This window comes from Rattus norvegicus, chromosome 4, assembly GCF_036323735.1.
Source record: "Rattus norvegicus strain BN/NHsdMcwi chromosome 4, GRCr8, whole genome shotgun sequence".
In the NCBI taxonomy this organism is placed as follows: Eukaryota; Metazoa; Chordata; class Mammalia; order Rodentia; family Muridae; genus Rattus; species Rattus norvegicus.
In genome coordinates, this window is record NC_086022.1 from 79,697,436 (window position 1) to 79,841,614 (window position 144,179).

General features: G+C 39.0%; 2 protein-coding genes and 1 long non-coding RNA gene across 4 annotated transcripts in view; 1 reads left to right on the top strand and 2 right to left on the bottom strand.

Annotated features, from left to right (window-relative positions):
* Window positions 1–1,013: 1,013 nt before the first annotated feature.
* On the bottom strand, window positions 1,014–1,490 carry Rps11l1 (ribosomal protein S11 like 1). The gene has a single exon (XM_575471.6). It carries the CDS (start codon window positions 1,488–1,490, stop codon window positions 1,014–1,016), a length of 477 nt encoding a protein of 158 aa, XP_575471.1.
* A 2,544-nt stretch (window positions 1,491–4,034) lies between these two features.
* On the top strand, window positions 4,035–99,650 carry Stk31 (serine threonine kinase 31). Of its 2 annotated transcripts, none has more exons than XM_039108132.2 (24): window positions 4,035–4,272; window positions 6,308–6,354; window positions 6,443–6,495; window positions 11,369–11,467; window positions 20,891–20,965; window positions 22,581–22,739; window positions 26,984–27,342; window positions 28,952–29,126; window positions 32,113–32,228; window positions 33,393–33,552; window positions 34,376–34,498; window positions 50,161–50,340; window positions 50,792–50,908; window positions 51,260–51,379; window positions 52,844–52,975; window positions 55,413–55,514; window positions 56,591–56,671; window positions 58,535–58,660; window positions 59,898–60,026; window positions 60,197–60,283; window positions 61,148–61,297; window positions 66,206–66,328; window positions 95,467–95,535; window positions 99,263–99,650. In XM_039108132.2, exons 1-24 carry the CDS (start codon window positions 4,211–4,213, stop codon window positions 99,485–99,487), a joined length of 3,069 nt encoding a protein of 1,022 aa, XP_038964060.1. In that variant the 5' UTR covers window positions 4,035–4,210; the 3' UTR covers window positions 99,488–99,650. The 2 variants fall into 2 exon arrangements, with proteins under 2 accessions (XP_038964060.1, NP_001178900.1); NM_001191971.1 differs by lacking the exon at window positions 4,035–4,272 and adding an exon at window positions 4,306–4,377 and having other exon boundaries at window positions 99,263–99,646.
* A 41,022-nt stretch (window positions 99,651–140,672) lies between these two features.
* Window positions 140,673–144,179, bottom strand: part of LOC120102266 (uncharacterized) — a 6,848-nt gene continuing 3,341 nt past the window's right edge. The window contains exon 2 of the long non-coding RNA XR_005503553.2: window positions 140,673–144,179. This exon is cut by the window's right edge and continues 2,228 nt beyond it. This is a non-coding gene — a long non-coding RNA (uncharacterized LOC120102266).

Here is a 144,179-nt window from a genome sequence, read left to right on the forward strand (position 1 = left end):
TCTACTAAAACCATAAGGCTTTGAGAGTAGCTGGTAGCAAAGGGGAAAATTCCTCCTTCCCAGGAAGGTGCACACTATGAGAGCATTTCCTGTCAGCACTTCTATATAGTCTCACACTGGATGTGTTAGACATTGTATCTACACAACAGGAAGACAAGAGAACCAAATTGGAAAGGAGACAGTGAAAGAATATTTGCATGTAACAAATTATCCATGTAGGGTAATCTGCCAAGTCTACAGAAAACAAGACAAAGCCCTGCTTATCACTAGAAATAAGAACATGATGAGAAATTGAAATTAAGAAAAAAGTATCAACAGTAGCACAATATAAAAATCCTTGGGAAAAATTATATGAAGGAGGAGTAAAACTGAAAACTGTTACATTGAAAATATAGCACATTGACAGGAAAATAAACTAATTGAATGTGTGTGTGTGTGTGTGTGTGTGTGTGTGTGTGTGTGTACTGTAGTTAAGGTGCAAATTTTCCTCACTTAGATGTGTAGATTGAGTATAATCCTGATAATTCTTAGATGGATTGGTGTGTGCCTCTGTATGACAAGTGATTTTCATTTTCTTGGATCTCAAAATAAGCAATCTCAGGGAAAACATATGTTAGAATGTGTCTTAGAGTACCTGTCTTCAAGACTTGTAAAGCCTCAGGGCTCAGAGCAGTTTAAAGCAAGCAGAGTTCAACATCACAAAACAAATAATTGAGAAATAGATTTCTACACATGTGGCCTATCCATCCTTGGCAATGTTGCAAAGACAATTCAGTACAGAAATGACAGTGAATTCAAGAAATGCTGATGGAAATATGAGACACACATATATAAATGTTAGCGTCACATTTCACATCTTATAAAAATTAACTGCACATCTATTATAGGTCTGCATAGCATATATATGTAATATGTAACATTATGTATACTGTTAGAAAGAAAATACAGGAAAGAAACATTTTTTTTTAGTTGGAAAATAACTTTATTTGTTCAGGGCATTAGCTAGAGGCCTCTTAGAACTTTTGAAACTGCTTCCTGGTGCCAGCAGCCGTGGTGACCTTGCACATTGAATAAAAAACAGTCTTGCTCAGAGGCCTGCACTCTCCAACAGTGACAATGTCGTTGATCTGGACAACCCTGAAACAGGGGGACAGGCGCACAGGCGTGTTCTTGGGCTGCTTCTCAAATCGGTTGTACTTTCGGATGTAATGGAGACAGTCCTGGCGGATGGCAACAGTCCTCTGTAGCTTCATCTTCTTCACGACAACAAACAGCATCCGACCTTGAATGGAGACATTACCAGGGAAGGGGCATTTCTTGTCTATGTAGGTGCCCTCGCTGGCCTCCTTGGTAGTCTTGAAGCCTAGCCCGATGTTTTTGTGGTACCGAGGGAGTTTTTCCTTGCCAGTTTCTCCCAGCAAAACGTGCTTCTTGTTTTGAGAGATTGTAGGCTGATTTTGATAAGCACGCTCTGTATGAGTGTCTGCCATCTTCCCAGCAGCCTGAGAAAAGGATGGAAAGAAACATTTGTAAACTAGTGAGCTAGGGATTTGTTAAAAACAATGCAAATGCAGGATCTACAAGGCAAAATCAATAACTTAGACTTCATCAAAATGACTTAATGGGCCAGTGAGATGGTTTAGTGAATAAGACTGTGTGCTGCCAAGCCTGATGACTTGACTTTAATTCCTGAAACCTACCTGCTTTTGGTGAGACCCAAATTCCAAAAGTTGTCCTCTCACTTTGACATGTGCGCAATGGCATGTAAGAGGGTCTTACATCTCTGCCCACTTCCCTTCCCCCAAAAAAGCATTGTAAAAAAAAATAGGTACTTTGTGTGTGTGTGTGTGTGTGTGTGTGTGTGTGTGTGTGTGTGATGGGCCACACTAACTGGGTTACACTTCCAGCCCCTGAGCTTTCTCTCTTTGAAATACTTTTGCTAGAGGATAAAAGAAAAATAGTCATAACCTTTGTAAAAGGAGGTACATCACAGTATTAAAAAATCATCGAAAGCAAATGATAAGAAAATCCTAGCAACGGGGGATATAGAGCCTGAACCAGCTATGTCCTATAACCAAGACTTTCAATGGAGGTTTCAGGACACCAACCCAACCACAAAACCTTAGACTCATCGTTTGTCCCAGCTATAGGATGTGTAGGAGTGGCAGGATGGAGCAGAATTTGAGGGAGGGGACCACAGATGACTGGACAGGATGTAAAGTGAATAAATACTTTAGTCAATCGAAAGATGGCCACACTGAGGAACACCTGCTATCTCAGCAGTGGGGGGTGAAGACTGGAGGGTCAGAAGGCCAAGGTCCTCTGTGGTTACACAGTGAGTGGGAGGCAGGCTGCAGCACACAAGACCCTGTCTTTGACAAAGGTGTGGGGGGCACATGCCTTTACTCCCAGTACTCTGGGAAGTAGGGGTAGGCAGATATGATTTTAAGTCCAACCAGATCTATATAGCAAATTCAAGGCTGGTCTAAGCTACGTAATGAAACCCTGTCTCAAAAACATACAAAAAATCCAGTTTAAAAAAAAATCTAGGGGTTGGGGATTTAGCTCAGTGGTAGAGCGCTTGCCTAGGAAGCGCAAGGCCCTGGGTTCGGTCCCCAGCTCCAAAAAAAAAAAAAAAAAAAAAAAATCTAAAAATGTTTGAATAGAGATACTTTACTTAAGTACCTAAGAAGATATATGAAGACGTATGGGAAACAAACATACAACAAAAAGATACCCAGTGTTTTTATTTAATAGATAAATAAATGCAAACAACCTCAAGGAAGTCCCCCACTATATAAAAATATTTAAAATTAAACGCGGTGATCATATTAAGTGATGGTGAAGGTATGGAGCAACTAGAATTATTACTTTTTATTTTTTTAAATTTTTTTTAAGATTTACTTTTATTTAATATATGTATGGGTGTTTTGCCTGCATTTATGTCTGTGCAACACATGTGTGCCCAAGGAGGCCAGAAAAGGTGTTGAGTTCTCTGGAACTGGAGTTAGATCTTTGTGAGCTGCCAAGTGGGTGGGTTCTGGGAACAAAACCCAGGGCCTCTGAAAGACCAGACAATGCTCTTAACTATTGAGGCATTTCTTCAGCCCTATGCTAGAATATGCAAACTTCAATAGCAGTAATAAAAATTGCAGTAGCTTCTTGTTAAGTAGTCTGGCAATTTCCTGTACATTCTTCTATGATTTAGCCATCCACTAGGAAACATTAACCCAAAAGAAATGAAAGAATATGTCCACACAAAGACTTGCAGACCATAACAGCTTTATTTGAAAGAAGTCTAGAGCCCAAACAATCCCTATACACAGAAATGTAGAAAAACTGTTATGTGTCGACAATGGACTAGTACATGGAAAGTTACAAGCTGTTGATATATAGAAGAAAACAGATGGAATTATCTTAGAATACCCATGCCATTTGAAAGAAGGCAGATAAAATGGTCTTTAACATTTTTAGGAAAAAAAAAATGAACATTCAGTAACAAGAAACAGAAAGGTACATAGGAGGGCCAGTTATTGTAAACCGCATTGAGGAAACTTTTGAGGTCGACGGTAACGTTTTATTATGGGGATGACTTCAACAGTGTGTAATAATATTAAAATAGTTTACATTTAATATTTGTAGTCTATGCAAATTATACTTCAAGCTTTAGAAATTAATTGGAGAGCTCCTTGGTAGTGACCTTGCGAGAGGCCTTGGGTTTAATTCTTTCCTTTGCAAAACAAAAGACCTAGACAGAGATGGTTTTCAGCTGTGCAATGTTTTCCTATAAACCTATCCCATCCCGGTACCCACCAATTCCTGCTGTCCCCTTTAATGTTTGATGTGGATGTGTGTAAAGCTATTGATCTACAAAATGACATTGTCACTTATTACGCTATTCTTCCCTTTGGGAAAAGAATATCCAGTTTGCCCCCCATTTTGGCTTTTTTTTTTTTTTTTTTTTTTTAGCTTAAATCCCGTGTCCAATTTAGGAAGACCCACGCAACTTCACGTCACGGTCTTACGTCACTGGCGCCTGGGGAAGGGAAGCAGCCATTGGTCTACAGGTGTGGGGGCGCCTGGCCTATAAATTCACAGCACACAGGGCCACGCGGCTACTTTCGGAGCGTGTGTGGACTGTGTGCGGCCTAGCAGCGCTCGAGGCCTTGAGGCAGGCTACCCACGTGACCACCGCTGCGCTCCATCCGCTATGGCACGACAGCATCTTGTGCGCAAGCGCAGTGTGTATCCCGAGGCGCAGAAGCTCAGGCGGTAAGCGCGCCGAGGGCTGGCCTGAGAGCTGGTGGGCTGTGGGTGGAGCGCTGGCATGTGGGGCCAGCGGCTCTTTGCTGGTACGGCTGTGGCAGAAAGTGTGAGGTTAGTGGTAGTCTTGCTGGTGAGGGCGACAGGGGCTGCTTCCAGGGCGTTTGTGTCCACGCTGTTGGCGTTTTAGGGCTCAAGGTCTGGGGTGAGGCCTATTTCCGGCCTCCCGCCGCCCTCGGGCTGCCTGCCTCAGCGAGCTCGAAGTCACTGCAGCTTCTCTTTGAGGTGCCCTTGGACCCACTGTGTGGACGTATTTCTTCCCCTTCTGGTGAATTCTGTGGTTTAGCCTTCCAAATCTACCAGAAAGCCAGTGTGGAGAGGCTTCCTTCACTTTCCGTAGTTCCATTTCCAGGCGAGATTTAAACTCACCATTCAGCCATCCGCCTCTGCTTAAAGCCATTACAGTTCCTCGGCAAGCCTTTTAAAAACGATTTAAAATACGTCTAGAAAAACAAGTTTCTTAAAAACAAGTGGCGGGATTTCCAAAGTAAACTTTTAATTTTTACCAAGCACATGGCAGTGGTAACACGCTTTAATCTCAGCACTTGGGAGGCAGAGGCAGGCAGATCTCTGAGTTCGAGGCCAGCCTGGTCTCTAGAATGAGTTCCAGGACAGCTACAGAGAAACCTTGTCTCGAAAAACCAAAAAAAGGCGGGGGGAGTGTTTTCCAGAGAAATATTCTCTCTAAAAGATTCCAATTTTTTTGTAACAGCTTCTCATACAGCTGATTTTCAAAACTGCTTTTTAAAGGATCCCTGATTTGAAGATGCTTCAGTGACACTATTTGAAGAAAATTAAGCTAGACAAAAATCGGCAGTTTTAGAGTCCTATAAATAAGCTCCGCTATTTTCTGTGATGAGTTAATTTCTCTTTTATAGTTGAGAGCATTTGAAACTTTGATGAGGATGTTCTTGGATAATTTAAATACTCTCAAAAAATGCATTTCAAAACATGACTTGTACCCTACGTTTTAAAGGCAGTTTTGTGAAAAATGATTTTTTCCCCTTTTTATTGGAAAGTGTAGGAGAAACCAATGCTCTAACCCCTATTCCCACCCCACCCCGCAGCTTTGGACAGTGGAGATTGTGCCTATTTGAGAATAAAATCAGTTGGAATTGAACAGTGAAGTAAATTACAAATTTTATCATTTTAAGATTCATGAGTGAAAAGTGATTCCTGTATTTTTGAGAATCAAATTGTAAAGTAGTAGACACTTCTTTTGAAATATTTTTATGTAATGAACATGAGTTTTGAAGTAATAGGAAATTTGATATATTTCAGTTTTTAATTTTAGGGCATTTTAAAAAATGCAATAGTTACTCTCAGGCATGTGTTCTATTTCTTTCTTCCCTTTTTTTTTTTTAAATTGTGGAATTCTTCCTCTTGTTTAAGAGGGCTTTTAAAAAATTTTTTTGAATATGGGTCTAGCGAGATGGCTCAGCAGTTAAGAACATTGTTGCTTTTCTAGAGGACTAGGTTCAATTCCCTTACTCCATGTTGGGATTTGGGATTTGGGCAGCTTGGTTCTCTAGAAGTATCAACATGGCAGTACATCTGGTTTAACTTTAGTCCCAGTCCATCCGAGCCCACTTTAGGCCCTCTTCTGGCCTCAGCATGCACTGCATGTCCACAGATGCACATTCAGGCACAACACAGACAGACAGACACACACACACACAGAATATGCATATTGTTTCAAAATACTGATTTATATAAGTGATCGAAATAATCTATTTGAATTATCTTGTAAATCTGTAAAGGTTTGGCTAAAGATAATGATAGGGATCGAGATGATATATTTTACCATTGGAAACTAATATTTTCAGAACAAACACCAGAAACAGTCATTAGCAAACAGGCAGTTTTTAGTATAGAGTTTGAGTTGTGATAATCACCTTAGGGCAAATGCTTTCAATATATGTGGTTTAGATTTTTTTCATTGTTAATAGATATGAAAATCTAATTCAAGGTATTGAATTGTTAGTTTTCCAGGACTTGTCCAAATGGATGAAGATACACATTACAATAAAGGTACTAGCATTAAATATTATTCGGGGGTATAAGAGCTAATTGATACCGATTAACTTCTAATTTGTTTTGCCTTATGACTTTGTTTTAGTTGAAGATGTTGTTGGAAGTCATGTAGAAGATGCAGTAACGTTTTGGGCCCAGGTAAACATAATATCGGTTGTTTTCTCTCTTCTACCTTCCTCTTACCCAACTGAACTCTTTTCCAGCAAAAATAAAAATCTAAGAATAAATGTGTTTTTTGTTTTCATTCTCAGTACTTAATCCTGATTAAATCATGTAGCACAAGACATAATTAAAAGACAACTTGCAGTTTTTCTATGTTGAAAAAAATGCTTACAATATAGCTGAATTAAAGAAGAACATAATCAGGATTGGAACTTGAGAGTCGTGTTCAGTGGGACAGGAAGCAGCAGCCGTTGTGTCTGTAAAGCTGCAGCTCCACCCAGGGGTCTTTTGTAAGATTGTTTCCGCAAAACTTAGACTAAACTTTTTTTTTTTTTTTTTTTATTGAGTATTTCTTATATACATTTCAAGTGTTATTCCCTTTCCCGGTTTCCGGGCAAACATCCCCCTCCCCCCTCCCCTTCCTTATGGGTGTTCCCCTCCCAACCCTCCCCCCATTGCCGCCCTCCCCCCATAGTCTAGTTCACTGGGGGTTCAGACTAAACTTTTTAAAATTACTCAAAATCCCTTAATCCAAAAAACAAAACCAAATTGTAGCACACCGGTGTGTGTGTGTTTCTCTTTTTGTGCCCTTAACACATTGACAATATTTTTCTTGTTTTTATTAGTCCTTTGAGGATTTTATTCAAAGTATTGGGGACATAACCACCCCATGCCCCTCTCCCCCTCAAAATAAAGTTTTGTTTTGATCCTGTCATGGACAAGTTTAGCATTTTGGAGGAATTATAGACATCTCAGAACAGTAGCACCTTTCCAAGTTGGCCTCCCTGTAAGTCACACGCAGAAATTTTGTGTTTTCCCAATTTTCTTGGTATAAAAGTAAATAGTTCTGTTGATGGAGGTTTGGGGCAATCTAATTAAAAAATAATATTAATTATATTTAACTTATTAATTATAGTTAAATATACAATTCATACCTTTATAAAATAACATTTTAGCATATTTCTGTTGTATTTTTAATTTTTTGTTCTTTTAGAATTTCATAGTATATTCTGATTTTATTATTCCCACTCCCAACCCCTAGATCCTTACTTACCTCCCTACCCACACAATTTCACTTTCTTTGTCTTTCTTTAAAACAAATTGAAAACCCATAGTGTTCAGTTTGTGTTGACTGACTAGTCCTGAACCTGAGGCCTGCTCCACAACGTGATCGATGTATCCAGTATCACTCCAATAAGAAACACTGATTTTTTTTTCTTTCCCAGAAGCTATCAATTTTGAGTAGCTTCTTCGCTAGGGGTGCCCACTTCCCTCTTCCATGCTGGGGTTTAGGACAGCATTGTTTTGTGAGAAGTTATGTTGTGAGGAAGCCCAGGTGATATGTTAAACATTGGATCATTTCGAATACACTTAGACCATTTCAAAGAAGTTTCTTGAACGTTTCTAGCTTGTCAGATAGTGGTAGACTATAAAGGGAGTAAAGCTAGGGAGAGAAAAGTATTCTACTATAGCCACTGGGAGATGAAGACGACAGAAAACCCAGTCTCTTTTTCAAATGACCTGTGCTTTATGGTGAGATAAGTATTGATATAAGTATAAAATTTGTAGAACTAATAAAGTGTGTCTTATTTCAATGATTGACTGCAAATCAGGAAAGTATATTTAGTTTTAAATACAAAGTTAAGCATGGTGTGGTGGTCGCACCGCTTTTATCCCAGCACTTGGGAGGCAGAGGCAGGTAGATCTCCAAGGACAGCCATGTCTATATGTTTTCTCGACAAAACAAAACAAAACAATATTAAGCACCAAAGTTCTTAGGTTTCAAATGTTGAGAAGTGAATTTCTAATGTACTCTACTGATGAATTTTTGATTCTGCACGCTATACATGATGGGGACAGGGGAGGAAATCACATTTAACTTCACTTTCCATGGCTTGGGAACTCCTTTATGATGAGGTTAAGTGGACAGTGTAAATTAGAAGTTATAAACAGCTATATAAGAATATGATTAAGAGTTCTTAAAAAACTACAGAAAAATGGGCAGAATTTGTGATAAATTGTATACTTAGGCACAAACTTTGTTTTTAAAAATTATATGCATGTTTTTGCTGTGTTTATGACCCGTGTACAACTTATGTACCTGGTGTCCATGGAGGTCAGAAGAGGATATTGGATCATTCCTTTGGAAGAACAACCAGAGCACTTAACAGCTGATCTGTTTCTCCAGTGGTACATATAATTTTTAAATGGTGCTCACATGTTGTGGATCTGTGTGGTTCTGTATTGTAAGGACTAGCACATGTACCACTTAGTGGTAACCCACACTGAATGACAGATTATACATTTAAGATCATGTAGAAACTATGTATGTACTAACTTAATACTTCCTAGATTAGTGCTATTATTGTAGAAATACAGTGTGAATCCTATGAGTAATTAAAAACTAGTTTTAGCAGCTACATTGGTGCAAGTAAAAGGAACAGGTAAAATTAATTTTAATACATATTTTTACTTATGTAGTATATCCAAAATATTGTTTCAAAATCTTATCAGCAAACTAGGCATGGTAATTCCAGCTCCTGGGGGCTGAAGCAAGAGGACCTTGAGTTTGCAGCTGGCTTGAAAACTTAGACCCTGTTCAATAAACAAAGACTGGGGATGTGGTTTAGTTGTAAAGTACTTGCCAAATGGAAAAGGGTTCCATTTGCAATGCTAGAAGAAGGTGCACTCATGATGTTGGTATAAATATGAACAAGACATTTTGTATTTCTCTTTTTATATTGTTATTTATTTTTTATTTTGTTCTTTTATTTTATTTATTTTTCTTTGTATAGCTCTGACTATCCTGAACCTCACTCTGTAGATCAGGCAGGTCTCAAACTCACAGCAATACACACTGCAAAAAGTTAGAAAATATTTCTTAGATGAATGAATTAAAAAAGATTAAAACTACTGTTGCTATTCTTATCCATCTAATGCCTATCCCAAGATGCAAAACATAAGCTCTTTTTGAGATTATGTTGAGATGAGTGCAGAGACACATAAGTAGAGATTTGGGAATATATAGGCAAACTAGGGTGAAGATCTATGATTTCTGTCAAGAGAGTACTTCAGGATTGTCAGCATTCTTAGCCAGACGAATGGCAACGAAAGTACTTTGCCTTCATCTCTTTACTTTCTCTGTTCTTTTCTTCCTTTCTTTCCTTCCTTCCCTCCCTCCATATCCTCCCCCTCTCTTTCCCTGTCCCTCTCCTCCCCTTCTTCTCTTTTTGTGCTGGGGATTGAACCCAGGGCCTCATGCATTCTACCAACTTTGCTATTACTACAACTCCTCGTTCTTGTTTTTTTGTACGGTGACATTGGCATTCATCACAGTCTCTTGGAACTGCTCTTTGAGAGGTTTTCTATCACCAGACATTATAGCCTCATTGAATATTTTATTCTTGTGTTTCTGTAAAGCTTGATGTATGTGTGTATATATTTGATTTTATAGGTGTCTTTGAGGCACTACAGTCCAGCTGGCCTCACACTTAAGGTCCTCCTGCATTCCTACTCCCAAGTGCTGGGGTTGTAGGTGTGCAGTTCCACTCCCAGCTTATATTTAATTTCTTCTAATTTGAAGAAATTTATTCACAGTAAAATTTAGAATCAGTTCAAAGGCTTTTTGTGTACTTCTCACCCAGTTTCCATTAATGGTAACTTCTTATATTAACCATAGCACAGTGGGACAAAAGTCAGAAAATTAATATTGGTACAGTATTATCATTTGAACTTTATCTAGACATTATTTCAAATTTTACCAGTTGTTTTTCATGTTCCATGATCCATTCTAAGATTTACCCATTGTATTTTTAAGAGACTTCTAACCTTTGCTACTTTATCAAATTTCTTGACTTTGAATATTTTGGATGCGTCCCAGTTTTTATAAAGTATCTGTTAATATGGGTTTGTTTGATGATTTCTCATAAATTAGCTAAAATGCCCATAGATGATGTTGTGTCTATTGTGTGCATTGAATTGGGCTTCCTAATGTCATCATGTTTTATTAGATATGTTAACTTAAATCTACTTGGTTGAGATGTTCATTTCTTAAAAATATAATTAATATTTTCCTTTGTAATTAATAAATGTTTTAGAGAAAGACACATGGAATTGACTAGTCTTGTTTTTCCTAACTTTTTACTCTAAATTTTTATGTTTTCTTGGTATTGTACTGGCCTAATGTTGGCCTTTCATATTTCTTTATTCCTGCTGCTTCTATTCATTGTTTTTCTGTGAGGGTCATTTCTTTTTTTTTTTTTTTTTTTTTTTGGTTCTTTTTTTCCGGAGCTGGGGACCGAACCCAGGGCCTTGCGCTTCCTAGGCAAGCGCTCTACCACTGAGCTAAATCCCCAACCCCGTGAGGGTCATTTCTTTTCTGCCACTTAATTATTCATTTATTTATGTAACTACAGTGTGACTAGTGGATATGCCACAGGTTGTAATTGGTTGCTGTTATATTTATTTTTGCTGTTTGAATTCTTCATGTCTGGCTAGTGGAGCAGAAGATGGCCAAAGAGCATAGGTTGGTTCCATTTCTTCTAAAAATGTCTTAGTCTTTCTTTGAGCATTTGTTTATTTTTGGTTACGATAATTACCCAGTTATTTTTTAAGAAACCTGCTTATTATGAGTTAATAATATTTGGCACTTTATTTGAATTCTATCTAAGCCTAGTGTCATTTCTTATAAGAACTCATTTGAACTATGAAGAAAATGGTAGCACAAGAATGTGATCTAATTACCAGTGCTCTAAAGTTCCTTAAATATTAGACCTAGAACCCTCAATTTTATATGATACTCTCAGAAAATAAATTATTGAATCTCATACGTTTTCTGATTTCTTCTTAGAATGTCAGTAGAAATAAGGATATTATGAAGATTGGGTGTTCACTTTCGGAAGTTTGTCCTCATGCTAATTCAGTTTTTGGGAATCTTGATCCTAAGAAGGTGAGCTTTATTCCTGGATATAGTCATTTATCCTACATGTCAGCTTTTCTAGATTTTAGATTCTAGATTTTGGAATTTGTGGCCTATTTGAATGACAGAGACAGATTTTGTATAAACTACATAGTAAATTTACTAAAATTTATTTGTTAAAAATGACTTATGGACAGAAATTCTGATGAACTACAATGTGAATTACTCTCGATTAAGCATGGGACCTGTACACCTTGGGTGAGTACTCTACTAACGAGCTCCATCTTCAGCCCTCCGTATTGATATGAGTCTGTCTTCTGTACGTGTGGCTCGTACTTACTCCTAGTCTGTGGCTAACTTAATTACCTTTTGAAAATCATTTGAAATCTGATATATATTAATATTTTCTTTTTTGATATGTGATTTCTCTTTCTTGTTTCAACTTTTCATCTACAGAGAGATGGGGGATAGGGAAGGAAGGCAGAGGGGGAGAATGAATGAAAATAAGAAATAAAAGGGAAAGGCAAGGAAAGGACATGATTGCTCCTAGGCATGGTGGAGGGGAGAATTTATTAAAGATATGTGGGAAAGCATGTCCAGAGTGGGCATGCCAGTCTGAGCTGGGCCTTGTGGGGAGAGCGGAAGAGAGAGGGGAGAGAGGGGACCAGGTGCAGCAGTGAGGAGTCCAAAGGTATAAAAGGCAGGTGACCAAAACGTCTAGATTATATAGGAAAGAGCAATTGAGGGAAGGGTAGCCAAGCCCCTGGGCTGGAAATTTGGCTAGGGGACAGGGTATGCTAGCTGGTAAGGACTGCAGGATGCTGGGAGAACCTGGAGGGCAGGTCCACTTTGTTATGTTAAATAGGCACCTCAGCCACTTGTCCTGGGTTTGAAACTGATCAGAGAGGAAAGAGAGAGTGGGTCAGAGACCCGGGGGATTGGGGGTGGGTGGGAGGAATGGGGGGGTGCGGGGTTGGGGGGCAGGGAGGCAGCCCAGAGGGAGGGAAGGATGGGGCAGGGAGAGAGATAGAGAGATAGATTGTCCTTCTTGATTTCCTTTTTTTTTTTTTTTGAGAAAGGGTCTGTCATTAAAGCTGAGGCTCACTTGTTTTGGCTAAACTTGCTGACTTTTTCTCATTATTTCTTCCTAAGAAGCATTTTTGACTAATTTTTTTCCTGGTGGGTCTTCTCCAACAAGACATTATAATATCATATTATGGATAAATTATATATGTTGTCTGGTAGGATAGGACTTTGGAGGGCTATCTATTATAATAACTAAGATTTCCCTTGTATCCTACTCTCAGATCTATTTTTTGTTCCCATGGAGACAATATTGTTGTTTTTAAGAATGTATGTTTTTAAGTGGTTATCACTGTGGAGTGAGTTTCATATCCAACACTTTCACTCTTAGGAGACAATTGACAATGAAAGGAGATACTTTTGGTTGTCACAACTGGAAGTGGTCCTACTGGCATCAAATGGGTGAAAGCCAAAGGAAATGATGGTAAACACCCTCTACAGCTTTTCCCTCTAAACAAAGAACCATCAGTCACGATGTCAGTAAAGCTGAGGCAGGAGCAACATTCATAACATTTCTTAGCTCTTTTATTAAACATCATTAAACTAAAGTATAAATTTAAGTGAAAGCTTGGTTTTAAGAATATTGTCTAATTTATTCAGTTAATCATGCAGCAGTAAAGCATTTGATTTTTGTTGTTGCTTAATCAAACAGTAATTCAAGAGAGAGGGATAAATGAAGAGAACCTAATTGCCCCCCTCCCCCCCCAAAAAAAATGGAGACCTGGCTCTGCTTGCAGTTTAGTCTCTCACCTCCAGGGACCTGAGGAGTTACAGTATAGGAATAATGAGGAAGAGGCTCCAGAAAGAAGTATGTGCCTTTTCTGTGAATAGGCACAGATCTTTCAAAACCTGTGCTCTGTGATTGTCTGTCTTCTGTGGTCTGTTATTTTCACATTTAACTAAAAGGTTAAAGTCTAAAAGGACACAGATCTTTTGGTCTGGTTCTAGTCACAGACATCTGTAGGCCCAATGAATCAAAAGTGGCCTTCAAGTCCTTGCCTAGTGACTGTTACTACAACTCACACAACTTGTAGAGGCAAGTATATAGCAAATTTATCTGACAGTGCATTGGCCTCCAAAATTATTAGTGACTTTTAAGTTAACTAAGAACACAGAAACTTGAGAGTTTTAGTTTTTTTTCTTGTTAAAAATGTTCCTAATGTCCTTATATAAAGTAAAAAGCATAAAAATTATGCTTGACTCACAGGAAATATGGATTCTACCAGGTTCAGGATTACATTTAAATAGACTATTCTTGTTATGTTTAGGTATAAACATATTTTACCTGGTTTTTCAGACATTAAAACAGTAAGATACTTTTTAAATTTTGTTTCTTTATATCCTTTTATAATACCTTTTTACATTTTTAAACTTATTTTTGATTGGCATTTCTTTTCCTTTTTTGAGGATCTTTTATTTATTCTTTGACAATTTCATATATGTGTATGATACATCTCAATACTATCTAACCCCAAATCCCTTCACTCACTCTTCTCAGACACCCTGATATGTTCCCTCTCAGTTTTATGCTTTTCTCTCTCTGTCTTTTTGAGGTTTTTTTTTTTTTTTTTTTGTAGCTTACTGGGCCCAATTAGTGCTCCCTTCTAGGGTGCTGACTGATCTTAGGTAGGTCTGATGCAGGTAAGTGCTGGAGTGAGTTTGTAAGTGCATGGACAATGCCATATCCAGGAGAATCCATTTTCCAGCTCTTAGAGTCTTTCTGCCCTTTATTTCATGATGTCCTCTGAGCCTTAGAGATTGTACTCAATAGGGCTTTGTACTTAGTAGTCACTTAGTCTCAACATTTGGACTAATAAAGAGTTCGTGAATTAACTGCTGCCACTACAGAAAATAACTTCTCTGCCAGAGTTAAAAGTAGCACTAAGATGTGAGTATAAACATAAGTTGTCTTAGTTTGCTTTCCATTGCTATGACAAACCCAATGACCAAAAGAAACTTGGGAAGGAAAGGGTTTATTTTACCTTGCAAGTTGTAGTCTATTTGGAATTCAGGGCAGAAATTTAAGGCAGGAACCTAGGCCAGGAACTGAAGCAGAGACCATGGAGGAACATTGTTTTCTGTCTTGCTTAACCTTCTTTCTTACACAACTCAGGACTATCTGGTCAGGGGCGATACTACTTACAGTGAGCTGGGCTCTCCCACATCAAACATCAATCAAGAAAATGCCCCACAGGTTTGCCCACAGACCAATCTGGTGGGGGCATTTTCTCAATTGAGGTTCCCTCTTCCAAAATGACTAGCTTATGTCAAGTTGACAAAAAACATGGGCATACATATTTAGAAGGCAGTTTGACAACATGCCCATTTAGCAAAACAACACTAGTAGGCTCTCCTACCAGGCATGAACTCCTTCCTCCTATGGAACAGGCCTTAAACCCAGTCAGAAAGTGGTTGGTTACTACCACTACGGTGTTTACATCTTGCCTTGTAGAACAATATTGTAGTAGTCACTATTTACTTCTGGGTAGAACCAGGAATGGCTTCCCCAGTAGCTTATATAGCACTTATGGCACTGTGAAAGATAGCAAGCAGGTAGGGAGTTTTCAGTAAAGTTGCAGTTTTATTTCTCTATGTCCTAAAACCAAAGTGTATTGGGTCAATAGAGTCTTACCATCTAGTTAATGATGGTCAGCCAAGAGCAATGCAATAGTCTATGCTAATTTTTCCAGACTTCTGAGACTTCTCTGACCAGTTAGTCAAAGGGAGTTGATTTATGTACATTGAACCATTTCTTCATCTCTGGAATAAAGACAACTTGGTTATGGCAGGTGATATTTTTGATGTGTTCTTTAATTAAGTTTGAAAATAGTTTGTTGATATTTTTGACTGTGTAATTTCATTATGGGAATCTGTAATTTTCTTTTTGTTGTTATTGTGTCTTTATTTACTTTTGGTATTAGAGTAATGCTAACTTACTAAATAGAGTTGGGTGATGTTACTTTCTTTTTTTTTTAATGGTAAGGTGTGTGAAGAATTAGTGGTGGTTCTTCTTTGAAGATTGGTAAAATTCACCAGTGATTTCAGCTGGGCCTGGAATTCTTTTAGTTAGGAAATTTTAAATTACTCATTCAGATTCACTGTTTGTTATAGACAGACCTGTTTAAATTATTCATGTCAGATGGCTTAGGAATTTATGAGTTTCTTTTAGTATTTCTGCTTTGTGGGAATGTATGTTTTCAAGGTAATATCTAATGATTTTCTCATTTCATTGGTAATTGCTATAAAGACTCCCTTTTTTCACTTTATCATTTGGGGTAATTTCTTTCTGGTTATTTGGATAAGGGCTTCTCAGTTTTATTATGTTTTCAAAGAACCAAGTATTTATTTAATTGATTCTTTGTATTTTGCCTCATTTCATTTTTTTTTGCCTTATTTCTTTTCAGTTACTGATTTGTTATTTGATGTTTCTTTTCCAGGGTTCTAAGGTGAATGAATATTTGACTTCTTTATTTGAGGGTTCTCAGATTTCTTAATGTAGGCACTTAGACTACACAGATTCCCTTAGGATGCTTTCATTGTATTCCATAGGTCTTGGCACATCCTGTTTTCATTTTTATTTGGTTTTAGGAATTTATTTTTATTCACTTCTCTATTTCTTCAAGGACCCAGTTGTTTTTCAGCAGTGCTTTATTTGATAGGATAGATTAGCCTTTCCTGCGGCTTCATGGGTTTGTTTTACTCTGCTGTTTAATGAATTTCTTGAAATATTTTGCTGTAGAGCTGGAGTGGTGGTCATAAATTCCTTCAGCTGGTTTTTATCATGGGGAGATTTTATTTTTTTCTTGAATTGTGATGGGGAGCTTTGCTAGGCCTAGTAGTCTGGGTCGGCAATTGTTTTTTAGAACTTGAAATACGCCTGTTCAGGCCCTCCTGACTTTTAAAATTTCACCGAAAAATCTGCTGTTATTTTGATGGACCTATCTTTTTTTTTTTTTTTTAAAGATTTATTGATTTTATGTGACTACACTGTCATTGTCTTCAGACACACCAGGAGAGGGCAGATGGACCTATCTTTATTTGTGGTGTTTCTCTCTTGCTGCTTTCAGAATACTTTCTTTATCCTGTATTTTTGAATTTTAATTATATTGACAATATGTGGTTCTTTTTTTTTTTTTATTAACTTGAGTATTTCTTATATACATTTCGAGTGTTATTCCCTTTCCCAGTTTCCGGACAAACATCCCCCTCCCCCTCCCCTTCCTTATGGGTGTTCCCCTCCCCACCCTCCCCCCATTGTCCCCCTCCCCCCAACAGTCTAGTTCACTGGGGGTTCAGTCTTAGCAGGACCCAGGGCTTCCCCTTCCACTGGTGCTCTTACTAGGATATTCATTGCTACCTATGGGGTCAGAGTCCAGGGTCAGTCCATGTATAGTCTTTAGGTAGTGGCTTAATCCCTGGAAGCTCTGGTTGCTTGGCATTGTTGTACATATGGGGTCTCGAGCCCCTTCAAGCTCTTCCAGTTCTTTCTCTGATTCCTTCAACGGGGGTCCTATTCTCAGTTCAGTGGTTTGCTGCTGGTATTCGCCTCTGTATTTGCTGTATTCTGGCTGTGTCTCTCAGGAGCGATCTACATCCGGCTCCTGTCGGTCTGCACTTCTTTGCTTCATCCATCTTGTCTAATTGGATGGCTGTATATGCATGGGCCACATGTGGGGCAGGCTCTGAATGGGTGTTCCTTCAGTCTCTGTTTTAATCTTTGCCTCTCTATTCCCTGCCAAGGGTATTCTTGTTCCCCTTTTAAAGAAGGAGTGAACCATTCACATTTTGATCATCTGTCTTGAGTTTCATTTGTTCTAGGCATTTAGGGTACTTCAAGCATTTGGGCTAATAGCCACTTATCAGTGAGTGCATACCATGTATGTCTTTCTGTGTTTGGGTTAGCTCACTCAGGATGATATTTTCCAGTTCCAGCTATTTGCCTACGAATTTCATAAAGTCGTTGTTTTTGATAGCTGAGTAATATTCCATTGTGTAGATGTACCACATTTTCTGTATCCATTCCTCTGTTGAAGGGCATCTGGGTTCTTTCCAGCTTCTGGCTATTATAAATAAGGCTGCAATGAACATAGTGGAGCACGTGTCTTTTTTATATGTTGGGGCATCTTTTGGGTATATGCCCAAGAGAGGTATAGCTGGATCCTCAGGCAGTCAGATCTTTTCCCAATCTGTTGGTTGCCGTTTTGTCCTAACCACAGTGTCCTTTGCCTTACAGAAGCTTTGCAGTTTTATGAGATCCCATTTGTCAATTCTTGATCTTAGAGCATAAGCCATTGGTGTTTTGTTCAGGAAATTTTTTCCAGTGCCCATGTGTTCCAGTTGCTTCCCTAGTTTTTCTTCTATTAGTTTGAGTGTGTCTGCTTTGATGTGGAGGTCCTTGATCCACTTGGACTTAAGCTTTGTACAGGGTGATAAGCATGGATCGATCTGCATTCTTCTACATGTTGACCTCCAGTTGAACCAGCACCATTTGCTGAAAATGCTATCTTTTTTCCATTGGATGGTTTTGGCTCCTTTGTCAAAAATCAAGTGACCATAGGTGTGTGGGTTCATTTCTGGGTCTTCAATTCTATTCCATTGGTCTATCTGTCTGTCTCTGTACCAATACCATGCAGTTTTTATCACTATTGCTCTGTAATACTGCTTGAGTTCAGGGATAGTGATTCCCCCTGAAGTCCTTTCATGTTGAGGATAGCTTTAGCTATCCTGGATTTTTTGTTATTCCAGATGAATTTGCAAATTGTTCTGTCTAACTCTTTGAAGAATTGGATTGGTATTTTGATGGGGATTGCATTGAATCTGTAGATCGCTTTTGGTAAAATGGCCATTTTTACTATATTAATCCTGCCAATCCATGAGCATGGGAGATCTTTCCATCTTCTGAGGTCTTCTTCAATTTCTTTCCTCAGTGTCTTGAAGTTCTTATTGTACAGATCTTTTACTTGCTTTGTTAAAGTCACTCCGAGGTACTTTATATTATTTGGGTCTATTATGAAGGGTGTCATTTCCCTAATTTCTTTCTCGGCTTGTTTCTCTTTTGTATAGAGGAAGGCAACTGATTCTTTTCTGGTGTTGGTGTAAATGCCTCTTGTATCTGAATTGGTATGCATCTCCTTTCTCAACTCTGCGAAAGTTTCTATTATGATTCTTAAAACTGTTTTCTGTATCTTTAGATTTCTGTATTCTTTTTCTTTTCTATGCCCTTTCAGATGGAATTTCTTGTTACCTTCCTTACTGTTCTAACTTTGCCTTGTTTGATTGTTCCAGTTCTCCAACCTCGTCCTCAAGCTCAGATATTCAGTCCTCTCCATGATCTATTCTGTTAGGCATTTTATAGGGCTTTTAATTTGATTTTATTATTTTTCCAACATTTTATTGTTTTTCCTCAGTATTTCTCTTTGTTTAATTTCATGGTATTACCTAGTTTTCCTTATTTTATCCATCTGTTTTGTGTTCTCAATCAGGCAGGAGCTTGTTTCCTTTGATTTCCTTGAACATAGTTACAATTCTTTGGCGCTCTCTGTGATTTCATTTAACTCATTTTTTCTAGATGTCATTGCTAGATTAGTAATATTTGGAGGGATTATTTTGTCTTTTGTGTGTAACTGCGTTAGGATTGACATATGTGTTATTTTACTTGCTACACATGTTTTTATATCAGCTATATTCTTTCAGTTGAAGTATTTGCAATATATTTGTGGGACTTAGATGTGGTAGAGTTGGGTGTATAGTTCAGAAAATAGATCCCAGTTAGGAGCTCAGGATGCTTGGTATGAATTATATATTACTTTCTGAGCAGGATATAAATTTTGAGATCAACCACAGCTGCTTGATATTACTACAATGGAGATACTGTACTAGCCAGTTAATGACAGTGCCCCTTTGGCTTCCATAGCTGCTGGGGGATAAATAACAAAGGACAGTATAGAATGTACTCAGACTTTAGTTAATAAAATTAGGAGTGGTAGGGAGGTGGAATGGGTAAGGATAAGGATTAAGTATTTGTCTTAGTTAGGTTTCTATCGCTATGACAGAACACTGGCCTACACCCTGACCTTATGGAGATGCTGTCTTATTTGAGGTTCTCTTCTCTTAAATGACTACAGTTTGTGTCAAGTTGACATAAATCTAGCCAGCACAGTATTAGCTTCACTTTGAAAAGAAAAAAAATCAAGGTGTATAATGTAACTAGGAAGGGAAACTTAGGATTCTGTTAGGGTCCACAGATATTAGAGGTTGTTATATCTATGGAATGTTGTAATTAAGTAAAAATAAGAGGTGATAAGATGAAGAGAAGACATAGGAATAAGAGTGGTGATATATGAGACGTCAGAGAAGTGTGTAGTAGAGAGTGCTTTAGATTACACTGAGGGAAATAGTCCTGAAACCTGTCTGAACAGTATCTGAACACAAGTTCATCTTGATGAGACGGATATGCAGGACTGAAGATTAAGTAATAGAGAATAAAATAAAAAGAATACTTATGGAGTGAGTTTCTGGAACAGCTGTGCTTAATTGAAAGGTGATACCCTCAGATTCCTGTGGCTCCAAGCAGGCTCCTAGTTGTGTGAGGGGCCAGTAGGTTTGGGCACATATGTGATGGAGGAGGTTGTAAGACCTTCCATGGTAGTTACCTTGGATTTCTGCATTCTGCCATGGTCTTTTCTTGTCCTTCAGGTTACCCTCAAATTCACTTTAGTTCTTCAACAGTTTCATATGTACATATACAATGCATTCTGCTCATCTTTTTCCCATACCATCTCTATCATCCTGTTTCCTACTTGCCTTTCCCAGATTCATAACTTTCTGCTTTGTTTTGTAGCCCTTTTAGTTTAACCAGGGAAATCTTTGTGAGTGTTGGAGCCTGGTGGGTTCACTTGTAGGTGCACAACTGAAAGGCAGTGATTATTACTTGATTGATCCAGAAATTGTTCAGGAATGACATGAGCTCCCCTGGGCCTCTCCTTTATCTGTTCCTGGATGTTGATGGCCCCATGGTTATGTAGACTCAATACAGTCATATGTGGTTGTTGGAAGTACATGACTGTGATGGCTGAGTATTGTCCTCTCCTAGAAGGGGTCTTTTTTTTTTTTTAACATTTTATCTACCTTTTTGAGAGGTAGCCTGCTAATGAATTCTAGAGTCAGAAGTTTGAATCTTGGTTCTGCTGAAGACTAGGTTATGACTAGGATACATAATGGTATAAACAAAGTGCCTGCCTCACAGGTATGTCAGAATAATAGATAAGTTATTGTATAAAAAGTAATTATTAACATAAAATAGTGCACAATGTTACATCCTGATCTACTTAGTATGCTTTTAATCATAGTGACAATTTTTTTCTTTTACAGATTTATGGTGGATTGTTTTCTGAAGATAAGTGCTGGTACAGATGCAAAGTGCTAAAAACTATCAGCGACGATAAGGCAGGAAATATGTATTCATATTTTGGGCTTTAGAAATGTTTATTTTGGTTACAACACTTTCTAAAAATATAGTTTTTAATTTGTTTACAATTATTTATTTTTGTGTATATATGTGTAAATGTATTTATGCACACACACACGCGCACACGCACACACACACACACGCGCACACACACACACACACACACACACACACACACACAAAATAGTGCATAGCATATGTCAGGCCTGAGGGAGTTGATTCCTCCTAACCACTGAGTGGGTCCTGGGATTGAACTCAGGTCATCAGCCATAACAGCAAACATCCTTAACCTACTAAGCCATTGCTTCTGAAACTTAATGCCTATTGAGTATTATTGTTTATTCACAGTGATAATGTCTAGTTTAATAAACTTAACATTATGAAAGTATTTTTCTTGTGAATATGGAAATAGATTAATTTCTTAAAACAAGATAAGATTCAAAAATATTTTTCAGAATTTTAAGTTTCTGTACAATCAGGCTGTCTAAAAATAGATATATTTCATAATGTATATGTGTGATAAATATTTTTCTTGGTAAAATAAGTGGAAAATTTCATAATTTCTCTGGTTGGTTTGTTTTTTAAAATATGACTTACTAGTGCTATAAGGTTTTATCTTTGTGAAGTCAACTTTTCTAATATAAATTTTCCCATAATTTGACAGTTGAAGAATATATTTTACACTTATCTTTTGGATTGACTTTAAGATTTTAAATTAAGGCATGAGATAATGCATGATTTTGTAATATACTTCTGGAAAATTTTTAAAAATTAAAAAAAGTGTGTCTAGGAGTTCTCTCTGTATGACCATGTGTATGGTATGTGTACCATGTGTGTGTAGTGTCTGTGGAGGCCAGAAGAAAGTGTTGGAGCTGGAGTTACAGATGGTTGTGAGCTGCCATGTGGGTGCTGGGAAGTGAACCTCGGTCTTCTGGAAGAGCAGTCAGTGCTTTTAGTTGCTGAGCTCTCTATATAATGCCCAGAAGAAACTTTGAACAGGACATAAGGGTGAATTTGGTCAGTTTCAAGGTATAGCCAGAGTGGGTTTATTTTTTTTCCTGTGGGGGGGTGTCCCCCCAGGATCTACCATTTTCAATGTGAACTTAAGAATGTAGATTGAGGGGTTGGGGATTTAGCTCAGTGGTAGAGAGCTTGCCTAGCAAGCACAAGGCCCTGGGTTTGGTCCCCAGCTCCGAAAAAAAGAAAAGAAAAAAAAAAGAATGTATATTGATTTTAATATTAGTGATTAGAAAGGATCACAATGCCGTATACTCACGTTTGTATAAAAACCAGTGGTTAAAAAAGACAAATGACAAATGGTATTCTTGGAAATTAGTCCCAAATGTAGGATTTTTTTTTCTTTCTCTTTTTTTTCTTTTTTTCTTTTCTGGAGCTGGGGACCAAACCCAGGGCCTTGCGTTTGCTAGGCAAGCGCTCTACCACTGAGCTAAATCCCCAACCCCAGATTTTTTTTTTTTGAGGTTGTTAACTAGTATTTCTGAAAGTGTCCATATCTGAAGTAACATTTATAGATTTTGTTTACAAATTTGTAGTCTATGTTTAGTACTACTGTTTGCATCCAATTTTTTCTAGTGCCTGGTGAGGTACATAGACTATGGAAATACTGAAATTCTAAACCGATCTGATATAGTAGAAATTCCTCCGGAGCTACAGTTTTCTAGTATTGCCAAGAAGTATAGACTTTGGGGACTACAGATTCCTTCTGGTCAAGAAGTTACCCAGTTTGATCAGGCAAGTCATACATTTAAATACTTTTGTTAATATATTATACTTGAAACTATATACTTGAAAGCATATGCACTATTAAATTCTGAATTTGTTTAGAAAAATATGATAAAGTAATTTATGAAAATATGAAAAATAAAATCTGAAAAAGTAATTCAGGGTTATGGATACAGTTCGTGGAAGAACACTTATTCAATATGATCAGACCCTGGTTTTGATCCTTGGTACTTACCAAAGAGATAAATGAGCATAAATACTGTTAGGAGAAGTATTGGCTTAGGACTCTCAAGACCAAGTTCTTAGCACAAAGGAGATACATTTGACCCATAGGGACAGAGAGCAGGGAATAAGAGACAAAGACAGGAGATACAAGATGAGGGAGAAAGGGAGTAGGGATATTTGCCTGGGAGGGGCAAAGGACTGCCTCTGGATAGAGAGGAGACAGACGTAGCACATAGGAAAATGACAGTTTATAGAGGTCTGAGGGGAACCTCATGTTAGGATGAGATTTGAATTGGGCATGTTAATTCGGTGAGCCAAAGGGACTTTTGATTGCTCAACTTAAATAGTTTGATTGGTGGGCCTTGGTGGTCAGCCTCAGGGGGAGGCAGCAGCCAAATAAGGGAATAGACTGTGGTGGCTAGTTTTAGGGATGCAATCTAAGATTTTAGCAAGGCAGAGGGAATTGGGGAGAAGGGCACAGCCTGCTACACGGCCTGGCCCATGGACATGTATGTGAGAGCTTGTTTTGACTGCTAGTTGATGTGAGAAGGCACAATTCATACATGTGGGCAGTAGCATTCCCTGGGTAGGGTTTCTTGAATGATATAATACAGGAGATAGCTAGATGAGAGGAACAATCAGGTAACATGGATATATTCATTTCTCTCTACTTTTAAGCAAGGATGTGGTATGGTTGGCTGTTTCAGCTTTTGTGACTTCCCTACAGTGTTGAATATAACTTGGAATTATAAGGCAAATAAACTTTTTCCCCTTCTGTTTGTTGTGTGACAAAACTTTTCTGGGGAGACACACATATGTCTACTCACACCAGTGGGTTATCCCATGACAGACTAAAGTATGGATATCACCGAAGTCCAAACTTGGTGAACCAAAGAGTTTATTGGGTTACTTGGAGGAGCAGAAGTGGCTCAAAGGCTTGATTACCAAAGCCCACCCAGTATGGGTGACAGCTCACAAAGCTAGGACTTGGAGAGCACTGCACAGCCTGCAGGCAGCTCAGCAGATTTTTCAGAGTATCCTTTCCAGATGCCTTTGGTCTAAACCTCTCTGAATGAGCTGGGCTGATTTTTGCTTTCTCAGGAGCTATTTTTGTATCAGAGACTTTAGTTTTTTTCCTCTGAAAGTCTATTTTATTTTATTTTATTTTATTTTATACTTTAGCTTGTCTGAATCTTTATGGCAGGTCATCCCATTTCAGAGGCTTCTTGGTGGTTCAGCTTCCTCTTCTGAGAGGGACTCTCAGCTTTTCTGGCTTACTCGGGCAGGGAGGGGCCTAGTGAATCTGGTCAGGGATTCCCTGAAGCTATTTTGAATTGTTTACCTTTCTGCTTAAGGAGATTCCTGCAGAATGGAATGTTTTAATTTAGGAGGAAACTATTATCCAATACTATACCCTTTCCTTTGGCTCTTATACTCTTTCTTTGCCCTCTTCAACCTTAAGCCTTGAATTCCTGAGCCTTGAAGGGGTTGCCAATAGATAGAGAAATAGGTCACCGTGTCACAGTAACAACCACTTGATCTCAGGAGCCTCCTCAGGGATTATGAGTTGAGGTGTTATATCTAAATACATGTGTTTAGATGAGAGTTTGACAGGCACATCATATCTATCTAGAAAAGCTGCCTTCTGGCATTGGAGTTCTTATTTAATAACCTTATAGTCTCTGGAATGCTCTTTTTTACCCATGTATGGTGGGTACCTTTTGGATTTTTTTTTTAAGTAATTCACCCCAGTAGGGTTGTAAGGTAGGTAGAAGTACATTGTATCTGATTGCCTCTCCAGTGGCTTTGCAGATCTGCAAAACACAGGATAGCATTATGTTATCTTCATAACAAAACCTTTTCCAGAAGATGGGCAGGACAAGGCAACATCCAGTACTACTGTCTCATAAAGGCTGAGAACTTCACTCATCTGTAGATATAAAAGTAACGTAGAAGGCAGTTTAACGTCAGTTCAGTAAAACCACAGTAGTAAGTTCCCATCTAGGGACAGTGACCTCCCCTTGTCTTTTTAATAATAGCAATGATTGGTCATCTTTTAGCACATATAATTGAATCACTTTTGATCCCTTAGATGCATTCTCCCATGTCTGCATGTTCTTAATATGTTGTTAAATCAAACCCACACTGAAATATTTTCTTTGTCATACAATGCATTTTTTACATTGAAAAAAATTCTCAGAAGTCTACAATCATTAGAGTGATTAAAAAGAGCCCATGTATAAGAAAACTTTGGGACTTTTACATGGGTTTTATTTCTGTCCTTATATATCTATTTCCCTATAGAGTTAGGGGAATAAAATATCTTTACAGTTTTCTAAAATTTTTTGGATATTGAGTTTTTTTTATTTTTTAAAAGTGAGGCTAGTTTTTTTTGGGGGGGGGTTTTTTACATTCTTGTTTTTATGATTGCTGTTGACATAAGTCTTACTTGGTTGGCATACATCATTCATATATATTCTTTTTGGTAGTGGAGTTGGGGTTTGAATATAGGCTATCCTAAGTACTAGGTAAGCACTGTATTCCCACCCCAGCCAATTATACTCTTTTCATATCTATTGAGACTATAGTTAAAAATAAAACTTAAGAAAGAGAAGGTCCATTTATTTTAATGGTTCCCCTGTTTCAAGGAAGATATGAACAGGTAAATATGAGCAGTAATCTCTCATTTTTAATTTTTAATTTATACTTTGTATATTCTGAAGTATTATTTATAGTGTAGGCTGAAGTCAGGAGAGAAATGTAGAGAAATTGAGAAGAAAAGAGTACTTAGACTATATCAAAGTAATTTTAGGAATTAAGATTCTCAACAGTAATAAAATTCCTGGTAAAATGAAGTCTTAAGGTACTTTCCAATCTCAAATACATTTTATTAGAGCTTTTCTCAGTGTGGTGTGTTGGTAATAATGAAAAGTTAGGGTGTAGCTAATTTCTCATATGATGATGCTGATAATGGCCTCCTTAAAGTTCTGTTTAAGGGAGATTTGAATAAACAATTTCTAGTGTCTCACATTCTGTAATTTAAATTTGGTGATTTTAAAAAAAATCTGGAATTTTATAATTGAAATTCTTTAACATTTATTTATTGTATGTGTATGTACATGTGTGCACATGCATGTGGCATGGCATATGTGGAAGTCAGAGGACTTGTATGAATTGTTTTTCTCCTTCCATGTGGCTTCTGAAGGTTGAACTTAGATTGCCCAATATGGTGGCAAGCTCATTGAGCCATATTGTAGCATCTGTTTTGTGTTTTGAGATTCTACTTCTTTGTCTTTGTTCTTTAGTTTGAAATCAAAGTATCTGACTTTGCCTTTAAAATAATAGTTTTGGGGCTGGGGATTTAGCTCAGTGGTAGAGCGCTTACCTAGGAAGCGCAAGGCCCTGGGTTCGGTCCCCAGCTCCGAAAAAAAGAACCCCCCCCCAAAAAATAATAGTTTTATTGAATTCCTTTTAGAAGTACTAGAATTCTTTTTAAAAATCTAGCTCTTTAGGACATCATCACATCCAGGCCTGCTGGCACAGCCTTTAATCCCAGCACTAGGGAGGTAGAGGCAGGTAGATATCAGAGTTAAAGGCCAGCCTAGTCCACAGAGCAAGTTCCAGGACAGCCAGGTCTACACAAAGAAACCCTGTCTCGAAAAACAAAAAATCCCCAACAAACAAAAGCACATCATTACATTTAGTTGGAACTAAGACAGAAAAGTTTTTTCTCATATATTCAATTAGCATTCATTAAACCGTTTATAAATATAGTTGAATACTAGCTTTACTTCTGACGAGATCGGGCGCGTTCAGGGTGGTATGACCATAGACCTAGCTTTACTTCTGGAAAAGAATGTTTTCACACACATTGGACTACATTGGAGACATTTTCATAAGTCAGCAACAAAGTAAAATTCCTAGTATATAGATTTTAGGGAAAAGAAATATAGTGCTTGGAAAAAATAGAAACAAAGTAAGTGTGAAAAGTGTTAATGGCTTATGTCTTTTTTCCTATCTCTTTTTAGGGCAGAACATTTTTGGGGAGTTTGATTTTTGAAAAAGAAATTAAAATGAGAATTAAAGCAACCTATCAAGATGGAACAGTTATTGCTCAGGCTGAGTACGGCACTGTCGATATAGGGGAAGAAGTGGCAAAGAAAGGGTTTGCAGAGAAGTGCAGACTGACCTCAGGCATTGATGCCTCTGAGGCAAAGAAACCAGATCCTAATCAGCTTGCTCTCAGGAGTCTCAAGAACCCTATCCCCCTGTGGGGACGCAGATCAAACCAGTCGACCTTCAGCAGGCCAAAGGGGCATTTTAATGGGAGGCTGACTCTTGATGTGAAGTATGAGACTAATGCAGGAAATCACGTGACATTTCCAAAGTAAGACTGTGGAGCTGCTTTAAAAATTTAATTGATTTCAAATTTATGGTAGTAGCCTTTATAGAACTCGTTCTTAGGCTTTGGGAATCCTTAACAGCACCTGCGATTTTGTGAGAGATCTTACATAATTTCTGTTTTCCCCCACTCTGACACTTGTTTCTCTGTTCTTTAGCAGGGGTGTTTTCCTTAAAAGCCAATTAGAAAATAAAATTGTTCTTAATTATTTAAAGTTCCCTTGATAACTTTTCATTTCATTTTTGAACATCTTTAACAAAAATAAAAATCTTCCCCTAGTATTAATTATTCAGAGTCCAGAATTCACAATAAGATTTGAAGCTGGGCTTGTAGCTCAGTGCCTAGTATGCAATATCTTGGCTCTGGATGCAGTCTCCATCCTCTTAAGGGAAAAAGATTGATTCCCCCAATCCCCTCTGGCTGTTAGACTGTTTTTCATGTGTTTAAGAGAGCTTTTGTGTGAAAACTTGTGGAGAGATTTTAAGGAGTTAAGATTTTAAGGTGCTCTGTTAAGGAATTCATTTCGTTTGAGTATTTCTTTTTTGATAGTGCTTGGGGTCAAACCTTAGGTCCGATGCATGCAGTGCATATACTTTACCAATTGGTCTGCACCCTTAACCTGCATTTTTAATACTTAACTGATCAAATAAGGTATGATATGTTGTTTGAATTCATGTGTGTCATATAATTAAAAGGTTGAGGAAGTGTCATATCTGTTACCATAGGTATATATAGTTTGAGCTACTATTTTAGATAATTTTGAATTATCCAGTTGAGTCAGTCTAGATACTCATGCATACCAATATATTACTTAAAAATATTATTTTATGTGTTGGTGTTTGGCTTAAATTCATGTATGTCTGTGCACCACATGCATGCCTGGTGCATAGAGGCCTGAAGAGGTCATTGGATCCCCTGGGCCTGGAGTTACAGAAGGTTGTGAGTGGCATGTAGGTACTGGGAATTGAACCAGGGTCCTTCATAAGAACAGCCAACAACTTAACTGCTGCGCATCTTCTCTAGCTCTAGTGTATACCAGTTATACCAGTGTATTCTTACCTATGCTGAATCAAGCAATGATGTCATGGCAGTTTGATGGATTTTTATTGGTGGTTTAGGAACTACACAAATGAAAAGGTATAGGGAGGAGGGATTAGAAAAAAAGGATAAAACAATTTGATGTTCATGATGTTCTTTGAGGTTGATACTGCTATAAGGGATTTGGAATATAAGACATTGTAGGCGTTGTTTTTGAAGAATGCCCCAGTTAATATAACCTAGTTTTCATTAAAATAATTTATTTTCATGTTTTGATATATAGTCTGACTTTGTAGCAAGAACTGCTCTCAAACTCTGTGTATAGCTGAAGGTGGCCTCAGATTTTGTATGTATTCACTTTGCCTTTCCAAATTCTGGGATTGCAGGTTTGTGTCAACAGGCTCAGCTTAAATTATTTTTTAATGTTGAGCTGGGCAATGGTTTTAATATTCACAATATTGTAAAGGGTATTATAAAGAGCCCATGGTAATTTCAGTTTTTGAGTTCCAATAGCCTTAAGCATATTTTAAAAAATGAATGAATTTGTTTTTAACAGGGAAAGTTTGGCGGCTGGTGACTTTAATTTAGGGTCTAATGTCAGCTTGGCAAAAATTAAACAGGACCAGAAACTTATTGAAGAGAATGAAAAGCTTAAAACAGAGAAAGAGGTTCTTCTAGAAAATTATAAGGCTTTAGAATTGAAAGTTGAACAGACTGCACAAGAGCTTCAGGTATGTCAGAGGCTTGTGAGAAAGAATACTCTGTGAAATATGTGCACTTAGCACTTATAAAAGTAACTTTTTATTCATCCGATGCAGCTTTTTACTGTGTCTGTGTGCTAACCTAGGCCGAGTCCTGGAAATTACTAGTCTTGATAAATCTAATCTAGGCCTAGAATGTTTTAGCCTGTGAGACTTGCTGCTGAATAAGCTGACCCCTTCCTAGTTCTTTCTGAACTCTGGCTGGCTGGTTCAACTCAGTTGTTCTGGCCCAAACCCCTCTCCAAGCTGACTGATTCAATCTGGCTTCTCTTGGCCACTGCTAAATTACTCTGCTTGGCTTCAAACTAACTCTGGCAATCCATTTTAATCTGGCTCCTTCTCGTTCTCTGGCCTGTTTTGTCTTCATCTATGTCTAACATGTTCTCTTTCTGCAACCTGTCTCTGTATGACTGTCCCAGTAAAACTATCCCTTAGCCTCCCCCTCGCCCCCACTCTTAAGTAGCTTCCCTTTCCTCTTTTCTTGAGAGTTTAGCACATCTTATTCTGTCAAATCTTTTTTCATTGATTCATCACTTTGCCACTTAATTAGACATTACTTTCAGACATTGGTGCTTCCTTCAACAAACTAATTTTATCTTCATTATTTGGGATTAAAGGGAGGTACTAAGGTCACGTCTATATTGCATCCAGAGAGATTAAAGGTGTGTGCTAAATATGAGCCACACAACAACTAGAAACAGTTATTTTCAGTAAATAACATAATTTCTGGGTTCACTGCAGTGTGATCAAATACCCTGCAACTAGTGTTCTTAATTGTTATTGTCACTCTGTCTCCATCTGTTCTCTTTTTATAACTCTGTAAGGAGAAAACTTTTTTCTTACATTTTAAGCTAACCGTGTTTATATTTCATTGACTGTTTGAAATTTAATTATCTTCTCATTTGTATTTTCCCTATGTTCTTAAACTTTTTGTGTGTATATTGACTGTGTGTATGCATGTGTGCAGGTTCATGTACATGTGTGTGATGATGTGTGTGGAGACCAGAGGTCAATGCCAGATGTTTTCCTCATTTTCACCTAGTTTTGAGACAGGTCTTTCAGTGAATCTGGAGGATGCTGATTTTGCTGGATTGGCTGGACAGAAGGAAATCCACAAAGACCCTCCTGTTTCTGCCTCTCCAGTACTGGGTTACAGATGTGTGCCACTGCTGTGCTTGGCTTTTTAATGTGGTGGTAGGGACCTAACTCAGGTCCTCATGCTTTTTTGGCAAGCATTTTACTGACTAAGCCAATGCTCCAGCCCTTAAAACTTATAAATTTTGGAAATATCTCAAAACATTCCAGAAAGGATTCATAATTAATCCATATATTGCTCATTTTGATAGTTTTTGTTTCATCAGTCTTTTGTTTAAAATGAGTCCCATCAATAGTATTTCACCTGGGGATCCATCCCATACACAGTCACCAAACCAAGACACTGCTGGAGATGTCAAGAAGTGCATGCTGACAGGAGCCTGATACAGCTGTCTCCTGAGAAGCTCTGCCAGAGTCTGACAAATACAGGCAGATGTTCGCAGCCAACCACTGGACTGAGTACAGTGTCCCCAGTGGAGGAGTTAGAGAAAGGACTCAAGTAGATGGAATTTGCAACCCTGTAGGAAGAACAATATCAACCAACCAGAGCTCCCAGGGACTAAACCACTAACCAAAGAGTACACATGGAAGGACCAATGGCTCCAGCTGCATATGTAGCAGAGAATGGTCTTGTCAGGCATCAATGGAAGGAAAAACCCTTGGTCCTGTGAAGGCTCGATGTCCCAGTGTAGGGGATTGCCAGGGCAGGGAGGCAGGAGGGAGTGGGTAGGTGGGTGGGGGAGCGCTCTTATGGTGGCAGGGGGCAAGGGGGATGGGGGATGGGAAAAGGAGTTTCTGAAGGGGGATAACATTTGGGATGTAAATAAAGAAAATATTCAATAAATTATATTAAAAATTAAAAAAATATGTCTTGCGGGGCATTTATGGTGCACGCCTTTAATCCTAGCACTGGGGAGGCAGAGGCAGGCAGTTTTCTGAGTTCTCAGCCAGCCTGGTTAACAGAGGGAGTTCCAGGGCAGCCAAGGCCACACAGAGAAACCCTGTCTTGAAAAGCCATTAAAAAAAAAAGTAAAAATTACATTATTCCAGTGGAGTAGCTAAAGCAGACAGATCTCAACCTGAGCCCAGCCTGTTCTACATAGCAATTTCCAGGCCAGCCAAGGCTACAAAAAAGAATAAATCTATTTTAATATAAGCAGACATTTAAGAAGCTAGAGTTGAATGTGGCAGCACATGCATTTTTTTTTTTTTTTTGGGTTCTTTTTTTTTGGAGCTGGGGACCGAACCCAGGGCCTTGCGCTTCCTAGGTAAGCGCTCTACCACTGAGCTAAATCCCCAGCCCCCAGCACATGCATTTTTAATCTCAATACTCAGGATACAGAGCTTGATGTACATAGTAAGTTCCAGGCCGTCCAGGGTTGTACAGTGAGACCCTGTTATCATCATCACCTCTACCACCACCTCTACTGCCTCCATCACTACTACCACTACTACTTTGACCACCTCCACCACCTCCACCACTTCTTCCTCCACCACCACCTCCTCTAAAGAACTACATCTGTGTACAGGTGTCCTGGGTTAGATCTCAGTCCTCCCCAAGCTAAAGCCAATCAAATTATAACCATAGTATATTGTTCATAGCAAAGTAAGCAGTAATTGTGTAATATCATTTCCCATATTGTTTTATGGAGTATTTAAAATTTATCTCTTTAAGCTAGGATCTCAGACCTGGTACTAGCTAGATGTCCCATAGTTCAGTTCAATTCTAACAATAACATTTGTTTTTTAACTCAGCATTTAACTTGAGTCTAACTAAAAAGCTATTTGAATGCTATAAGTATGGTGTCCTAGTTGGTTCCCACTAAGATAGTATTTTTTTTTGTTGTTTTTAATGTTTCAGCAAGAGAAAACAGCTACCATGGATCTGACTAAGCATTTAGAAAGCACTCTGAAGACGTGTGTAGGAACCAGGCTGAAGAATCTGGCTGCTAAAGTAGAACTATTGAAAGAAATTAGGTACTTTAAGTAAAATTATGTGTATTTTTTGTAGTCCTGGTTATAGAACCCAGAGTCTTGTGCATATTAGTCAGATAATTTACCACTGAGCAAAAATTTAGCTTCAAAGAATATTTTATATGTGGATGTTTATGTGTGTTTTTGAGGATACATGTATGTGAGCACATGTGTGGAGGTCAGAGGACAGCTTCCAGTGTCATTCCTCAAGTGCTTTCTGTCTTGGTTTTGAGACAAGGTTTCTCACTACCCTGACCTCTTAGACCCACCTGAATGCACTAGTCTTCACCTCCTTCACAGGGATTACAATGAACACTGCTAGGCCCAGCCTTTCAGAGTTAGATTCTGAGGATCCAAGTTGCTAATTAGTTGGTACTTTGTTTATATTTTATTTGTATATACTTTTTGTTTTTGAGGTTTAATCTTTGGATTTTTATGACTTCAAAGAGAAAGTTCTAAACCTAAGGTTAATTTTATAGAAACTTTTGGTTAGTTTTCTGTTCTCACTTAAAGCCATAGTGTCATAAGTTCATCTTTGAGAGTGAAATTAGAACCCCCTCAAAAACATACACACATTTCAGCCTCTAAAGTGGTGGTTCGTTGGGGAACTAGCATATCAAATTGTACTATTTCAAGATTTTTTTATTTTTAGTTTACTGGAACTGAAGGTTTTATTAATATGAATTTCTTCATTAATTCTATCTAAAGAAATATATTACTTGTAAAATGAAGAGACTCTGTGACAAAGACAACTCTTATAAAGGACAATATTTAATAGGGGGGCTGGCATATAGGTTTGGAGGTTCAGTCTATTATCGTCCTGGACGGAAGCATGGCAGTGTCCAAGAAAGCATGGCACAGAAGGAGCTGAGAGGTCTACATTTTGTTCTGAAGGCAAGCAGAAGACTGACTGCCTTCTAGGCAGCTCAGAGGAGGGTCTCAAAGCCCACCCCACAGTGATACACTTCCTCCAACAAGGCTACACCTACCCAACAAGGCCGTATCCCCTAATAGTGCCACTGCTTGGGCCAAGCATATTCAAACTACCACACTAGTCATAGGCCAGTGTAAATAGTAACTTTAAGATGTTTCAAATGAATTTCCCTCATACAAACTTTGCAATTTCTTGGTGTTTTCCCTTTTTTCCTTTTCTGTGTTTTTAAATAGACATATTAACATCAGTATTCGCTTTGGAAATGACCTTTCAGATGCTATGCAAGTGTTGGATGAAGGGTCCTTTACTACTCTAGCATCTTTGAGTGAGTTAGAGAAAATTTGGGCTGAATATAATGTTGCTCAGGAGAAGATCCAAACTTGTCCTAATGAGGTGGGAAGAATTTCCTCTTTTGTGTTTTTGTTTTTGTTTTTAAATCTGTTGAATCATTTAAGAAAGCAGAGAGTCTGATACGGTAGTCATACTTTATTTACATAAAATAAGTGTTTACCTTAAGAGAAAGTTAGAATAGGTAATTGGCAACTAGAAACATTGTTTAAAAATCTTTTCCTATTCTGTGTGCATATTTAATATTTGAGCAACTTTCCATTCTTCTGGAAATCTGATAAAATGTTTCAACCATGTTAATAGTCAATATTATTTACTGTAAATATTCCTGTTGTGTCTGTATTAGGAAGACTGTAAAGCACCCAATGAGGACTCTTACAACTGGGTACGTCCTTTAGGACTCTTAGAAGCTAAACCTGTGGAGGACTCAACAGAAATACTGGCTTTTGAGGGCCTCATATGAGATTTTAACTAGCGTGACTTCTAAACCTGCTGATATGACCTTGTATTTTGGTCTGAGTAGTATGTTTTATGTTACTACAGTATTGGAATCTGACACATTATTATATACTGGCTGTATACTATGCTGTTATTATATATACTATTGTACTCCCACAGTGTTGGGAGGTAGTTTATGTGAAGGGAGGGGTAGCACGAAGACTGAAGTCTACCTAGGAATTGTATACTTTTTTTTTAAAGGAACAAGTTCCTCATGGTAAAAATAATAGGGAAAAATGAGCTTAGCAGGATTATTGAACTTAAACGTTGTATATTATTGTAGTATAAAGCTTTAGAAATCAGTATTGTCCATATAGGTGAATGTGTGAAATTACGTGATGTCTTGCTCATCTTATTTTCTTTTCTTCAGAATGAAGGTAATATTTTGATTGCTGAAAGGAATGAAGTACAACAGAAGCTGTTCGTGGCTGTAGATGTTTTTATTCTGGAAGTAGATGAGTTACCACTTGATAAACGCTTAAAAACATTGCAGGTTAGAATTAAGATATACATATATATTTTTTAAAAATTTACTTATTTATTTTTTTTTCCAGAGCTGGGGACCAAACCCAGGGCCTTGCACTTCCTAGGCAAGGGCTCTACCACTGAGCTAAATCCCCAACCCCAATTTACCTATTTATTTACATCCCAAATACTGCCTCCCTCCCAGTCCCCCCTCACAGAGTCCCTCCCCCTCTCCCCTTTCCTTTGCCTTTGAGATGCCCCTTCCCCCACCCCTACCCCCTGGTGCATCAAGTCTCTGCAGATTTAGGCACATCCTCTCCCACTGGGGCAGGACAAGGCAGCCCTCTGCTACATATGTGTGGGGGAGTGGGGTGGTGTCTGGAGGATGATGCTGGGGAGGTCTCCATCCAGCCTGTGTATGCTCTTTGGTTGGTGGCTTAGTCTTTGAGAGCTCCCAGAGGTTCAGGATAGTTGACACTGCTGGTCTTCCTGTGGGATTCCTACCCCCATGGCCTTCAATCCTTCCTCTAACTCTTCCATAAGACTGCCTGGGCAATGTCCAGTGTTTGGCTGTGGCTCTCTGCATCTGTTTCAGTTAGCTGCTGGATGAAGCCTGTCAGAGGACATTTATGCTAGACTTCTGTCTGCAAGCATAATAGAGTATCATTATTTTACCAGTATATGTATATGCCCCTCCTTTCTGCCACCCAGGTCCCTGCCTCCCATGACTATTATGTTCTTCCTTCTGAGTGGGATTCAAGCGTCCTCACTTGGGCTTTACTTCTTGTTTAACTTCTTTGGGTCTGTGTGGTGTGTTATGGGTATTCTGTACTTGTCAGTGAGTACATACCATGCATGTCTTTTTGGGTCTGGGTTACCTTATTCAGGATGATACTTTCTAGTTCCACCCATTTGCCTGCAAACACATGATGTCCTTGTTTTTAATAGCTGAATAATATTTCATTGCACCAATGTACCACATTTTCTGTATCCATTCTTCAGTTGAGGGACATCTAGATTGTTTCCAGTTTCTGGCTATTACAAATAAAGCTGTTATAAATATAGTGGAATGTCTTTTGGTTATGTGCCCAGGAATGGTATACCCCAAGTCTTGGGGGTTGGAACTATTCCCAGTGTTCTGAGAAACCACCAGACTGATTTCCAGAGTGGTTGTACAAGTTCCCAATCCCACCAACAATGGAGGAGTGTTCCTTTTTCTCCACATTCTCACCAACCTGTGGTCATTTGACTTTTTGATCTTAGCCATCCTGATAGGTGTAGGGTAGAATCTCAGAATCATTTTGACTTGAATTTCTCTGATGATTAAAGATTTGAACATTGCTTTAAGATTCCTCTGTTGAGAGTTCTCTCTTTAGCTCTGTACCTGTTTTTTAAATTGTGGAATTATGTTTGTTGGAATCTAACTTCTTGAGTTCTTTATATATTTTAGATATTAGCCTTCTGTCAGATATAGGGTTAGTGAAGATCCTTTTCCAGTCTGTAGGTAGCCATTATGTCCTATTGATAGTGTCCTTTGCCTTACAGAGGCTTTTCAGTTTCGTGAAGTACCATTTATCAACTGTTGATTTTAGAGCCTGAGCCACTGTTTTTCTGTTCAGGAAATTGTCTCCTGTAACAATGTGTTCAAGGCTATTTCTTACTTTTTATTCTATGAGAATTAGTATATGCAGTTTTATATTGGGGTCCTTAGACTTGAGTTTTGTACAGGGCAAAAAATAAGGATCTATTTGCATTTTTCTGTATGTAGATACCCAGTTAGACCGGCACTATTTGTTGAAGATGCTTTTTTTTTTTCCCATTGTGTGGTTTTGGCTTCTTTATAAAAAAATAAGTGTCCATAGGTGTTTGTGTTTATTTTTGGGTCTTCAGTTCAATTTCATTGATCAACCTGTCTGTTTCTGTACCAATACCATGCAGTTTTGTCCTCACTGTTGCTCTGTAATTCAGCTTAAGGTTATGGATGGTGATTCCTCTTGAAGTTCTTTTATTGTTTCAAGATTGTTTTGGCGATCCTGGGGTGTGTGTGTGTGTTTGAAAGAGAGAGAGAGAGAGAGAGAGAGAGAGAGAGAGAGAGAGAGAGAGAGAGAGAGAGAGAGATAGATAGATTTATATATATAAATTGAAGTTAGGAATTATTCTTTTTTTTCCCTTTACCCCCTTTTTTTCTTTTATTGGGTTCTCAATTCAATAGTTGGCTGCGAGCATCCACCAATGTATTTGTCTGGCTCTAACAGAGCCTCTCAGGAGACAGCTATATCAGGCTCCTGTTAGCATGCACTTCTTTTTATCTGCAATATTGTCTGGGTTTGGTGGCTGTATATGGGCTGGCTCCCCAGGTGGGGCAGTCTCTGGATGGCCTCACCTTCAGTTTCTGCTCGACACTTTGTCTCCATATTTCCTCCTGTGAGTATTTTTGTTTCCCCTTCTAAGAAGGACTGAAGCATCCACACTTTGGTCTTCCTTCTTCTTGAGCTTTACATGGTCTATGAATTTTTTCTTGGGTATTCTGAGGTTTGGGCTAATATCCACTTATCAGTGAGTACGATACCATATGTGTTCTTTTGTGATTGAGTTACCTCACTTAGGATATTTTCTAGTTCCATCCATTTGCCTAAGAATTTCATGAAGTCATGGTTTTTAATAGCTGAGTAGTACTCCATTGTGTAAACATACCACATTTTCTATATCCATTCCTCTGGTGAAGGGCATCTGGGTTCTTTCCAGCTTCTGGCTATTATAAATAAGGCTGCTATGAACATAGTGGAGCACGTGTCCTTGTTATATGTTGGAGCATCTTTTGAGTATATGCTCAGGAGTGGTACAACTGGGTCCTCAGGTAGTACTATGTCCAATTTTCTGAGGAACTGCCAGACTGATTTCCACAGTGCTTGTACCAGCTTGCTATCCCACCAACCAAAGAGTGTTCCTCTTTCTTCACATCCTTGCCAGCATCTGTTGTCACCTGAGTTTTTGATCTTAGCCATTCTGATTAGTGTGAGGCGGAATCTCAGGATTGTTTTTATTTGCATTTCCCTGATGACTAAGGATGTTGAACATTTCTTTAGGTGCTTTTCAGCCATTCGATATTCCTCAGTTGAGAATTCTTTGTTTAGCCCTATAGCCCATTTTTAAATGTGGTTATTTTATTCTCTGGAGACTAACTTCTTGAGTTCTTTGTATATATTGGATATTAGCCCTCTATTGGATATAGGATTGGTAAAGATTTTTTCCTAGTCTGTTGGTTGCCCTTTTGTCCTAATGACAGTGTCCTTTGCCTTACAGAAGCTTTGCAATTTTATGAGGTTCCATTTGTCGGTTTTTGATTTGGTTGGTGTTCTGTCCAGGAAATTTTCTCCTCTGCCCATGTGATCGAGACTCTTCCCCACTTTCTCTTTTACTAGTTTCCGTGTATCTGGTTTTATGTGGAGGTCCTTGATCCACTTGGACTTGAGCTTTGTACAGGGTGATAAGAATGGATCAATTTGCGTTCTTCTACACGCTGACCTCAAGTTGAACCAGTACCATTTGTCAAAAATGCTATCTTTTTTCCACTGGATGGTTTTAGCTCCTTTGTCAAAGATCAGGTGACCATAGGTATGTGGGTTCATTTCTGGGTCTTCAATTCTATTCATCTACCTGCCTGTCTCTGTACCAATACCACACAGTTTTTATCACCCTTACTCTGTAATACAGCTGGAGGTTAGGGATGGTGATTCACCTAGAAGTTCTTTTATTGTTGAGAATAGTTTTTACTATCCTAGTTTTTTTGTTATTTCAGTGAGTTTGCAAATTGCTCTTTCTAACTCTGTGAAGAATTGAGTAGGAATTTTCATGGGGATTGCATTGAATCTGTAGATTGCTTTTGGCAAGATGGCCATTTTTACTGTATTAATCCTGCCAATCCATGAGCATGGGCGATCTTTCCATCTTCTGAGACCTTTGGTTTCTTTCTTCAGAGACTTGAAGTTCTTGTCATACAGATCTTTTACTTGCTTGGTTAAAGTCACACCAAGGTATTTTATATTATTTATGACTATTGTGAAGGATGTCATTTCTCTAATTTCTTTCTCAGCCTGTTTATCCTTTGAGTAGAGGAAGGCTACTGATTTGTTTGAATTAATTTTATATTCAGCTAATTTGCTGAAGGTGTTTATCAGGTTTAGGAGTTCTCTGGTGGAATTTTTGGGGTCACTTAAGTATACTATCATATCTGCAAATAGTGATATTTTGATTTCTTCCTTTCCAATTTTTATCCCTTTGACCTTCTTTTGTTGTCTAATTTCCCTGGCTAGGGCTTCCAGTACTATATTGAATAGGTAGGAGAGAGTGGGCAGCCTTGTTTAGTCCCTGATTTTAGTGGGATTGCTTCAAGTTTCTCTCCATTAAGTCTGATGTTGGCTACTGGTTTGCTGTATATGGCTTTTACTATGTTTAGGTATGGATTTTGAATTCCTGATCTTTCCAGGACTTTTATCATGAAGAGGTGTTGAATTTGTCAAATGCTTTCTCAGCATCTAATGAAATGATCATGTGGTTTTTTTTTTCTTTGAGTTTATTTATATAGTGGATTACCTTGATGGATTTCTGTATATTGAACCATCCTTGCATCCCTGGTGTGAAGCCTACTTGATTGTGATGGATGATCATTTTGATGTGGTCTTAAATTCAGTTTGTGAGAATACATTGATATTCATAAGGGAAATTGGTCCAACGTTTTCTTTTTTTTGCTGGGTCTTTCTGTGGTTTAGGTATAAGGGTGATTGTGACTTCATAGAATTGGTAGTGTTCATTCTGTTTCTATTTTGTGGAATAGTTTGGAGAGACTTGGTATTAAGTTTTCTACGAAGGTCTGATGTAATTCTGCAGTAAACCCATCTGGTCATGGGTTCTTTTTGGTTGGGAGACTTTTAATAATTGCTTCTATTTTTTTAGGAGTTATGGGGCTGTTTAGATGGTTTATCTGAACCTGATTTAACTTTGGTACCTGATATTTGTCTAGAAATTTATCCATTTCATCCAGATTTTCCAGTTTTGTTGAATATAGGCTTTTGTAGTAGGATCTGATGATTTTTTTTGGATTTCCTCAGATTCTGTTGTTATGTCTCCCTTTTCATTTCTGATTTTGTTAATTTAGATACTCATTCTGTGCCCCCTGGTTAGTCTGGCTAAGGGTTTATCTATCTTGTTGATTTTCTCAAAGAACCAGCTTCTGGTTTTGTTGATTCTTTGCACAATCCTTTTTGTTTTTACTTGGTTGATTTCCAGCCCTGAGTTTGATTATTTCCTGCCTTCTACTCCTCTTGGGTAAATTTGCTTCTTTTTGCTCTAGAGATTTCAGGTGTGCTGTCAAGCTGTTAGTGTGTGCTCTCTCCAGTTTCTTTTTGGAGGCACTCAGAGCTATGAGTTTTCCTCTCAGCACTGCTTTCATTGTATCCCATAAGTTTGGGTATGCTGTGCCTTCATTTTCATTAAATTCTAAGAAGTCTTTAATTTCTTCCTTGACCAAGTTATCATTGAGTAGAGCATTGTTCAGCTTCCATGTGTATGTGGGCTTTCTGTCCTTTTTGTTGTTATTGAAGATCAGCCTTAGTCTTGGGTGATCTGAGAGGAAGCATGGGATTATTTCAATCTTCTTGTATCTGTTGAGGCCTGTTTTGTGACCAGTTATATGGTTCATAACTTATGTTAGTTTCCCTCTGTCTCTATTTAGTTTCTGTTTGTGTGATCTGTCCAATGATGAGAGTGGGGCATTGAAATTTCCTATTATTGTGTGAGGTGCAATGTGTGCTTTGAGCTTTAGTAAAGTTTCTTTAATGAATGTGGGTGCCTTGGCATTTGGAGCATAGATATCCTGTGTACAGCAAAATGCTGGGTCCTGTTTACATATCCAGTCTGTTAGTCAATGTCTTTTATTGGGTCCAGTGATGTTGAAAGATAATAGGCACCAATTATTATTGTTTCCTGTTATTTTTGTTCTTAGAGGTAGAATTATGTTTGTGTGGCTATCTTTTAGGTTAGTTGAAGGATCTTTTTGTAGGGTTTATTTTCCCTCCTTGTGTTGGAGTTTTCCATCTATTATCCTTTGTAGGGTTGAATTTATGGAAATATATTGTGTAAATTTAGTTTTGTCATGGAATATCTTGGTTTCTCCATGCATGGTAATTGAGAGTTTTTGCTGGATATAGTAGCCTGGGCTGGCATTTGTGTTCTCTTAGGGTCTGTATGGCATCTGCCAAGGATCTTCTGGCTTTCATAGTCTTTGTTGAGAAGTCTGGTGTAATTCTGATAGGTCTGCCTTTATATGTTACTTGACCTTTTTCCCTTACAGCTTTTAATATTCTTGCTTTGTTTTGTGCATTTGCTGTTTTGACTATTATGTGATGGGAGGGATTTCTTTTCTGGTCCAATCTATTTGAAGTTCTGTAGACTTCTTGTATGTTTATGGGCATCTCCTTAGGTTAGGGAAGTTTTTTCTATAATTTTGTTGAAGATATTTACTGGTCCTTTAAGTTGGAAGTCTTCATTTTCTTCTCTACTTATTATTCTTTGGTTTGATCTTCTCATTGTGTCCTGGATTTCCTAGATATTTTGGGTTAGGAGCTTTTTGCTTTTTTCATTTTCTTTGACTGTTGTGTCAATGTTTTCTATGGTATCTTGCGTCTATGACTCTTGATCTCTTTTCTAGATTTTCTATCTCCTTTGTAATATCTTGATTTCTTTATTGTTTCTATTTCCATTTTTAGATCCTAGATGGTTTTGTTCAATTCCTTCACCTATTTGGTTGTGTTTTTCTATAATTCTTTAAGGCATTTTTGTGTTTTTTTTTTTTTTTTTCTTTATGGTCTTCTACCTTGTTTACTTGTGTTGTCCTGTATTTCTTTAAGGGAGTTAATTATATTCTTCTTAAAGTCCTCTAATATCATCTTGAGATGTGATTTTCAATTAGAATCTTGCTTTTCCAGTGTGTTGGGTTATCTAGGGCTTGCTGCAGTAGGAGAGCTGGGTTCTGATGATGCCGAGTGGCCTTGCTTTCTGTTGCTTAGGTTCTTACACTTGTCTCCTGCCATCTGGTTATCCCTGGTGTTAGCTGGTCTTGCTGTCTCTGACAGTGGCCTGGCCCTCCTGTAAGCCTGTGTGTTAGCACTCCTATGAGACCAGGTCTCTTCCGTCAGGTTCTGGGTACAGAGAGCTTTGGCACAGGGTCAGGTTCAGGCACAGAAGGAAACCAGAAGTGAGAATTATTCTTTTTAGCTCTATAAAAAATGTAAGTTGTAACTTTGATAGGGGTTGCATTAGATCTGTAGATTGTTTTCGGTAAGATATTCCTTTTACTTGTTACTATTTACTATGTTAATCCTCTCCTACCTATCCATGGGCATGGGAAATCTTTCCATCTTCTGATATTTTCCTCAGTTGCTTTCTTCAGGGAGTTGAAGTTCTTGTCATACAGCTCTTTCACTTGCTTGGTTAGAGTTACACCAAGGTATTTTATATTATTTGTGGCTGTTGTGAAGGGTGTTGTTTTCCTAATTTCTTTCTTAGCCCATTTACCATTTGTATAAAGGTGAGCTACTGATTTCTTTCAGATAATTTTATATCCTGTCATTTTGCTCAAGTTGTTTATCAGGTGTAGGAGTTCTCTGATAGAATTTTGGGGGTCACTTATGTATACTATCAAATCATCCTTGAATTGTGATACCTTGACTTCTTCATAATATGTAACCCTTTGATCTTTTGTCTTTTTGCTCTAGCCCAAGTTTTAAGTACTATATTGAGTAGATAAGGAGAGAGTGGGCAGCCTTTTCTAGTCCCTGGTTTTAGTGTGCTTCCTTCAAGTTTCTCTCTACTAAATTTGATGTTTGCTATTGTTTTGCAGTATATTCCTTTCATTATATTTAGGTATGTGCCTTGAATCCCTGATCTTTCTAAGACTTTTAACATGAAGGGGTGTTGTATTTTGTCAAAGGCTTTTCCAGCATCTAATGAGATGATCATGTGATTCACAGTTTGTTTATGTAGTAGATTACATTGATGGAATTTCATATATTGAACCATCCCTTCATTCCTGGGATGAAGCCTAGTTGATAATAATGAATGATGTTTTTGATGTAATTTTGAATTTGATTTGTAAGAATTTTATTGAGTATTTTTACATCAATGTTCATAAGTGAAATTGGTCTGAAGTTCTCTTTCTTTTTTTTTTTTAAAGACTTGTTTATTTTATATAGTTGAGTTCAGTGTTGCTGTCTTCAGACACATTGGAAGAAGGCATCAGATCCCATTACAGATGGTTGTGAGCCACCATGTGGTTGCTGGGAATTGAACTCAGGACCTCAAGAAGAGCAGCCAGTACTCTTAACTGCTAAGCCATCTCTTTAGCCCTCTAAGATGGGTTTTTAAATAGTTTCTTCTGTGAATCAGTCTCTTACACAATAAACAACGGCAACAACAAAACACTTCTGTGAAGTTCTCTTTCTTTATTGAGTCTTTATGTGGTTTAGGTATCAGGGTGTCTCTGTTTCTGATTTGTGGAATAATTTGCAGAGTATTGACATTACCTCTTCTCTGAAAGTCTAGTAGAATTATGCACTAAAATCATCAAGCCTTGGGCTCTTTTTGGCTGTGAAGCTTTTTATGACTGCCTCTATTTCTTCAGGGGTTACGGGACTGTTTAGATAGTTTACCTGATCGTAATTTAACTTTGGTAAGTGGTGTCTGTTTAGATTTTCCAGTTTTGTGTTTTGTGGCTTTTGAAGTAAGACATAGTGACTTTTTTAATTTCCTCAATTTTTGTTGTTATGTCTCCCTTTTCATTTCTGATTTGTTAATTTGGATACTGTCTCTGTGCCTCTTAGATAGTTTGGCTAAGGATTTGTTTTTCTTGTTGATTTTCTCAACCAGAGTTGATTTTTTGTTTTGTTCTCTTTGTTTCTAATTGATTTCAGCCCTGAGTTTGATGATTTCCTGATGTCTACCCATCTTGGGTGTGTTTTCTCCTATTTGTTGTGGAGCTTTCCGGTGTGCTGTTAAGTTGTTAGTATGCGCTCTCTCCAATTTTTTTATGAAGGCACTTAGTGGTGTGAATTTTCCTCTTAGCACTGCTTTTACTGTGTCCCATAAGCTTGGGTATGTTGTGCCTTCATTTTCATTGAATTCTAGAAAGTCTGTATGATTCCTGTAGAAAGGCTTTTTATATTTTTATAGCCATCTCTTTCTTTAGGTTATGGAAATTTTCTTCTAAGATTTTGTTGAAGATATTTTTTGGCCCTTTGTCCTGGGCATCTTCTCCCTCTTCTATGCCATTAGGAGTTGCTTTATGGTTATGTTCATTTAGCAGACAGAATAGTACTAGGTTCCCCCAGGGCAATGTTGTTTCTAGTTTCTGGTTCTTGGCTTCATTAAACAGTGTCAGGCATAAATTTCACTTGCTGGGTGGTTTTTAAATCTAACTAAAATTAGTCAGTTATTCCCATAATATATATTTGTGTCATTGTTGTAACAGTATATCTTGCAGGCTGGTTGTAAGTTACAGGGTTTATTTTCTTCTCATGTATAACACCTTCTAGCATTATGAATGCTAATTTGTAGTGGTGAAGCTTCTAGTTAGGCACCAGTTTGATTTCTCCATGTTTGAACACATAAGTAAGTAGTGTTTTCAGCCATAGGTTCTTACCATCATGTTGTGGAAGGCAACCAAAACATTAGAAATAACTTGTAATGTTTGTGGGGTCTGTGGATCCCTTTGGTCAGTGACTGCAAGATGTAGCTCATTTCTGGTATTAGGGCTTTTTCTTGGTATTATAATAGCTAGTTGGGGCATTGCCTTTCTCATTATTTGGTAACTCACTAAATTTCCTTTTATCTGTTTTAGGAAACTTACAGTAGTCATGTTTTTTCAAAAGACCTTTAGTGTTAGTTATCCTTCTGCATATTCTCTCCTTTATCCTGACCTCCCTTCTCCTTTCTCACTTAATCCTCCCATTCTGGTTACCTCTTTATTCTTTTATACCACCGTATTCTAAATCATCTTCCTTAGAAGATCCCTTTCTCCCCTTGTGTCATCAATGATACCTAACCTCTGTGGATAGTCTAAATGAAATATCTAAAGCTTAAAAGCTAACATCCAAATATAAGAGAAAACATGCAATGTTTGTGTTCTTGGGTCTGGGTAATTGCACAAAGAATGATTTTTTTTCTAGCTTCATACATTTATCTGCAAATTTCATAATTTAATTTTTGAACAGTTGAATAATGTTTCATTGTACAAATAAACTATAGTTGCTTTGTCTGTTCATTAATTGATTGACATCTGGGCTATTACCAATTTCTGTGTGTTATGAATAGAGCAGCAGTGAACATGGCTGAGCAGCTCTTTCTGTAATAAGATGTAGAGTTCTTTGAGAGTGTGCCTAAGAGCAGTATAGTTAGATCTTATAGTAGATCTATTTCTTCCTTCTAAGAAACCGCCATACTTACTTCCATTGTGGTTTATACCAGTCTGCATTCCCATCTGCAGTATGAAGTGGTCCTCTTCCTCCACACTCTTGCTAGCATCTGTTTTCATTTGTTTTATAAATTTTAACTGTTCTGACTGTGGTGAGATGGAATTCTAAAGTTGTTTTGATTTGCATTTCCCTGGTGGCCTAAGGACATTGAACATTTTAATAAAGTGTTTCTCAGCCATTTCATCTTCTGAGAACTCTGTTTAGTTCCATATCCCATTTTGAATTGGTAAATATATTTTCCATTCTTTAGGAAGAACTTCATTAAAAGATAGTGTCTGTCCTTTGGTGTACAGATGCTTTCTTTTTGTTACTGTTTTTTAAGCTTGTAACGTCTCTCTTTTCATATCTGATTTTATTAATTTGGATCCTCTCTCTTTTGGACAATTTGATAATTGGACTGAAAATTTGCCTATCTTTTGTCCCCCAAAGAACCAAGTTTCATTGGCATAACTTTCCTGGACTAAAATGTATCTATTCTACTGTCCTGACTACTCTAGGCATACTAGCTGGCACCTGTCTATGTAAACTTTGAGAAGGTGAATATGAAGGTCTAGAACACTTCCAGTATGTTATTCTAGGTGTTGTGAGCATTTTATACGTGCTATATAGGTTATATGAAATGTATGTAAAGTTTCATTCATTAAATTAACTATCTTATTTAACCTTTTTACTTTAAAATTTTGATTCTTGTAATCTTTTAAAACATAGACACATTATGCAGCTGTCAAAAGTATTTTCTCTGAGCTTAGGTTTATAAGATTTTTAAATTAGATTTTTATTTTTAACTATTCCTATTATTTTATTTTAAAATAAAAGTTTATATTATTTTATTTTATATTAGTTTATTGTAAAATATTTTAACTATTCCTATTAGATTTTTATTCTAATTTTAACCTAACTGAATTTTATTGTAAATTGATAAGTACACAATACAGAACCTTAATTGTTGATACCTCTGTCTTCCACTTCCCTGTCCTGTCTCCCAGAAGGTCTTCATTTGGGTAACAAAAGGCATAGGACAGATCATCACCTTTGTTAACAGTGCCACCTTCTGAAGTATCTTCTGAAGGACTGACTTGTCTGAGGCTGTTCTATAGTTAACTACTTTAAACAGAAAGCATTTACTGTTTATAAAATAAAAGGAGAGGATAGTAAATACATAAGATAGTAGTAATACTTTGACTCATAATATTTAAAGCAAACACTATATTTGTAAAAAAGCATTTTCTTTAAGCTTTATAAGCTTAGGTAACAATTTTTCTCATTTTCTTTCTTATCTGATTGGAAGTACAGTAGGTTTTCTCAGAGAAATGCCACCAGAGATGTGTCAGTATTGTGTCATGAGGACTAAGTAGCAGGAATTCTTAATCTTAGGGGACTGACATTATATTTAGTTGGTCTTTGAATGAAATGACTCTGTATTCCCAAGTTCTAATCTTTATTTAGGCTTAGTATTTGGTTTGATTAGTGCATCATTTTTTAAGTTTCTTTTTCTGTCTGACATCTGTCTTAGGTTTCTTTAGCTGAAAATACTTTAGTGTTGCAGAGCTGGACATTAATGTACTCATAACATGACTTTTTTTCACTTTTGTATTTTGGGATAAAAGTTTAGTTTTATTTAAAAATTCTCTTCTTAGTTTTCTTTTTTGTTAGTATATTGTATACATTTTCTTTTTTTAAAACCTTAAATATTTTCTTTTTTAAAAAATTGCTTCTTCTTTTTAAATAAACAAGTTAAAAAAGACTCCTAAAGCTACAAAAAGTTAACTCAAAAAAGCTTTTATCCAGGGACTTTTTATGTGTTGGGGGCAGGGTTGGTATGTTTGGATAGATTCTTGTTATGGAGCTTAGTCTGGGCTTGAACTTGGGATATGTCAAGAATATACTACCACATTCAGCTATATATTCACTTTTCTTTTCTCCATCTTTATTAAATTGGGTATTTCTTCTTTACATTTCAATTGTTATTACCTTTCCTGGTTTCCAGGCCAACATCCCTCTGACTCCTCCCCCTCCCCTTCTTTATGAGTGTTTCCCTCCCCATCCTCCCCCCATTACCATCCTCCCCCACAACAATCCTGTTCACTGGGGGGTCTATATTCACTTTTTGAATTGTCTTACATTTAACACACTAATGTGTCAATTTTTTTTAGGGTCAAACTTACTTTTAGTTGGTAGCTTATTTGATCATGTCTATAATTACTCTTTGATTAGAACTCATTTCTGTGATCTTATTTCTGTATCTTTGTCAAGTTTTCTTCTCTGTTTTTATTTTTATTGATGTCTCCCCTTTGTGTCTTGATTTCTTTCTCCAAATCATCAGCAGAACAGCCACAATTGTCTGGGACTTCAGTTACTGTTTATTCTGTCTATTATATGATACAGTTAAATAAAATAGTTATTTTCTAGTTTGTGTTTCATAATTTGTTTGGCATTTCTTGTCTTCCATATGTGGAATATTTTCTGTAAGAAAGCTTTTAAAGAGGTCTTTTTGGAATAGGCTTTATGGGTATTAAATGTTTTAGGGGGTCTTATTCTAGTTTCTCATTTAAACAATTGTTTTGCTCTTTATGAAGTACTAGACCTGAAAGCTCTATTGGAAGTGTAGTTAGTGAAAATCTTTCCCCATTCTGTAGGCTGTCATGTCTGAATGAAGGTGTCCTTTACCATACCAAAGCATCTCCGTTTCATGAGGTCCCATTTATTAATTGATTTTAGTTCCCCTATGAACAATTTTCTGTTTAGGAAGTCTTTTCCTGTGCCAATGAGTCAAGGCTATGAATCACTTTTTCTTCTGTCAGGCTCAGTGTATCTAGTTTAATGTTGAGGTTTTTGATCCATTTGCAGTTAAGTTTTGTGCAAGGTGATAAGTGTGCATCAATTTGTATTATTCTACTCAGCACCATTTATTGAAGATGCTGACTTTTTTCCAGTGTGTATTTCTGGCTTCTTTATAAAAAGTCAGGTGTCCATAGGTGTGTGAATTTATGTTTGTGTCTTCATTGGATTCTCTTGATCAACATTTCTGTTTTTGTGCCAATACCATGTTGTTTATTTATTTTTATTTTTTAGACAGGGTTTCTCTGTGTAACAGAGCCCTGGCTGTCTTGGACTCATTTTGTAGACTAGGCTGGCCTCAAACTCAAGGAATCTGCCTGCCTCAGCCTCCTAAGTGCTGTGATTAAAGGTATGTGCTACCGCTGCCTGGGTTCCAGCTAGTGGTTTTGTTACCATAGCTTTGTCATGTAAATTAGGTTAGGGATAGAGATAACTCCTGCAGTTCTTCCCCCCCCCCCCCCCCCCCAGCTGAGGACCGAACCCAGGGCCTTGTGCTTTCTAGGCAAGTGTCTTTTCTTAAAGATTGTTTTAGCTATCCTGATTTTTTGTGTTTCCATATGAAACTGAAAACTTTTTCTCTTTTTCTTTTTTCTTTTTTTTTTTCCGGAGCTGGAAACCGAACCCAGGAAACTGAAAACTTTTAATATTTGACAAATTGTGTTAGAATTTTAATGTGGATTGTGTTGAATCTATAGATTGCTTTTAGTTTGATGTCCATTTTTGTTATATTAATTCTACTGATTCATGAAACTGGAAGACCTTTCTGATATCGTCTTCATCTTTTTTCCCCAGTGTCTTAAAGTTTCTATCATACAAGTTTTTCACTTGCTTGGTTAGAGTTACCCCAAGACATTTTGTATTATTTGAGTCTTTTGTGTAATATGTTGTTTCCATGATTTTTTTCTCATTCTGTTTGTCATTTGTATATATGAAGGCTACTGATTTTTGTGAGCTAATTTTGTATCCAGCTACTTAGCTGAAAATGCCTATCAACTGTAGGATTTCCTTTGGAGTTTTAGGGTCATTTATGAATACTATCGCATCATCTGCAAATGAAGATACTTTGACTTTTCTAAATTTTATTACCTTAACCTTCTTTAGTTTGTTATTGCTCTAGCTAAGGATTCATGTGTTATATTGAATAGGTACCGAGGGAATAGATCAATCTTGTCTTTTTCCTGATTTTAGTGGAATTGCTTTGAGTTTCTCTACATTTAACATGATGTTGGCTATGGGCTTGCTGTAAACTGTGTTTATTATATTTAGGTTTGTCCCTTGCATCCCTGATCTGTCCAGGCCTTTTATCATGAATGAATGTTAAATGTTGTCAAAAGCCTTTTCTGCATCTAATGAGATGATCATGTGCTTTTTGTCTTTCAGTTTATTTATATGGTAGATTCTGTTTATTGATTTACATATATTAAACCATCTCTTCATCTCTGGGATCAAGTTTACTTGATCACAATGGATGATCTTTTGATTGTATTCTTATATTTGTTTCGTAAGGGAAAGTATTCTGTAATTTTCTTTGTTGGATTTTTATATGATATATATATATATTCTATTTTGTGGAATAATTTGAGGAGTATTGGCATTGACTCTTTGAAAGACTGGTAGGCTTATGTGCTAAAAATTTTCAGGCCCTGTAAAGGTTTTGGTTGGGAGACTTTTTTTTTTTTTTTAATTAACTTGAGTATTTCTTATTTACATTTTTTTTTATTTATTTTATTTTATTTTATTTTTTTTAATTTACATTTCGAATGTTATTCCCTTTCCCGGTTTCCGGGCCAACATCCCCCTAATCCCTCCCCCTCCCCTTCTTTATGGGTGTTCCCCTCCCCGCCCTCCCCCCCACAATCACGTTCACTGGGGGGTTCAGTCTTAGCAGGACCAAGGGCTTCCCCTTCCACTGGTGATCTTACTAGGATATTCATTGCTACCTATGAGGTCAGAGTCCAGGGTCAGTCCATGTATAGTCTTTAGGTGGTTGGGAGACTTTTAATCACTGCTTTTATTTTACTAAGGCATATAGGTCTTATCTGCTTTTGATTTAACTTTGGTAAAAAAAAATTATCTTTTAGATTTTTCCAATTTAGTGGAGTATAAATTTTTAAAGTATGCTCTTTTGATTCTCTTTTGATTCTCTGGATTTCCTCTGTGCTTGTTGTGTTTTTTTTTTTTTATTTTTAATTTAGTTTATTTGGATATTTTCTTTTTGCCTTTCAGTTATATTTATCCATTTATTTTAAAAGAGTAGGCATTCAACATCATGATATTTTATCTCTTAGATCATATCACAGTGCTTAAATCCTAACGTTGTCTTTAGGATTTAGCAACTTCTTTAGAATCAGTGTATGGGAAGGCCAAAGAAGGAACTAACTCTGAAGAAATACTCAGGAAGTTTTATGACTGGCAGTGTACCAAAAGAGAAGAGTTCGCCAGTATTCGGAGTGAGACAGAGGCTTCTCTGCAGCATCTCGTGGCATGGTTCCAGAACAGCCAGAAGGTAAGCAGAGCTCCAAATTAGCAATGTTTATGGAAGGAAGAAGCAGAGATTGCATGTTTGTTCTCATTCTGTTTCTTTCTTGTTCAAAAGCTGGCATGATGTGTTTCTAGCTATCAAAGTTAGTACAGGGCAGTCAGGATTTTTCATCACCATTGAGTCAGATTGTTGGTTTTATTATATAAAAAATTCATCTTGTTTTTGTTTCTATTTTTCTCTTTCATTTGAACTAGCTACTTGCCTTAACACCGGTTTTCTTTAAGGACACTGTGCTTATGTATCTTTTTTGTTTTTGTATTTAAGTTTTATGAGGGTGGTGTATCTATGTTCTTTTCACAGAATTTTCCTTTTTCTGTTTTGTCCATGGTAGAGCTTTATGTGCTACTCCAGGTACAATGAATGCTAACTGAATTACTTAATTGAAATACCTCATGTTTTTATTTTTGAAAATAAGGTTTTTGATCTGTCTTTGGATGAACCACTGACTTCAGAAGACATGATTGGTAATATTGATGAAATTCTAGAGAAGACTGAGTCATGTGTCTGTAAAGAGCTAGAGCTGTCTCTCATTGTGAGTAATGATGCTATGTATTATTAAATAGATCTTGTGGGGTTTAGAAGACTTGATTTTAGAAGTTGTTGCTGAGAGACAGTTTCTAAAAATAATAGTGTTGAAGTTTTATTTACTGCTTATGCTTTTATTTAGAATGTGATTGTCCTAAGATCCTTTCAGACAGCTTCAGAAAGAATTCATGGCATAATTAGGATAACATTTTGCCTATGAGCATCCATTGGTGTTGGTATTCTGTCTAGAAAAAGATTTGAGAAGTATTTTGATATGATAGAGCAATTATCAAAGATGTTTTCACTTTGAAGTATATTGTTTTAACTATTTTGTTGTTTATGTTATAATTTCATCCAGGAGCAAGGTGTTGTAGACAAGGAGATTATTTTAAGTACATACAGTCAAGTGCTTCAAAGGATCCATTCTGAGGAAAAGTTTATTGCCACCATGCTGTCCAAGTATAAGGACAGTGTTGAGGTTGGATTTTGCTTTCTCTGATTTGTCTAATGAATTGATATTTTGTGTTTCTTAACGTGTTGAATTTTTCTCAAGTAGCTTAATATCCAGTGTGTTAATTAGTACTCCTAGAAAAATGGTATCCCTTTGTGGTCTGTATAATTGACTTCACTGTAGAATATGAATGGTGATTTTGTTGATAATAGACATTTCACCGAATCTTGGAATATTTGAGTTTCTTATGAACTAAAATATCTTTGTCATCATTTTCTGTGTTAACATATTTACTATAGAAAATTTACTATAAACAGGAATTTGAAAAATAAAACATTGTTTTTGATACTTTGAGTGTAAGAGATAGTTACACAGAATGTGAATGGGCGCATTCATTCATTGATGAGTACACACATATGCTCTGCATTTTGTTGTCCTGTGAAGATATTTTTAATAACTTTATAGTATATTATGAACATTTCCCCATTTTCAAATGATTTTAATTCTTTCATAAATATATAATATTATTTAACCTTATAATGTTATGTTGGATATTGATGTTGCTTCTATTTTTTTTATCATGTAGATAATGCTTTATGTATCTTTGAACATAACTTTATGTATAATTAAAAACTACCTTTTATTCACCTGATGTAATAGTTGTCTTGGAGGCTTGCTGCTGAATAAGCTCTTGTGAACTCTGGCTTTTTCAACTCATCTGTTTTGGCTCAAACTCCTCTGCAAGATGATTGATTTAATCTGAGTTCTTTCAACTTCTCACTGAATTACTCTGTATGGCCTCCAACTAACTCTGGCAGTTTTAATCTTCTGGCTCCTTCTCATTCGCTGGTGCATTCTGTCTTCATCTGTGTCTAGCTTGTTCTCTCTGCAACCTGTATGTAAAACACTAATCCCCACCCCCTTTCTGCCTGCTTTTAAGCAGACTCTCTTTTCTCTTTGTTCTCCTGAGAGTTGGGCTTATCCTACCTCTTGACTCATTTTGTTAAACTGTTCTTTGATTCATCACTTTGACTGCTGCTCCTTAAACTAGAAGTCACTTTGTAACATGGCTACTTCCTTCTACCAGCTTCTACATATATCTTCTCAGACTCCTATACTTTATAATTTTTAAATTAAAATGAATGAACATTATGAAACTTGATACATATTATCAAACCACTTTTGAGAAGAATCATTTCAGCTTCAATTCTCACTATAAATTTCTGTATATATTTATGTCAGCAGTATGTGTCTAATTTCATGTCTCAGTTGAATTGAAGAGTATTTCCTTTGGTACCTTGAGCACCAAACCTGTGATTCTTCTAAATAGAAATAGGAACAATTAGGAAAATCAGTTGATAGCATTGCTTTTTTAGAAAGTTATGGAATTTTCTTAATATTTACTCTAAACCCAGGCACTCATAAAATAATGATGTTTGGTGACTGTTGTTTCATATGCTTGAAAATATGGTAATTCTTTTTCTCATATAGTTTAAAAAGCAGATCATTGACTGTTTAAATAAGAGCCCCAGTGTGGATTACTTGCTATCCATTAAGAAGACATTGAAAGGCTTAAAAGCTCAACTGAGATGGAAGTTGGTTGAGAAGAGTAATTTGGAAGAAGTAAGGAAAAAATTCTTCTAGCTAATGTGTTCACTTTGATTGATCTATTTTATAAAGCCGTGCATAAATACATTCTCTAAAACCAGAGACCCATTGTATTCATATTTTGTGTTATGTGCTTTGATAGTTTAAAATTTGTATTTTCATTACATTATTTAGTGCACATGTGCGAATGTATGGGTGGCCTGTATCACTGTGCACATGTGGATGCCAGAGGATAACTTGTTAAGAGTCAATTATTTCTTTCCACCATGTGTGTCTCAAGAATTGAACGCAGGTCACTTGACTTAGAGGCAAGTTCCTTTATCCACTGAGCAATCTTACAGGCCCAGTACTTTATCTTTGTATATGGAAATAATTTGAAATGATAATCATACCGAATACATGTCTCCCATGCAGTCAAATATTTAACAACTTAAATGTTTTATATTCATACATTGATTTTTAGTAACACAGAAATTGTAGAATAAAATTTTCAATGTTTTATTTCCTCTGGACTGTTAGAATGTCTGTTAAAAGGGGAAAAATATCCATAGGAAGGGATATGGAAGCAAAGTTCAGAGCAGTGACGGAAGGAATGGCCGGCCATTCAGAGCCTGCCCCACATGTGGCCTATATATATTTAGCCACCAAAACTAGATAAGATTGATGAAGCAAAAAAAAAATGCATGCTGAAAGGGACCGGATATAGATCTCTCCTGAGAGACACATCCAGAGCATGTCCAATACAGAGGCCAATGCTAGCAGCAAACCACTGAACTGAAAACAGGACCCCCTACTGGAGGAATTAGAGGAAGGATTGAAAGAGCTGAAGGGGCTTGCAACCTCATAAGAACAACAATGCCAACCAATCAGAGCTTTCGGGGACTAAACCACTACCGAAAGAGACTATACATGGACTGACTCAGGGCTCCAACTGCTTATGTAGCAGAGAATAGCCTTGTTGGTGCACCAGTGGAAGGGAAAGCCCTTGGTCCCAACAAGTGCAGGGGACTAGGGGGAACACCTGTATGGGGGAGGGAGAGGGGTAGGGGAGGGGGAAGGGGAGGGGATGGTTATGGACAGGAAACCGGGAAAGGGAATAACTTTGAAATGTAAGTAAAGAAATATATCTAATAAAAAATAAAAAAAACAAATAAAACTCAAAACAAAAAACAAAACAAAAACCAAACCAAAACAAACAAACAAAAAAACCCATGACATTTAGGTAGTATGATATTTTCCCAAAGGTTGGGTTTCTTTTGTGTGTGTACATGTATGTGTGCTCATCTGTGCATGGAGGTCAGAGGATAACCTTAAGTGTCATTCCTCAGGCATTGTCCCCTTTATTTTTGTGTTTTGGAGCTAGTGTGTTACTGGCTTGGAGCTCACCAGATAGGCTAGGTTGTGCCCTGGGGAACCATCAGTCTCTGCCTTTCTAGAGTAAGCTTCACACTACTTGCCTTTTCCCACCTTTTTCCTTTTTAAATATGAGATTGGATTTAGGTCCTCTTACTTACAAGGCAAGCACTTTACTGATTGACTCCCATCTCCAAAGGTAGACTTTTGTGATAAAGTAACTTTGAAGAGAATGGTCACTTCTGTAAACTTAACACTGGATATATTTCTTGCAAGTTTTAAAAGTTGTTTCACATAGTACTGGAGCTGATAGGATTAGGATTTTCTAATTTTGACTACCCTTCTTAGGCATGAAGCTTTGTGAATGAATTATAATTCTATACATTTTCTTGGGGATTTTATTTAAATACAGAAGAGATCTGAAGTGTGTCTTTATCCAACTTGATATCTCTATTCCTCTTCTTAGATTTAATTGAAAGCAAGAGGGAGCTATTCTAGAATTAACTGCAGTTTAGGAGGCCTCCTGTTCTAGGTTGTGGAGAAGGTAGTCTTTTTCAGTCTTTTAAACTTTTGGAGAAATATATCCAATTGAATTGGGCACATTCAATTTACTTGGGCTATAGACATTGAAGACATATCTAACTTTTAAATGCAGTTGTACCTTTTGAGGCAACTTACTACTACTCCATTGAAGTCATATGGAACATTTCTAAATCACAGGTTTTTCTCATAGTAGATAATTTAGATTCACTCATCATTTTGTTGAGTGTGCTTTTAGAAATCTGATTTCAAGTAAAAATTTCACAGACTCTAATTTAGTTGTTCTTCTTAATATTTATTTTAAGATTAAAATTAGTTGTTTTTATCTGCAGGAAAATATGCAGGAACTTAAAATACTTTTTTATAGTTATGGGAAAAATTAGTGTTAAAATAAATAGATTTATTTAATGTTAGAAGACCTGCTATATGCTAGATACTGAAGGGTGCATTAGAACTGCATGGAATGATTTACTATGGAAATTGCATTAGTTCTTAGAGGAAGACTTGCTTTCATTCTAGTATAATAATCCTGTTGACTACTTTTTTTTCTCTGATAAAGTCTGATGACCATGATGGAACTGAAATTGAGAAAATAAAGCAAGAAATAACGCAATTGCGCAGTAGTGTCTTTCAGGAAATTTATCATGAGAGGGAGGAATATGTAAGTATTTCTGTGAAATTTTAAATTAGATTTTACTCAGGAAATTGAATTTAAAGTCACAGATTTCATATAACCATGTACTAGAGGTATTATATTGGCATCATAATGTTCACATGCATTTACAAGTTAATTTCATATGTCAAAATTCATGGGAGTTGTACCAGTGTAGAAATTTTGGGTTACCATAAAGAAAAGTCTTTTGTTATGTTCTTAAAATTCAACTTCTTGATAGTTTTTTTTTGGCTTGATTTTAGAATTGAGCTTGTACTCACACTTTTGTATAATATTTTGTTATTTAACATATAACATGGAGATTGTCACAGATTTACATGAATATTCTTTTAGCTTGAGAAGCAATAAAAACATAAATGGAGCAATTTGATCCACCTGAGAGATGTAACCAAAAAGGTCACACCATTGTCTCCACTCCTCCTAAGTTCTGTGGCCTTAGAAAGTCAGCAATCTACTTTTTCTTCCCAGGGGAAAGAATACTGCATTTTATGTCTGAGAGATATTATAAGGAAGAGTTAATTAAGGGACAAATAAAAAGTAAAGTAAAAAGTTAAGTAAAAATAGTATGCAAATACTAGATATTTTAAGTACAATTTATGTACTATGATACAATTCATGTATCTATGGCATACCTTTGACTCTTTGAATAAAATCTGGTGTTTAGAAGTTTTCCTTAGTAAACATGTTGCTTCATGACTTTCCTTTATAAAATCCTAGTTTTCTCATTTGCTTAAAAGTGCTTTATGTAGATTATGTACCTGTTATTTTTTATCTCAAGGCTTTTAGGATTTTTTCTTTAATTAACTAGTCATTTAAAAATGTTATTATGTTCTTAATATTTTGAGTAATGAATTTATTATAATGATTACAATATTTCTTTTTATTTTACTTTAAATATGAAGTGAATCATGTTTTGCTTGATAGTTCTTGAAGTAGAAGTAAAATATTAAAGATTAGGTATTTTATTAGAAGTAAAAAGGCAGATGGAAATATAGTTTCCCGAAAAGCAACATGCTACAGTTGAATGCATGTTGGTCTATAATAAAAATACTTTGTAACTGCAGGAGAAACTGAACAGCTTGACCCAGAAATGGTTCCCTGAGCTGCCTCTGCTGTATCCTGAAATAGGATTGCTTAAATATATGGTAAGCTATGTACGCTTCCCCTGAGAATGCCACCATGCAGAGAATGTAAAAACATGGTAATGTTCATATCATTTCAGTGTCAGATTTACAGTATCATTTCTATGAAAATGCTCCCAATAAATATTTAAAATGATTATTTGAACTGTTCCTCAAGACTGTGTTAAACTAAATAGTTTAAAGTAGAGATATTGACATGGGTTTAGTGTTCTTGGCAAGCAGGACTCAGAATGGCCAGGAGATTAGTACGTTAAATAACTCAAAGAATAATTAGGAGTTAACTTTGTGGGGAGACTTATATCCCTGGTGGTGATGAAGCACTGTTATTCTCTGATTTTTAAAATTGCTTCCTAGACTCCTTGGATTCCAGAATCCAACATGTAAAATTTCTTAACATAGAATGGTATAATATTTGAAAATGTGTTTTTGTTTTTGATTTTTGAAAAAAGAGTCTTGGGACACAGCCTGGACTAACCCTGAACTTGTCATTCTCCTTTGATCCTGCTGTGAGTTCTAGGATTACAGACTTGGGTGACCATATCCTGTTTTCCCAGTATACTTTAAAATCATATGTAGAATACTTATAATACCTAGTAAAATGTAAGTTTTACATAAACTAACCAGCACACAGTGTTTAGGAAAAATAATTTAATTTTGTATTTTCACTTAAAATTGATTGGACACAAGGAAGCAGAATCAACAGTTGAGAAGACTCAGATCTCAGATTTTGGGAAACTGAGGCAATGGGATTGCTGTCAGTTTGAGGGCAGTCTAACCTGGGTGACCTGAGTTCCAAGATAGCCTGGGATACCACGTGAGAGCTGTCTTAGAAACCCCGAAACACCAAACCAAAACAGTAAAAAACAAAACAAAACAAAACCAAAAACCAAAAAAACAGCAAAAAAGTCGATTTCTTCTTGATGCTAGTAACTCTATCTTTCAAGACTGTCTTGTGTCTGGTAAACTATACTGTAATACTTATCTTTATACCTACCAATAAGTATAATACAGCTAGAAATTATAATGGGAAAGTGACATCACGATGTAGATAGAGGAAATCTCACAAGGCCCCACCTTAGATAAAGAGCTGGAGGCAGTTAATGATCATGAACGAGGGAAAATCAGTCTTCTCCAGAGATAAGCCCCTTGCTGTTACTCAATATTAAGTGGTTAGCATTAAAAACATACTCATCTGGGCAGCAATAAGTGGACTCATCGGGTTGTATTTATGTATTTATTTGTTTATGTGTATAACAAATATTAAAAACAAATTAGGCTATGAATTTGAGAGTAGGGAGACAGTGTTTGGATGGAGGGAACATCATGTAAATACAGTATATGTATATGAAAATTTAAAAACTAAGTTAAAAATAATCTACTAAAGGAAAAAAAACCTAGTTTTAATGTAAACATAAAAATGGTAGAATTAAAATTTTTGAAAATATTTCTATATTTAAGGATGTTAAGCAGGATAGAGGTGTCAGCATTATATTATAGTCATATTTTTTAGATTTCTCATTGCTGTCCTTTATCTACTTTTATTTGTCTTTATTTTAATTTTTAGGACATATATAAGGTTTTTCAGGTAAGTAAAGCAGTTCTTTTTAAGCTTGTCTTCTTAACCTCATTTGTTTCTACCGTCTGGTCTACATTTACAGAAGTGATTAAATGTCTGGTAATTACACAGTAGACAAGAGAAGCTCAAGAGCCAGAAATTAAAAAGAACCTAAACTTTAATAAGCATTTTGTTTTCTTTCTTAGTTTGATGATCTTCACTGCATTTAAGTGTATATCTCTACCCATGTTATGATTTGAAAGCCCTAAGACATTTTTTATTGTCTAAATGTAATAAAAATTTGTGTCTAGAATTCTGGTGGTCTTCTTACTATGAGCTTAGAGCGCGACCTTCTTGACACTGAGCCCATGAAGGAACTTAGCAGCAAGCGTCCTCTGGTGTGCTCTGAGGTTAATGGGCAGCCTGTTCTCTTAAAGGTAAGTTTAAGTCCTGATCTACGGAAGTTTCAGAAGTATAAAGGGAGTGGTGACTTGACTTCTAAGGGAGAAAAGAAACTCACTATTTTTAAAGTGTATAAGTTGACTGGTATGATGATCATGATAGAGCTAATTTTGAATTTAAAGTTCCTCTTCTTTCCTTAATGAGTGCTGTCTTTACTAGGGTTATTAATTTTCTTTTTTAGGGTAACTTACTACATTTTATTCACTAACTCTTAAAATTCTTGTTTTTCTTAGATATTTCTTGAAAGCTTACCTATATTGCCAACACAGTCTTGTGCTGCTTAGTTTCCTTAAGTTTTTTTTTAATTTTTGTTTTATGTGTGTAACCGTTCTGCCTTCATGTGTATCTTTGTTACATATGTATGCCTGGACATGTTTTGGTTAGAAGAGGGCATTGGCTCCTCTGGAACTGGAGTTCACACAGTTGTGGGCCACTATGTTGGTGCTGGGATCCAAATTCCTATCTTTCACAAGAGCAGCAAGTACTCTTTTTTTTTTTTTTTAATTATTAACTTGAGTATTTCTTATTTACATTTCGAATGTTATTCCCTTTCCTGGTTTCCGGGCCAACATCCCCCTAACCCCTTTCCCTCCCCTTCTTTATGGGTGTTCTCCTCCCCATCCTCCCCCCATTACCGCCCTCCCCCCAATAATCACATTCACTGGGGGTTCAGTCTTAGCAGGACCCAGGGCTTCCCCTTCCACTGGTGCTCTTACTAGGATATTCATTGCTACCTATGAGGTTAGAGTCCAGAGTCAGTCCACATATAGTCTTTAGGTAGTGGCTTAGTCCCTGGAAGCTCTGGTTGCTTGGCATTGTTGTTCATATGGGGTCTCGAGCCCCTTCAAGCTCTTCCAGTTCTTTCTCTGATTCCTTCAACAGGGGTCCTGTTCTTAGTCCAGTGGTTTGCCAGCAAGTACTCTTAACCACTAACCAGCTCTCCAGCCCCCTAGTTTCTCGTTATGAGCTAAAGATTGTGAGTTAACATCAGATCTTTAAGTTGCCCTATTGTTACATATTTGGGAATGTAGAGTAGGCTGCAGGTAGAATTACTCCTTCTCATAATATAGCATTCAATGTAAATGGAGATGGTACTTAAAAGTTAAAATAGAAAAATAATTAATTTAATTTATCATACTTAAGTTGAAATAATAAATTAGAATTAGGTTTTTAATGTTGAAATTATCAATCCTGTTTTTTGTTGTTGTTTAGGGCTATTCTGTGGATGTTGACACAGAAGGAAGGGTGATTCAGAGAGCAGCCTCCTATCATAGAGCTTGTGGATATGCCAAAGAAGAAGAATCTGGGTTACTGCCATTAATATTCCTGTTTATGTGTAAGGTAAAGTTCTTAAGCTAATCTATTGTAGAAATAATTCTTTTTAAAATACATTTAAAGTAGTAATTTATTCTTTTTAATGTAAAATAGTAGTTACTCCATAGAATTAGTGTATGGTGCAAATATATTGATGAATTGTTCACTTGAGTTACATTTTCTCTTTTGCTTCTTAGTCTGATCCTGTTGCCTATCTGATGGTCCCGTATTACCCTAAGGCAAACCTAAGCGCAGTTCAAGCCAGTATGCCTTTAACTTCAGAAGTAAGTAAAAATCATTTCCTAGTTGCATGGAATGAGAAACTAATTATCTAATATGTAACACCATGTACTCCATGCTGTCCGGCAAAAAAATTTGGCCTGCATTATTCTATTTCATTCTTGCATCAGCCTGTGCTTTATCTTGTTATACATGAGAAAAATGAGGCTGAGAAAGATTGATTTGCACAGAATCGCTTTATCCAGAAGAGAACTGAAGCTGTGTTTTTCTGGTTTCAGAGCCCAGACTTACAACTATTAAGCTGTGATAGGTGTGTGTATGTGTGTTTGTGTGTGTGTGTGTGTGTGTGTGTGTGTCTGCCTGCATGTGTGCAAAAAGTACTTATGATGTTACCAGCTATGTAGAGTATTACTTTTTATTGCTATGATAGAATTTCATGACTAAGGCAACTTATAAAAGAAAACATTTAATTGGATTTAAAATTCCAGAGTGTCCCCATGGCAGAATAAGACATGGTGGTGGCCACCATCGGTAGCTCCTCTGTCTTTAAAGGAAGGCAGAAGGCAGAGAATATACTAAGAATGACTCAAGTCTTCTGAAATGTTTAAGCCTGCCCTTAATGACATACATCCTCCAACAAGGTCATCCTTCCTGAACCTTCCCAAATAGGGCTACTATCTAGGGACTGAGTTTTCAAACATATGAGCCTATGGAGGCCATTCTTGTTTAAACCGCTGCACATTGTTAAGCTTTATCTAGCCTTTAATTCTTTGTCTATGCTATATCTTTAACTTGAGGGAAGCTTTACTTTAGTTCTAGGATAACCTTGTAATAGAAACAAAATTTACATATTAAAATAAGGTGTCAGTTTTCGAAACTCCACCTTTTCAATGTGTATTTATTTGCAGGAAGCTTTAAAAGTCATGAAAGGTGTTGCCCGAGGACTGCATACATTGCACAGTGCTAACATAATTCATGGATCACTTCATCAGAACAATGTATTTGCCTTAAATCGTGAACAAGGAATTGTTGGAGATTTTGACTTCACCAAATCTGAGGTAAAATATCATGGCTTTATAGATAGAAACTCCTTATTAAAGCACTTACACACACGTGCTGATTGATTGTAAGCCTGCACTTTCAGTTAAGGTGTGCTATGTAGTACACATAGTATCTGTAACAGTCATCTGGATGGTTGTGAGCAGTGTGTGGTTTTACCATAAATACAGAAACAATTTGATGTACTCAGTGGCATTGATCATTTTCTCATCAGGAAACAGTTGCTAGAAACATGCAAGTACTTCCCTCTGCTTGTGTTCCTTTCTTTCACAGATTAAATTTAAATATACATACTTTGTTGTTATCAATATAGTATATTTTTGGAAGCCTGGGATCCATGGATGTTTTTATTTAGTTTAAGTCTAGGTTCAAATATGTAGCTTTTAATTCATTGCCACATTATCTCCCAATAGGCACTTTGTAGAGATAACAAAGTCCAGACAATTAAGAGAATGTGATATTTTTATGTGTATGTGTGGAATGGGCAGTCTAAGAATATATAGGATTACAAAGGAGAAATTTTTCTTCATTATTTTAATTGACAAAGATATATGTTTATTGTATATAGGCCATTTTAAAATATGTATATAACATAAATGGCTAAATAAACATTTAAATGTTCCCATTTAAAGTACAACAGTTTTATTGAAGTAGAGTTCACATAGGAGATAGTGTAGAATTCAGTGCTAGTTTTTAGCATATTCATATAGTGGTATATTGATTATCATTCTGTAATTCCAGATGTTTATCACATTCCAAAGTAGTTACTGTTTAGTTAATTTTCATTCCCGCTTCTGCTTAGGCCTTGGAAACCAGCAATATATTTTGTGCTTCTGGATTTTCTTTTTCTATAATCTCATATAAGTAATCTTTTTCTATAATCTCATGTAATAGTTGGCCTTTGGTGAATCATTTTTGTTGTCTAGTCTAACATTCAAAGTTAATCTATGTTGTTGAGTGTTTAAGGATGTAATTTTTTATGGGCAGATGTATTTAATTGTATGTTCATTGATACTTTGGTGTGTGTTTCATCAGTGGATAGATATTTGGGTTTACACTTTTTGTTTTTGCTTGAGACAGCGTCACACTGGGTAGCAAATCCTGGCTTTGAACTATCTTGGTAGTACAGATCTTGAACTCCCAGTGATCTTCCTGCCTCATGCTGAGATTACAAGTATGTACCTAGAGCCTGTCTCTAGGTTTATGCTTTTTAATTATTGTGAGTTAGGTTGCCATGAACATTAGTGTACAAGTTATTTATGCAGGCAATCTCATTGCTTTGGGAAATTGTCATGTAATTCTGTTTTCTTCCTTTTGAAAATTCCTAGTGTTTGATAGAACACTTAATGTATGGGGTTGAGTAATAGTTTGTATTAGAGTTGATGTCCACATATCCCAAAACACATAAACAAACAAAACTGACTTGCAAAAAAAATTACTGTGGTGGTTTGAATATGCTTGGCCAAAGGAGTGGCACTATTGGGAGGTGTGGCCTTATTGGAGGAAGTGAGTTACTGTGGGAATGTGCTTTGAGACCCCTCATGGCTCACTGAAAGACAGTCTTCTGATGAAGATTTAAAACTCTCAGCTTCTGCAGTGCTATGCATGCCTCCTGGTTGCTGCCATGCTTCCCATCGTAATGATAATGGACTGACCTCTGAGCCTGTAAACCAGCCCCAACTAATTGTCCTTTATAAGAGTTGGTTTAGTTATGGTGTCTCTTCACAGCAAAGGAAACCGTAACTTAAACAGCCACAGATTTTTGTGTGTGTGTGTGTGTGTGCATTGGTGTTTTGCCTACATGTATGTTTAGGTGAGTGTGTCAGATCTTAGAGTTACAGACAATTGTGAGATGCCATGTGGATGCTGGGTATTGAACCCAGGTCCTCTGGAAGAATGTTCAGTGCTTTTAACCATTGAATCGTCTTTCAGGTCCCACAGATTAGTGGCAGGAATTCTTTTTTTTTCTCCATCTTTATTAAATTGGGTATTATTTACATTTCAATTGTTATTCCCTTTCCCGGTTTCCAGGCACAACATCCCCCTAGCCCCTCCCCCTCCCCTTCTCTATGGGTGTTCTCCTCCCCATCTTCTTCCCATTACCACCCTCCCCCCAACAATCTAGTTCACTGGGGGTTCAGTCTTGGCAGGACCAAGGGCTTCCCCTTCCACTGGTGATCTTACTAGGCTATTCATTGCTACCTATGAGGTCAGAGTCCAGGGTCAGTCCATGCATAGTCTTTAGGTAGTGGCTTAGTCCCTGGAAGCTCTGGTTGGTTGGCATTGTTGTACCTATGGGGTCTCGAGCCCCTTCAAGCTCTTCCAGTTCTTTCTCTGATTCCTTCAACGGGGGTCCCATTCTCAGTTCAGTGGTTTGTTGCTGGCATTCGCCTCTGTATTTGCTGTATTCTGGCTGTGTCTCTCAGGAGAGATCTACATCCGGTTCCTGTTGGCCTGCACTTCTTTGCTTCATCCATCTTGTCTAGTTGGGTGGCTGTATATGTATAGGCCACATGTGGGGCAGGCTCTGAATGGGTGGGTGTTCCTTCTGTCTCTGTTCTAAACTTGTGGCAGGAATTCTTGATCAACTAGTTTATCTTTCTACCATGCAAGATTATGCTCTATTGTTGATATTCTGGTTGAAAATTTTCTCCATCTAAGTTTCAAGGGCCCCAGTATAGAGAATCTAAATCCTTAAGCATTACTATGCCTGGATTTTTTTCTGAATATTTTTTTATTTATATTTAAAATGTTATCCCCTTTCCCAGTTTCCTGTTCATAAACCCCCTATCCCATCCCCTCTCCTCCTTCTTCTATGATGGCGTTTCCCCACCCAACCACCCACTCCTTCCTACCTCCTGGCCCTGAGATTCCCTGATACTGGGGTGGGGGGAGGGTGTCCAGCCTTGGCAGGACCCAGGGTTTCTCCTCCCATTGGTGCCCAACAAGGCCATCCTCTGCTACATATAGAGCTGGAGCCATGGGTCAGTCCATGTGTACTCTTTGGATGGTGGTTTAGTCCCTGGGAGCTTTGGTTGGTTGGTATTGTTGTCTTAGGGGCTAGACATTCCTTTAGCTCCTTCAATCCTTTTTTCAACTCCTCCAATGGGGACCTTGTTCTCAGTTCAATGGCTGACTGTGAGTGTCTGCCTCTGTATTTGTCATGTTCTGGCAGAGCCTCTCAAGAGACAGCCATTATGTCTGGATTTTTTACTGCCAAAACCTGTTAGAAAAATTGACAACAGAACTTTTTTGCTATATTTCAGGTGCTATGGACTCTAGGAATAAGAATACTATGTTTTATTCTCTTCTTAAGAGACAAGCTAAGACCATTTTTAAAAAGCAGGTTTTAAATTGTTTATAGTAACGATCAACACAAAAATTTTAAGTAATGTATTGATTCTGATAGGTTTAAAATAAATACATCCAGTTTACTGGTTGAGAAACTTTTCCAAAGTGCCTATTTTTTTTTTTTTGTCCTCATGAGCATCAGACAAAGGTCCAGTTTCTTCACATACATTCTTGTCAAGCATTAATGTTTTGTACTTTGGTCATTTACAAGCTTTAGAATAAATGATGGATATATAATCTTAGTGGTTTTCATATGATAGCTCAAAAGGATAAAAAAATTAATATAAAACTAATCAAAAGTTGTACAGGATTTACATAGATTAATTTTCTGAAACATTCTATTGTTGCACATTAATTTATCTAAGAATTATGACAGCATAAGGAAATAAGGATTTTACAAGTAAGTTTTAAGGATTCATGTCAGTTTATTTTTTGAGCACAGCATTGGTACAATTGTGGACCTGACTATTCCGACCATCACTCCTCCTCTTTTGTATCCATTCGTCGTCAGGTATTCTTTCCCATCATGCTCTTTTAGTTGCTCATTTAACTTTCCCAGTTGATACCTTAGCTTCTGGATCTTAGACTCTACTTAGAGAAGTTGGGGTAGAGATAGTAAGTGGAGAAGATGTACAATTAAGACTTAGTGACATGGTAGGTGCTATGCTAACTAACATCTTTAGGACAACTCTATTATGTAGATGTTATTTCCATTTTAAAAATTAGTTTAGACTTGGAGAAATTAAAGTTTAAATCATACAGCAAATAAATGTAAGTCAGAATTGTACCTTAAGGGCAGACTGAATTTATTATCATGAATTGCCTTTATATTTATTTGATTTCTTGGAAAATGTTATATTTAGAAAATGGTCAAAAGAAAGAGTAATTTGTATAATTTCATTTAAAATATTTAGGATGTTCAGAATTAGAAAATAGTACTTCTTTGTCAATTTATTAAACTATACAAGTAGGGAGCAGGGGAGGTGGCTTTGTGAGGGCTGTCTGTGCAAGCCTGATGACCTGAGTTTGATCCCTGGAGACCTTGTAAAAGTCAAGAAAACCCAACGCAGTGGCCTATACTTGCAATCCCAGCACTTCCGGATGGAAGGTAGAAATAAGAGAATTCAGTTTGCTGCCCAGTTTGCTTTAAGTAGATGGTGTAGTAGCAGAAAGAACAAAAAGATCCTGCTTCAATAAGGCAAAAAGGCAAAGGCTTTCTCCAGAAAGTTGTTCTCTGACCCCACATATGTTGAATGACACACATGCTTGCTTTTTCATCTGTTCATAAGCATATATACACACAAACATGCACATGTTGCCCACATTCGTATACACATGGTAGATTAAAATTAAAAAACACAAAATGATGTCTGTGATTAAAAACACCAGAGTCAGTCGTTTTCAGTCCATATCTACACTTGAGTATAATAAAAGTAAAATTTGTAAGAAAATTATATATTTGAGAGATAGACAATGAAATATTTCAAAAAAACTTTTAAATTGAGAACAGAGTCTTTCACACAAAACCTTCATTGTTTAAAATACTGTTTTTGTAGAGCCAGAGAGCTTCAGTGAACATGATGGTTGGTGGATTGAGTTTGCTGTCACCAGAGTTGAAAATTGGAAAACCTCCTTCTGCAAGTTCAGACTTATATGCTTATGGCTGTCTTTTATTATGGGTATGTTGCTTTAAAAATCATTAACAATTTACATATATTTCAGAATGTAAAGGTATGACTTTAGTTATTTTTAGCAATTTTTCTGCATGAAGAATAATGCTACATTTTTTAAAAGTAGAATTTGCTTGTGGATGTGTTTGTGGATGGTTGTGTTTGTGTGTAGTGGACTGCATCTCTGTGTGTATGCTTGTGTGGAGTGCACTGCATCTGTGTGTGTGTGTGCTTGTGCGTAGTGCACTGCATCTCTGTGTGTATGCTTGTGCGTAGTGCACTGCATCTCTGTGTGTGTGCTTGTAGAGGCCAGGGGTCAACTTTGGATGAATCACTTAGGGTCATCTTGGGTTGCTGAGACAGGGTCTGTCATCGTCCTGGAGCTTGCTGAGTAGGCTAGGCTGGCTGCCCATTAATCTTCTTACACTGGGATGACAGGCTTGGGCAACTAGGCCCAGCTTCTTTTTATCCTTCTTATTACATGGGTTCTGGGGATCAGACTCAGGTATTCATGCTTGGGTGGCAAGCTATTTACTGACTGTACTGGCTGGTTTTGTGTGTGAGCTTGACACAAGCTAGGGTTATCCTAGAAAAAGAAGCCTCCCTTGAGGAAATGCCTCCATGAGATGTTGCTATAAAATTGTAAAAAATAAAATGCTGTCTTTTGCCCCCACTTGGTCTGGCATTGCAGTGCCCCAAGATATCTGATAGATATCTTAATCTCAGCAAAGGCTCTCACCTGCTTTGCTCCATCCCATATCACACTGCCAAAGGCTTTTCTCTGCACTGGACAGCAATCTCTCTACCCATCTAACTCCCAAGGCAGGCTTCACTATGCCAGAAATACACATCCTGACTCGATGGTGGCCCAGTGACTCTGCTGCCACACATTCTCTCAAACTAGGAGGAAGCCGCAGAGAGAACATGGAGGTTGACGTTAAGCCTTCCTCTACTCAAAAGATAAACAGGATGAGAAAGAAATTAGGGAAATGACATCCTTCACAATAGTCCTAAAATAATATAAAATCTTGGTGTGACTTTAACCAAGCAAGTGAAAGATCTGTATGACAAGAACTTCAAATCTCTGAAGAAAGAAATTGAAGAAAATGTCAGAAGATGGAGAGATCTCCCATGCTCATGGATTGGCAGGATTAATACAGTAAAAATGGCCATTTTGCCAAAAGCAATCTACAGGTTCAATGTAATCCCCATGAAAATTCCTACTCAATTCTTTATAGAGATAGAAAGAGCAATTTTCAAATTCATTTGGAATATCAAAAAACCCAGGATAGTGAAAACTATATTCAACAATAAACAAACTTCTGGGGGTATCACTATCCCTACAGAGCAATAGTCATAAAAACTGTATGATATGGGCACAGAGATAGGCAGATAGATCAGTGGAACAGAATTGAAGACTCAGAAATAAGCCCACACATCTATGGTCACTTGATCTTTGACAATGGAGCTAAAACCATCCAATGGAAGGAAGAAAGCATTTTCAACAAATGGTGCTGGTTCAATTGGAGGTCAGCATGTAGAAGAATGCAAATCGATCCATTCGTATCACCCTGTACAAAGCTCAAGTCCAAGTGGATCAAGCACCTCCGGATAAAACCAGATACACAGAAACTAGTAGAAGAGAAAGTGGGGAAGAGTCTTGATCACATGGGCATAGGGGAAAATTTCCTGAACAAAACACCAGTGGCTTATGCTCTAAGATTAAGAATCAACAAATGGGACCTCATAAAACTGCAAAGCTTCTGCCAGGCTAAGGACACTGTCATTAGGACAAAAGGGCAACCAACAGATTGGGAAAAGATCTTTACCAATCCTACATCTGATAGAGGGCTAATATCCAAAATATACAAAGGACTCAAGAAGTTAGACTCCAGAGAGCCAAATAACCCTATTAAAAATGGGGTAAAGAGCTAAATAAAACATTCTCAGCTGAGGAATATCGAATGGCCAAAAAGCACCTAAAGAAATGTTCAACACCCTTAGTCATCAGGGAAATGCAAATCAAAACAACCCTGAGATTCCACCTCATGCCAGTCAGAATGGCTAAGATAAAAAACTCAGGTGACAACAGAGGCTGGCAAGGATGTGGAGGAAGAGTAACACTCCTCCATTGTTGGTGGGATTGCAAACTGGTACAACCACTCTGGAAATCAGTCTGGAGGTTTCAGAAAATTGGACGTTCCACTACCTGAGGACCCAGCTATACCTTTCCTGGGCATATACCCAAAAGATGCTCCAACATACAACAAAGACACATGTTCCACTAAGTTCATAGCAGCCTTATTTATAATAGCCAGAAGCTGGAAAGAACCCAGATGCCCTTCAACAGGGGAATGGATTAAAAAAATGTGGTACATCTACACAATGGAGTACTACTCAGCTATCAAAAACAATGACTTCATGAAATTCATAGGCAAATGGAATGAACTAGAAAATATCATCCTGAGTGAAGTAACCCAATCACAGAAAAACATACTTGGTATACACTCATTGATAAGTGGGTATTAGCCCAAAAGCTCGAATTACCCAAGATGCAATCCACAGACTACAGGAAGCTCAAGAAGAAGGATGACCAAAATATGGATGCTCCCACTTCTTACAATCAGAAAAAAATATACATAGGAGGGCATATGGAGGCAAAGTTTAGAGCAGAGACTGAAGGAATGACCATTCAGAGCCTGCCTCACACGTGGCCCATATATATACAGCCACCAAAACTAGATAAGAAGCTAAAAAGTGCATGCTGAAAGGAACCGGATAGAGATCTCTCCTGAGAGACACATCCAGAGCATGTCTAATACAGAGGTTAATGCTAGCAGCAAACCACTGTACTGAGAACAGGACCCCCCCCCCCCCCTTTGGGGAATTAGAGGAAGGATTGAAAGAGCTGAAGGGGCTTGCAAACCCATAAGAACAACAATGCCAACCAACCAGAGCTTCCATTGACTAAACCACTACTGGAAGACTATACATGGACTGACCCAGGGCTCCAACTGCATATGTAGCAGAGAATTGCCTTGTTTGGGCACCAGTAAAAGGAGAAGCCCTTGGTCCTGACAAGGTTGGAACCCCAGTGCAGGGGAATGTTGGGGAGGGGGGATGGAACAGGGTGGGGAACACCCATATGGGGGAAGGGGAAGGGAATGGGGGCTTATGGACAGGACACCGGGAAAGGGAATAACATTTGAAATGTAAATAAAGAAATGTACCTAATAAGAAAATAAAATTTTAAAAAAAGATTCCACTCTGTGTATTTACAGGTGGTTATGAATATTCTTAAGGGATGGATGTGTATGTTTAGGTGGGCAATTATATCTTATCAATTGGATCAGAGTTTATTGTATTGTGTGTTCTTTCATGTAGCGTTTAAGTTTAAGAGAGTGTGTGGCGGCTAGAGAGACTAAGCCACCACAGAGTTGGGATATGTGTTTCTGGCAAGATAGCTACCAGATATCTTGGGACACTGTGGTGTAAGACCTAGTGGGGGATAAAAGACAGCATTTTATGTTTTATAATTTTACAGCAACAATGAGAACTGGTTGTAAGGTATTTTCTCAATTAGTGATCAAGGAGGGAGGACCCAGTCCATTGTGGATGGTGCCATCTCTGGGCTGGTAGTCTTGGGTTCTATATGAGAGCAAGCTGAGCAAGCCAGGGGGAAGCAAGCCAGTAAGTAACATCCCTCTGTGGCCTTTGCATCAACTCCTGCTTCCTTATCTGTTTGAATTCCAGTCCTGACTTCCTTTGGTGCTGAACAGCAATGTGGAAGTGCAAGTTGAATAAACACTTTCTTCCCCAACTTGCTACTTGGTCATGAAGTTTTGTACAGAAATAGAAATCCTGAAAAAGACACTGACTGTGCTATATTCCCATGCTTAGAACTTTTAGAAGTTTTTTTGAATTATAAACTGTTGATATCTTTCTTATTACTATCAACTTTCTATAATATATATACTCATATATATATAAATTATAGGCATTATATTGTTTTTTGTTATACTCAATATTGATAGTGAATATGATTTTATTCTATAGTAATATGTAATGAATGCATGTATGGGAGATAATGCTAAGTGGACACTTAGTATGTTCTTGACTTAGCATATGCATGCTACACATTGCTTAAGAATTTGAGTAAGTACTGGACAGATGGCTTAGTGCTTAGGAATTTAAGTGGTTAGATATTTTTTTTTATTTATTTAATACTTAATAATAATTCTTTGGTTTCCGGGCAAACATCCCCCTCCCCCTCCTCTTCCTTATGGGTGTTCTCCTCCCAACCCTCCCCCCATTGCCGCCCTCCCCCCAACAGTCCAGTTCACTGGGGGTTCAGTCTTAGCAGGACCCAGGGCTTCCCCTTCCACTGGTGCTCTTACTAGGATATTCATTGCTACCTATGAGGTCAGAGTCCAGGGTCAGTCCATGCATAGTCTTTAGGTAGTGGCTTAGTCCCTGGAAGCTCTGGTTGCTTGGCATTGTTGTACATATGGGGTCTCGAGCCCCTTCAAGCTCTTCCAGTTCTTTCTCTGATTCATTCAACGGGGGTCCTATTCTCAGTTCAGTGGTTTGCTGCTGGCATTCTCCTCTGTATTTGCTGTATTCTGGCTGTGTCTCTCAAGAGAGATCGACATCCGGCTCCTGTCGGCCTACACTTCTTTGCTTCATCCATCTTGTCTAATTGGGTGGCTGTATATGTATGGGCCACATGTGGGGCAGACTCTGAATGGGAGTTCCTTCAGTCTCTGTTTTAATCTTTGCCTCTCTCTTCCCTGCCAAGGGTATTCTTGTTCCCCTTTTAGAGAAGGAGTGAAGCATTCACATTTTGATCATCCGTCTTGAGTTTCATTTGTTCTAGGCATCTAGGGTAATTCAAGCATTTGGGCTAATAGCCACTTATCAGTGAGTGCATACCATGTATGTCTTTCTGTGTTTGGGTTAGCTCACTCAGGATGATATTTTCCAGTTCCAACCATTTGCCTACGAATTTCATAAAGCCGTTGTTTTTGATAGCTGAGTAATATTCCATTGTGTAGATGTACCACATTTTCTGTATCCATTCCTCTGTTGAAGGGCATCTGGGTTCTTTACAGCTTCTGGCTATTATAAATAAGGCTGCCATGAACATAGTAGAGCACGTGTCTTTTTTACATGTTGGGGCATCTTTTGGGTATATGCCCAAGAGAGGTATAGCTGGATCCTCAGGCAGTTCAATGTCCAATTTTCTGAGGAACCTCCAGACTGATTTCCAGAATGGTTGTACCAGTCTGCAATCCCACCAACAATGGAGGAGTGTTCCTCTTTCTCCGCATCCTCGCCAGCATCTGCTGTCACCTGAGTTTTTGATCTTAGCCATTCTCACTGGCGTGAGGTGAAATCTCAGAGTTGTTTTGATTTGCATTTCCCTTATGACTAAAGATGTTGAACATTTCTTTAGGTGTTTCTCAGCCATTCGGCATTCCTCAGCTGTGAATTCTTTGTTTAGCTCTGAACCCCATTTTTTAATAGGGTTATTTGTCTCCCTGCAGTCTAACTTCTTGAGTTCTTTGTATATTTTGGATATAAGGCCTCTATCTGTTGTAGGATTGGTAAAGATCTTTTCCCAATCTGTTGGTTGCCGATTTGTCCTAACCACGGTGTCCTTTGCCTTACAGAAGCTTTGCAGTTTTATGAGATCCCATTTGTCGATTCTTGATCTTAGAGCATAAGCCATTGGTGTTTTGTTCAGGAAATTTTTTCCAGTGCCCATGTGTTCCAGATGCTTCCCTAGTTTTTCTTCTATTAGTTTGAGTGTATCAGGTTTGATGTGGAGGTCCTTGATCCACTTGGACTTAAGCTTTGTACACGGTGATAAGAATGGATCAATCTGCATTCTGCTACATGCTGACCTCCAGTTGAACCAGCACCATTTGCTGAAAATGCTATCTTTTTTCCATTGGATGGTTTTGGCTCCTTTGTCAAAAATCAAGTGACCATAGGTGTGTGGGTTCATTTCTGGGTCTTCAATTCTATTCCATTGCTCTATCTGTCTGTCTCTGTACCAATACCATGCAGTTTTTATCACTATTGCTCTGTAATACTGCTTGAGTTCAGGGATAGTGATTCCCCCTGAAGTCCTTTTATTGTTGAGGATAGTTTTAGCTATCCTGGGTTTTTTGTTATTCCAGATGAATTTGCAAATTGTTCTGTCTAACTCTTTGAAGAATTGGATTGGTATTTTGATGGGGATTGCATTGAATCTGTAGATCGCTTTTGGTAAAATGGCCATTTTTTACTATATTAATCCTGCCAATCCATGAGCATGGGGGATCTTTCCATCTTCTGAGGTCTTCTTCAGTTTCTTTCTTCAGTGTCTTGAAGTTCTTATTGTACAGATCTTTTACTTGCTTGGTTAAAGTCACACCGAGGTACTTTATATCATTTGGGATTATTATGAAGGGTGTCGTTTCCCTAATTTCTTTCTCGGCTTGTTTCTCTTTTGTGTAGAGGAAGGCTACTGATTTATTTGAGTTAATTTTATACCCAGCCACTTTGCTGAAGTTGTTTATCAGCTTTAGTAGTTCTCTGGTGGAACTTTTGGGATCACTTAAATAAACTATCATATCATCTGCAAATAGTGATATTTTGACTTCTTCTTTTCCTATCTGTATCCCCTTGACCTCCTTTTGTTGTCTGATTGCTCTGGCTAGAACTTCAAGAACTATATTGAATAAGTAGGGAGAAAGTGGGCAGCCTTGTCTAATCCCTGATTTTAGTGGGATTGCTTCAAGTTTCTCTCCATTTAGTTTAATGTTAGCAACTGGTTTGCTGTATATGGCTTTTACTATGTTCAGGTATGGGCCTTGAATTCCTATTCTTTCCAGGACTTTTATCATGAAGGGGTGTTGAATTTTGTCAATGCTTTCTCAGCATCTAATGAAATGATCATGTGGTTTTGTTCTTTCAGTTTGTTTATATAATGGATCACGTTGATGGTTTTCCGTATATTAAACCATCCCTGCATGCCTGGGATGAAGCCTACTTGATCATGGATGATTGTTTTGATGTGCTCTTGGATTCGGTTTGCCAGAATTTTATTGAGTATTTTTGCGTCGATATTCATAAGGGAAAGTGGTCTGAAGTTCTCTTTCTTTGTTGGGTCTTTGTGTGGTTTAGGTATAAGAGTAATTGTGGCTTCATAGAAGGAATTCGGGAATGATCCATCTGTTTCAATTTTGTGGAATAGTTTGGATAATATTGGTATGAGGTCTTCTATGAAGGTTTGATAGAATTCTGCACTAAACCCATCTGGACCTGGGCTCTTTTTGGTTGGGAGACCTTTAATGACTGCTTCTATTTCCTTAGGAGTTATGGGGTTGTTTAACTGGTTTATCTGTTCCTGATTTAACTTCGGTACCTGATATTTGTCTAGGTAATTGTCCATTTCCTGTAGATTTTCAAGTTTTGTTGAATATAGGCTTTTATAGTAAGATCTGATGATTTTTTGAATTTCCTCTGAATCTGTAGTTATGTCTCCCTTTTCATTTCTGATTTTGTTAATTTGGACACACTCTCTGTGTCCTCTCGTTAGTCTGGCTAAGGGTTTATCTATCTTGTTGATTTTCTCAAAGAACCAACTTTTGGTTCTGTTGATTCTTTGTATAGTTCTTTTTGTTTCTACTTGGTTGATTACAGCTCTGAGTTTGATTATTTCCTGCCTTCTACTACCCCTGGGTGTATTTGCTTCTTTTTGTTCTAGAGCTTTTAGGTGTGCTGTCAAGCTGGTGACATATGCTCTTTCCTGTTTCTTTCTGCAGGCACTTAGCGCTATGAGTTTTCCTCTTAGCACAGCTTTCATTGTGTCCCATAAGGTTGGGTATGTTGTACCTTCATTTTCATTAAATTCTAAAAAGTTTTTAATTTCTTTCTTTATTTCTTCCTTGACCAGGTTATCATTGAGTAGAGCATTGTTCAATTTCCAAGTATATGTGGGCATTCTTCCTTGATTGTTATTGAAGACCAGTTTTAGGCCGTGGTGGTCTGATAGCACGCATGGGATTATTTCTATCTTTCTGTACCTGTTGAGGCCCGTTTTTTGACCAATTATATGGTCAATTTTGGAGAAAGTACCATGAGGAGCTGAGAAGAAGGTATATCCTTTTGCTTTAGGATAGAATGTTCTATAAATATCTGTTAAGTCCATTTGGCTCATGACTTCTCTTAGTCTGCCTACATCTCTGTGTAATTTCTGTTTCCATGATCTGTCCATTGATGAGAGTGGGGTGTTGAAATCTCCCACTATTATTGTGTGAGGTGCAATGTGTGTTTTTAGCTTTAGTAAGGTTTCTTTTACATATGTAGGTGCCCTTGTATTTGGGGCATAGATATTTAGGATTGAGAGTTCATCTTGGTGGATTTTTCCCTTGATGAATATGAAGTGTCCTTCCTTATCTTTTTTGATGACTTTTAATTGAAAATTGATTTTATTTGATATTAGAATGGCTACTCCAGCTTGCTTCTTCTGACCATTTGCTTGGAAAGTTGTTTTCCAGCCTTTCACTCTGAGGTAGTGTCTGTCTTTGTCTCTGAGGTGTGTTTCCTGTAGGCAGCAGAATGCATGGTCCTCGTTGCGTATCCAGTTTGTTAATCTATGTCTTTTTATTGGGGAGTTGAGGCCATTGATGTTGAGAGATATTAAGGAATAGTGATTATTGCTTCCTGTTATATTCATATTTGGATGTGAGGTTATGTTTGTGTGCTTTTCTTCTCTTTGTTTTGTTGCCAAGACGATTAGTTTCTTGCTTCTTCTAGGGTATAGCTTGCCTCCTTATGTTGGGCTTTACCCTTTATTATCCTTTGTAGTGCTGGATTTGTAGAAAGATATTGTGTAAATTTGGTTTTGTCATGGAATATCTTGGTTTCTCCATCTATGTTAATTGAGAGTTTTGCAAGATACAGTAACCTGGGCTGGCACTTGTGTTCTCTTAGGGTCTGTATGACATCTGTCCAGGATCTTCTGGCCTTCATAGTTTCTGGCGAAAAGTCTGGTGTGATTCTGATAGGTCTGCCTTTATATGTTACTTGACCTTTTTCCCTTACCGCTTTTAATATTCTTTCTTTATTTTGTGCGTTTGGTGTTTTGACTATTATGTGACGGGAGGAGTTTCTATTCTGGTCCAATCTATTTGGAGTTCTGTAGGCTTCTTGTATGCCTATGGGTATCTCTTTTTTTAGGTTTGGGAAGTTTTCTTCTATGATTTTGTTGAAGATATTTACTGGTCCTTTGAGCTGGGAGTCTTCACTCTCTTCTATACCTATTATCCTTAGGTTTGATCTTCTCATTGAGTCCTGGATTTCCTGTATGTTTTGGACCAGTAGCTTTTTCCGCTTTACATTATCTTTGACAGTTGAATCAATGATTTCTAGGGAATCTTCTGCTCCTGAGATTCTCTCTTCCATCTTTTGTATTCTGTTGGTGAGGCTTCTATCTACAGCTCCTTGTCTCTTCTTTTGGTTTTCTATATCCAGGGTTGTTTCCATGTGTTCTTTCTTGATTGCTTCTATTTCCATTTTTAATTCCTTCAACTGTTTGATTGTGTTTTCCTGGAATTCTTTCAGGGATTTTTGCGATTCCTCTCTGTAGGCTTCTACTTGTTCTCTAAGGAGTTCTTCATGTCTTTCTTGAAGTCCTCCAGCATCATGATCAAATATGATTTTGAAACTAGATCTTGCTTTTCTGGTGTGTTTGGATATTCCATGTTTATTTTGGTGGGAGAATTGGGCTCCGATGATGCCATGTAGTCTTGGTTTCTGTTGCTTGGGTTCCTTTGCTTGCCTCCCGCCATCAGATTATCTCTAGTGTTACTTTGTTCTGCTATTTCTGACAGTGGCTAGACTGTCCTATAAGCCTGCGTGTCAGGAGTGCTGTAGACCTGTTTTCCTGTTTTCTTTCAGCCAGTTATGGGGACAGAGTGTTCTGCTTTCAGGCGTGTAGTTCTTCCTCTCTACAGGTCTTCAGCTGTTCCTGTGGGCCTGTGTCTTGAGTTCACCAGGCAGGTCACTTGCAGGGTAAAAGTTGGTCCTATCTGAGGTTCCGAGGCTCAAGTGTGCTCATGGGGTACTGCCTAAGTCCTCTCCGCGGCGGCAACAACTGAGAAGATCTGCGCCGCTCTTTCCAGGAGCCTCCGTGCACCAGGGTTCCAGATGGCATTTGGTGTTTTCCTCTGGCGTCTGGATGTGCGCAGAGTGCAGTCTCTTCTGGTTTCCCAGGCGTGTCTGCCTCTCTGTAGGTTTAGGTCCCCCTCCCACGGGATTTGGGTGCAGAGAACTGTTTATCTGGTCTGTTTCCTTCAGGTTCCGGCGGTGTCTCAGGCGCAGGGGTCCTGCCGCTCCTGGGCCCTCCCCTACGGGAACCCAGAGGCCTTATACAGTTTCCTCTTGGGCCAGGGATGTGGGCAGGGGTGGGCAGTGTTGGTGGTCTCCTCCGCTCTGCAGCCTCAGGAGTGCCCACCTGACCAGGCGGTGAGGTCTCTCTCCCACGGGGTTTGGGAGCAGAGAGCTGCTGTGGGCCGGGATCCGCGGGTGTGGGACTTCCGGTAAACACAGGAAGTGCCCGGTCCTAGAGGAATTTTGCCTCTTTGTGTCCTGAGTTCACCAGGCACGTCCCTTGCAGGGGAAAAGTTGGTCCTACCTGAGTTTCCGAGGCTCAAGTGTGTTCGTGGGGTACTGCCTAAGTCCTGTCTGCGGCGGCAGCCACCGAGGAGATCTGCGTTGCGCCGCTCTTTCCGGGAGCCTCCGTGCACCATGGTTCCAGATGGCGTTTGGTGTTTTCCTCTGGCGTCTGGATGTGCACAGAGTGCAGTCTCTTCTGGTTTCCCAGGCGTGTCTGCCTCTCTGTAGGTTTAGCTCTCCCTCCCACGGGATTTGGGTGCAGAGAACTGTTTATCCGGTTTGTTTCCTTCAGGTTCCGGCGGTGTCTCAGGCGCAGGGGTCCTGCCGCTCCTGGGCCCTCCCCTACGGGAACCCAGAGGCCTTATACAGTTTCCTCTTGGGCCAGGGATGTGGGCAGGGGTGGGCAGTGTTGGTGGTCTCCTCCGCTCTGCAGCCTCAGGAGTGCCCACCTGACTAGGCGGTGAGGTCTCTCTCCCACGGGGTTTGGGAGCAGAGAGCTGCTGTGGGCCGGGATCCGCGGGTGTGGGACTTCTGGTAAACACAGGAAGTGCCCGGTCCTAGAGGAATTTTGCCTCTTTGTGTCCTGAGTTCACCAGGCACGTCCCTTGCAGGGGAAAAGTTGGTCCTACCTGAGTTTCCGAGGCTCAAGTGTGTTCGTGGGGTACTGCCTAAGTCCTGTCTGCGGCGGCAGCCACCGAGGAGATCTGCGTTGCGCCGCTCTTTCCGGGAGCCTCCGTGCACCATGGTTCCAGATGGCGTTTGGTGTTTTCCTCTGGCGTCTGGATGTGCACAGAGTGCAGTCTCTTCTGGTTTCCCAGGCGTGTCTGCCTCTCTGTAGGTTTAGCTCTCCCTCCCACGGGATTTGGGTGCAGAGAACTGTTTATCCGGTTTGTTTCCTTCAGGTTCCGGCGGTGTCTCAGGCGCAGGGGTCCTGCCGCTCCTGGGCCCTCCCCTACGGGAACCCAGTGGCCTTATACAGTTTCCTCTTGGGCCAGGGATGTGGGCAGGGGTGGGCAGTGTTGGTGGTCTCCTCCGCTCTGCAGCCTCAGGAGTGCCCACCTGACCAGGCGGTGAGGTCTCTCTCCCATGGGGTTTGGGAGCAAAGACAAGTGGTTAGATATTAAGAGGGAAGGATATCTGTTCTTCTAGTGAGCATTATATTTACCCAGGGATGAGCAAATGTTTTCTGTACCGGGCGGCTCATTATATTCTTAGGCTTTATGACATGTTATATGTTGTCATTACCGAGTTCTGCTGCTGTTGCACTAAAGTATAAACAAGGGATTGTGACCTGTTCCAATGAAGGTTTATTAATGGATTTTGAAATTTGAATTTTATGTAGCTTTCTTATCTTATTAAATAGCATTTCTTTGATATTCTTTTAAATATTTAAAAGCATGAGAATAATTTTTGGCTTACACTTTGTACAAAACAAATAGTAGCATTGATTTGCTGCAGAGGTTGTAGTTTGGTAAACCCTGTTCTACCTAGTACAGATGAATGAAAGGAAAGTCATTAAATTTAATGCAAAGAAATGAAGCCGTGTTCATTTGCAGATGACATGATTGACAATGTATAGCATTTTTTGGAGTTTATATAAAATCTGCTAGAACTATTTGTCAAGATAACAGTTTTAATTTCAATGTAATCCTTACATACTAGTAGAAAATAGGAAATTAAAAATTATGAAAATATGTCCCTGAGAGATGGCTTAGTGCTTAAGAATGTTCATTCTTTCAGAGAACCCATGTTTGTCCCCAGAAATCATAAGGTGGCTCATAAATTATGAGTACCTCAAGTTCCAGGGGATCTGATGCTCTCTTTTGACTTCAGTAAGCACTAGGCATACACATTTTATACATACATACATGCAGGCAAAACAGATAATAAATAATTTTAAAAATCATGAAAGTAACTGTGTAAATGGCTCAGTGGGCAAGAAGGCCTACTGTGTAAGAATGAGGATCTGGAGTTGAAGCCACAGAACCAGGAAAAGCCAAGCATGGCCTTCTGCTGTGCCTCGTTCAGGGAATAAGGAAGAGAGGGACAGAGGAAGACAACTGATGCATATGGAGTTGTGTGTGTGCACTCCGTCACAGACTCATAGGAAATCTTGACAATACCAAAATATGAAACGTAGGATAATTTTAACCAAAAGTGTGCGAGACAATGTACATAGAAAACTACAAAGCTTTCCTAAGAAAAAGCCACAGATAGATAAATACACTTTTTATGGACTGGAAAACCTGATGTTTTATGAAAGTTCTACTCATGATTGACCTATAAATTCAAAGTACTTCCATGAGAAATGCTGGTAGTGTGTATAAATCAATAATTAGGTATTATAATACATGTTACAGTTGACATAAAATATGTAGGATTGGTAGTAACTAAGATAACTTTGTGAAAGTTAAAAATTAGAAGGCTTGTGTAGGATCAGATTTCAAGAGAATAAAATAATAGCTTATAAAATCTTATAAAAGGCTGATATCAATGTTGAAGTTAGATATGTAGATGACTAGAATGGTATTGTGCAGTGGTTCTCAACTTTCCTAATGCTGTGACCCTTATAGTTTCTCATGTTGTGATGATCCTCAACCATAACATTATTTTGTTGCTATTTCATAAGTGTAATTTTGCTATGGTTATGAAGTATAATGTAAATATCTCATATGTAGGATAGCAGGTTGACCCACATATTGAGAAATGTTGGTATAGAGATTAGTAGAAATAGATTTGTCCATATATGGCCAGTTCACTTTTTAAAAAAGGTGTATGTAAGTATGTACATATGTATGTATGTACGTATTTATTTATATCCCAAATGCTACTCCTGCTCTTGGTCCCTGCCTCACAGAGTCCCTCCCCCCATCTCCTTTCCCCTTGTCCTCCGAGAGGGTGGATCCTCCCCCTGGATATTTCCCTACTCTGCATCAAGTCTCTGAAGGATTAGGCATATCCTTTCCCACTGAGGCCAGCCCTATTGGGGAACAGATATCACAGCCAGGCTACAGCCTTAGAGAGAGCTTCTACTCCAATTTTTGGACACACATGGAGACTGAACTGCATGTCTGCTACATATATGATGGGGGCTTCAGTCCAGCCTATGTATGCTCTTTGGTTGGTGGCTTAATCTCTGCAAGCTTCCATGGGTCTAGGTTAGTTGATACTGTTGGTCTTTCTGTTGGGTTCCTATCCTTTTCAGGGCCTTCATCCTTCTTTTAATTGTACCATAAGATTCCCCAACCTCCATCTATGTTTGTCTGTGGGTATCTGTATCTGTTTCAATCAGCTGCTGGTTAGAGGCTCTCAGAGGGCAGCCATGCTAGACTCCAGTCTGCAAATATAACAGAGTATCATTAATGGTGTCAGGTATTGATGCTTGCCCATGGGATAGGTCTCAAGTTGGGCAAGTTATTGGCTGGCCATTCCTTCAGGTTCTGCTCCATCTTTGTCCCTGCATTTCCTTTAGATGGGACAGATTTTGGGTGAGAAGTTTTGTGGGTAGGCTGGGGCCCTTATCCCTCTACTGGTAATCCTGTCTGGCTGCAGATGACCTCTTCAGGTTCCATGTCCCCATTGTTAGGCATCTTGGCTAAGGTCACCTGCATTGACTCTTGGAGCCTCCTGCATCTCAGGTCTCTGGGACTTCTAGATAGTGAGTTCTACCCTGCCCCCCTAGCAACTGCAGATTTCCAGTCATTCTCCTAGCGCTTTGAGTCTTTCTCCTGTCTTTTCCCACACCTAATCCTGCTCCTCCCAAAGCAGTTATCTGAGTGAATGGAGTGCTGGAACAATGGACATCCATATATGGAGAATAAACTCTAAGTCCTTGTACTAATGAACAAACTTAAGAGGAACATTTGTTAGATCTAAGTGTAAAACCAGACCTTTTAAGGTTTCAAGTAGAAATTACTGGAGAAAATCTTTTGTTTATTTTTCTGATTTCTTGGTGTAGAGGTTTTAAAAGTATGTTCTTAGCGCTTTCTGAATTTGTATTGTAATATCTCCTCTTTCATTTGTAATTTATTGCTTTGGGTCTTCTCTCTTTTGGTTAACTTGAGTAAAGTTTTGTTAATTTCATTTAGCTTTTCAAAGAAACATCATTTCATTGATTCTTTGTAGTGTGCTTTTTGTTGTTTTTTTCTGTTTCATCAATTTTAGCCCAAATTTTGTTAATTTATTCCTGCCTACTGTTTGGGTTTGATTTGTTTTTATTTTTCCAAGACCTCTGGTACATCAATCATTAGAGATCTTACATTTTTATGCCTTGACACTTTGTATTGTAGACTTTCCTCTTAGGAGTACCTTTGTTATGTCTCATTTTAGTATATTGTTTATTTCATTTTCATTCAGAACTAGGAATTTTTGATTTCTTTCCTTATCCAATTATCATTCAGCAGTGTAGTAACTGCTGCTGCCATTAAGGAATTTTGTAATGTGCCCAAATTGATGTGTATTGTCCTTTGTAACCAAGTTCTTTCTCTAATCTTTTTACATTGAAACATGAAATTTCTATTAGTTTAGTTAATAACAACAAAAACTACACACAGAATTTCATAATGATTTAAGTAAGTCTGTGATTTTGTATTAGGTCATTTCATAGCTACTCTTGGCCTATGGGCCCTGGTTTGGACACATGTGTAGGAGTACTCTTTCACTCTTAAGAAACATTGTTCTTTTTAAAAGCACCTGTATTTTTTTCTATTGAAGACGGACACAAAACAATAAATATACAAGAATATTTTCTTTCAGTGTAATGCCCTTGAAATTCATGCATGTTGTCTAATGTAGTTTTGTATGAGTATACCAAGATAATTTGTTCACTTATTAAAGAATATTTGGGTAGTTCTAGTTTTGGGTTATTTCAAATAATGCTGCTTGTAACAGCTTTGTGTATAGGTTTTGTTGTAAACAAAATGTATTTTTTAGGATAAATATCTATCTGAGTGAGATCAATGGGTCAGATTGCAATTGTGTGAATAATTTTTATTCTCTGCCAAACTACTTTGCAGAGTGACTATCAATTTTGGCTCTAGTCATGAAAATGAGTTCCCTTGTCTACATTATTGTCACCACCTGGTATTGTCATTCTCTATTTACCATATGCATAGGTGTGTAAAAGTATGCTTTCATGATATTAGTTTTTATTTACACAATGGATAGTTATGTTAAACATGTTACGTTTTCTATATTCTTGAAGTCTCTTCAAACCCTTTGCCTGTTTTTAATTGGTTTATATTCTATTACTTTTTTAAAAGTATTTAAAATACCTGCTAGAGGTATAAAAGTGTCCTATTCACTCTATTCACTTGTTACTGCTTGAGGCTTACTATTTCCATGTACTCACCTAGGCCTAGTTTTGGAAGCTTCTAGCCTCCACACAATCTTATCTAGACCTAGAATGTTTTCAGCTTCTGAGACTTTCTGGTTAATAAATTCACTCTTTCTAGCTCTTTCTAAACTCTGGCTGGTTCAACTCAGCTCTTCTGGGCCAAACTCTTCTCCAAGCCAACTGATTCAATCTGGCTTTTTTCTTAGCCTCTAACTTTTGCTGTGCTTGGCCTCAAACTAACTCTGGCAATCTGTTCTAATGTTTGGGCTCCTTCTCATTCTCTAGCAATTCTGTCTTCACCTTTGTCTAGATTGTTCTCTTATTGTAACCTGTCTCTGTAAAATTTTCCTAGTAAAACTGCCTCCTCTCTCTCTGCACTGCTTCTCAAGTAGCTTCCTTTTCCTCTCCTTGTGAGTGTTGGGCATATCCTATCAAATCTTTCGTTTGTCACTTTGTCTGCCACTCAACTAGACATTGCTTTGAAACATGGGTGATTCCTTCTGAAAACTAACTTTACCTTCATTGTTTGTATTAAAAGTGTGTGCTAAGGGAGTGTCTGTGTTCTAGTGAGAAGGATCAAAGGTACCTGCTAAGGATGAGCCACATTACAACTAGGAACAGGTTTTTCCAGTAAACAACATGATCTTGGGGGGTCACAGTGTGATCAAATAACCTGCAACATTTCCCCTTTTTTGTCTAAGTAAAAAGGAAAAGATTTTAACTCTAACACAGTAAAAGTATTTTAACAGAAACAATTATCAATCCCATAAATTTAACAGTCCAGTGTCCTTATGATGATCCATTGGTGAAAGAGAACAGGAATTGATTAATTGTGAACTGCATTGGATTTTTCTATCCCCCTCGACTCCTATCCCTGCTCTCAAGGAATCTGAAATGGAGTTGATGACAGTTCGCTATCTTAGAGGCTCTTGTGTCATTTTTTATCTCTGGACTTGAGGCTCCCGCTGCTTTGGGACTTCTTCTGGGCCACTTTGGACATCCAGCTGAACTTGAAGAAGATAACCCAGGAAAATTTCTCCTGTTTTCTGTCAGTTGTCTTCCTGTCCTCTGTGATATTTCTGTCAGTTGTTTTCTGCTCTTCAAAACATTGGTGAGTCAGATGTTTCCTGTCTTCTTCAATATTTCTGTTAGATGTCCTTTGCTTTCTGCTGTGTTGGTGGGATTTTTGTTTTCCACTTACATTGTGTTTGCCCTCCACACAAGTTAAATGCCAGATGTAAAAGCATTTTTTAATTCTCTTGAACCCCAGTCTTCTAACTTATGCCTAATCCTGGAAGTTGCTAGCCTCCATACAATCTAACCTAGGCCTAGAATGTTTTCAGCCTCTGAGACTTACTGCTGAATAAGCTCACCCCTTCCTAGTTCTGGCTGAACTCTTCCTGGCTGGTTCAACTCAACTCTTCTGGCTCAAACTCCTCCCCAAGATGACTGATTCAGTCTGGCTTCTCTCTCAGCCTCTGTTATAGAGATACTTGATATTTTTGGTTATGTATATGTCTAAGGATTAAACTAGTTTGAATGAAATTGTCTTTCTGATATCTTATTCAGCAAAGTTTTTATTAATATATATCAATATTACTGATTCTTTTATATATTGAATTTGCAACCTGATACTTTTCTGAATCTTTTATCATATCTAGGAGTCTTCAGATTGGTTCTCCAGGAAAATTTAAGTATAGAGTCATATGTATGTCTTGGGGGTCACCTGCCCATAAGGGCGGAGGGAGCAGAAGCAGCAAGCAGGGTTCAGATGGTCTCTGTGTGTGGAAGTCAGAGGTTGACATTATACATCTTCTTAGTTGTTTTACACTATTTTCCCTACTTTGATACATGGTCTCTCAAGGAATATAGAAGTTGCTTATTTTGCTAGCCTGGCTGACTAGTAAGTCCCATGAGTCCTGTCTGTCTCTCTAGTATTGGGATTAAAGGCACACACTGCCTCAGGTGACTTTTAATGTTGGTGCTGGGGATTCTTATGCTTATACCGCAAGTGCTTTACTGTCTCTCACCCTCTCTGTGATTTTCTTAATAGTCTGTCTGGACATAAAATATGCATATGTGGTTTATTATGTTCTAGTAGTGCATTAGTTACTTTAACTGTTACACACACACACACACACACACACACACACACACACACACACATATTCCTAAATACATCAATATGCTTTCAGGGGACCATCTCATTGTTAGATAACCAGTTGGAGGGCTCTTCCTACATGCTAACACAGAAGGGGAAAACTCACTGGGCTCATCTCTAGACAAAGAGCTATAGGCAACTGGGCAATGCTGAGATCAAGAAGTATTGTTGCCCTAGTTTTTCATAGTTTTTTTTTTTTTTTTTTTTTTTTTTTTTTTTTTTTTTTTTTTGTGGTTTCGTCCTGGGATTTGCACATCTGGATTAGTTTGGTTGGTTTTTAAAACATACCCACTTTCTTTCAGTGTGTTTGCATTGTTCAGGCCCCTAGTCTCTAGTACTTAACTGAAAGTAGACTATTGTCTGAAAAAATTATCCCTCTCAAAGGCTAGATCCATTATGAACTTAAAATAATAGTCAAATAATCATCACCCTTTAAAATGTAACCAAGTAAAAGATACTGATAGTACAGTACATAATAAGATGATAATTACTGTGGCTCTGAGTGGAAGGTAGGAGAGTAAAACCAGTGGCTAATATTGGGTTGATGAGGAAGAAAAAGCAAATAGAAAGAGGAAATAAAAGGGATGAGGTGAGGGTCCATCAGTAGAAGCTCAAGATAGAATAAAAAGAAGAAATGTAGTCAGACAACTTAAATGGGTTCTGGGTCTTGAGAGTTTGTTAAAGACTCTTTAGCACTCATTGCTGCGGTCCAGACACCACCCGGATCTGAAGGGACCCAGTCAAACAGCTCCCTGCACCCAAATCCCATGGGAGGGAGAGCTAGACCTTCAGAGGGGCAGGTACCCCTGGGAAGCCAGAGGAGACTACTCTCTGCCCACATTTCTTTTTTTTTTTTTTTTTTTAGTGTTCATATGCAGGGCACACTCAATATATATTATTTATTAGCATTATTCACTTCTTTTTTTTTTATTAACTTGAGTATTTCTTATATACATTTCGAGTGTTATTCCCTTTCCCGGTTTCAGGGCAAATATCCCCCTCCCCTTCTTTATGGGTGTTCCCCTCCCCATCCTCCCCCCATTACCGCCCTCCCCCCAACAATCTAGTTCACTGGGGGTTCAGACTTAGCAGGACCCAGGGCTTCCCCTTCCACTGGTGCTCTTACTAGGATATTCATTGCTACCTATGAGGTCAGAGTCCAGGGTCAGTCTATGTATAGTCTTTAGGTAGTGGCTTCGTCCCTGGAAGCTCTGGTTGCTTGGCATTGTTGTACATATGGGGTCTCGAGCCCCTTCAAGCTCTTCCAGTTCTTTCTCTGATTCCTTCAACGGGGGACCTATTCTCAGTTCAGTGGTTTGCTGCTTCTGCCCACATTTCTGATGCTAGAGGAAAACACCTAGCACCATCTGGGCCCCTTGTGCACAGGGTCCCCAGCAAAGTTGGGGCAGGCCCTTCTGGTTGCGGCCCTCACTGAGAGCTGAAACCCAGATCTGAGAAGCGACTCCAGGACTGAGACCAGAGGCAAGACCAACTTTTCTGCTCCAAATGACCTTCCTGGTGGACTCAGTACACACGTCCACAGGAACACCTGAAGACCAGTAGACAGGAATGACTACATACCTGAAAGCAAAACACTCTGTTCCCATAACTGGCTGAAAGAGAACAGGAAAACAGGTCTACAGCACTCCTGACACACAGGCCTATAGGATGGTCTAACCACTGTCAGAAATAGCAGAACAAGGTAACATCAGAGACATGATGGCAAGAAGCAAGTGCAGGAACCCAAGCAACAGAAACCAAGACTACATGGCATCATCAGAGCCCAATTCTCCCAGCAAAGCAAACACTGAATATCCAAAATATCCAAACACACTAGAAAAGCAAGATCTAGATTTAAAATCAAATTTGACATGATGATGGAGGACTTTAAGAAAGACATGAAGAACTCCCTTAGAGAAATGCAGGAAAACATAAATAAACAAGCAGAAACCTATAGAGAGGAAATGCAAAAATCCCTGAAAGAATTCCAGGAAAACACAGTCAAACAGGTGAAGGAATTAAAAATGGAAATAGAAGCAATAAAGAAAGCACAAAGGGAGACAACCCTGGATATAGAAAACCAAAGGAAGAGACAAGAAGCCATAGATACAAGCTTCACCAACAGAATGCAAGAGATAGAAGAGAGAATCTCAGGAGCAGAAGATTCCATAGAAATCATCGACACAACTGTCAAAGATAATGTAAAACAGAAAAAGCTACTGGTCCAAAACATACAGGAAATCCAGGACACAACGAGAAGATCAAACCTAAGGATAATAGGTATAGAAGAGAGTGAAGACTCCCAGCTCAAAGGACCAGTAAATATCTTCAACAAAATCATAGAAGAAAACTTCCCTAACCTAAAAAAAGAGATACCCATAGACATACAAGAAGTTTACAGAACTCCAAATAGATAGGACCAGAAAAGAAACTCCTCCCGTCATATAATAGTCAAAACACCAGATGCACAAAACAAAGAAAGAATATTAAAAGCAGTAAGGGGAAAAGATCAAGTAACATATAAAGGCAGACCTACCAGAATTACACAAGACTTCTTACCAGAGACTATGAAAGCCAGAAGATCCTGGACAGATGTCATACAGACCCTAAGAGAACACAAATGCCAGCACAGGTTACTGTATCCAGCAAAGCTGTCAATTAACATAGATGGAGAAACCAAGATATTCCATGACAAAACCAAATTTACACTATCTTTTTACAAATCCAGGCCTACAAAGGATAACAAATGGTAAAGCCTAACACAAGGAGGCAAGCTACACACTAGACAAAGCAAGAAACTAATCATCTTGGCAACAAAACAAAGAGAAGAAAAGCACAAACACAATCTTACATCAAAACACGAATATAAAAGGAAGCAATAATCACTATTCCTTAATATCTCTCAACATCAATGGTCTCAATTCCCCAATAAAAAGACACAGATTAACAAACTGGATATGCAATGAGGACCCAACATTTTGCTGCCTATAGGAAACATACCTCAGAGACAAAGACAGACACTACCTCAGAGTAAAAGGCTGGAAAACAACTTTCCAAGCAAATGGTCTGAAGAAGCAAGCTGGTGTAGCCATTCTAATATTGAATAAAATCGATTTTCAACCAAAAGTCATCAAAAAAGGAAGGACACTTCATATTTATCAAAGGAAAAATCCAACATGATGAACTCTCAATCCTAAATATCTATGTTCTAAATAACAAGGGCATCTACGTACATAAAAGAAACCTTACTAAAGCTCAAAGCACACATTGCACCTCACACAGTAATAGTAGGAGATTTCAACACCCCACTCTCATCAATGGACAGATCATGGAAACAGAAATTAAACAGAGACATAGACAGACTAAGAGAAGTCATGAACCAAATGGACTTACAGATATTTATAGAATGTTCTATCCTAAAACAAAAGGATATACGTTCTTCTCACCACCTCATGGTACTTTCTCCAAAATTGACCATATAATTGGTCATAAAACAGGCCTCAATAGATACAGAAAGATAGAAATAATCCCAAGTGTCCTATCAGACCACCACGGGCTAAAGCTGGTCTTCAACAACAATAAGGGAAGAACGCCCATATATATATATGGAAGTTGAACAGTGCTTTACTCAATGATAACCTGGTCAAGGAAGAAATAAAGAAATTAAAGACTTATTAGAATTTAATGAAAATGAAGGTACAACATACCCGAACTTTTGGGACACAGTGAAAGCTGTGCTAAGAAGAAAACTCATAGTGCCTGCAGGAAGAAACAGGCGAGAGCATATATCAGCAGCTTGACAGCACACCTAAAAGCTCTAGAACAAAAAGAAGCAAATACACCCAGGAGTAGTAGAAGGCAGGAAATAATCAAACTCAGAGCTGTAATCAACCAAGTAGAAACAAAAAGAACTATACAAAGAATCAACAGAACCAAAAGTTGGTTCTTTGAGAAAATCAACAAGATAGATAAACCCTTAGCCAGACTAACGAGAGGACACAGAGAATGTGTCCAAATTAACAAAATCAGAAATGAAAAGGGAGACATAACTACAGGTTCAGAGGAAATTCAAAAAACCATCAGATCTTACTATAAAAGCCTATATTCAACAAAACTTGAAAATCTGCAGGAAATGGACAATTTCCTAGACAGATACCAGGTACCAAAGTTAAATCAGGAACAGATAAACCAGTTAAACAACCCCATAACTCCTAAGGAAATAGAAGCAGTCATTAAAGGTCTCCCAACCAAAAAGAGCCCAGGTCCAGATGGGTTCAGTGGAGAATTCTATCAGACCTTCATAGAAGACCTCATACCAATACTATCCAAACTATTCCACAAGATTGAAACAGATGGAGCACTACCGAATTCTTTCTATGAAGCCACAATTACTCTTATACATAAACCACACAAAGACCCAACAAAGAAAGAGAACTTCAGACCAATTTCCCTTATGAGTATTGATGCAAAGATAAAAATTCTTGCAAACCAAATCCAAGAGAACATCAAAACAATCATCCATCATAGTCAAGTAGGCTTCATTCCAGGGATGCAGGGATGGTTTAACATATGGAAAACCATCAATGTAATCCACTATATAAACAAATTGAAAGATAAAAACCACATGATCATTTCATTAGATGCTGAGAAAGCATTTGACAAAATTCAACACCCCTTCATGATAAAAGTCCTGGAAAGAAAAGGAATTCAAGGCCCATACCTAAACATACTAAAAGCCACATTCAGCAAGCCAGTAGCTAATATTAAACTAAATGGAGAGAAACTTGAAGCAATCCCACTAAAATCAGGGACTAGACAAGGCTGCCCACTGTCTCCCTCCTTATTCAATATAGTTCTGGAAGTCCTAGCCAGAGCAGTCAGACAACAAAAGGAGATCAATGGGATACAGGTTGGAAAGAAAGAAATCAAAATATCACTATTTGCAGATGATATGATAGTATACTTAAGTGATCCCAAAAGTTCCACCAGAGAACTCCTAACCCTGATAAACACTTTCGGGAAAGTTGCTGGGTATAAAATTAATTCAAATAAATCAGTAGCCTTCCTCTACACAAAAGAGAAAGAAGGCGAGAAAGAAATTAGGGAAACAACACCCTTCATAATAATCCCAAATGATATAAAATACATTGGTGTGACTTTAACCAAGCAAGTGAAAGATCTGTATGATAAGAACTTCAAGCCTCTGAAGAAAGGAATTGAAGAAGACCTCAGAAGATGGAAAGATCTCCCATGCTCATGGATTGGCAGGATTAATATAGTAAAAATGGCCATTTTACCAAAAGCGATCTACAGATTCAATGCAATCCCCATCAAAATTCCAACCCAATTCTTCATAGAGTTAGACAGAACAATTTGCAAATTCATGTGGAATAACAAAAAATCCAGGATAGCTAAAACTATCCTCAACAATAAAAGGACTTCTGGGGGAATCACTATCCCTGAACTCAAGCAGTATTACAGAGCAATAGTGATAAAAACTGCATGGTATTGGTACAGAGACAGACAGATAGAGCAATGCAATAGAATTGAAGATCCAGAAATGAACCCACACATCTATGGTCACTTGATATTTGACAAAGGAGCCAAAACCATCCAATGGAAAAAAGATAGCATTTTCAGCAAATGGTGCTGGTTCAACTGGAGGTCAGCATGTAGCAGAATGCAGATTGATCCATTCTTATCACCGTGTACAAAGCTGAAGTCCAAGTGGATCAAGAACCTCCACATCAAACCAGATACACTCAAACTAATAGAAGAAAAAGTGGGGAAGCACCTCGAGCACTTGGACACTGGAGAAAATTTCCTGAACAAAACACCAATGGCTTATGCTCTAAGATCAAGAATCGACAAATGGGATCTCATAAAACTGCAAAGCTTCTGTAAGGCAAAGGACACTGTTGTTAGGACAAAACAGCAACCAACAGATTGGGAAAAGATCTTTACTAATCCTACAACTGATAGAGGGCTTTTATCCAAAATATACAAAGAACTCAAGAAGTTAGACTGCAGGGAGACAAATAATCCTATTAAAAAATGGCTGGGGATTTAGCTCAGTGGTAGAGCGCTTACCTAGGAAGCGCAAGGCCCTGGGTTCGGTCCCCAGCTCCGAAAAAAAGAACCAAAAAAAATGGGGTTCAGAGCTAAACAAGGAATTCACAACTGATGAATGCCGAATGACTGAGAAACTCCTAAAGAAATGTTCAACATCTTTAGTCATCAGGGTAATGCAATTCAAAACAATCCTGAGATCCCACCTCACATCAGTCAGAATGGCTAAGATCAAAAACTCAGGTGACAGCAGATGCTGGCAAGGATGTGGAGAAAGAGGAACACTCCTCCATTGTTGGTGGGATTGCAGACTGGTACAACCATTCTGGAAATCAATCTGGATGTTCCTCAGAAAATTGGACATTGAACTACCTGAGGACCCAGCTATACCTCTCTTGGGCATATACCCAAAAGATGCTCCAACATATAAAAAAGACATGTGCTCCACTATGTTTATAACAGCCTTATTTATAATAGCCAGAAGCTGGAAAGAACCCAGATGCCCTTCAACAGCGGAATGGTACAGCGGAAAATGTGGTACATCTACACAATGGAATACTACTCAGCTATCACTTTATGAAATTCATAGGCAAATGGATGGAACTGGAAAATATCATCCTGAGTGAGGTAACCCAATCACAGAAAAACAAACATGGTATGCACTCATTGATAAGTGGATATTAGCCCAAATGCTCGAATTACCTTAGATGCACAGAACACATGAAACTCAAGACGGATGATCAAAATGTGAATCCTTCACTCCTTCTTTAAAAGGGGAACAAGAAAACCCTTGGGAAGGAATAGGGAGACAAAGTTTAGAACAGAGGCAAAAGGAACCCCCATTCAGAGCCTGCCCCACATGTGGCCCATACATATACAGCCACCCAATTAGATAAGACAAATGAAGCACTGAAGTGGAGACCAACAGGAACCGGATGTAGATCTCTCCTGAGAGATGCAGCCAGAAACAGCAAATACATAGGCAAATGCCAGCAGCAAACCACTTAAGTGGGGATGGGACCCCCATTGAAGGAATCAGAGAAAGGACTGGAAGAGCTTGAATGGGCTTAAGACCCCATATGAACAACAATGCCAACCAACCAGAGCTTCCAGGGACTAAGCCACTACCCAAAGACCATACATGGACTGACCTTGGGCTCCAACCTCATAGGTAGCAATGAATATCCTAGTAAGAGCACCAGTGGAAGGGGAAGTCCTTGGTCCTGCCAAGACTGAACCCCCAGTGAACGTGATTGTTGGGGTGAGGGCGGTAATGGGGGGAGGATAGGCAGGGAAATACCCATATAGAAGAGGAGGGGTAGGGGTTAGGGGGGATGTTGGCTTGGAAACCGGGAAACAGAAAAACAATCGAAATGTAAATAAGAAATACCCAAGTTAATAAAGATGGAGAAAAAAAAAGACTCTTTAGCCAGGTTATAGCCATTCCATTCCAAAGGAAAATAAGATAGAAATTATTAGACAGAAAAGAATCAAGGGAGAGGAGTTAAGGTCACAGATACTAATTCCAGCAGTGATCATTCCTTTGTCAGGTCCCAGATTGTAATCTTGTCTCAGCTTTTTGGAGTCCAGTTTACTGCTGGCATACTCCTGGGTTGTCGTTCCGAACACTGAGCATGTTGATATTCCGCAGATACTCTGTTCCTGTCCAGGTTTTTGCCTTGGGACTTACAGTGTATCAAGTACCATAGTTTCTTCTTAGCTTATTGTCTTGTAACATATGCCTTCTTTGGGTTTCCTGACAGCATAGTTTATTTATAGGGGGCAGGGTGCTTCTGGGGCCATGAAGCCACTGAACAGTAGTGTCTCTCATTTTTTGTAGTAAAATACTTATATGTGAAATTAAACATGTGTGCTGGAAAGATAGATCAGTTGGTAAAGTGCTTGCTATGCAAGCATGAGGTTCTGAGTTCAATCTCCAGAACTCATGTGAAAAAGCCAAGTGTTTGGTGTGTACCTGTAATTCTAATATTAGGAAGTTGGAGACAGATAGATCCCTGGGGATCACTGGCCAGCCAGGCTAGCCTAATCTGGGAGTTTCAGCATAAGGAGAGACTCTGTTTCAAAGCATAGGGTAGTTGATGACTTTTGTGGTTTGAATGAGAAAGGCCCTCATAGGCTTATTTGTTTGGATTCTTTCACCCTAGTTGGAGGGACTGTTTGGGAAGGACAAAGAATCATGGTATTGTTGGAGGAAGTGTGTCACTGCGGGCAGGCTTTGAGGTTTCAGAAGACTTCACCATTCCCAGGGTCTTACATCTTTTTAAAAACTTTTTAAGTAAGATATATTATTTCTTTATTTACATTTCAAATGTTATTCCCTTTCCTGGTTTCCTGTCCATAAGTCCCCTTCCCCTCCTCCTCCCTCATATGGGTGTTCCCTCTACCCACCCACCCTTACTCCCTGCCCCCCTCCAACATTCCCCTGCACTGGGGGTCCAACCTTGTCAGGACCAAGGGCTTCCCCTTCCACTGGTGCACCAACAAGGAATTCTCTGCTACATATGCAGTTGGAGCCCTGAGTCAATCCATGTACAGTCTCTTTCAGTAGTGGTTTAGTCAATGGAAGCTCTGGTTGGTTAGCATTGTTGTTCTTATGGGTTTGCAAGCCCCTTCAGCTCTTTCAATCCTTCCTCTAATTCCCCCAAAGGGGGGGGGTCCTGTTCTCAGTTCAGTGGTGTGCTGCTAGCATTGACCTTTGTATTGGACATGCTCTGGATGTGTCTCTCAGGAGAGATCTCTATCCGGTCCCTTTCAGCATGCAGTTTTTAGCTTCATCAATCTTATCTAGTTTTGGTGGCTGTATATATATATATGGGCCACATGTGGGGCAGGCTCTGCATGTCCGTTCCTTCCGTCTCTGCTCTAAACTTTGCTCCATATCCCCTCCTATGGATATTTTTCCCCCTTTTAAGAAGGGGTGGGAGCTTCCACAATTTGGTCATCCTTCTTGTTGAGCATCCTGTGGTCTGTGGATTGCACCTTGGGTAATTCGAGCTTTTGGGCTTATACCCACTTCTAATGAGTGCATACCTAGTGTGCTTTTCTGTGATTGGGTTACTTCACTCAGGATTTGTTTATGTATGGAGATCTGAGTGTACAGCTACTGCTTTAGTGCCATACCTGCCTGTCAGCTACCATGCTCACTGCCATGATGATTACAGACTCTAACCTTGTGGAATCATGAACTCCAAATTAAATAGTTTGTTTCATAAGTTGTCTTGGTCATGGAATTTTATCATAGCAATAGAAAAATAATGAATATAATTTCCAAGGAAGGACAACTGAAGTCGACCTCTCTGCATACATGCGTGCACACATGGGTACACACACACTCTTGTGTACCTGTATTTCTCTCCCCCCTCCCTCTCTCTCTCTCTCTCCTTCTCTCCTCCTCCTCCTCTCTCTTTTCCTCCCTCTCTCCTCCCCCCTCTCTCTTGTGTAACTGTATTTCTCCCCACCAAAATAGTAGTAAGTATGGAATATGGATTTATGTATAGGAGAAGAGCAATCATTGATTTATAGTTGTTAGGGATGGGTGATGATATATATAGGAGTCAGAATACCTTTGTGAATGTAAGATATTTGGTATATTTAATAGTATCTTAGTTAGCTTTCTATCGATGTGATAAAACAGCATTATAGAAACTTGGGGTGGAAAAAGTTTATTTTGTTACACTTCCATATCAGAATCCATCATCATAAGTCAAGGCAGGGGCCCAGAGGCAGGAACTGAAGCAGAAACCACGGAGGAGTGCTGCGTACTGGCTTGCTCCTCATGGCATAATCAGTGTCTTTACTTAGGCCCATCTGCACTGTTGATACTACTTAATGTGGTCTGGGCCCTCCCACATCAATTATTAATCAAGAAAATGCCCAACAGATTGGCCTAAGTAAATTTTTTTGGAGCTATTTTCTCAATTGAGAGTCCCTCTTTCCAGATGACTCTATTTTGTACTAAGTTAACATAGAACTAACTAGGAGAAATAGTTTCTTAAAGTTTGTCTTATATTTCAGGAACAGAAGGTAAGTGTTAGAATGGAAGGAAACTTACTGAATTTATTTTCTTGGTATTTAAATTTTGAGAATAGGTAAATCCAACATAATACAGATTACTAAATTTCAGAATATTTTCTTTTTTAAAAAATAGATTTATTCACTTTATTTCAAATGAACATTTTGCATGCATGCATGTATGTACACAATGTGTGTGTCTGGTTCTGCAGAAGTCAGAAGAGGGCATTAGATTTCCTAGTTATTCATGGTGTGCACCACTATGTAGATCCTGAGAATAGAACCCAGGTCCCTTGTAAGAACAGTAAGTATGTATAACCACTGAACCAGCTCTCTAGCTCCTATTACATTTTCTTAGAACGTGAGGAAATATACAGTGCGTATTTATGGTGTGCCTATCAACTAATTATCACTGTAGGTGCTTCAGAAGCTATTTGCTTATTTGTGCAAGCAGTTTTTACTAAGAGTTTTTATCCTGCATGAGAAATATGCTTTATTATGAGCTTCTCTCTATTCACCAGAATCTAGAGGTATCCAGTCTTTGGACATTGTGGTCTGATGTTGCACTTTACAAAGTGCTGCGTTTCATTCCTGTTTATTCCAACATACACGCAGCCAGTGGGCTATGGGTTGATTATTTGTGAAAATGGTCCAGATTAGACTCTCTAGGATTAGTAATTAAACCTCCCTAGTGCTGTGACACTTTAATACCTCATGTTGTAGTGACCCCCAACTGTAAAATTATCTCATTGCTACTTCATTACTATAATTTTACTACTGTTATGAATCATACATATAAACATCTGATATGAGGCTTCTGTAGGTTGAGAACCACTGATTTCGATACTTTTGAAGCCTATTCACTTTTGTGTTCTTTTGCAGCTTTCTGTTCCAAATCAAGAGTTTGAGACAAATGAAGATGGAATTCCAAAAGTAGATCAGTTTCATTTGGTGGGTTTCCTTCAGCTATTTACTCATTTGGAATATGTAGTAATATAAATTTACAAGTCTTTGAAAATGTTCTCTAATTTTTATAAAAATTCAAACTTGCATTAGGAATAAAGAAGCATAGAAGAAAATAGAAGTACTATACGTGTGCCACTGCCAGATAATTAACAGATTGTCTATGTAATAAGGAAATACAGTGTTTACTATATGTTCTAAGGTTATTTTGTTTTGAAATAAATGTTTTATTTTTGTAAGTGTCTAAGATGTAGATCTTTTCTTAGAAATTCATTTATGTTGTTGATATAGCTTTGCCATTAACATGTTTTCAGACAACTTATTTTGAGTACTTGTCTGGGACCAGGAATTATTGAACTAGGTACTAGGGTATTAGGGTATTAGGGTACTAGGTACAAGGATTGAAACATTGGAAGTGAAATTAACAGTGTAATCTTGCCAGGATCTTTTTCTTGAGTAATTACAACTTTTTTTTGTGTATGTGTGTCTTTCTAGTTCACTTTTGAACTCTTCTTGCATTGTAGATCTTAGTGGAAAAAGTCATCAGTAGCCATTCCACAGCTTGAATGTTCTGTCTTGAACTTTCCCCTGCCAGATACATTAATGTATCATTCCTTTATTCAGGTTCTCCTCACACCCAGGTTCTCAGGGTATGGGAAGAAAGCACAAGTTTTGTTTGTGTTTTTTCTAGACTATCACATGGATTGCCTCTAGCACACTTAACAGTAAGAATCCTGTTCCCCTCTGAAACCTCAAGGAGTAAACTGCTGCTAGATGTCAGATGATGTCCTTTTGGCACTCTTACCTAACTCATTAGAAGCACAGCATACTCTGCTTGCAACACTCCAGGGGATTCCACAGTCCTTCTGTAGAGTTCCAAAGACCCAGGAACTACAGGGTCAGATTACTGATCCTTGCTCTCAGTATGGGATTTCTCCGTTAGTTACTTTTATTGTTATGATCAAATACATGCCAAGAAGCAATTTAAGGAAGGAAAGGTTCGTGAGGCATTTTTTTCTGTTGGAGCCTTTTTTTTTTAAATCATGGTTCATCATAGCTTGATATTTAATTTTCTTAAAAATTTAATGGATCTTAAAGTTTAGTGATATATAGCATACCTTTCTGTAAAGCATTAAATAATTTAAAAATACAAAGATAACCAACTTTACAGTTTATCCACCTTAAGTGTTGACTTAGTGGTTCTTAGTATAATTATATGTGTCCAACCAACACTACAGACTCATCTCATTGCACCTGCCATCTCTCACTATTGGTATTTCTTTACCTTAATTCTAATTAACTACTTACATGTTTTCTGTTTCTTTATAATTTGCTATCATATAGGTATAGTATGCTTTGCTTTCATACTTTGTATGCTTCAAGCTTCATGCAAATTCTAGTATTAGTATTTCATCCCTTTCATGGCTAGGTAATATTAGTGATAGATTCATTACAATTTATTATACCTATTTATGGACATTTTGGTTACTATGGAGAATGATATAAACATTTGTATACAGACAGTTGAGCAGGCATATTTCCCTTCTTTTGGGTATATACCTAGTGGTAGGATTAATGGGCCATGTGGCAGCTGTTTATTTAGTACTTTGAAGACTCACTAGATTCCAAGAAGTTATCTTACATTTGTAGTGGCATATGTGAGAGCTCAGTTTCACTGCAGTAACACTGGTTATAAGACTTTTTGATTCTAGCCACCATAATGGGAACACTGACTCATTCACAGTCTTCGTTTAAATTTGTGGTGTCTTCTTCAGAGAAATGCCTGTGCAGACTCTGACTGTTTTTTATAGTTTAAAAATTGTGTTACCCTTAGATTTTTGAATTTTAATGGTTGCTTCTATATTCTAAACAAGTAATATATTGGACACGTGGTTTGCAAATAGTTTACCTCATTCTGTATTCATTTTCTTGATAGTGTTATTTGAAGCAAAAGTATAATTTTCAATTCACACTGTCCATTGTTGCTTGTACTTAAGGGAGTATTTTCAAGAGTTTTTATTAAGTCTAAACTTGGAAAGATTTACCTCTATATTTTCTTCTTACAGTTGTATAATTTAAGTTTTTATATTTAGATCTTTTGTCTATTCTGAATTAAATTGTTGGATATTTTAAGAGGTAATATTCTAGCCTTGGTCTTTTGCATGTGGCTGTCTGTCCCAGCACTATTTGTGGAAAAGACCATTTTATAATCATTAGAGGGTCATGTCATTCTTGTCAAAATCAGTAGATGACAACTGTGTGGGTTTCTTTCTAGACTCTGAATTCTCTTTTGCTGTGTTACAGATGTTCCTCTTATTATGATAGAATTATGGCCATATTTTAAGTTTAAAATGCATATAGTCCATATTACCTGCAGGATTTACAGTTTAGCACACAGTACACTTCAGAAAATTGCTTGATTATCTTGGTGATCAAGTGAGTGCACATCACTGAGGATTTTCAGCATCAATGAGAGTATTATACTACTTATTGCTAATATTGGAAGTATCAAAATTTAAAATTTGAAGTATAATCTTAGAAAAGTGCTTTTGGTTTTACATCATAGTAAAGTAAAAAATGTAAGTCCAAGCATCAGAAGTCAAGGACAATCTGTGTCTGTTCCTTTGCCAGTGTCATGTTGTCTTGATATCACTGTTAATAGATATTTGAAATTGGGATATAGGAGTTATATGCTCTTTTAAAAATCGTCATAATTATTATTCTGATCTATAAATTTCAGAGGTAGCTTGTCTGCATCTATAAAGATGCCAGTTAATCTAGTAAGGCTTGTTTTCACTCTGTGGCTTCTTATTCTTGTTATTTGCTGATCCACGAAACATTGATGATTTCCCCATTTACTTAGAAATTTTATTTCTTTCAACTATATCTTATGGTTCAAAGTATATGGTTCAACTATATCTTATGGTTTGAAACTCTTTTGTTTAATTATTCTTTGTTTTAATTTATTTATTTTATTAATGTGAGTACACTGTAGCTGTCTTAGACACAGCAGAAGAGGGCATCACATCCCCATTACAGATGGTTGTGAACCACCATGTGGTTGCTGGGAATTGAACTTAGGACCTCTAGAGGAACAGGCAGTGCTCTTAATTCCTGAGCCATCTTTCTAGTTTAATTATTCTTAGTTATTAGTTCTAATAACTTTTAGTGGGCTTCTTAATGCTTTAACATACCTCTGTATCATTTGCAAATAATGATGGTTTTATATCTTCACCTTTCAATTTTTTTGTTTTATTTTTGTCTATTTTCCCTGGCTAAGTTGTTGGAGTCTCCCTTACAATGCTGGGTAGTAGTGGTGTGGAATTTTCATGTTAAGGAGCAAGTTTTTTTCATACTTCACTCATTTTATTGTAGCTATGATTCTCTTTGCTTTTGTATTTCCCCTGGTAAGTAAATTCTGTTTTCTTATTACTGGAGATATCTCTTTCCAATGAAATGTAGATAAACTTGGAAAGAATCTAAACATCTAGATAGAAAACTGAGGTTAGCCTATGCCAGTAACTAGAAGGGGTGTTTTTGTTTTTGTTTATAAATTGGATTCTGTCATTATAGATTTGTTCTTTTTGTCATTAGTTTTGATTTTGATTATTTTTTTACATTTATTTATTTATTTATTTATTTATTTATTTGAGACAGGGGTTCTATGTGCAGCCTTGGCTCTGATTATTTATTAAATGTTTCTTTTTTCTTGCAGGATGATAATGTCAAGTCCCTCCTCTGTAGCTTGATATACTTTAGAAGTTCAATGACTGCTGAACAAGTTTTGAATGCAGAATGTTTCTTGCTTCCAAAGGGGAAAACAATTCCAAACACAGAAAAAGAGATTGAATATACTCAGCATAACAAAGAAGATGAATCAAAGATAGAGAGTTTGGATAGATATAAAGAAAAGGCAAGAAATGGGGAAGCCAACCCTTGACTGACAGATTAGTCCTTTGTTGTTGCTGTATATGTCCCTTTAAAAACTTTGTTCTGTTTGCTTAGTAGACAAAAATGTGTGTAAATGTTCTGGAACTAGTTGGATTGCATCTTTGGACTCGGGTCATAAAAAATAAAAGACATGTTTTGGTTATGCCTGAAAATCATTCATATTCTTTGCAATTTTGCCCAAGTTGTCATTGTTATGGAAGGAGTTACTCTTTAGACTTACTGGAATTAAGTCATTATAGTGTGAGTTCTCTATTGGTGTATGCTAGTTGGTTGTGGTAAAGGCTGATGTTTTTAGTAGCAACGGATAATTGGCATCTGTTTTGTATCTAGTTCTAGCAACATAAAAATAAGTTAAAACATGTTCCTTGTACTTATAGGGCCAACAGTTTGAAAAATTTTCAATGTTTAAAGAGATCTGTCTAAATCATGAGTGCACTGGTCCCATTATTTCAAAAAGCCTTGGTCTTCCTTGACATTTAACTTTTACAGCCATCATTACCCCCTCTTTTGTAATGATCCCTGGACCTTGAAGGGAGAGGGTGTAATACTCAATTTATGTTCCATTTACAACCCAGCATTCCACAGATACTATCTGCAGTTTCCTGGCTTCTATAAGACATCCAAGTTAGTCATATAGATCTAAAGATTTGATGGTAAGAGCCACATAAGAATTAGAGTGCACAACATTTATTTTTATATATTTGGTTACTTCATTCAATATAATGTTTTCCAATTCTATCAATTTACCTGCAGTTTGCATAATTTGATGTTACCTTACATGAATATAGGTACCAAGTTTTCATTATCCATCAGTTAATAGAGATCTGAGGAGCAATGAACATAAAAGATAATTTACTTTTGTAGTAGGATGTAGAATCCTTTGGGTGTATGATAGCTGGATTATACACTAGGCCTAGCTCTATTATTTTGAAAAACTTACACTGATTTGCACAGTGGCTTTATCAGTTTGCAGTACCACCAAAAGTGCATGACATTTTCCCTTACCCCAAATTCTTGTCTGTTATCATTTGTTGGTCTTGACCATTCTGAGATAAAGTCTCAAAAAGTAATTTTAATTTGCATTTCCTTCATGGCTAAGAATGATGAACACTTTAAATTATTTTTTAGCCATTTATGTCTTTTTTTTAAAGAAATCTCTATTCAGTCCTTTACTTTAATTTTAAATTGTGTCCATAGTGTTTAGTTTTTTGAGTTATTTTTATATTCTCCACACTAACCCTATGTCAGATGTGTAGCTGGCGTGATTTTTCCTATTCTGTGGGAGGACTCTTCAGCTGATTAAGGATTTTTTAATAGTACGGAAGCTTTTTAATGTCATGAACTTCCACTTGCTGAATATGTGCCCTATTTCCTGGGTCTTTTCAGAAAATCCACAACTGGATTATATGCCCATTGTCAGTATTTTATTTAGACTTTTTAGGTATGTATTCATCATGACCAACAACTGGCCTGTAATTCTCCTTTTATGTTGTGCGGACTTTATTTGGTTTTGAAATCACAGTGTTGACTTTGTAAAAAGAGTTTGGCAGTTTTCCTCCCTTTTATAGTTTGTTTTGAAATCTGCTAGAATTCTATGCACATTTCCCAAAAGATCCATTTTTTCCTTGGGTATTTTTGGGAGATTTTGAATTGCTTTTATCTTATTTTATGGATATGTTTCAGTTATTTACTTCATCTTGGTTTAACCTCAGTAGGTCATATTCATCTAGAAATTAAACCATTTCTCTAAAATTTTCCAATTTAATGGATTATAATCTTTGACAAAACAAAATATAAGCAAAAACTATCATATCAAAGTTGGACATAACCTAACAGTAGGAAAAGAGTCCCAAAAGCAAGAATCAGATCCACTCGTTCTCACAGTCAGGAGGCCCATTTAAAAAAAAAAGACTAATAGCTATAGTATGTACAGAGAGGACTTGGTACAGACTCCTGTAGGCCCTATGCTTGCCGCTTCAGTATGTGAACTCATATCCAGATATTCCGAGGACCTTTTTCTTCTCATGTTCTTTATCCCCTCACACTCTTTTAAAAATTATCTATTAATGTATATGAGTACACTGTAACTGTTTTTAGCTGCACCAGATGAAGGCATCAGATCCCATTCCAGATGGTTGTGAACCACCATCCCAGTGGTTGCTGGGAATTGAACTCAGGACCTCTGGAAGAGCAGTCAGTGCTCTTAACCACTGAGCCAGCTTTGCATTCCCCCTTCCCTAAGACTGTTACATGTTCTCCCTCTTCTTCCATGAGATTCAATGAGTTCTGCAGGGAGAGATTTGGAGACCTCCAATTTATTCTCCACATAGTGCCTTTCTGTGAGTCTCTGCATCTGTCCCCATCTGCTGCTGAAGGACGCCTCTCTACGAGTTACTGTATAAGACACTGGGAGGGATATAGGGCAAGACCACTAGGAATTACTGTTTGTTTTAAAAGACCAGCAGCGTTTGGTTTTTACCTTAAGCCTTTGAGCTAGTTAGTAGTTGTTGGTCATCAGGCAGTGTTGGGTATGGGTTCTGTCTCTTGGAGTGGACCTTAAGTAAAATCAGACATTGGTTGGCTTCTCCCCAAAGTTCTGTGCAACTATTGCCCTAGCATATTTTGCAGGCAGGGCAGATTGTACGTCAAAGGTTTTGTGGCTGGGTTGGGGTTTATGTTTCTCTTTCGGTAGCCTGCAGAGTACCTTTCTATGTTAAAGACACTGGAACGTGGGGATGAAGGATCTATGTAGGGCTCCTCTCAACCTCTCGATGTTAGATGAGTTGCGTGAGTGTTGTCTTCAGCATTGGGGGCTTGTTGTCAATTTTCAACATTTTGTCTTAGCAACAGCCTGGCTTATTTGGGTATCTCTATGGGACCTCCTTGGCCAACAACTCAGTTGACTGCAACTTGTCCTACCACTGGAAGCCTTGCCTCGCTATAAGGAATGGCCAGTTAAGACTCAGTATTTCCCTATAACTAAGAGTCTTCATTAGGACCACCCCCTCATAGATTCCAGGAAGATCTCACTGTACTAGTTTTCTATACCACCTCCTAATGCTCGCCAATTCCAGCTGTGTTTCCTCAACTCTCTCCCTCCAATCCATCTCCCTCTCCCATCTGATTCTTTATTCCTACCCCCACCAACCCACCTCCAGTCTGCCTGTAAAATCTATTCTATTTCCTCTTCCTAGGGAGGTCCCTGCATTCTCTCCAAACTGCTCCTCTTTACCTAACTTCTCTGGTTTTATGGACTGTAGCTTTGGTCATTTACTTAATGGCTAATGTCTCATTATTATTGCAGAAAACATTTAATCCCACTCTGAGCATTACAACTCATCATATATCTAACCTCTATGCTTTTAGAATCTTTTGTAATCGCTAACCCCGAGTTATTACTATGTTTCATCTGGACTGCTCTTAACACTAATTGGCCAGGTCCATGCTTTGACTCCTAACCCATGATATCTTCCTCCTACTCCTTCACCTTCCTCCCTCCTCATTCTCCTCTGACCCCAAACCTGGGAATCCTAAACCCTGCCTATGTCTCTTCTGTCTAGCTATTGGCTATCTGCATCTTAATTTACCAATCAGATTACCAATCAGAAATAACTTGGGGGGTAAGGTCGCATAATGTCACTTGGGTCTACATGTGAACTGTCTTATCTCTGGGGCAACCAATTCTTGTTGGCCATATATAGCAGAAGACCAAACGTCAACACCTTATAGGTGATTTTTTTATGGTGGAGTAGTACTTTATTGTATAAATGTGCCACAGTTTTTCACCTGATCTTCTGTTGAGGGACATTTAGGTTGTTTCCAGTTTCTAGCATTATGAATAAAGCAGTTTTAAACAAGTACCCTTGTGATAGGATGGAGCATTCTTTTTGGTATTTGCCCAAGAGTGGTATAGCTGGGTCTCAAAGTACATTGGCCAGTTGATTCACAACTTTCTGAGGAACTGCTATATTAACTTCCATAGTGGTTGTACTAGTTTTCACTCCCATCAGCATTGATGGAGGGCTCCCTTTGCTCCACATTCTCACCAGCATGAGCTGACACTTGTGTTACTGATCTTAGCCATTCTGAAAGGTATAATACGGAATATCAAAGTAATTTTAATTTGCTTTTGCCTTATGGCTAATGATGTTGAATCTTTCTTGAAGTGTTTCTCAGCCATTTGAGATTTCTCTGTTGAGAATTCCCTGCTTAAATCGCACACTAATTTAAAATTGGATTTAAAAAAATACGTTGTTTCTTGAGTACTTTATATACTTTCAATGTCAGCCCTCTATTGGCTATAGAGTTGGTAAAAAAAATCCCTTCCATAGGCTGCTGTGTTATCTGATTGTATTCTTTACCTTACAGAAGCTTTTCAGTTTCATAAGGTCTCACTTATTAATTGTTGGTCTTAAGGCCTGGATTATAGGTGTTCTGTTTAGAAAGTCTTTTCTTGTGCCAATATGTTCAAGGATATTCTCCACTTTCTCTTCTGTTAGATTCAGTGTAACTGTTTTTTTGTTGAGGTTTTTGTTCTAGTTGAGTTTTGTTCAGGGTGAAAATTATGGATCTATTTACATTCTTTTTTCCATCCATCCATCCATCCATCCATCCATCCATCCATCCATCCACCCACCCACACACACTCCAGATTCTATTCCCCTCCTGGTTCACCCCCCCTGAGGGTTCTACATCCCATACCTCCTCCCTGCCCCCCCACTCCCCTGTCCTTCTGTCTCCACAAGGATGTCCCCACCCCACCCATCCCACCAGACTTCCCCACTTCTTGGGGCCTCCAGTTTCTTGAGGGTTTAGGTGCATCTTCTCTGACTGAACACAGACCCAGCAGTCCTCTGCTGTATATGTGTTGAAGGCCTCATCTCAACTGGTGTATGCTGCTTGGTTGGTGATCCAGTGTCTTAAGAGATCTCAGGGGTCCAGGTTAATTGAGACTGCTGGTCCTCCTACAGGGTTGCCCTTCTCCTTAGCTTCCTCCAGCTTTTCCCTAATTCAACCAGAGGGGTCAGCAGCTTCTGTTCCTTCGTTGGATACATATATATACTTTCAGCTGCTTGTTGGGTCTTTTGAAGAGCAGTCATGATAGGTCCCTTTTTGTGAATGCCCCATGCTTTAGTAATGCTGTCAGGCCTTGGGGCCTCCTCTTGAGCTGGAACCCACTTTTGGCCTGTCACTGGACCTTCTTTTCCTCAGGCTCTTCTCCATTTCTATTCCTGGATTTCTTTCATACAGGAAGAATTGTGGGTTAGAGCTTTGACTGTGGAATAGCAACCTCATCCTCACTTGATGCCCTGTCTTTCTGCTGGAGGTGGATTCAGTAAGTTCCCTCTTTCCAATGTAGGGCCTTTCATCTAGGGTCCCCCCTTTGAGTCCTGAGAGTCTATCACTTCCCAGCTCTCTGGTACAATATAGAGTGTCTTCCCTACCTCCTTCCTCCTAAGGTCGCCTGTTTCCATCTTTCTGCTGACCCTCAGGGCTTCAGTCCTTTTTTTTCCCACCCAATACCAGATCATGTTGCCCTCTCTGCCCACCTCATCCCCTTTCCCTCCTTTGTCCCTCTCTCCCTTCTCCCTTGTGGTTGCTTTCTTCTTCCTCCCAAGTGGAACTGAGGTGTCCTCACTTGCGCCCTTCAGCTTGTTGAACTTTTTGAGTTCTGTAGACTGTATCTTGGGTATTGGGTATTCTGTACTTTTTTTCTGGCTAATAGCCACATATTAGTGAGAACAGACCATGCATGTCTTTTGGGGTCTGAGTGAGGGTCAGGATGACATCCATTTGCCTTTAAAACTCAGTATGTCCTTGTTCTTAATAGCTGAGTAGTATTCCATTGTGTAAATGAACCACATTTTCAATCTCCAATCTTCTGTTATGGGACATCTGGGTTGTTTCCAGCTTCTGACTATCACAAATAAGGCCACTATGAACATAGTAAAACATGTGCCCCTGTGGCATGGTAGAGCATCTTTCCCAAGCATGGTATTTCTGGATCTTTAGGTAGGTCTATTTCCAATTTTCTGAGGAACCTCCAAATTGATTTCCAGAGTGGTTGTACCAGTTTGTGATCCCACCAGCAATGGAGGAGTGTTCCTCTTTATCCACATCCTTGCCAATGTGTGTTATCATCTGAGGTTTTGATCTTAGTCATTTGACTGGTGTAAGGTGGAATCATCTCAGGGTCGTTTGATTTGCATTTCTCTGATGACCAAGGACTTTGAACATTTCTCTAGGTGCTTCTCAGCCATTCGAGATTTCTCTACTGTGAATTCTTGGTTTAGTTCTATACCTTATTTTTATTGGATTGTTTGGTTTTTTTGGTGGTAAGCTTCTTGATTTCTTTATATATTTTGGATATTAGCCCTCTATCAGATGTGGGGTTAGTGAAGATATTTTTCTCAATCTGTAGGATGCCAATTTGTCTTATTGACTGCTTCCTTTGCCTTACAGAAGCTTTCCAGTTTCACGAGGTTCCATTTATCAATTCTTGATCTTAGAGCATGAGCTATTGGAGTTCTGTTTATAAAATTTCTGCCTGTGCCAATGAGTTCAAGGCTCTTTTCCACTTCCTCTTCTATTAGATTCAGTGTATCTGGTTTTATATTGAGGTCCTTGATCCACTTGGACTTGAGCTTTGTGCATAGTGACAAATACGGGTCTATTTTCATTTTTCTACATACAGACATCCAGTTAGACCAGCACCATTTATTGAAGATGCGACCCCCCCAATTGTATATTTCTGGCTTCTTTGTCAAAGATTGAGTGTGTGTAAATGTGTGGTTTATTTCTGGGTCTTCAGTTCTGTTCCATTGATCAACCTGTCTGTCTCTGTACCAATACCATGAAGTTTTTATCACTCTTGCTCTGTAGTAGAGCTTGAGGTCAGGGGTGGTGATTTCCCCAGCTGTTCTTTTATTGTTAAGAATTGTTTTTGCTATTCTGGGTTTTTTGCCTTTCCAGATGAATTTGAGAATTGTTCTTTCCATGTCTTTGAAGAATTGTGTTGGGATTTTGATCGGGATTGCTTTGAATCTAAATTGCCTTTAGTAGGATGGCCATTTTTACTATGTTAATTATGCCAATCCATGAGCATGGGAGATCTCTCCATTTTCTGAGATCTTCTTCAATTTCTTTCTTGAGAGACTTGAAGTTCTTATCATAAAGGTCTTTCACTTGTTTGGTTAGAGTTATCTGAAGATATTTTATATTGTCTGTGGCTATTGTAAAGAGAATTGTGTCCCTAATTTCTTTCCCAGTCTGTTTATCATTTGTATAAAGAAAGGCTACTGATTTATTTGAGTTGCTTGTATATACAGCCACTTTGCTGAAGTTGTTTATCAGCTGGAGAAGTTCTCTGGTAGAATTTTTGGGGACACACACACACACACACACACACACACACACACACACACAATCATATCATCTGCAAATAGTGATGCCTTTAATTCTTCTTTGCCAATTTGTATCCCCTTGATCTCTTTTTGTTGTCTTGTTGTAGCTAGCCCTTCGAGTACTATATTGAATAGATATGGGGAGAGTGTGCATCCTTGTCCCAGATTTTAGTGGGATGGCTTCAAGTATCTCTCCATTTAATTTGATAGTGGCTGTTGGTTTGCATTAAATTGCTTTTATTATATTTAGGTATGGGCCTTGAATTTCTGATCTCTCCAATACTTTTAACATGAAGGGGTGTTATATTGTGTCAAATGCATCTAAGGAGATGATCGTATGATTTTTTTCCTTTGAGTTTGTTTATATGGTGGGTTACGTTAATGGATTTTCATATATTGAACCAACCTTGCATCCCTGGGATGAAGCCTACTTGATTATGGTGAATGATGGTTTTGATGTGTATTTGGATTCAGTTTGCAAGCATTTTACTGAGTATTTTTGCATCAATATTCATGAGTGAGATTGGTCTGAAGTTCTCTTTTTATAGGGTCCTTGTGTGGTTTAGGTATCAGGGTTATTGTGGCTTCATAGAATGAATTAGGCAGTGTTCCTTCTGTTTCTATTTTATGGAATAGTTTGAAGAATATTGTTATCAGGTCTTCTTTGAAGGTCTGGTGAAATTCTGAGCTAAATCCATTGGCCCTGGGCTTATTTTGATTAGGAGGTTTTTAATGACTTCTTCTATTTCCTTATAGGATATGGGCTTGTTTAGAAAATTTACCTGCTCTTGATTTAACTTTGGTATCTGTCTTGAAAACCATCCATTCTATCTAGATTTTCCAGTTTGTTGAGTATAGGCTTTTGTAGTAGTATCTGACTAGTGTGAGGTGGAATCTTAGGGTTGTTTTGATTTGCATTTCCCTGATGACTAGGATGTTGAGCATTTCTTTATGTTCTTCTCAGTCATTCGGTATTCCTCAGCTGAGAATTTTTTGTTTAGCTCTTTACCCCATTTTTAATAGGGTTATTTGGCTCTCTGGAGTCTAATTTCTTGAGTTCTTTGTATATTTTGGATATTAGCCCTCTATCAGATGTAGGATTGGTAAAGATCTTTTCCCAATCTGTTGGTTGCCCTTTTGTCCTAATGACAGTGTCCTTTGCCTTGCAGAAGCTTTGCAGTTTTATGAGGTTCCATTTGTCATTTTTTGATCTGGTTGGTGTTCTGTTCAGGAAATTTTCTCCTATGCTCATGTGATCGAGACTCTTCCCCACTTTCTCTTCTACTAGTTTCTGTGTATCTGGTTTTATGTGGAGGTGCTTGATCCACTTGGACTTAAGCTTTGTACATGGTGATAAGCATGGATTGATCTGCATTCTTCTACATGCTGACCTCCAGTTGAACCAGCACCATTTGCTGAAAATGCGATCTCTTTTCCACTGGATGGTTTTGGCTCCTTTGTCAAATATCAAGTGACCATAGGTGTGTGGGTTCATTTCTGGGTCTTCAATTCTATTCCACTTGTCTATCTACCTGTCTCTGTACCAATACCATGCAGTTTTTATCACTATTGCTCTGTAATACTGCTTGAGTTCAGGGATAGTGAATCCCCCAGAAGTCCTTTTATTGTTGAGGATAGTTTTAGCTATCCTGGGTTTTTTGTTATTCCAAATGAATTTACAAATTGTTCTTTCTAACTCTATGAAGAATTGAGTTGGAATTTTGATGTGGATTGCATTGAATTTGTAGATTGCTTTTGGCAAAATGGCCGTTTTACTACATTAATCCTGCCAATCCATGAGCATGGGAGATCTTTCCATCTTCTGAGATCTTCTTCAATTTCTTTCTTCAGACACTTGAAGTTCTTGTAGTAAAGATCTTTCACTTGCTTGGTTAGAGTTACACCAAGATACTTTATATTATTGGGACTATTATGAAGGGTGTTGTTTCCCTAATTTCTTTCTCAGCCTGTTTATCCTTTGAGTAGAGGAAGGCTACTGATTTGAGTTAATTTTATATCCAGAGACTTTGCTGAAGTTGTTTATCAGGCTTAGAATTTCTCTGGTGGAACTTTTGGGGTCACTTAAGTATACTATCATATCATCTGCAAATAGTGATATTTTGATTTCTTTCTTTCCAATTTGTATCCCTTTGATCTCCTTTTGCTGTCTGATTGCTCTGGCTAGGACTTTGAGAGCTATATTGAATAAGTAGGGCAAGAGTGGGCAGCCTTGTCTAGTCCCTGATTTTAATAGGATTGCTTCAAATTTCTCTCCATTTAGTTTAATGTTATCTACTGGTTTGCTGTATATTGCTTCTACTATGTTTAGGTATGGGCCTGGAATTCCTGATCTTTCTAGGACTTTTATCATGAATGGGTGTTGAATTTTATCAAATGCTTTCTCAGCATCTAGTGAAATGATCATGTAGTTTTTTTCCTTTGAGTTTATTTACATAGTGGATTATGTTGATGGATTTCTGTATATTGAACCATCCCTGCATCCCTCGGATGAACCCTTCTTGATTATGTTGGATGATGATTTTGATGTGTTCTTTGATTCGGTTTGGAAGAATTTTATTGAGTAATTTTGCATCGATATTCTGAAGTATTTTTGCATCGAAATTGGTCTGAAGTTCTTTCTTTCTTGGGTCTTTGTTTGGTTTAGGTATGAGCATAATTGTGGCTTCACAGAAGGAATTGGGTAGTGCTCCGTCTGTTTCTATTTTGTGGAATAGTTTGGCCAATATTGGTATGAGGTCTTCTAAGAAGGTCTGATAGAATTCTGCACTAAACCTATCTGGTCCTGGGCTCTTTTTGGTTGGGAGACTTTTAATAACTGCTTCTATTTCTTTAGGAGTTATGGGGTTGTTTAGATCATTTATCTGATCCTGATTTAACTTTGGTACCTGGTATTTTTCTAGAAAACTGTCCATTTCCTCCAGATTTTTAAGTTTTTTTTGAATATAGGTTTTTGTAGTAAGATCTGATGATTTTTTAAAATTTTCTCTGATTCTGTTGTTATACTTCCCTTTTCATTTCGGATTTTGTTAATTTGGATACTGTCTCTGCCCTCTGGTTAGTCTGGCTATCTTGTTGATTTTCTCAAAGAACCAGCTCCTGGTTTTGTTGATACTTTGTATAGTCCTTTTTGTTTCTACTTGGTTGATTTCAGCCCTGAGTTTGATTATTTCCTGCCTTCTACTCCTCTTGGGTGTATTTGCTTCTTTTTGTTCTAGAGCTTTTAGGTGTGCTGTCAAGCTGCTAATGATGCTCTCCCTCGTTTCTTTTTGGAGGCACTCAGAGCTATGAGTTTTCCTCTTATCATTGCTTTCATTCTGTCCCATAAGTTTGCATATGTTGTGCCTTCATTTCAGTAATTCTAAAAGTCTTTAATTTCTTTCTTTATTCCTCCCTTGACCAAGTTATCATTGAGTAGAGCGTTGTTCAACTTCCATATATATGTGGGCTTTCTGCCATTTTTGTTGTTATTGAAGACCAGCCTTAGTCCGTGGTTATCTGATAGAATGCATGGGATTATTTCAATCTTTTTGTATATGTTGAAGTCTTTTTTGTGACTAATTACCTGGTCAGTTTTGGAGAAAGTACTGTGAGGTGCTGAGAAGATGGTATATTCTTTTGTTTTAGGATGAAATGTTCTATAAATATCTGTTAAGTCAATTTGGTCATAACTTCTGTTAATTTCTCTATGTTTAATTTCTGTTTCCATGATGTGTCCAGTGATGAGAGTGGGGTGTTGAAATCTCCTACTATTATTGTGTGAGGTGTGCACTGTGTGCTTTGAGCTTTAGTAAGGTTTCTTTTATGAATGTAGGTGCCCTGCATTTGAAGCATAGATATTCAGGATTGAGAGTTCATCTTGGTGGATTTTTTCTTTGATGAATATGAAGTGTCCTTCCTTATCTTTTTTGATGCCTTTTGGGTCCTCTTTACATATCCAGTCTGATAGTCTATGTCTTTTTATTGTGGAATTGAGTCCATTGATGTTGAGAGAATATTATTATTAAGGAATTATTAAGGAATAGTGATTATTGTTTCCTGTTAGTTTTGTTGTTAAAGGTAGAAGTATGTGTGTGTCTCTTCTTTTGGTTTTGTTGCAAGGAGATTACTTTCTTGCTTTTTCTAGGGTGTAGTTTTTCTCCTTGTGTTGGAGTTTTTCATCTATTATCCTTTGTAGGGTTGGATTTGTGGAAAGATATTGTGTAAATTTGGTTTTGTCATGGAATATCTTGGTTTCTCCATCTATGTTAATTGAGAGTCTTGCAGGATACAGTAACCTGGGATGGCATTTGTGTTCTCTTAGGGTCTGTATGACATTGGCCCAGGATCTTCTGGCTTTCACAGTCTCTGGTGAGAAGTCTGGTGTAATTCTGTTATGTCTGCCTTTATATGTTACTTGACCTTTTTCCCTTACTGCTTTTAATATTCTTTCTTTGTTTTGTGTATTAGGTGTTTTGACTATTATGTGACAGGAGGAATTTCTTTTCTGGTCCAATCTGTTTGGAGTCCTGTAGGCTTCCTGTATGTTCATGGGCATCTTTTTCTTTAGGTTAGGGAAGTTTCCTTCTATAATTTTGGTGAAGATATTTACTGGCCCTGTAAGTTAGGAATCTTCACTCTCTTTTATACCTATTATTCTTAGGTTTGTCTTCTCATTGTTTCCTGGATTTCCTGGATGTTTTGGTTAGGAGCCTTTTGCATTTTGCATTTTTTGACTTGTTGTGTCAATGATTTCTATGGTATCTTCTGCCCCTGAGATTCTCTCTTCTGTCTTTTGTATTCTGTTGGTGGTGCTTGCATCAGTGACTCCTGATCTCTTTCCTAGGTTTTTTTTTTTTATCTCCAAGGTTGTCTCCTTTTGTGCTTTCTTTATGGTATCTATTTCCATTTTTAGATCCTGAATGGTTTTGTTCAATTTCTTCACCTGTTCAGTTGTGTTTTCCTATAATTCTTTAAGGGATTTTTGTGTTTCCTCTTTAAGGACTTCTACTTGTTTTCCTGTGTTCTCCTGCATTTCTTCCAGGGAGTTATTTATGTCCTTCTTAAAGTTCTGTATCATCATCATGAGATGTGATTTTAAATCCAAATCTTGTTTTTCCAGTGTGTTTTATCCAGTACTTGCTATCGTGGGAGAACTGGGTTCTGATGATTCCAAGTAGCCTTGGTTTCTGTTGCTTATGTTCTTGTGCTTGCCTCTTGCCATGTGGTTATCTCTGATGTTAGTTGGTCTTGCTGTCTCTGACTGGAGCTTGTCCCTCTTGTGGGCCTGTGAGCCTGTGATCTTAGGGTTGAGTGCTCCTGGGAGACCAGCTGTCTCAGAGCAGGTTTTGGGTCTGGAGTTCCTTAGCTCTGAGGGCAGATGGAGACTGGAAGTGTCCTGTTCTAGTCTGCCCTGAGGCTCATGTGCCCATGTGCTCTTGGTTCATCTTTCTTTGGATAGTCAGTGGAGAGAAAGTGGGCTTAGGAGGGAGAGCACTCCTGGGAGACCAGCTCTCTGCGGGCAGGTTTTGGGTCCAAGGGCTATGGGACAACCCCAGCTCTGGGCGCAGATGAAGACTGGAAGCTCTCTTGCAGTTTGTAATAATTTTTCTTCATTCTGTATGTTTAGTGTTTTGATTATTATATGTTGATGGGACTTTCTTTTCAGATCCATTGTATTTTATGTTCTCATGCTTCTTGTACCTTTATAGGCACCTACTTTGTAGATTAGGAAATTTCTTTTTTCTTTTTTTTTTATTATTAACTTGAGTATTTCTTATATACATTTCGAGTGTTATTCCCTTTCCCGGTTTCCGGGCAAACATCCCCTCCCCCTCCCCTTCTTTATGGGTGTTCCCCTCCCCATCCTCCCCCCTTGCCGCCCTTCCCCCAACAATCTAGTTCACTGGGGGTTCAGTCTTAGCAGGACCCAGGGCTTCCCCTTCCACTGGTGATCTTACTAGGCTATTCATTGCTACCTATGGGGTCAGAGTCCAGGGTCAGTCCATGTATAGTCTTTAGGTAGTGGCTTAGTCCCTGGAAGCTCTGGTTGCTTGGCATTGTTGTACTTTTGGGGTCTCGAGCCCCTTCAAGCTCTTCCAGTTCTTTCTCTGATTCCTTCAACGGGGGTAGATTAGGAAATTTCTATTCTGTGATTTTGTTGAAGATACTTTCTGGTCCTTTGTGCTTGTTTTCCTCCTTCCTCTATTCCCATTTTTAGAACTTTTTCATAGTGTCTCAGATTTCTTGGATGTTTTGTGTTAGTAAGTTTTTAGATGTAACATTTTCTTGGACAGATATGTCTGTTTTTCTATATCTTCAATACCTCATCTTCATTCTCCCACCTCTTGTATTTTGTTGGTAATGCTTGCCTGTTTGAATTGCCAAGTTTTTCATTTCCAGAATTCCTTCAATTTGGGTTTTTCATTCTATTTCTATCTTCAGGTCTTATTTCTTTGCACTATTTTGTGTTTTTCTGGATTCCTTTAAGGGATTTTTAAAAATTCTTTTTTAAGGGCCTCTATGATCTTCATAAATCCTGTTTTAAAGTCTCCCCCCTCCCCCTTGTTTCAGCTATGTTAGTATATTCAGTGCCTCCTGTGGTATGGCTGCTAGTCTCCCTCCACTGGGGACATATTGTCCTGGTTGTTACTGATTGTATTTTTATGATGGTGTCTAGGCATCTGCTATTGGATAGATCTGTGTGATAATATCTAGTTGTGTCTCTGTTGGGTGATTGTTTCGTTCATTGAATTCTGATTCCTCTCTTGATTTTAAGAGAGTGTTTACTGTGTGCTGCCTGGTAGAACATTTTCTGTGGACCTTCTTTCCTGTCCTGCTCATATGCTGTGTTTCCAGCGACACCTGATGGTGTTAGATGCTTGGATAATGGGATGATTTGGGGGAAGGAAGTTGAAGAAGACCTTTGTGATCTGCTGTGAAGGCCGCCAGAAAGGAAAGGGACAAGCACAGGCTGCAGAGCTGGGGATGAGACTGGGGAGAATTGGATCTGGAAGAACTGAAGGAGAGGTGTGGATCTGCCATCTGCCTACTTGTTGCTCTGGCAGGAGGGGCCCTTGGATTATCAGGGGTGTTTGCTGGAGTTGGGAGCTATGACAAGTAAGGGGTTGGGGATGGGAGATTAGAAGGGGAAGGCTTATGGAATTCACGGGAGATGGAAACAGACTTGTGGGGAAGGTCGCTATAGATGGTCTACTGCAGAGCTGGTAATGAGACTAGGGGATTGTGTCTGGAGGAATAGAGAACACACACACACACACACACACACACACACACATTTAATTGAAAAGAAACTTGAAATAGTAAAGTGGAAGTTTCTGGATATGTCATGTGATAAAACCTTATGTGGTATTTTGCTGAGGCAAGACCCATAGTAGGACAGGTGATATTTGGAGACAGTATAAGTAGGAATCAAATGGACAGTGATGGTGCAATTGTGGTTCTTAATGAAGCTTTTGACAAATGTTTTTTGTCATCTTTGTGAAAAAAGTAATCTTAATTACCATCTATGTTGGGGAGTAAATATCTTAAATATGAAATACTTTGGTGCCTAAATGAACCATGAAAAAATGGAAAGTCATGTGACGCAGTTACTTAAAGATTCATAGTCCTTCTCTGTACCTGAGGGCCTTGAAGGACAGAACATTCTATCTCAGCAATAATGAATGGCTGTTGACACCTGTATTAGACAGGTTAGGTATCCTTAGCAAATGAGAGTAGAGAACCTACTCCAGACTTTTCTTATTAATAAGCCAATCATATGCCTTTGCTGATGAAATCTGCAAAAAGATAAAATAGAGGCTTCTCTTCCTCATAGAATCAGTATAGTTACTGAAAATATAGGTAAACAAGATCATTTTTTTAAAAGATTTATTTATTTATTCAGACACACCAGAAGAGGGCATCGGATCTCTTTACAGATGGTTGTGAGCCACAATGTGGTTGCTAGGAATTGAATTCATGACCTCTGGAAGAGCAGTCGGGTGCTCTTAACCGCTGAGCCATCTCTCCAGCCCACAAGATCATTTTTAATAGAATGATTTTAAGAGCAGTTTCCTAGATAAGATAGAGCCCTGTAAACTGTTAATTTCATTTGCTTTTATATGAAATTTCAGTCAATTTTCTTGCAGTTTGACCCTCTCTTCTTCAGTGTCTAACAGAATTAATACTGGCCAGTGTAACCTTAGGTAGATAGGCAGTAATCCTTGGTTCCTGCTGTGTCAATATTCTATTGTTCTTGATCTTCCTGTCATTGCAGAACCCTTTAGCAACCTCCACATTTAAGTCAGGTGTCAGGAATGGAAGTCTTGTGTGTTGATGTGCTTCCAACGGTAGATGTGGCTCTTACTGCAGATGCTAGGAATAGAGGCATCTGTGGTCTCTGAATCTCATCACTTGAGAGACAGAAATGAGGAGTGGGAAATGAGTTCAAGGCCAGGCCTGCCTATGTAGCAACACCAGGTCTCAAAAATCAAACAGACATTAGAGAGGGACAGAATAATGATTGATTGAAGAATTGGAAATGCTGCATATTAAAAACCATGTGAATAAATTTTTTAAGGTCCTAGTTGTCATATATCATGAAGTAATAGACAATTTTTTTTGATGTAGTCAGAACTTATTTCTTTGTTTTTTCCATATCTCAAAAGTCTTATTCTTGACATGGACCAACTAAACACATGATTTACATTAAAAAAAATCAAAAATAGCTTAATATGTATATAGATAGCAAAAAACAAAACATCGTTAAGTGAATTTGAGTTGTTGGAAAATAGTTGAATGTCGTATCTAAATCTACTTTCCATATGTCATTGAAATAAATGTAAAAACATTTATAGGTTAATTCCTGGCTTTCTGGAGTCTGACAGACTCAGGTCCCTGTATCAGTCTGAAACAAAAGGCAAGCAGGGGTTCTGTTGATTCAGTAAGAAGCTAGACACCCCTGTAGTCCCTTCTGCATTGCCTTCCTTCCAGATGAAGGCAGCATTGGGGGGATGGACTTAATGTAGAGATAAGGCTTGGAGAAATGTCTGGGTGGCATGGGGGCTGTAGGAGATGATAGAGGAATATACCCTGGGATGTCAGCTCATTTAAAGGTTCACGGTAGGTTTCCTGGTCACCATAGAACTGGCATAGACAACATGATGTCATGTCTATGTTGGTGACTCCTTGTAAGAAGAGAGATGCAGGGGTGGAGGCAAGGATGTTAAAATAAAAAACAAACACAGGAAAGGTGTTTTTCTGCATGAATATTACAATCTGGATTATCCGATCTAATTAGTCAAAGACTTTCATTGAAATAATTTGTAAAATTTTACTTACAAATTTTAAAATGAAAATAAAACCATGCTGTTTTAACTTTACTCCCTCTGGCTCTAACTCTTCCCATTTGCCTTCTTCACTCTTTTTCATATTTATAGCATTTTAAAAAATTGATACCTATTTATAGATAAATGCATACATTATGTACACACTGTGCTGAGTCTGTTCAGTGATGGTTGCATGTATATATACTTGTCAGGTCTATATACTTGGTATTGAATAACCAGGTCAGAGATTCATCTGTGGGGACAACTAATTCTCCCTCTCTAAGCACTGTTGATTATATCTCTTTGTCTCGAGATGAGTTCCCATGAAGTTTCCCCATCTTTCCAAACATGCCTAGTGTTTCAGGATGAATCCCCATGAGGTTTTCCCACCCACACTAGCATTTCTCGTGGTATTATTGTCCTTGTTTGGGTCTCTAGTAGACAGCCACATTGTTGTGGTTTTTTTGAGTGCAGTTTCAAGGTTATTTCTAGGAAACACCTATCCTGTGACTATTAGAATAAATATGTAGACTGTGACCAGAAATTACAGTGGTTTAGTAAAGTTCCAGTAAGAACTAAATAAAGAACTATGACCTCAGCAGCCATGAGCCATTGGCTAGGATTCCAGTGCCAGGCAGAATTTCTCTGTTGAACAATCTATAAGTAAGTCCCATGATATAAACCATCCATCACCAGATTTGAGTGCCTCTATTTCACTTTTGACAACCTACCATGTTGGTCACTTGGTGGTTTGTGGGATGATGTCACAGGTGAGGCAGGTACAAGATAGAATGAGGCCTGTCATTGGACAAGAAGGAAGGATGGGCGGGAGAAAAGTTTGAAGGAAGAGGAGGAGACGGGAATGGAAGAGGAGAGGAAGGAGAGAAGCTGTGGCGGGACTATATGGAGGCTGACGTTAAGATCCCACGCTGTACCTTTACAGGTTGTTACGAATGTTCTTAAGGGATGGATGTGTATTGGGCTTTGTATATTTAGGTGGGAAATTATATCTTATCAATTGGGTCAAAGGTTATTGTGTTGTGTGTTCTTTCATGTGCAGATTTAAGTGTAAGGGAGTGTGGGGTGGCTAGTCTGGACCGCCACAGAATTGGAATGTGTGCTTCTGGCAAGATATCCAGCAGATATCTTATGGCACTGCAGTGACAGACCTAGTGGGGGATAAAAGACAGAATTTTATTTTTTATAATTTTGCAGCAACAGTGGTTAACAGGCATCACAATTGGTTACTTCCCTCCATTGGCAGCTTCTATAGCACTGGCCATTTAATTTAAGCTTCCCAAGAGGGTCAGAGGCATGTTCAGAGATGCAACCTATCAGCCTGTAGTTCCTCTAATTGAAGGAGCACAACACATTTTACTGATCCTTTGACATGAATATGTAGCTGACTATATTTGGCACCATGTGGCTATCACTGGGAATGCATTTAGCCTCATGTGGAGTCTTAGCCTGGTACCCTACACCCAGACTGAACCTTGTTCCTTCTCTGCTTTCCAGCCTTTCATCAGCAATTCTCAAAAAATTCTTGCTAATCTGATATTGGCACTAGAAGGAATAGCTGCCCTTCTAATTTAGAAATATTCTACCACTAATTTTAAGACTAGGTGGTGACTCCTGCCTACTTAGTCCTGTTCACTAATTTTTAGTTGTTTTACTTTTTACTCTAACAAATGGCAAAGATACAAACCATGGATAAAGATATGTTGATCTTGAAGATGAGGTTAAAGCATAGTATATTTGCTGTATACATGGAGCCCCTACACTTGTTACAAGTAACCATTTCAGTCTATACTTAAATACTCAAAGATTGAAAAGGTCATTTAGAAATATAGGGAAAGAGCTCAAGCATCTCAGGATAATATCAAGGTGTTACATGAAACATTTAAAACTGTACACACAATGCTAGGTGAAGACATGTACAATGTCAGATTACAAAGTTAGAGAAATATAAGAGTGGTATAGAATTTGGTATAATTCTAGATTCTTCTGGAAGGCTCTGATGAGGGTTTAAAGAATCCTAGGCATTATATCTAGCTAGCGAACATGTCCACAAATATGCTTCCAGGGTTGGGATTTCAGGGTTTTCCATTACACAGTTGAGTTATATAGTTATACCTGTATTCTTGTATTATCACTTTCTTAATACAACCAGTTTCTTGATGTTTCTAATCAGGTCAGGTGGAGGGCCAAGCCAGCAATGAGTGGTTGGTGAACCTGTGTCAGGACATGAGGGTGATGTCACATATCATACCACCAACTTTGTGGTGGTCATTGGGGTGGTTTGAGTTTCCCCTGAGGTCTTGGTGTTGGCTAACACATATTAGATCACTTGTCCTGGATCTCTTGAAGACAGTGGAGCATATAATTGCTCCTGGGTGCCCCCCCCAGCATGCCAAGTTCTGTCGAGATTGTTTCTCTAGAGTGGCCCCGACATGATGAAGGCCATGTTTTATGATTATCTGACCTGAGAATAATTCCTGGGTTTGATGAAGAGAGGGTGTGGCCCACCACTCTTAAATTTCGCCAGGCTTCTTAGTTGTAAGGGAGCCCCAGCTTACATTGATATCAATTGTATGACAGTCATTAGTTTAGGAAGCCTTGTTTATGTATCTAAGACTTTTGGTGAACAGAGTCTAGCTTGGGTAAAAAGATTAGGAGAAGTCATGATAGGACTATGTGTGCCATCAAATCTTTCTTGATATTAAGGCATGGCCATGCTGTTTGTTCATTAACAAGAGTGGGTCTTTGTCCCCTTTAAGGTCATGTGAGTTCCTAAATCACTTACTGTCAGCATAGTACTGGGCCACATGAGAGAGTGTAGCCCACATACACTTGAATTTAAGCTGGAACCAGAATACTCAGTAATGGGAGTTGGCAGGATCCTACTAATGTCATGTTATGGCCTTTTGTTCAGATATCCACCTCATGGTGTTAAAGTGTCTCCAACCTTCCTGGAATGTGTTACTTAAGTCAGAGTTGATGTCAATTTATTGTCCTTTGTCAGACCTGGACACAGAAGATCCTGGGGGTATAGTCCACACACCCTTAATCCCATGGTGGGTCTATGCTCTTTGATGTTCATGTGTGGTCCAGATTACTTAAACACAATGTCTTGACACAGTTGAGATGAGTTGTTGCTGTGTTGATAGAGTGATGAGAACAGCCCACAGCCCACAGTGGATCTTTTAGATTAGCTGTGTTTGAAGATCATGGTCTGTGATGTGATGTTATTCATCAATATTGGGTCTAAATTTCTTGTTAATATGTCTTGGACTGGGTCACCACTAACCTATGATTTATTCAAGAAAATAAGTTAAAGTGAGACAATGCCTGGCTACAGACAAGGTCAGGGTCACAGTTGTGTCCATTTCCTTTGGTCATTCAGGTGAGGGTTGATCCCCTTAAGTCCTGGTTCCTTTGTGGCAGAATTGAGTCCTAGGTTGGCTAAACGGTGTGGCCCACTTTTGTCAAGAATATGGGCCCAGCCTATTTGGGGTTTAAGGTTTCTTTTGAGGTTTATTTATGGGCTTGCTCCGATGTTAATAACCAGGTCATCATAAAGATCTGCTTCCTGGAGAATAAAATATGTACAGATGTCAGTTAATTGGAACAAGACCAATTTTGGGTTAGTCCAAGATTCTTGGTGAATAAGCTGTGGCCTGAGTTACATTTAAAACTGTTCTTAACTTACACTCAGATGCAACTTGAACCCCTAGGTGTTCTGACATATCCAGGATCATAGGATCACAGGATCACAGACTCATAGGAGGGACAGGCTCCAGTCAGACAGCAAGGTCAGTTAACACCAGAGATAACCAGATGGTGAGAAGCAAGCGCAAGAACATAAGCAACAGAAATCAATACTACTTGGCAATATCAGAACCCAATTTGTGCTTTGGTGTCTTGAGGGTTAGGGATAAGCCTATGCCCAGATCTGTTCTACTTTAGCCCCAGGCCTCATCAGAGTTAGGGAGAGTCCAAGGCCCACATCTCTTCTTACTTGGGCCCAGGCTTGTTCATGCTCATGCATTGGCCCAGGTCCACATATATTCTTTTGGGGTCCAGGCCACTTCAAGGGATAGGGATAGGTTCAGGCCCACATCTCTTCTTCTTTGGGCCCAGGCCTCTTCAGAGGTAGGAAAAGGCCCAGGTCCACATTTCTTTTTGTTTTGGGCCTGGTATCTTCACAGTTAGAGACAGGTGAAGTGGAGACTTTAAGGGTTTGGGTATTTTATTGTGGGGCCTCCAGCTGATAGGCCCCTCAGTTTGTTTCCAATCATAAGAGGTTACCTCATATGTCTCTCTTGGATTGGTAATGTATTGACAATGTTTGTCCTTTCCACAGTGGCTACAATACCCTGGAAACCTTTGTGGCTCATAATGACCAGCACCTGCTTATCCTTGTCTATGATTACCATATTCTCTAGAGTCAGTATACCTGTTTTAAGATGTGAATCTTTCAACCTTATAATTTCTTTGGAAATGACCTAATTTGCCACAATTAAATCATTGAGCAATATTGATTCCTGGTCTTTCTAGCTATGATTTGCCCCATGATATTGGCATTATACTCCTGAGAACCAATATTTGTTGTTTTTCTTATCCATTCTTCTATAGGAGCTTCACATGCTTTCAATGGTCTGATTGCTCTCTTACATTTGATATTTGCATTCTCAAATGCCAATGTTTCTATCAATGACTGTCTAGTTTCAGGGTCTTTTATGACTTTATTCACAGCTGAAACTCAACCTCTTTAAGAATTATGTGAAGATAAGGAGGCAAGCTATACCCTAGAAGAAGCAAGAAACTAATCGTCTTGGCAACAAAACAAAGAGAAGAAAAGCACACAAACATAACCTCATATCCAAATATGAATATAACAGGAAGCAATAATCACTATTCCTTAATATCTCTCAACATCAATAGCCTCAACTCCCCAATAAAAAGACATAGATTAACAAACTGGATACGCAACGAGGACCCTGCATTCTGCTGCCTACAGGAAACACACCTCAGAGACAAAGACAGACACTACCTCAGAGTGAAAGGCTGGAAAACAACTTTCCAAGCAAATGGTCGGAAGAAGCAAGCTGGAGTAGTCATTCTAATATCAAATAAAATCAATTTCCAACTAAAACTCATCAAAAAAGATAAGGAAGGACACTTCATATTCATCAAAGGAAAAATCCACCAAGATGAACTCTCAAGCCTAAATATCTATGCCCCAAATACAAGGGCACCTACATATGTAAAAGAAACCTTACTAAAGCTCAAAACACACACTGCACCTGACACAATAATAGTAGGAGATTTCAACACCCCTCTCTCATCAATGGACAGATCATGGAAATAGAAATTAAACAGAGACGTAGACAGACTAAGAGAAGTCATGAACCAAATGGACTTACAGATATTTATAGAACATTCTATCCTAAAGCAAAAGGATATACCTTCTTCTCAGCTCCTCATGGTACCTTCTCCAAAATTGACCATATAATTGGTCAAAAAAACGGGCCTCAACAGATACAGAAAGATAGAAATAATCCCATGCGTGCTATCAGAACACCACGGCCTAAAGCTGGTCTTCAATAACAATAAGGGAAGAACGCCCACATATATGTGGAAGTTGAACAATGCTCTACTCAATGATAACCTGGTCAAGGAAGAAATAAAGAAATTAAAGACTTTTTAGAATTTAATGAAAATGAAGGTACAACATACCCAAACTTATGGGACACAATGAAAGCTGTGCTAAGAGGAAAACTCATAGCTCTGAGTGCCTGCAGAAAGAAACAGGAAAGAGCATATGTCACCAGCTTGACAGCACACCTAAAAGCTCTAGAACAAAAAGAAGCAAATACACCCAGGAGGAGTAGAAGGCAGGAAATAATCAAACTCAGAGCTGAAATCAACCAAGTGGAAACACAAAGGACCATAGAAAGAATCAACAGAACCAAAAGTTGGTTCTTTGAGAAAATCTACAAGATAGATAAACCCTTAGCCAGACTAACGAGAGGACACAGAGAGTGTGTCCAAATTAACAAAATCAGAAATGAAAAGGGAGACATAACTACAGAATCAGAGGAAATTCAAAAAATCATCAGATCTTACTATAAAAGCCTATATTCAACAAAACTTGAAAATCTGCAGGAAATGGACAATTTCCTAGACAGATACCAGGTACCGAAGTTAAATCAGGAACAGATAAACCAGTTAAAGAACCCCATAACTCCTAAGGAAATAGAAGCAGTCATTAAAGGTCTCCCACCCAAAAAGAGCCCAGGTCTAGACGGGTTTAGTGCAGATGCCAGCAGCAAACCACTGAACCGAGAACAGGACCCCCGTTGAAGGAATCAGAGAAAGAACTGGAAAGCTTGAAGGGGCTCGAGACACCATATGAACAACAATGCCAACCAACCAGAGCTTCCAGGGACTAAGCCACTACCTAAAGACTATACATGGACTGACCCTGGACTCTGACCTCATAGGTAGCATTGAATATCCTAGTAAGATCACCAGTGTAAGGGGAAGCCCTGGGTCCTGCTAAGACTGAACCCCCAGTGAACTAGATTGTTGGGGGGAGGGTGGCAATGGGGGGAGGATGGGGAGGGGAACATCCATAGGGAAGGGGAGGGGTTAGGGGGATGTTGGCCCGGAAACCGGGAAAGGGAATAACACTCAAAATGTAAATAAGAAATACTCAAGTTAATAAAAAAAAATTTCTTTCAGCGAAAAAAAAAAAGAATTATGTGAAGACTTCTCCAGAACCCTGTTATACTTTAGTAAATGAGGTGGATTCCACTCCCCACTAGGTTTTTCCAAACCAAATCCCAAGCTCTTAAAGCAGCAATACCACATTGTTCAATTACACCGTCAAGGGATTAGATTTGTTCTTTTAAGTCAGCATAATGCCATTTGCCAAGGTGCTGGTCTTTAGTAACATTTATTCCCCTTGCTAAATTATGTTGTGCTAGTTTGGTGGCTTCTTGCCTCCACCATGACAACATTGTAATTGTTGTCCAGCTTCTAATACTGCTGACACCAATCCCTTCCAATTTTGTGGGATAACCCTATGCAGTGAAGCTCAGTTATTTAGCATTTCTTTGACAAAGGAAGAATATAAACCATACATTACAATAGCCTCTTTGAAATGCTTTAAATATGACATTTCTGTTGGTCATCAGGTCAATTCATTATAAGCCTGTCCACCATTGTTAGCAAGAGTATGCTGCACAAAGACTGGGAAGACTGATGGTGCCTGTGTAGGCCCAAGCAAAGTCTCTGATGGCACACTTGGTTGTATCCATGTTACTTCCTGCTCTTTCAGCCCCTAGAAGCAGGGCTGGGCAGCACTTTTCCTTCCAGCCTAGTTTGCTCCCTGTTATCATTGTGTGGTACATTCCCAGTCTCATTCTCCAAGCTTGAACTTTTTTCTCCTTCCTGTGGTCCTTGTTTTCCAAGTACTTCTACCTCTATCCATAAACTCTCTAAGTGCATTGACAAATCTACAATCTTCTCTAACAGAAGAGAATTGTCAGGTTTTCCATTAAACTTTTTCAAAATAGAGTATAAGAAAACTATGACGCAAAACCAGAAACAAATCAAAACAAAACAAACAAACAGACAAAAAACCCTCTCTGGGAGCAAGGCAGAATACCTCCCAGTGACAGTAGCTGCCATTTTGCCAATGTCCTTAAGCAACATTGCTATCCTCTCATAATCTGCCGTTTCTCTACATTGGAAGCAGAGAAGAAGTTACACCTAACCCATGTTGGGTGTCATTTATTAACTGTTTTTTTCAAATCTTATATATATATATTTTTTTTTCAGAGCTGGGGACCGAACCCAGGGCCTTGCGCTTGCTAGGCAAGTGCTCTACCACTGAGCTAAATCCCCAACCCCATATTTTTATTTTTTATTGGATATTTTCTATTTACATTTCAAATGCTATTTCCTTTCCTGGTTTCCATAAGCCCCTATCCCATCCCTCCCCTTCTTCGATAGGGGGTTTCCCCCTCCCCCATCACCCTCACTTTTCCCACCTCCCAGTCATGACATTCCTGGACTGGGGGGTCCAGCTTTGGCAGGACCAAAGGCTTCTCCTCCCATTGGTACCCAACAAGGCCATCATCTGCTACATATGAGCTGGAGCCATGGGTTTATCCATGTGTAGTCTTTGGGTAGTCGTTTAGTCCCTGGGAGCTCTGGTTGGTTGGTATTGTTGTTTTTATGGGGTTGCAAGCCCCTTCAGCTCCTTCAATCCTTTCTCTAGCTCCTCCAACAGGGACCCTGTTCTCAGTCCAATGGTCAAACCCTATTTTTAATGATGGTTCTTAAATGCTTTAACCTCCCTTCTAGCCCACCACTCACCAGAGGTAGTAGAAAAGAAAGGATACGGAGAAAATGGACCTGTTTAGAAAGGTTCTGTGGACTCCTATCTGTGTTGTCTGGAAATCAGCAGTTCAGTTCACAGGTCAGCAGCAGCAGCTATTCACTTGCTAACACTTCACAGATACATCAGCAGTCCAGTTCTGTACAGTCAGAATAGCAGGAGGGACCAAGAAGAATACCAGAAGTTCATGGCTGTGCTTCTCTCAGCAAGCAAATATCAGTGAAAATGAGAGACCCACAAGCTTTACATAACTAGCTCTATAAGCAAGCCAAACTCTGACACCATCACTGTCCCTTGAGTCCTTTTATACCTTCCAAACATCAAGTGTTCTCCATGGGTCTTGCTTCAGCATGTGTCTTGCCTTAGCACGTGCATCTGTTTGAGCTGTCATCACTCCGACAGTCCACAGAAGTGACAATATACCACAAGAAGTTTCTTGTTGCATTTCTCTGAATGGCATCCCAATGGCGCTTAACTACACAATGTAATGTGGACCAATACATGCCTGTGGTTAGCAGAGAATCCCTGATGGACAGGCCCAGGACCACATCTCTTCTTCTGGCCCAGGCCTTTTCAGGGTTACTAGTAAACCCAGGCCCACCTCTCTTCATACTCAGGGATTGGCCCAGGCCCACATATATTATTCTTTGGTCCAGGCCACTTCAATGGTTGGGAATAGGCCTAGGTCCATCTCTCCTCTTCTTTGGGCCCAGGTCTCTTCCAGGTTAGCTTTAAATTCAGGCCCATATCTCTTCTTCTTTGGGCCCAGGCCTCATTAGGAACAGGTATTAGCCCAGTCCCATAACACTTCTTTGGACCCAGGCCTCTCCAAGATTAGGGATAGCCTCTGGCCCACATCTCTTCTTCTTAGGCCCAGGCCTCTGCAGGGTTAGGGATTGGCCCAGGCCCTCATCTCTTCTTTGGACCCAGGCCATTTCAGGTTTAGTATAGGAACAAGGCCTCTTAAGAAATAGGAATGGGCACAGGCCCATATATCTTTTTCTTTGGGCCCAGGCCACTTCTGTGTTAGGGATAGGCCCAGACCCATATCTCTTCTTCTTTGGTTCCAGGCTTTTCCAGGGCAAGTGGTAGACTCAGGCCCACACTTATCCTTCTTTGGGCTCAGGCCTGTAGGCCTGTTCAGGAATAGGCACTGGCCCAAGCATGTATCTCTTCTTTGGGTCCAGGCCTCCAGGACTAGGGATAGTTCCAGGCCAATCAATCTCTCCCTCCTCTCCTGTCTCTCTCTCTCTTGTCTTTCTCTTCATGCTCAGGGATTGGCCAATGCCCACATATATTCTTTGGTCCCAGGCCACTTGAAGTATTAGGCATTGACATCTTATCTAGTTTTGGTGGCTGTATATATATGGGCCACATGTGTGTCAGGCTCTGAATGGCCTTTGTTTCAGTTACTGCTGAAAACTTTGCTTGCATATCCCCTCCTATGGATATTTTCCCCCCTTTTAAGGAGTGGGAGCATCTGCATTTTGGTCATCCTTCTTGAGCTTCCTGCGGTCTGTGGATTGCATCTTGTGTAGTTCCAGCTTTTGGGCTAATATCCACTTATCAGTTAGTGCATACCAAGTGTGTTTTTCTGTGATTGGGTTACCTTACTCAGGATGATATTTTCTAGTTCATTCCATTTGCCTATGAATTTCATGAAGTCATTGTTTTTGATAGCTGAGTAGTACTCCATTGTGTAGATTACCACATTTTTTGACTCCATTCCTCAGTTGAAGGGCATCTGGTTCTTTTCAGCTTCTGACTATTATAAATAAGGCTGCTATGAACATAGAACCCCAGCACGGGATTCTATGTCACGGAATGGGCCTTAAGTCAAGTTGAGCATCAGTTGGTTACTCCAACAAAGCTTGTGTTGCCATTGACCTAGCATATTTTCCAGGCAGGAGAGATTGTAGATCAAAGGTTTGCTGTTTGGGTTGGTGTTTACTTTCCACTATTGCTAGTCCTCACTGTACCTGTCCACACCATAGACACTAGAACATGGGGGTGAAGGTTTTATTTAGGTAAAAACTCATCCTCTCCATGTTCAATGGGTTTTGTAGGAATTGTGTTCAGCAATGGGGTCTTACTATCAGTTTGTGGAGAGCAACCTGTCTTGGCAGAAGACTGGATTATTTAAGGATTTTCATGGGACTGCTTTACCCAACAACTCAGTTGGATGAAACCCAGTCTAGCAGTAGAAGTTTTATTTGGTGACAGGAGATGAATGCTTAGGGGCTCTGTCACCCTCGTTATTTGGAGACCTCATTAGGAGATTTCACATTCAAATATTTGCTCAAATGCTCTTCAATTCTAGCTGTCTCTCCCCTCATGCCCTCCCACAATCTCATCCTCCCTTCCCCTTCCCATCTGACCCTCCGATTCTTGCCCATCCAGCTCCAGTCAACTCCTAAAATCTATCCTATTCCCCCTCCTAGGGAGATCCGTGTGTGTCCCCTAGTCCCTATGCCTAACCTCTCTGGGTCTATGAATTGTACTGGGTTATCATTGATTTAAGGGCTAATATCCAGATTAAAGTGAGCACACACCATATTTATCTTTCTGCACCTGGGATGCTTGAGAGCGGTGTAGGTGGCTCTTGAGGTAGATGGATTCCCATCTTTCTGAGGAACAGCCATGCTGATTTCCACAGGGGCTGTACAAGTGTTTACTCCCGCCAACAATGGAGGAGTGTTCACCTCGCTCCACACCGTCACCAGCGTGAGCTGTCACTTGTATTATGGATCTTATTCGCTCTGACAGGGTTAAGATGGAATCTCAAGTTGTCTTGATTTGCATTTCCCGGAGAGTTAAGGATGCTGAACATTTCTTTATGTGTTTCTCCGCCATTTGAGAATCTTCTTTTTAGATCTCTCCGTTTAGATCTCTACCCCATTTTATAATCAAATTGTTTGGGTGTTTGTTGATATCTAGTTAATTGTGTTCTTTACATATTTCAGGAATTATTCCTTTGTCAAATGCAGAGCTAGTGAAAAATATTTTCCCATTCTGTAGGCTGCCGCTTTGAATGAGTTGTACCTTTCCAATTTGTATACCTTTGATCTCTTTCACTTGTCTTATTACTTTAGCTAAGACTTCAAGTCCTATATTGAATAGGTACAGAGTGGGAAAGCTTGTTTTATTCCTGATTTTAGTGGAATTGCTTTTGGTTTCTCCCCATTTAATTTGATGTTGGCTAGAGGCTTGCTGTAATCTGCCTTTATTATTTTTATTCATGCCCATTGGATCTCTAGTCTCTCCATGAATTTTTTCATGAAAGAGTGTTGGATTTTTGTCAAAGGTCTTTTCTGAATCTCATGAAATGATCATATGTGTATGTATGGGGTTTTTTGTTTGTTTAGGTAGTAGATTATATTTATTGATTTTTGCATATTGAATTACCCCTGCATCTCTGGGATAAAACATAATTGATCATGGTGAAGATTCCCTTTGATGTCTTCTTGGATTTGGTTTGTAAGGGTTTCTTTTTGCATATATGTTCATAAGGGAAACGCTGTAATTTTCTTTCTTTCTTGGGTCTTGTGTGGTTTGAGTAGCAGATTAACTGTAGCCTCAGAGAATGAACTGAGCAATGTTTCTTCTGTTTCTATTCTGTGAAATAATTTGAGGAATATTGTCGTTAACTATTCTTTGAAAGTCTGGTAGAATTCTGCACTAAGTCATCTGGCCCTCGGCTTTTCAGCTTTTTTCTTTTCTTTTTTTTTTTTAAGAAAATTACCCATTTCTTTAGATTTTCTAATTTAATAGAGTACACAGAGTACAGATTTTTAAAGTACTTCCTTATGATTCCCTGGTTTTCCTCAGTGTTTCTTGTTATGTCCTCCTTTCATTTCTAATCATGTTAATTTGGATATTCTCTCTCCACCTTGTAGTTAATTTGAATAAGGGCTTATCAAGCTTATTGATTTTCCCAAAGAACCAACTCCTTGATTTGTTGATTCTTTGTATTGTTTCTATTTTGTAGATTTCTTCCCTTAGTTTGGTTATTTCTTGCCATCTACCCTTCTTGGGTGTGATTTTTTTTTTTTGGCTTATGATAGCTGTTAGTTCAAGCACTTCTCTGTTTAGTTTTTGTCTAGATCACCTGTCTCTTGGTGAGACTACAATGTTGAAGTTTCCCACTATCAGTGTGTAAGGGTCAATATGTGATTTAAGCTGTGTAATAGTATTTCTTTTACAAACTTGGTTGCCCTTGTCTTTAGGGAATAGATGTTAAGAATTGAGGTGTGTGTGTGTGTGTGTGTGTGTGTGTGTGTGTGTGTTTCTTCCTTTGATTTTGGAAGTCTGAGATTATTCATCCCCTGTTGTAGTGGCAATACCTGGTTGTCAACTTGACTATCTGGAATGAACTACAATCTAGAATTGGCAGGTTCACCTGTGATCCTGATCTTGATGCTGAGAGATACAAGTTTCTGACCTGGATCTTGGCATGAAGATCTTGAGGCATAGTGTCTATGAATCCCAGGAATCTAAGGCAAGGAGATCTCTGAGTATAAGGTCATCTGGGAGAAAGCAAGTCCCAGATCCAGGTGTGGTGGTACACATCTTTAATCTGGGACACACATTCTGCTGGAGACCTACATAAGGATGTTGGAAGAAGAAAGATTCTCTCTTTTCTTCCCCTGCTTGTCTTGTGAGACTGAGAAACTTCTAGATCTTAGACTTCCATTCACAGCTGCTGCTGACCATTGTTGGGGAGTTGGACTATAGACTGTAAGTCATCAACAAATTCCCTTACTATATAGAGTCTGCCCATAAGTTCTGTGATTCTAGAGAACCCTGACCAATACACCTTTGTTTTTGTGGGTATAGTTGAACTCCTTAGGATGGTATTTGCCTTCTAGCACCCTCTGTAGGGTTGGATTTGTAAACAAATATTGCTTAAGTTTGGTTTTATCATGGAATATCTCGATTTCTCCATCTATGGTCATTGGAAGTTTTGCTGGGTATAAAACTCTTGCCTGGGCATCTTTTGTCTCTTACAGTCTGTAGCACATGTGTCCAGGACCTTCTGACTTTCAGAGTATCCATTGAGAAGTCAGGTGTAATTCTAATAGGTCCACCAGTATATGTTACATGGTCTTTCTCCCTTGCAGCTTTTACTTTCTTTGTTCTGTATGTTTAGTGTTTTGTTTATTATGTGACGAAGGGAATTTCTTTTATGATGCAATCTATTTGGTATTCTATATACATCTTGTACCTCTTTAGGCATCTCTTTCTTTAGGTTAGGAAATATTTCATTGATTTGTTGAAAGTATTTTCTGGACCTTTGAGCTGGGATTCTTCTTTTTACTCTATTCCTACTATTTTTATGTTTGTCTTTTTTATAGTCTCATAGATTTCTTGGATGTTTTCTGTCAGGAGCTTTTTTAGATTTAATATTTTCTTTGACTGTACCTTCAATGCCAAAGATTCTCTCTTCCATCTCCTGTATTTTGTAGTTCCTATTCAAATTCTTAAAATTTTCATTCCCAGAATTCCCTCAGTTTGGGTTTCTTCATCACTTCCATTTCAATTTTCAGGTCTTGAACAGTTTTAGTCATTTTCTTCCACTATGTTTTCCAGGATGTCTTTAAAGAGTTTATTTATTTCCTCTTTAAGGAACTCTATCATATTCACACAGGTGGTTTTAAGGTCTTTTTCTTGTGCTTCATCTATGTTGGGATATTCAGGGACTGCTGTGGTCGGATAGCTGGACTCTAGAGAAGAAAAGAAGTGCTGGCTGTTGGATTATATTTTTAGACTGACATCTAGGCATCTGGAATTAGGATGATTACAGCTCTAGGTGCTGGTTTCTGAATTTGTCTTTGCTTGGTGTGTGTTTTGTTCCTTGTTTTCAGTTTCCTCTGTGGACTTTTAGAGTGTGATGGTGTATATTACCTGGTAGAAAATTTTCTCTGGACCTGTTATCTGTGACCATTTTGGGGGGGGGGTTCTGGAGGGGAGCTCCAGTGTTTCTGAGTATTAAGAGCTGGCATCACTTGAGGGACAGAGAATAAATGAGTGATGTCAGTTCAAGGCCAGGACTGTTTCTGTAGCAATACTCAAAACTCAAAACAGATATTAGAAATGAACAAAATAATGATTGATTGAACAGTTGGAAATGTTGGATATTCAAAACCACATACTAAGAACTCTCCTATGATTTGGGCACTCAAGACTTTAGTTGGCACACAACCTGTAATAATCCAGGCACTCTCTGATCTAGCCAAAGTGCCTGTTGGTCTTTCCTTAGTGAACTGCACATATCTCAAAGCTTGTTCATGACATGAACCAACTAGCCACATGATTTGCATAAAAATTACAATGCTTTAATATGTATGTAGATAGCACAAAAGCATTGTAAGTGCATTTGAGATGTGAGAAAATAGTTAGACGCCCTATCTAAATGTATTTTCCTTAGGTCATTGAAATGGGAAACTTAAAAACATATTTGTAATTCCTGGCTTTCTGGAGTCTGACAGACTCAGATACTTGTATAAACCTGAAACAGAAGGCAGACAAGGGTTCTGCTGATCCATAAAGAAGCTGAGCGTGCTGTAGTCTTCTCTTCTGTGTTGCTTTCCTTCCAGATGAAGGGATGGGTTTTAGTATGAGAGATGGGACTTGGGGGAAAGTACGGGTGGAATGGGGTTTGTAGGGGTGGATAGAGCATTATACCCCGAGTTGTCAGCTGATTTAAAGTCTCAAGTACCTGTCCCCCTGCCACTATAGGACCCACATAGCCAACATGGTGTGGTAATGCCTGATTTGTGAGTCCTTGTGATAACACAGAACTAGGGATGGAAGCAGGAGTGTTGAAATACGACACAAACTCAGGAAAGCTGGTCAGCTGCATAAATATTATAATACTGATTATCTAACGCAGCCAAAGACTCCATTAAATAGTTCCTAGTTTATTTTATAATCTTTAAAATTAAAATAAAATCACATCATTTTTGTATTCCTTCTAAATCTCTTATCATTTCCTTCTTCCACACCCTCTTGATCCTTATCTATTCAAAATGCATAAATGTATGCCTACAATTTGCTGAGTCTCTTCAGTGATGCTTACATATGTATGTTTCCAGATCTGAACACTAGGTATTGGAAAGCCAGTTAGGGGTCTCAACTGTAGGAACAACTAATTCTCTCTTAGAAATGATTAGTAGTTTATAGTCCTTTGTCTCAGGATAAACACCCTTTAAGTTTCCCCAACCCACACCATCATGTCTGATGGTATTGTCCTTATTTAGGTCTCCTTTAAGCAACCATATTATCATTGTTTCATGGGTGCAGCTTCTATATCATTTTTAGGAGACACCCACCCTGTGGTTATTAGAATGTGGAGAATGTTGTAGTCAGGAATTAGTGGTTTAGTAAAGTGTTAGTAGTAGTTTCTGTCATAATATTCATGACCTCAGTATCCATGAGTAATTAGCTAGGGTTCCAGTAACTGACAAGATTTCCCTCATATTGAGCAAACCATTTAAATTCAATGACAGACATTTTTCACCAGATATGAGTGCCACTGTTGGCCCCTTTGGGCACCTATCATGTTGGTCACTTGGTGGTTAATAGGTATCACAATTGATTGTTTCCCTCCCTTGGCAGTTTCTATGGAACCTGCCAGAATATGAAAGCTAGTCCTCATGGAGGAATTTTAGTGTCACATCTAGCCCAAATTCTCTGAATTCTATGACCCACATGCTTGGTATTTTCAGCCTTGCCTTCAATTCCTAAGAAATGACTAAGGGAAGTGCTATTAATCTATATTTTTGGAGTATCTCTTGGAACTCCATGACCAGCAACTCAAAAGGAGATCTCTCTCTACCAGGGTCCTTGTGTTTGAGGATCTAGCTTGGAGACTTTTGGTTTCAGGATACATCCTGTCTCCTTTGGGGGCTTGGTTCGTTCTGGTTATTTAGGGATGAGGTTTGATCCCTGACTCCTGAATGAGAATGTGTCATAGGCTGCTCTGGGTTCATGTTCTGGCTGGGCTGCTTTCCTATTAGGCTTTGTCCTGGAGTTCTCACACTTAGGTTTTATCCAGACTCCTTTGATTTCAGAATTTATCCAGGCATAGGATACAGCCCATGCTAAAAAACCCACATATGTAGTGGCAGGACCCTCATGAGCACACCCCTAAGGCTCACCGGTGGCGTTGATCACCATTTTTCAATCCCCAAATTAATCCATCAATAGTCAGAAAATAATATAAAAAATATTCCAACAATGAATGTGATAAGAGCTTTGGGTGAGAAGACCCAAATAATTTTAGGAATCATTCACCTTTCCCATCCCTGAAAAGTCTGTCCTGTTTTTAACTCAGTGTTATTAATTGCTAATGCTCTTTCCTCTGATGCTGGCCCAAATACATTGCATTCAGATTCTACAAGTCCCTGTCCAGGAATGGGAGCAGCCAGGTAACTGAACCTTGGACCTCCTTAGAATATTACCTCAAAATCTATGGAAAATCCAGTGAAATATGTCATCATTGACCTTTCTTTTCGTGTTGTCTGATGGACTCATATCTCTAAATGGAAAGGACATATGGGAAATGGAGTTAATCAGACTTGGATGGAAAAGAAAAACCCAGTGACCATGGATACCCAAGGAAGATATATTTACCAGTCCATGAAAAAGCCACAGGATGATGTCCGCAGAAACCCCACATAAATGCCCTGGGGCACTGTGAACAATATACATTGACAAAGACCATGGGAATGGGACACAGAGAATCTGCTGTCCAAACTTCCCAATATCAGTGGCAAGTCCAGAGCTGCAAGACATTGACCTCTAATTCATCTATTTGAAGGAACATAGCACATTTTGCTGTTCACTGGGCGGGGGCTCCTGCTTACTTGGCTCCTTTCTTTAGTCTCCTTAGGAGACTCCAACTAAAGGCAAAGACACAAACCATGGACAGAGGTGCACTCAGCTTCAGGATGAGGCGTGAGCCTAAGATGTGTGCCCTGCACACGGAGACAGCAGCTGAGAAAGAGATGAGCTAGTGCTAGACCCCACACTTGCTGTTGTAACCATCACAACCTGTTTTAAGAAGGTCAATTGAGGCAGAGCAGAAGAGACCACCAACACTGCCCACCCCTGCCCACATCCCTGGCCCAAGAGGAAACTGTATAAGGCCTCTGGGTTCCCGTGGAGGAGGGCCCAGGAGCAGGAGGACCGCTGCGCCTGAGACACCGCCAGAACCTGAAGGAAACAGACCAGATAAACAGTTCTCTGCACCCAAATCCCGTGGGAGGGAGAGATAAACCTTCAGAGAGGCAGACACGCCTGGGAAACCAGAAGAGACTGCACTCTGCACACACATCTCAGACGCCAGAGGAAAACACCAAATGCCATCTGGAACCCTGGTGCACTGAAGCTCCCGGAAAGGGTGGCGCAGATCTTCCTGGTTGCTGCCGCCACAGAGAGCTCGTGGGCAGCACCCCGCGAGCGAACTTGAGCCTCGGGACCACAGGTAAGACCAACTTTTCTGCTGCAAGTGACCTGCCTGGTGAACTCAAGACACAGGCCCACAGGCACAGCTGAAAACCTGTAGAGAGGAAAAACGACACGCCCGAAAGCAGAAGACTCTGTTCCCATAACTGGCTGAAAGAAAACAGGAAAACAGGTCTACAGCACTCCTGACACACAGGCTTATAGGACAGTCTAGCCACTGTCAGAAATAGCAAAACAAAGTAACACTAGAGATAATCTGATGGCGAGAGGCAAGTGCAAGAACCCAAGCAACAGAAACCAAGACTACATGGCATCATCGGAGCCCAATTCTCCTACCAAAACAAACATGGAATATCCAAACACACCAGAAAAGCAAGATCTAGTTTCAAAATCATATTTGATCATGATGCTGGAGGACTTCAAGAAAGACGTGAAGAACTCCCTTAGAGAAACACAGGAAAACATTAATAAACAAGTAGAAGCCTACAGAGAGGAATCGCAAAAATCCTGGAAAGAATTCCAGGAAAACACAATCAAACAGTTGAAGGAATTAAAAATGGAAATAGAAGCAATCAAGAAAGAACACATGGAAACAACCCTGGATATAGAAAACCAAAAGAAGAGACAAGGAGCTGTAGATACAAGCTTCACCAACAGAATACAAGAGATGGAAGAGAGAATCTCAGGAACAGAAGATTCCATAGAAATCATTGACTCAACTGTCAAAGATAATGTAAAGCAGAAAAAGCTACTGGTCCAAAACATACAGGAAATCCAGGACTCAATGAGAAGATCAAACCTAAGGATAATAGGTATAGAAGAGAGGGAAGACTCCCAGCTCAAAGGACCAGTAAATATCTTCAACAAAATCATAGAAGAAAACTTCCCTAACCTAAAAAAAGAGATACCCATAGGCATACAAGAAGCCTACAGAACTCCAAATAGATTAGACCAGAAAAGAAACACCTCCCGTCACATAATTGTCAAAACACCAAACGCACAAAATAAAGAAAGAATATTAAAAGCAGTAAGGGAAAAAGGTCAAGTATCATATAAAGGCAGACCTATCAGAATCACACCAGACTTTTCGCCAGAAACTATGAAGGCCAGAAGATCCTGGACAGATGTCATAGAGACCCTAAGAGAACACAAATGCCAGCCCAGGTTACTGTATCCTGCAAAACTCTCAATTAACATAGATGGAGAAACCAAGATATTCCATGACAAAACCAAATTTACACAATATCTTTCTACAAATCCAGCACTACAAAGGATAATAAAGGGTAAAGCCCAACATAAGGAGGCAAGCTATACCCTAGAAGAAGCAAGAAACTAATCGTCTTGGCAACAAAACAAAGAGAAGAAAAGCACACAAACATAACCTCACATCCAAATATGAATATAACAGGAAGCAATAATCACTATTCCTTAATATCTCTCAACATCAATGGCCTCAACTCCCCAATAAAAAGACATAGATTAACAAACTGGATACGCAACGAGGACCCTGCATTCTGCTGCCTACAGGAAACACACCTCAGAGACAAAGACAGACACTACCTCAGAGTGAAAGGCTGGAAAACAACTTTCCAAGCAAATGGTCAGAAGAAGCAAGCTGGAGTAGCCATTCTAATATCAAATAAAATCAATTTTCAATTAAAAGTCATCAAAAAAGATAAGGAAGGACACTTCATATTCATCAAGGGAAAAATCCAGCAAGATGAACTCTCAATCCTAAATATCTATGCCCCAAATACAAGGGCACCTACATACGTAAAAGAAACCTTACTAAAGCTAAAAAACACATTGCACCTCACACAATAATAGTGGGAGATTTCAACACCCCACTCTCATCAATGGACAGATCATGGAAACAGAAATTACACAGAGACGTAGACAGACTAAGAGAAGTCATGAGCCAAATGGACTTAACAGATATTTATAGAACATTCTATCCTAAAGGAAAAGGATATACCTTCTTCTCAGCTCCTCATGGTACTTTCTCCAAAATTGACCATATAGTTGGTCAAAATACGGGCCTCAACAGGTACAGAAAGATAGAAATAATCCCATGCGTGCTATCGGACCACCACGGCCTAAAACTGGTCTTCAATAACAATAAGGGAAGAATGCCCACATATACGTGGAAATTGAACAATGCTCTACTCAATGATAACCTGGTCAAGGAAGAAATAAAGAAAGAAATTAAAAACTTTTTAGAATTTAATGAAAATGAAGGTACAACATACCCAAACTTATGGGACACAATGAAAGCTGTGCTAAGAGGAAAACTCATAGCGCTGAGTGCCTGCAGAAAGAAACAGGAAAGAGCATATGTCACCAGCTTGACAGCACACCTAAAAGCTCTAGAACAAAAAGAAGCAAATACACCCAGGAGGAGTAGAAGGCAGGAAATAATCAAACTCAGAGCTGAAATCAACCAAGTAGAAACACAAAGGACCATAGAAAGAATCAACAGAACCAAAAGTTGGTTCTTTGAGAAAATCTACAAGATAGATAAACCCTTAGCCAGACTAACGAGAGGACACAGAGAGTGTGTCCAAATTAACAAAATCAGAAATGAAAAGGGAGACATAACTACAGAATCAGAGGAAATTCAAAAAATCATCAGATCTTACTATAAAAGCCTATATTCAACAAAACTTGAAAATCTGCAGGAAATGGACAATTTCCTAGACAGATACCAGGTACCGAAGTTAAATCAGGAACAGATAAACCAGTTAAACAACCCCATAACTCCTAAGGAAATAGAAGCAGTCATTAAAGGTCTCCCAACCAAAAAGAGCCCAGGTCCAGACGGGTTTAGTGCAGATGCCAGCAGCAAACCACTGAACTGAGAACAGGACCCCCGTTGAAGGAATCAGAGAAAGAACTGGAAAGCTTGAAGGGGCTCGAGACACCATATGAACAACAATGCCAACCAACCAGAGCTTCCAGGGACTAAGCCACTACCTAAAGACTATACATGGACTGACCCTGGACTCTGACTTCATAGAAGACCTCATACCAATATTATCCAAACTATTCCACAAAATTGAAACAGATGGATCACTCCCGAATTCCTTCTATGAAGCCACAATTACTCTTATACCTAAACCACACAAAGACCCAACAAAGAAAGAGAACTTCAGACCAATTTCCCTTATGAATATCGACGCAAAAAATACTCAACAAAATTCTGGCAAACCGAATCCAAGAGCACATCAAAACAATCATCCACCATGATCAAGTAGGCTTCATCCCAGGCATGCAGGGATGGTTTAATATACGGAAAACCATCAACGTGATCCATTATATAAACAAACTGAAAGAACAAAACCACATGATCATTTCATTAGATGCTGAGAAAGCATTGACAAAATTCAACACCCCTTCATGATAAAAGTCCTGGAAAGAATAGGAATTCAAGGCCCATACCTGAACATAGTAAAAGCCATATACAGCAAACCAGTTGCTAACATTAAACTAAATGGAGAGAAACTTGAAGCAATCCCACTAAAATCAGGGACTAGACAAGGCTGCCCACTCTCTCCCTACTTATTCAATATAGTTCTTGAAGTTCTAGCCAGAGCAATCAGACAACAAAAGGAGGTCAAGGGGATACAGATCGGAAAAGAAGAAGTCAAAATATCACTATTTGCAGATGATATGATAGTTTATTTAAGTGATCCCAAAAGTTCCACCAGAGAACTACTAAAGCTGATAAACAACTTCAGCAAAGTGGCTGGGTATAAAATTAACTCAAATAAATCAGTAGCCTTCCTCTACACAAAAGAGAAACAAGCCGAGAAAGAAATTAGGGAAACGACACCCTTCATAATAGACCCAAATAATATAAAGTACCTCGGTGTGACTTTAACCAAGCAAGTAAAAGATCTGTACAATAAGAACGTCAAGACACTGAAGAAAGAAATTGAAGAAGACCTCAGAAGATGGAAAGATCTCCCATGCTCATGGATTGGCAGGATTAATATAGTAAAAATGGCCATTTTACCAAAAGCGATCTACAGATTCAATGCAATCCCCATCAAAATACCAATCCAATTCTTCAAAGAGTTAGACAGAACAATTTGCAAATTCATCTGGAATAACAAAAAACCCAGGATAGCTAAAACTATCCTCAACAATAAAAGGACTTCAGGGGGAATCACTATCCCTGAACTCAAGCAGTATTACAGAGCAATAGTGATAAAAACTGCATGGTATTGGTACAGAGACAGACAGATAGACCAATGGAATAGAATTGAAGACCCAGAAATGAACCCACACACCTATGGTCACTTGATTTTTGACAAAGGAGCCAAAACCATCCAATGGAAAAAAGATAGCATTTTCAGCAAATGGTGCTGGTTCAACTGGAGGTCAACATGTAGAAGAATGCAGATCGATCCATGCTTATCACCCTGTACAAAGCTTAAGTCCAAGTGGATCAAGGACCTCCACATCAAACCAGACACACTCAAACTAATAGAAGAAAAACTAGGGAAGCATCTTGAACACATGGGCACTGGAAAAAATTTCCTGAACAAAACACCAATGGCTTATGCTCTAAGATCAAGAATCGACAAATGGGATCTCATAAAACTGCAAAGCTTCTGTAAGGCAAAGGACACTGTGGTTAGGACAAAACGACAACCAACAGATTGGGAAAAGATCTTTTCCAATCCTACAACAGATAGAGGCCTTATATCCAAAATATACAAAGAACTCAAGAAGTTAGACCGCAGGGAGACAAATAACCCTATTAAAAATGGGGTTCAGAGCTAAACAAAGAATTCACAGCTGAGGAATGCCGAATGGCTGAGAAACACCTAAAGAAATGTTCAACATCTTTAGTCATAAGGGAAATGCAAATCAAAACAACCCTGAGATTTCACCTCACACCAGTGAGAATGGCTAAGATTAAAAACTCAGGTGACAGCAGATGCTGGCGAGGATGTGGAGAAAGAGGAACACTCCTCCATTGTTGGTGGGATTGCAGACTGGTACAACCATTCTGGAAATCAGTCTGGAGGTTCCTCAGAAAATTGGACATTGAACTGCCTGAGGATCCAGCTATACCTCTCTTGGGCATATACCCAAAAGATGCCCCAACATATAAAAGAGACACGTGCTCCACTATGTTCATCGCAGCCTTATTTATAATAGCCAGAAGCTGGAAAGAACCCAGATGCCCTTCAACAGAGGAATGGATACAGAAAATGTGGTACATCTACACAATGGAATATTACTCAGCTATCAAAAACAACGACTTTATGAAATTCGTAGGCAAATGGATGGAACTGGAAAATATCATCCTGAGTGAGGTAACCCAATCACAGAAAGACATACATGGTATGCACTCATTGATAAGTGGCTATTAGCCCAAATGCTTGAAGTACCCTAGATGCCTAGAACAAATGAAACTCAAGACGGATGATCAAAATGTGAATGCTTCACTCCTTCTTTAAAAGGGGAACAAGAATACCCTTGGCAGGGAATAGAGAGGCAAAGATTAAAACAGAGACTGCAGGAGCACCCATTCAGAGCCTGCCCCACATGTGGCCCATGCATATACAGCCATCCAATTAGACAAGATGGATGAAGCAAAGAAGTGCAGACCGACAGGAGCCGGATGTAGATCGCTCCTGAGAGACACAGCCAGAATACAGCAAATACAGAGGCGAATACCAGCAGCATACCACTGAACTGAGAATAGAACCCCCGTTGAAGGAATCAGAGAAAGAACTGGAAGAGCTTGAAGGGGCTCGAGACCCCATATGTACAACAATGCCAAGCAACCAGAGCTTCCAGGGACTAAGCCACTAACTAAAGACTATACATGGACTGACCCTGGACTCTGACCCCATAGGTAGCAATGAATATCCTAGTAAGAGCACCAGTGGAAGGGGAAGCCCTGGGTCCTGCTAAGACTGAACCCCCAGTGAACTAGACTGTTGGGGGGAGGGCGGCAATGGGGGGAGGGTTGGGAGGGGAACATCCATAGGGAAGGGGAGGGGGGAGGGGGATGTTTGCCTGGAAACTGGGAAAGGGAATAACACTCGAAATGTATATAAGACATACTCAAGTTAATAAAAAAAATAAAAATAAAAAATAAAAAAAAAGGTCAATTGAGGTTTGAAAACCATCATTCAGAAATGCAAGAGCCAAAATATACAATTCAGGAGAAGACATGGTAGCAGATGAACATTATATTTATTGAAAACTATGTACCCAGTGCTGGAGTACGAAATGTCTGTTAAAGAATGATGTAAGACTACAAGGCCTTGGTGTGGTCCTGGCTTCCTTGTAGTGAAAGTTGTCAAGGATCGTAAAAAGAGAGAGAGTAGCCCACACACAATTGAATTTAAGCTGGACCTTGGGTATTCTGTAGTCAGGGAGCTGCCAGGATCCCTCTGATGTCACTCTGTGGTCTTTGCCATTATTGCACTCCTCAGACCAGCACCTCTTGTGGTTGTGCCCAACCATCCTAGAGTAGTGGGTATGGCCTAGGCATAAATAGTCATGGTATCAGTTGAAATTAAGACCTTGAATCAGATCACTTCATGGTATACTAAACACAATGTTTAATTTTAGGCTTGACCTGGCCACAATTATTTTTTGGGCCAAGGCTTCTTTGAGCAAGGGTAAATCCAAGATAATTTCAATATTACATTTGGGCCCAAACTTCATCAGGTTCGAAGTCTGGCCTTGACACATTTTCTTTTTATATGGCCTGATGGTCTTCAGGGAAAGGGTTTGGACTGGTATAATCTTTTGGCCCAGGCCTCATTTGAAGAACTAGCCTACATCAATAGCCCCTTCTTGCTTTGGGCCCAGGCTTCTTGAAGGTCAGAAAGAGGCCTAGGTTCACATCTCTTCTACTTTGGGCCTGAGTCTCTTGAGGAGTAAGGATAGTACCAGGCCCTATATCTTCTAATTTTGGGCCATGCCTCTTCAGGGTTAGGGTTTAGTCCAGGCCCACAAATCTAATTGTTTTGGGACCAAACATCCTCAGGGTCAGGAACTGGCCCAGTCTCATATTTCTTCCTCTTTGGACCCAGGCCTCTTTAAGGATTAGGGATAGGCTCACTTCACTTCTTCTGGGCCCAGGCCTATTAAGAGTCACGGAATGATGCAGGCCCATATTCTACTTTGGGCCCAGGCCACTTCAATGGTTAGGGATTGGCCCAGGCCCAAAACTTCTTCCTTTGGACCCAGGCCTTTCAGGGTCATGGATTGGCCCAGGCCCATATTTCTTCTTCGTTGGGCTCAGGCTTCTTCAGGGACAAGGATCGGCCCAGGCCCATATTTCTTCTTCGTTGGGCTCAGGCTTCTTCAGAGACAGGGATTGGCCCAGGCCCATATTTCTTCTAATCTGGGGCCAGGCCTCTTCAGGGCACGGTTGGTCCAGGCCCATATTTCTTCTTCTTTGGTTCTAGACCTCTTCAAAGGTTAGGGATAGGCCCAGGCCCACATCACTTCTTGGGGCCCAGGCCTCTTCACATCAGGGATTGGCCTAGGCCCATATTTCTTCTTCGTTGGGCCCAGGCCTCTTTAAGGGTTATAGATATGCCCAGACCCACATCACTTCTTTGGACCCAGGCCTCTCCAGGGATAGGGATTGGCCCAAGCCCATATTTTTTTTCTTTGTGCCCAGGCCACGTCAAGGATTAGGAATAGAACCAGGCCCAATTTACTTCTTTGTGCCCAGACCTCTTCAGGGTCAGGGATTGGTCAATGCCTATATTTCTTCTTCTCTGGGCCCTGGCCACTTCATGGGTTAGGGATTGGCCCAGGACTGTATTTCTTCTTTTTTGGGCCCAGGCCTCTTCAAGGATTAAGGATTGGCCCAGGTCTATATTTCTTCTTCTCTGGGCCAAGGTCTCTTCAAAGAGTAGGGACAGGCCCAGGCCCACATCACTTCCTTGGGCCCAGGCCTCTTCAGGGTCAGGGATTGGCCCAAGCCCAATTTTTTTTCTCTGGGCCCAGGCAACTTCAGGGTCAGTGATTGGCCCAGGCCCATATTTCGAGGCCTGGGCACACATCACTTCTTGGGGCCCAGGCCTCTTCAAGGATTAGGGATAGGCCCAGGCCCATATCACTTCTTTGGTTCCAGGTCTCTTGAGGGTGAGGGATTGGCCCAGACCCACAGATCTTCTTCTTTGTGCCCAGTCCTCTTCAGGGTAGGGATAGGCCCAGGCCCATATTTCTTCTTCTATGGGCCCAGGCCTCTTCAAGGACTAGGGATAGGCCCAGGCCCACTTCACTACTTCTTTGGGCCCAGGCCTCTTCAAGGGTCAGGGATTGGCCCAGGCCTCTATTTCTTCTTCTTGGGCTCAGGCCACTTCAAGGGTCAGGGATTGGCCCAGGCCCATAAAATTTTTTCCTTTGGGCCCAGGCCTCTTCAGGGTCAGGATTTGGCCCAGCCCCATTTCTTCTTTTCTGGGCACAGGTCTCTTCAAAGACTAGGGATAGGCCCAGACCCATATTTCTTCTTCTCTGGACCCAGGCCTCTTCAGGGTCAGGGATTGGCCCAGGCCCATATTTAGTCTTCTCTGGTACAGACCTCTTCAGGATTTTGATAGGCCCAGGCCCATGTTCCTTCCTTTGTTTGTCCAGGCTTCTTAAAGGATTAGCGATAGGCCCAGCCCACATCACTTATTTGGGTCCAGGCCTCTTCATGGTAGGGTTTGGCCCAGGCCCATATTTCTTCTTCTATGGGCCCAGGACTCTAAGGATTAGGGATAGGCCCAGTCCCATATTTCTTCCTCTTTGGGCCCAGGCCTCATCAAGGATTATGGATAGGCTCAGGCCCACAACACTTCTTCTTTTGGCCCTGGCCTCTTCACGGTCAGGGATAGGCCCAGGCCCTTATTTCTTCTTCTTTGGACCCAGGACCATTCAAGGGTTAGGGATAGGCCTAGGCTGACATCCCTTCTTTGGGCCTAGGCCTCTTCAGCTTCAGGGATTGGCCTGAGCCCATATTTCTTCTTCTTTTGGCCCAGTCCTGTTCAAGGGTTAGGGATAGGCCCAGGCCCACATCACTGCTTTTGGGCCCTGTTTCCTTCAAGGTCAGGGATTGGCCCAGGCCCACATCACTGCTTTTGGGCCCTGTTTCCTTCAAGGTCAGGGATTGGCCCAGGCCCATATTTATTCTTCTTTGGTCCCAGGCCTCTTCAATGATTAGGGATAGGACAGGGTACATATCACTTCTTTGGGCCCAGGCCACTTGAAGGGTTAGGGATTGGTCCAGGCCCACAGCCCTTCTTCCTATGGACCCATGCCTCTTCAAGTTAATGATTGGCACAAGTCCATATTTCCTCTTTGGGCCCAAGCCTCAACAATGATTAGGGATAAGCCCAGGCCCACATCACTTCTAGGGGCCCGGGTTTCTACAGGGTCAGAAATGGCCCCAGGCCCATATTTCCTCTTCTCTGAGAACAGGCCTCTTCAGGGTAGGGATTGTCCCAGGCCAATATTTCTTCGTCTTTGGGCCCAGGCCTCCTCAAAGGTTAGGCATAGGCCCAGACCCACATCACTTTTTCTGTGCCCAGGACCATATTTCTTTTTATCTGGGCCTGCGCCTCTTCCAGTGTTAGGGGTTGGCCCAGGCCCACATTTTTTCCTTTTCTTTTCTTTATTTCTTTTTTCTTTTCTTTCTTTTTGGTTCCAGGCCTCATCAGTGTCAGGCATTGGCCCAGACCCATATTTCTTCTCTGGGCCCAGGCATCTTCAAAGAGTAGGGATAGGCCCAGGCCCATATCACTTCTTTGGTCCCAGGTCTCTCCAGGGTTAGGGATTGGCCAAGACCCCCATATCTTCTTCTTTGTGCCCAGTCCTCATCAGGGTAGGGATTGGCTCAGGCCCATATTTCTTCTCCTATGGGCCCAGGCCTCTTCAAGGACTAGGGATAGGCCCAGGCCCATATTTCTTCTTCTTTGGGCCCAGACCTCTTCAAGGATTAGGGATAGGCCCAGGACCATATCCCTTCTTTGGTTCCAGGTCTCTTGAGGGTGAGGGACTGGCCCAGACCCACAGATCTTCTTCTTTGTGCCCAGTCCTCTTCAGGGT

Coding starts and splice junctions, on each gene's coding strand:
- Stk31 (XM_039108132.2), top strand. CDS start 4,211: ATGGCACGACAGCATCTTGTGCGCAAGCGCAGTGTGTATCCCGAGGCG. Junction 22,740..26,983: donor AAGTTACCCAGTTTGATCAG/GCAAGTCATACA, acceptor ATCTCTTTTTAG/GGCAGAACATTTTTGGGGAG. Junction 60,284..61,147: donor GTATGCCTTTAACTTCAGAA/GTAAGTAAAAAT, acceptor ATTTATTTGCAG/GAAGCTTTAAAAGTCATGAA.
- Rps11l1 (XM_575471.6), bottom strand. CDS start 1,490: ATGGCAGACACTCATACAGAGCGTGCTTATCAAAATCAGCCTACAATC.